The sequence below is a fragment of the Dendrobates tinctorius genome, unplaced genomic scaffold (assembly GCF_039654945.1).
Source record: "Dendrobates tinctorius isolate UK_male_01 unplaced genomic scaffold, ASM3965494v1 ptg000144l, whole genome shotgun sequence".
In the NCBI taxonomy this organism is placed as follows: Eukaryota; Metazoa; Chordata; class Amphibia; order Anura; family Dendrobatidae; genus Dendrobates; species Dendrobates tinctorius.
The window spans coordinates 10,863,872-11,008,050 of record NW_027361811.1 but is presented as its reverse complement, the minus strand read 5'-3'; the positions used below and the strand labels follow the sequence as shown (position 1 = coordinate 11,008,050).

Genomic DNA, 144,179 nt, shown 5'->3' with positions numbered 1-144,179 from the left:
ATATGTGGTCATAAACCACTGTTTCGGTGCATAGAAGGGAAGGAGCGCCATCTGACTTTTTGAATGGAAAATTAGCTCCAATCGTTATTGGACGCCATGTCACGTTTGGAGAGCCCCTGTGTGCCTAAACAGTGAAAACCCCCTACAAGTAACACCATTTTGGAAACTAGACCCCTTAAAGAACGTATCTAGATGTCTAGTGATCACTTTGAAACCCCAAGTGCTTTACAAAAGTTTATAACAGCAGTGAAAATAATCTTTTTTTCCTCAAAAATGATTTTTTAGCACGCTATTTTTTATTTTCCTAAGGGTAATAGGATAAATTAGCCCCCCAAAGTTGTTGTGCAATTTGTCGTGAGTACGCTGATACCCCATATGTTGGGGTAAACCACTGTTTGGACACACGTCGGGGCCTGGAAGGGGGTGAGCACCGTTTGACTTTTGGAACGCAAAATTGGCTGGAATCAATGGTGGCACCATGACGTGTTTGGAGACCCCTGTGATGTACCTAAACAGTGGAAACCCCGCAATTCTAACTCCAACCCTAATCCCAATACACCCCTAACCACAACCCTAACCCCAACACACCCCTAATCCCAACCCTAACCACAAGCCTAACCCCAAAACACCCCTAACCCTAATTCCAACCCTAATTCTAACACTAATTCCATCCGAAACTCTAGTTGCACCCTAACTCTAATTTCAACCCTAACCCTAGTGGAAAAATAAAAATATGTTCTTTATTTCATTATATGTGGCTACCTATGGGGGTGATAAAGGGGGGGTTTATTTACTTTTTATTTTACTTTGATCGCTGTTAAAGTTTATCACAGTGATCAAAATGAATGAATGAAATCTGCAGCCGCAGATTCTGGTCGGCGCACTGCGCATGCGCCTGCCATTTTCTAAGATGGCGGTGCCCATGATCCGGGACCGCGGGACACCGGGAGCAGCACTCGGAAAGGTACCAGGGGGTGGGAGGGGAGGTGATCGGAAGGCGGGGGGAGCAGATGATGACAGCGGCAGCCGATCGCCACTGTCATTCAGCGGCGGGGGGCAGATCAACCCCGTTAACCGTGTGGGGGGGTCAGATTGGTGTCTTCAGCCATGTTCGATGCTACTGCAGCATTGGCCATGGCTGGTTTGTAATATTGCATCAAATTTCATTGATGAAATATTACTATCGCTCTGATTGGCTGTTTCACTTTTAACAGCCAATCAGAGCGATCGTAGCCACGTGGGGGCGAAGCCACCCCCCCGCCCGGTGAAGTACAAAGCCCCCTGTATCTGCGGGTCGGGTGACCTTTCATTGACACCGGGCACCCGACCCGCAGGGGGGCTTTAAATCCATGACACAGCATATGCGTCATTGGTCGGATTGGCACCGACTTTCATGACGCATACGCTGCCACTGGTCGGGAAGGGGTTAAGTCATTACTTGTAGGTGGTCATTACTGTATATACAGGAGATCTTCATATAAAGATCTGTGTGGCCCGGTAGTGTACAGTGATGTGAAATACTTTTTGCCCACCCCTCCTGGTTTTTTACTCTCTTGCATGTTTGTCATACTTAAATGTTTCAGAGTAACAAACAAATTAAAATATTTGACAGATAGCACAAGTAAACACAAAATTCAATTTGTAAATGAAGGTCTTTATTATTTATTGGGAAGAAAATACAGGGCCCTGTGTGAAAGTTATTGCCCCCTACTTTTTTTTTTTTTTAACTGTGGTTTGTCACATCTTCGAAAAGCAAAGTTCAGTTTCCGTAGCCCTACCCAGGCCTGATTACTGCCACACCTATCCTCAATCAAAAAATCACTTAAATAGGACCTGCCTGACAAAGTGAAGTAGACAAAAAGATCCTCAAAAAGTAGACATCATGCTGCGATCCGAAGAAATGCATGAACAAATGAGATGGAAAGTAATTCAGATCTATCAGTCTGGAGAAGGTTATAAAGCCATTTCTAAAGCTTTGATATTCCAGCGAACCACCGTGAGACCAATTATCCACAAATGGAGAAAACATGGTACAGTGGTGAAACTTCCCAGGAGTGGTCTGGTCATTAAAGATAAAAAATACTGGGGGGATGAAAAGGTTATTGAAATTGGAATTTTTTAAAGTTTATTTTATATGAAAAAAATATTTTCTTCAACTGTACAATATAGGAACATAGAGATACATTGTACATAGCAATCCATCTCTGTACTTATATCCTCTGCTTCTGAACTCACAACCTGCAGTACAGCTCACTATTAACAAATGTTGCAATATTTTTTCAGTGTGGGCGGGAGATCACTTACAGAGCTGTTAGGCCTCTTTCACACTTCAGTTTTTTACAATCGGTCACAATCCGCCAGGTTTTGAAAAAAACAGATCCGCAATTTTCTTTTGAGGATCCGTTTTTTTCCCCATTGACTTCCATTATTGGCGGATTGTGACGGATTGGCGTCCGTTGCATCCGTTTTTTTGCGGATCCGCCAAAAGTTGCTGTCCATCACCATCCTCAAAGATTTCAAAACGGAGCTTGCAACGTTTTTTTTCTCTGGCGGATCCTCCAGACACTGATTTAACCCGAAATTCTTTCTGGGTGCCGGATCTCTCTCTCTCTATTTTAATGTTTTGAATAAAGTTTTTAGTTTATTTCTATTTTTTAATGGTGATGCAGAGTTTTTTTTCTCTCTTTATACTCCATTCCGATGTCATCACTGATACAATTGTGCTCAAAAGTTTACATACCGCCGTAGAACTTTTGCTTTCTTGGCCTTTTTTCAGAGAATATGAATGATAACATCAAAACTTTTTGGTGGTCAGAGTGGTCAGCTTTACCATCTGAGAAAATAAAGAACCTTATCCATAACTACCACAAACGACTTCAAGCAGTCAATTGATATTAGAGGGGGCTATACATGGTATTACAAAAAATGTGGTATGTAAACTATGATCAGGGTAATTTGGATGTTTTGGGTTGTCATACTTAAAAAAAGAGAAAACACAGTAGTATGACAATAAATGGCTTCACCCAAACACTAACCATGAGTGGAGAAAACATCAAGACTTTATCATTCATATTCTCTGAAAAAAGGCCAAGAAAGCAATAATTCTGCCAGGCTATGTAAACTTTTGAGCACAACTATACACCTGACAGGCCCATACATTCTGATATCATCACTAATATATACCTGACAGGAGCCCATACAGTCTATATCTACAATAATATATACCTGACAGGAGCCCGTACAGTTTATATCTACAATAATATATACCTGACAGGAGCCATACAGTCTATATCTACAATAATATATACCTGACAGGAGCCCGTACAGTCTGTATCTACAACAATATATACCTGACAGGAGCCCATACAGTCTATATCTACAATAATATATACCTGACAGGAGCCCGTACAGTCTGTATCTACAATAATATATACCTGACAGGAGCCCGTACAGTCTCTATCTACAATAATATATACCTGACAGGAGCCCGTACAGTCTGTATCTACAATAATATATACCTGACAGGAGCCCATACAGTCTATATCTACAATAATATATACCTGACAGGAGCCCATACAGTCTATATCTACAATAATATATACCTGACAGGAGCCCGTACAGTCTGTATCTACAATAATATATACCTGACAGGAGCCCGTACAGTCTGTATCTACAATAATATATACCTGACAGGAGCCCGTACAGTCTGTATCTACAATAATATATACCTGACAGGAGCCCATACAGTCTGTATCTACAATAATATATACCTGACAGGAGCCCATACAGTCTGTATCTACAATAATATATACCTGACAGGAGCCATACAGTCTGTATCTACAATAATATATACCTGACAGGAGCCCATACAGTCTGTATCTACAATAATATATACCTGACAGGATCCCATACAGTCTGTATCTACAATAATATATACCTGACAGGAGCCAGTACAGTCTGTATCTACAATAATATATACCTGACAGGAGCCCATACAGTCTGTATCTACAATAATATATACCTGACAGGAGGCCATACAGTCTATATCTACAACAATATATACCTGACAGGAGCCTATACAGTCTATATCTACAATAATATATACCTGACAGGAGCCTGTACAGTCTATATCTACAATAATATATACCTGACAGGAGCCTGTACAGTCTATATCTACAGTAGTGAGCCAGCTAGACTGTATGGGCTGCAGTTAGGACCTGGAAGGAGCCCATACATTCTAGCATCTTCAGTAGTGAGCCGGCTAGACTGTATGGGCTGCAGTTAGGACCTGGAAGGAGCCCATACAGTCTAGCATCTTCAGAAGTGAGCCGGCTAGACTGTATGGGCTGCAGTTAGGACCTGGAAGGAGCCTATATATTTGGCTGGCTTTAATAAATTTATACCTTGAAGGAGCACATACATTCTAGTGTCATGTATGGAATGCAGTCAGGGCCAGGCAGCAGCCCATAATGTCTGCTATCTTCAAGAAAATATACCTGGAAGGAGCCCATACAGTCTAGCATCTTCAGTAGTGAGCCGGCTAGACTGTATGGGCTGCAGTCAGGACCTGGAAGGAGCCCATACAGTCTAGCATCTTCAGTAGTGAGCCGGCTAGACTGTATGGGCTGCAGTCAGGCACCTGGAAGGAGCCCATACAGTCTAGCATCTTTCACCAGTGAGCCGGCTAGACTGTATGGGCTGCAGTCAGGACCTGGAAGGAGCCCATACAGTCTAGGCGCAACCGTCCCGCCAGAATGTGAGCACTGCGCGCGCCGGACTGAGGAGGCCCCGCCCCTTCCGGTGACGTCATGATTTCAACAAATCACTCCTCGGTAGAGCCTAAAGAATACAGGCTCCTTGCAGGTCCTGACTGCAGCCTATACAGTCTAGCTGGTTCACCACTGAAGACGCTGGAGAATACAGGCTCCTTGCAGGTATAAATTACTGCCTGTACAGAGAATACAGGCTCTTTGCAGGTATATATTTTTGGCTAATTCAGATTGTACAGGCACCTACCAGGACCTGACTGCAGCCTATACAGTATAGCTGCTTCACTAATGAAGATGATAGAGAATACAGGCTCCTTGCAGGTACAAATTTCTGCCAGTACAGAGAATACAGGCTCCTTGCAGGCCCTGACTGCAGCTTATACAGTCTAGCAGTTTCACCACTGAAGATGCTAGAGAATACAGGCTCCTTGCAGGTCCTGACTGCAGCCCATACAGTCTAGCAGATTCACCACTGAAGACGCTGGAGAATACAGGCTCCTTGCAGGTATAAATTACTGCCTGTACAGAGAATACAGGCTCTTTGCAGGTATATATTTTTGGCTAATTCAGATTGTACAGGCACCTACCAGGACCTGACTGCAGCCTATACAGTATAGCTGCTTCACTAATGAAGATGATAGAGAATACAGGCTCCTTGCAGGTACAAATTTCTGCCAGTACAGAGAATACAGGCTCCTTGCAGGTCCTGACTGCAGCTTATACAGTCTAGCAGTTTCACCACTGAAGATGCTAGAGAATACAGGCTCCTTGCAGGTCCTGACTGCAGCTTATACAGTCTAACTGGTTCACCACTGAAGACGCTAGAGAATACAGGCTCCTTGCAGGTATAAATTACTCACAGTACAGAAAATACAGGCTGCTTCCAGGTATAAATTACTGCCTGTACAGAGAATACAGGCTCCTTGCAGGTATAAATTACTGCCTGTACAGAGAATACAGGCTCTTTGCAGGTATATATTTTTGGCTAATTCAGATTGTACAGGCACCTACCAGGACCTGACTGCAGCCTATACAGTATAGCTGTTTCACTAATGAAGATGATAGAGAATACAGGCTCCTTGCAGGTACAAATTTCTGCCAGTACAGAGAATACAGGCTCCCTGCAGGCCCTGACTGCAGCTCTTACAGTCTAGCAGTTTCACTACTGAAGATGCTAGAGAATACAGGCTCCTTGCAGGTTTATATTATTGGCTAAGGCTAGTTTCACACTAGCGCTTTTGAGCGCAGCGACGGCCTGCGCACGGCCGCCGCTAAGCCCCGCCCCCTGCCGCGCCTCCGCCGGTAGCTCCGCCTACCGGCGCATGACGCTGCATGCGTCCTGCGTCCCTTATCTTTATCACTGGGGGCGCAGGCCGTGCGCAGTATGCGTTTGGCGGCGCATGCGCCTTTTTGACGGTGCGCTGGCGCAACCAAACTGCAGCAGGTTGCGTTTGGTGCATGCGCCGCCAAACGCATACTGCGCACGGCCTGCGCCCCCAGTGATAAAGATAGGGGACGCAGGACGCATGCAGCGTCATGCGCCGGTAGGCGGAGCTACCGGTGGAGGCGCGGCTTAGCGGCGACCGTGCGCAGGCCGTCGCTGCGCTCAAAAGCGCTAGTGTGAAACTAGCCTAATTCTGATTGTGCAGGCTCCTTCCAGGGCCTGACTGGAGCCCATACAGTCTAGCTGCTTCACTAATGAAGACGCTAGAGAGTACAGGCTTCTTCCAGGTATATATTAGTAAGGACATCACAATGTATGGGCTTCCAGGTCCTGACTGCATCCCATACAGTAGAGAATACAAGCTCCTTCCAGGTCCTGACTGCAGCCCATACAGTCTAGCTGCTTGACTAATGAAGACACTAGAGAGTACAGGCTACTTCCAGGTATATATTAGTGACTACATCTGAATGTATTGGCTCCTTCCAGGCAAGGGTGTAACAATAGGGCGCTCGTAGGGGTCATGATCAGCCTTAGAGGTACAGGGGCCTGGCTCCGCCGACCACTGAACCCAGCGTCTGCTTCTCTGTCACTGTGCGGCAGTCTGCCCTGGTCGTTCCTGGGATCACGGCCACCGGAGGACTGGCACTGTACATTTAATTGCAGCCAGGAAACTCTGTCATCACATGGTGCAGCACCTTGATGATCTCATCACACTGTTGACTCATCACAGTTAACATGCAACGACATGCGGTAATGGTAAGCGTGCGCTCCATGGACGAGCTAGAGAATCTATATCCTGCCATTTCCTGGTTGGGCGGTATGGTGCAGTATGTCTGTGTGGGGGCAGGTTATACAGGGGATGTGTGTCTGTGTGGGGGGTATACAGGGGGCAGTGTGTCTGTGTACAGGGAAGTTATATAGGGGGCAGTGTATCTGTGTGTAACCATTTCTAATGTACAGCACCATGGAATTAATGGTGCTTTATAAATAAATAATAATAATAATCTCCGTCGCTGGTCTCCGCCTCCTGGCCGCCGCAGAGATCGCTGATTGGCTGGCCGGCACCATACTGATGTGAACACATGCGGAGATTCTCCGCTGCGTTCACATCAGTATGGCAGCGTTTGCGTCTGCATGCCCTCTGCATGCAGACACAAACGCTATTGTGAAAGTAGCCTAAAGGGCATGTTACACGCTACGATATATCTAACGATATGTCGGTGGGGTCACGTCGTAAGTGACGCACATCCGGCATCGTTTGATACATCGTAGCATGTGACAGCTACGAGCGACTGTGAACGAGCAAAAATACTCACCTTATCGTTGCTCGTTGACACGTCGCTAATTTTTTATATAAAAAACAAAAACCCACGTCCTTCTGTGTGCCGATTGTTCATCGTTCCCAGGGCAGCACACATCGCTCATCTCCGCTACTATTGGCCGGCCGCTGTGTGACATCGCTGTGAGGTCCCTCCCCCTTCAGGAAGTGGATGTTCGCCGCCCACAGCGAGGTCGTTGGGAAGGTAAGTGTGACGGGTGTTTACAACTTTGTGCGACACGGGCAATAAATTGCCCATGCCGCACAAACGATGGGGGCGGGTGCGATTGCAAATGCGATTGCACGAGAAATTCATACGTGTAAAGCAGGCTTTAGTCCTACAAAGAATATGGCACCCCAAATTGAATATCTATGTGCGGCCCATATACCTTGCTAAGTTTCAGAGCCCTAGTTTAGGAGATGGAATTACAGGAGCAGGGTGGGTAGCAGAAGTATATTGGGAAAGTAACAGTATGGAACAGTTATTTGCGGAGAAATGAGGACACAGTAGTATAAAACCTGCAAGTGTAGTAAGGAAAAGAAGTGCTGTCAGCAAAAACAAAAGGCAGAAGTCAGGATTCATTTTATTCAGTGCAGCCGTCATCCTTCAAGTTTATTTTTGTGTTATTGAACTTCTGTGGAAAAGGCAATATAAATAATTTATATTAAACATACGAAATTTTGGTTTAAAAGTGTGGTTATTCCTCATTTTATATAAATAAAAAAAAAAAATTAATTTCAAATAAAATTTACACAATTAGGTTAAAGAGGACCTGTCACCTCCTGGTGCTTTGCAAACTGAAAGCACCCTTGAATGCACCTTGTCTGCTGCATTCAGGTAAGGGGTCCCCCATGTCTCTAGCCCCCCTGTATTCCGAGATATAGCCTTTAGAAAGTTTACAGATAGTGAGTCCGGAGGGCATTAGTGGTTATGAGTCCTCGTTGCTCATGGGGTTCTCCCTGCTTCTCTGTTCCTTCTCAGCGAGGACTTGTCAAGAGCAGGATCCGGCAGCTCACGTCACGGTCTTGCTGTGCGCCTGCGTGAGATCATACGCTTACACACTTGTTCCGGTTGAGGAGGGGGCACAGAGCAACAGGAAGCGGCACAGAGAAGTCGGAGGCGGGGAGAAGCCCCATGAGCTGCGAGGACTCCATAACCACTAATGCCCTCCGGACTCACTATCTGGAAACTTTCTAAAGTGTATTTCTCGTAGTACAGGGGGGCTAGAGACATGGGGGAGCTCTTTCCTGAATGCAGCAGACAAGCTGTATTCAGGGATGCTTTCAGTTTGCAAAGCACCAGGGGGGTGACAGCTCCTTTTTAATATACACATCCTATACCTAAACATTACCTTCATTGCCAAAATCTTTGTTTTTCTCAACAACATAATTTGAGGTTGTACACTCCTCGAATTCTTTAATCGCTTGCAGAGCATCCTGTAAGTAATCAAACGTTTGTAGCTGGGCGCTGTGTTCGGTTGACAATGCCTAAAAATTTTTTTTAGAAGAGGAATAAGTATTTTAGTTTCAATCTATAATAAAATACATTAAAATAAAACACATGCAAAGTATACCATATGCCTATATTTTATACAAAGTGTGAGGAAAAAAAATGAATAAGTGACACTATTTGCAGACTGTAAAATGCTTTTTTAAAGGGAACGTGTCAGGTCATGCTACCCCTCTAACAAATCACTATCTCAGCTAAAGGGGCCCTATAATGAGGGAGAAAAATAAGCTTAGAGTTACATGTAGTATCCAGTTGAAGACTGGATAGGCGGACTCCGGGCTCCATTCTCCCCTCCTTGCGCTGTCTCCACATGCCCCACTGGGCGTCAACATTCACCTTGGGCTGTGCCACGTCCTTTTTGAACTGCCCGCCTCTTCGGATCATGTGATAACCGGGCTGGACCGTCATGTCTGGTCCGGTGCATTGTGGGGCTGATCACGTGGTATGGGCCGGCTTCAATATGCGCACTGTGCATGCGCTGGAGCACAGCCTGTACCACGTGATCAGCTCCACAATGCACCAGACCGGACATGACAGTTCGGCCCGGTTATCACGTGATCCGAAGAGGCGGCCAGTTCAAAAAGGACGTGGCACAGCCAAAGGGGAATGACGACGCCCAGCGGGACATGTGGAGACAGCGCGAGGAGGGAACAATGGAGCCTGGAGCCCGCCTATTTAGTCTCCAACTGGATACTACACGTAACTATACAAGTTATTTTTCTCACTCATTATTGGGCTCCTTTAGGTCAGACAGGGATAGTTAGGGATTACATAGGAAGGTGCAGGGACAGGTAGTGATAGGATAGAGCGGTAGAGCGACCTGACAGGTTCCCTTTAACAAAACAAATATATTCAACTCCTCCCTAGTATCACCCACTCTATCCACACTTGTGCACCACCTACATCTCATCCATCATGTATCACCTACCCGTCCTCTCCACAGTTCTGCATCACCCTACATCTCATCTCATTACTTACATGTCCTTTCCACAGTTCTGCATCACCCTAAATCTCCTCCTTCTCTCTGTGTATCACCTAACTATCATCTCCACAGATCTGCACCAGCCTACATCTCATTTCTGTATATAACCTACCCGTACTCTACACAGTTCTGCACCGCCTTACATCTCCTTATCTCTGTCTATTACCTACCCATCCGCTCCACAGTTCTGCATCACTTTAAGGGTACTTTTCACATAGCGAGATCGCTGCTGAGTCACGTTTTTTGTGACGCAGCAGTGACCTCATTAGTGATCTCGCTGTGTGTGACACTGAGCAGCGTACTGGCCCCTGCTGTGAAATTGCTGATGGTTACATCCAGCTCTGGTTCATTTTTTGCTCATTGCTCTCCCACTGTGAAGCACACATCGCTGTGTTTGACAGCGAGAGAGCAACGATCTGAATGTGCAGGGAGCATGGAGCTGGCATATGGAAGCTGCGGACGATGGTAACCAAGGTACACATCGGGTAAATAAGCGAAGCGCTTTGCTTGGTAACCCGATGTGTACCCTGGCTATGAGTGCAGGGAGCCAGCGCTAAGCGTTGTGCGCTGGTAACTAGGGTAAATAGCGGGTAACCAATCAAAGCATTTTGCTTAGTTACCCGATATTTACCTTGGTTACCAAGCACAGCATCATTTCCAAGAGTGGATGCAGGCTGGTGGCTGGTCACTGGTGAGATCTGCCTGATTGACAGCTCACCAACGACCATGTAGCGACGCACCAGCGATCCTGACCAGGTCATATCGTGGTCGGAATCGCTGGTACGTCGTTTAGTGAGACAGTACCCTTACATCTCCTTCTAATCTCTATAGATAACCTACCCGTCATGTTAACAGATCTGCGCTGTGCTACATGTGAGTTATCACTTACCTGTCTTCGCAAAAGTTCTTCACCGCCCTACATTTCCTTCCCATCTCCATCACCGACACAGGTGTCTGTAGCTGTGCTAATTGTATGTCCTTCACTACTCAGTACACATTGACTGATTTACAGTACCCCAGCTTTCAGCATGCACTAAAGAGAGAATTGCTTTAGCGCTTTGTATAACCCCACCTTACTTATATCTTACGCTATTTTGCCCTAAAAATCTGCTCCCTTGTATCATGTTTACACCCTCCATGCAATTAATAGCACTTTATATATACATTTACAGATCTTAATTGTAGACTGGTTCATGCAGTGTTATGTGAATTCACTATGTATTCCATTGAGAACAGGAAAACACAATAGAAGCATTTGTAAACATTTAGACACTAGGATGGGGCATATTAGTGCACAATAAGTGGACATTACCCCCCCAAAGTGTCAGCAGACCACCCCCAAAACAGAGCATCACAACCACAGTTTTGACTTGACAACAACAATATTCCTATTATAAAACCTAGGTGCGTCTTATAGTATCATATATTCACACTTGAAGTTATAACTTTAAAATGTGTTGTTAGTGTTTATCCATAATTAGAAGACTGAGGATACTATACCATATCAGCGGATGGAACAGTGTAGTGGACATCTATAAATAGTGACTCAGATTTTGAATCTATTTGTGCCATTGTATTGTCTAGAAAAAAAAGTAATACAGCATTTTAGGAATTTGTATGATTACAGTACACACACATATATGTACACACACAGTGGGTGCCCAATGCTACAGCACTGGGAGGGCAGTGATGGGGACGCTGTGGCCGGCAGCCATTTGCTCCATGCACGTTCCTTGCGTGAGGTGTTATGTTATGCTTTTTCTCGTGTCCCCCGTGGCCTCTCTTGAGATGTCTTTGCCCCCTTCCTGTGTGCTGTTTCTTGCCGCTTCTGTGCTCTTCCCGTTATATGCTGCCTCCCTACCCTCCAGATAGTGACCGCATAAGTGTGCACGCACGAAAGCAATGTATACGCTGGAAAAATGACTAGCAAATGCACTCCTGTCAGCACATACAGTAGCCTTACTGACGTTGCTGCAGTCTTTGAACACTTGGGTATGCAAAGATGGCGGCACTCTAAGTGCGTTGGGTTTGTGCATGCACTTAGGAAGCGGTGGCGCCCTCCTGTGTTTTGCAGGATGCAACGGGCAGAACCCGACAGGCCCGGAGAAACAGAACCCATCCGATACGGTTTTCTGCTGGAATCATTAGTTCGCGCTCCTGCCGCTGTCCAAATGCTGAAATTTCAGCCGGCGGCTCTATCAGCTGCGCTGTCCAGGTGTTGAACAAGCGCGGCTTGACTTTCAAAGCCGCCGCTCGTTCAGCACCCAGGAACCGGCCCGATTTTTTGAAAGTTCCGGAGCGATGCGGTACCCATAGACTGCCCATGTTATTGGGTGCTGGATCGCACGAGATCCGGTTTTGATCAATTTTTGCCCGGGGCAAAAAAACCATATCCCCCAGATCCAGCCGGACACACAGCAAAACAGATAGCAAGTAGCTGCCATCCAGCCTCATAGGGATACAATAGGGGCCAAATCAGATTCAGGGCTGTCCGATTCACATCAGACAGCCCCGGATCCTAAAAACCGTGGTGTGAAGCCGGCCTTACATGCAGCCAATTGCATGCAGTAAACACAAAAACTGACACATCCCGGCAGCCTCCTTCCACTCCCCCCATCCATCCTCCTGGCAGCCAGCCTCCCATCATCATCATCCCAGCCTCCACTGTGCAGCCTCCCATCATCATCATCCCAGCCTCCACTGTGCAGCCTCCCATCATCATAGCCTCCACTGTGCAGCCTCCCATCATCATCCTCCGAGCCTCCACCGTGCAGCCTCCCATCATCATCCTCCGAGCCTCCACCGTGTAGCCTCCCATCATCATCATCCCAGCCTCCACCGTGTAGCCTCCCATCATCATCATCCCAGCCTCCACTGTGCAGCCTCCCATCATCATCCCAGCCCCAACTGTGCAGCCTCCCATCATCATCATAGCCTCCACTGTGCCGCCTCCCATGATCATCCCAGCCTCCACTGTGCAGCCTCCCATCATCATCCCAGCCTCCACTGTGCAGCCTCCAATCATCATCCCAGCCTCCACTATGCAGCCTCCCATCATCATCCCAGCCTCCACTGTGCAGCCTCCCATCATCATCCTCCGAGCCTCCACCGTGTAGCCTCCCATCATCATCCCAGCCTCCACTGTGCAGCCTCCCATCATCATCATCCCAGCCTCCACTGTGCAGCCTCCCATCATCATCATCCCAGCCTCCACTGTGCAGCCTCCCATCATCATCATCCCAGCCTCCACTGTGCAGCCTCCCATCATCATCATCCCAGCCTCCACTGTGCAGCCTCCCATCATCATCATCCCAGCCTCCACTGTGCAGCCTCCCATCATCATCCCAGCCTCCACTGTGCAGCCTCCCATCATCATCATAGCCTCCACTGTGCAGCCTCCCAAGATCATCCCAGCCTCCACTGTGCAGCCTCCCATCATCCTCCGAGCCTCCACCGTGCAGCCTCCCATCATCATCATCATCCCAGCCTCCCATCATCATCATCCCAGCCCCAACTGTGCAGCCTCCCATCATCATAGCCTCCACTGTGCAGCCTCCCATGATCATCCCAGCCTCCACTGTGCATCCTCCCATCATCATCCCAGCCTCCACTGTGCAGCCTCCCATCATCATCCCAGCCTCCACTGTGCAGCCTCCCATCATCTTCATCCCAGGCCCAACTGTGCAGCCTCCCATCATCTTCATCCCAGCCCCAACTGTGCAGCCTCCCATCATCATCATCGCCTCCACTGTGCAGCCTCCCATGATCATCCCAGCCTCCACTGTGCTGCCTCCCATCATCATCCTCCGAGCCTCCACCATGCAGCCTCCCATCATCATCCCAGCCTCCACCGTGCAGCCTCCCATCATCATCCTCCGAGCCTCCACCGTGTAGCCTCCCATCATCATCATCCCAGCCTCCACTGTGCAGCCTCCCATCATCATCCCAGCCTCCACTGTGCAGCCTCCCATCATCATCATCATCATAGCCTCCACTGTGCAGCCTCCCAAGATCATCCCAGCCTCCACTGTGCAGCCTCCCATCATCATCCTTCGAGCCTCCACCGTGCAGCCTCCCATCATCATCATCCCAGCCTCCACTGTGCAGCCTCCCATCATCATCCTCCGAGCCTCCACCGTGTAGCCTCCCATCATCATCTTCCCAGCCCCAACTGTGCAGCCTCCCATCATCATCATCCCAGCCCCAACTGTGCAGCCTCCCATCATCATCATCATAGCCTCCACTGTGCAGCCTCCCATCATCATCATCATAGCCTCCACTGTGCAGCCTCCCATGATCATCCCAGCCTCCACTGTGCAGCCTCCCATCATCATCCCAGCCTCCACTGTGCAGCCTCCCATCATCCCAGCCTCCACTGTGCAGCCTCCCATCATCATCACATCCCAGCCCAAACTGTGCAGCCTCCCATCATCATCATAGCCTCCACTGTGCAGCCTCCCATGATCATCCCAGCCTCCACTGTGCAGCCTCCCATGATCATCCCAGCCTCCACTGTGCAGCCTCCCATGATCATCCCAGCCTCCACTGTGCAGCCTCCCATCAAAATCATCCCAGCCTCCCATCAAAATCATCCCAGCCTCCACTGTGCAGCCTCCCATCATCATCATCCCAGCCTCCACTGTGCAGCCTCCCATCATCATCATCCGAGCCTCCACCGTGCAGCCTCCCATCATCATCATCCGAGCCTCCACCGTGCAGCCTCCAAAACCCTCTAGCGTGCAGCCTAACATCATCATGACACAACTGCATGCCTGCAGCCTACTAACGTGTCTCTGTATCTATGAGGCCTGGGTCTCCGGTGCCTAGATCACTGGTGCCTAGGGTCCATGGAGTGTGGGTCTCCGGTTCCTGGGGGTTTCCGGTGCCTGGGTTGAGTGTGGCTGCTTCCCTGGCGCGCTTCTGGCTGCTTCCCGGCACCTGGGTTGAGTGTGGCTACTTCCCTGGCGCGCTTCTGGCTGCTTACCAGTGGCTGGGTTAAGTGTGGCTGCTTCCCTGGCGCGCTTCTGGCTGCTTCCCGGCGCCTGGGTTGAGTGTGGCTGCTTCCCTGGCGCGCTTCTGGCTGCTTACCGGTGGCTGGGTTGAGTGTGGCTGCTTCCCTGGCGCGCTGAATAAAGGACACGCCCCTAAAGGACACGCCCCTAAAGGACACGCCCCTAACAGTAGATGAATACGCCCCGGAAGTGAAGTCATAACCTGCAAGCAGCCTGTATTCTCTAGCACAGTGGTCCCCAACCTTTTTTGCACCAGGGACCGGTTTCAAGCAAGACCATTCTTCCATGGCCCGGCAGGGCAGGGATGGAGGTGTGGCAGGGGCGGGGCTTTGGTCATAAGGGGGCGGGGCTATGGACACGGTTGTAGTGTAGCAGTGCATACTTATAATTAAATAACATTTATAATGTGACTCAACTCACCATAGGTTTTGAATGAGTGCTCCATCACCCCCTTCTCCCCATCATTGCCTTCTCCCCATCACTCCCCTCTCCCCATCATTGCCTTCACCCCATCACTCCCTTCTCCCCATCATTGCCTTCACCCCATCACTCCCTTCTCCCCATCATTGCCTTCACCCCATCACTGCCATCTCTCCATCATTGCCTTCACCCCATCATTCCCCTCTCCCCATCATTGCCTTCACCCCATCACTCCCTTCTCCCCATCATTGCCTTCACCCCATCACTCCCTTCTCCCCATCATTGCCTTCACCCCATCACTCCCTTCTCCCCATCACTCCCCTCTCCCCATCATTACCTTCACCCCATCACTCCCTTCTCCCCATCATTGCCTTCACCCCATCACTCCCTTCTCCCCATCATTGCCTTCACCCCATCACTCCCTTCTCCCCATCATTGCCTTCACCCCATCACTCCCTTCTCCCCATCACTCCCCTCTCCCCATCATTACCTTCACCCCATCACTCCCTTCTCCCCATCATTGCCTTCACCCCATCACTCCCTTCTCCCCATCATTGCCTTCACCCCATCACTCCCTTCTCCCCATCACTCCCCTCTCCCCATCATTACCTTCACCCCATCACTCCCTTCTCCCCATCATTGCCTTCACCCCATCACTCCCTTCTCCCCATCATTGCCTTCACCCCATCACTGCTGTCTCTCCATCACTTCCCTCATGGCCTTCTCCTCATGTCCCCATCTCCTCCAGGGCCAGGCTACACAAACACAGACCAACACACACACACACACATACATATTATACGTACACACACAGACACCACCTCTCTCCTCTCACCTGCCCGCCGCCCGTGCTTCCTCGCTCTGACACAGCAGCGGCGCGCTCCTCTCTGTGTCAGTCAGACAGGAAGCGCGGGCGGCGGGCAGGAAGCTGGACGGGTCCTTGCAGCTCCGCTCCTGCTAATCCCTCTTGCAGGCAGCGGAGCTGCTTGGATCGCTCCCTGCCGCCGCTACACACGCCGCCCCAGCCCCCGCTACGCCACTGACCGCCCCTGTCTCCCCTTGTGTCCGCGGACCGGCAAGGGCACTGCAGCGGCCCGGTGCTGGGCCGCGGACCGGCGGTTGGGGACCCCTGTTCTAGACTACACGATGCTTTAGAATCGGCCCACTGTGATATACAATGTCTGCAAAATATGTTTTCTGTTGGAATGTGCTAGAGATCCTCCATTCTATGACACTGTAAACTGTAGGTAGTAGGAATCCCTTCCCCCCCAAGTGTTATCAACCCTGCCACTCCCTCTGGAAGAGCAGGAATGTTAATTAGCAAGGGGGAAAAGATCCCTTTGTTCTCTGAAAGTGTGCTGGGATCAATATAGGAGATATTAAAAAGTAGCCTGGCTCGCAAACCATACATGACAGAGAAACAACGATCATATTTCTTTGATCAATCACTGCCCTCTTTCGGGGAATAAATGATTTAATATTTAGTTCTGTCTCCATGCTCTAAGAATCGAACTGTACGCCTTTGTTAGATAATCGCTACTAAATTGTCGGGTTGGCTTCGAACCCCTCCCTTGAGTCTATAACTTAAGCGGAGAAACCAGGAGCTGGTGGTAGCGCAGCGCGTTGTGTACGGTTATTGCGGCTTGCTGGCAGTCCAGAAGGGTCTTATATTGCTGAGTGAGGGGCTGCGGCCACAGCATTGATAATTCCCTGACTGCAGAAGCCTAATTGCTGGTTCACAACAAGCAGCCCGTCCGGCGACTAATTATCCTAGGTGCAGTTCCCTGACTGACCTGAGGGTAAGGGGGCACCGGAGAGCTGCGAGTTCCAAAGTGGAACTGAGAAAGTGGGATGTACATAACTCCCCGCAGTACTTAGAAGATTGATAGCAGTGGTGGGGCATCCAAAATACCCCCCTGCAGCAAATTGTAGAGCGAGATTAGCTTGCTGGATATTTTTGTCACATGGTGCCAGTGGTGGGATAACTAAGATAAGCCCCCACTGCACCTGTGATAGCCGTGTGCCGGCAATGTGTCACGTCCCTCCGTCCACTGATACACCCGTGTCAGTGGTGGGATTGTGACATAGTGGTGACACAGGGTTTGCTGTCCGTCGCCTTTTTGGTGGCAGCGGGACCCCCGTTAGTCTCCGTATTGGGCGAACAGCGGTGGGCTGTTCGTCACACCCACCATCTAGTCTACTATTTCATCACAAATAATATGTGTCACAGACTTCTGGGCCTTATGTTGATATCCCACAATGCACTGCGGTGCCATTGTGGGATAGCGACACAGGCAAATGACACCAACGCCACCACACTGGATAGCTCGCCGCTGAAGCAGCCTAAGTCTTAGGTATTCCAATATGGCGGGAAGAATTCAAATTCCCCACCCAGCCGTGTGCTGCTTCCTGGATTGATCGCCAGCGGCAACCAATCCGTGAAGCGTCGTGCGGCATTCAAACCACGCGCCAAGAGTGCTGATTGATCACCGTTGACCGCACCAACCATTCCGCGCTCTTGGCGCGTGGTTTGAAGGCACTCGGCTTTGGCGCATAAATTTAATTCGGTCTGGCACCGCCTCTCTGGTCGAGTGACGCCCGGTGCTCGACCAATCAGAGAAGCGGCGCCGGTCCAATTTAAATTCACACGCCAGAGGTGCGCGACACCACTCATTGGTTGAGCCGGCCAGCTGTTCAGCCAATGAGCGCCGCCGTATGGGATTTGAATCCTGTTCCGGCTGAGCCAATGAACGTCGCCGCGCACCATTGCCACCGAAATTTAAATCTGATCGGCTCTGCTCCTCTGATTGATTGGTTGAGCACTGGGCAGTGCTCGACCAATCAGAGAAGCGTAGCCGGCCATATTAATATTCACGTGCCAAAGCCGCACGCAATTTCTCTAATTGGTCACCACGGTTACTTTTTCAAATCAGTGAAAATGTGCGATTTGCCCACTTTGATGCCAGTTTTGATGCCCAGAACCCATTTGTGCCAGACTGGAGAGACATGGATTTCATGTGGGGCATCAGTAGGTATGTAAATTAGGTGTTAGATAAGTGGCACAAAGCCATTTAACCCCTTAAAAATAGCTGTTACTTATTCAAATCTGTGAAAATGGGTGATTTGACCACTTTGATGCCAGTTTTGATGCCCAGAACCCATCTGTGCCAGGCTGGATTGACATGGATTTCATGTGGGGCATCAGTAGGTATGTAAATTAGGTGTTAGATAAGTGGCACAAAGCCATTTAACCCCTTAAAAATAGCTGTTACTTATTCATATCTGTGAAAATGGGTGATTTGCCCACTTTGATGCCAGTTCTGATGCCCAGAACCCATTTGTGCCAGGCTGGAGTGACATGGATTTCATGTGGGGTGTGACGAACAGCCCACCACTGTTCGCCCAATACGGAGACTAACGGGGGTCCCGCTGCCACCAAAACGCGACGGACAGCGGACCCTGTGTCACAACTATGTCACAATCCCACCACTGACACGGGTGTATCAGCGGACGGAGGGACGTGACACACTGCCGGCACACGGCTATCACAGGTGCAGTGGGGGCTTATCTTAGTTATCCCACCACTGGCACCATGTGACAAAAATATCCAGCAAGCTAATCTTGCTCTACAATTTGCTGCAGGGGGGTATTTTGGATGCCCCACCGCTGCTATCAATCTTCTAAGTACTGCGGGGAGTTATGTACATCCCACTTTCTCAGTTCCACTTTGGAACTCGCAGCTCTCCGGCGCCCCCTTGCCCTCAGGTCAGTCAGGGAACTGCACCTAGGATAATTAGTCGCCGGACGGGCTGCTTGTTGTGAACCAGCAATTAGGCTTCTGCAGTCAGGGAATTATCAATGCTGTAGCCACAGCCTCTCACTCAGCAATATCAGACCCTTCTGGACTGCCAGCAAGCCGCAATAACCGTACACAATGCGCTGCGCTGCCACCAGCTCCTGGTTTCTCCGCTTAAGTTATAGACTCAAGGGAGGGGTTCGAAGCCAACCCGACAATTTAGTAGCGATTATCTAACAAAGGCGTATAGTTCGATTCTTAGAGCATGGAGACAGAACTAAATATTAACTCATTTATTCCCCGAAAGAGGGCAGTGATTATACAGATAAAAGTTGCTATAAAATTGAGACATTACATATGTACAGTTACAAATATAAAATAAAAGATGGATGAACATAGAAAGTAACACTCACGGTTGTTCATGACTCTTTAGGCAAAACCAAGTGGCTGAGTGGGGGGAAGGAGAAGGCGGAGCCACACGTCTCCACTCATCTGGGTTCTGCTCAGCACTGACTCTGCAGCTGCTCTGCGCTGGTTTTGCCAAGGGAATGCCTTATAGACTCTGCTATATGACATCACGGAGAGATGCATTCTGGGGTAGTCCCACCTCTCTCTTTCCAAGGTAGAAATCTTACCAAACTTTATAATCGTCATAACTTAGCGAGGGAAGCCCGCACAGACACATATATGGCATCATTGGTTGTAATTTGTCGAGTACAATCATTCAAGCCCAAATATGCAGTATTTCTGATACACCGTTTAGCAGGAACCCATATCTCAGGTTCTGATGATCCGAGAGTTTTGCAACAGGCACCACAGTGAAGCTGGGTCCACTCGGATCAAAGAAATATGATCGATGTTTCTCTGTCATGTATGGTTTGCGAGCCAGGCTTCTTTTTAATATCTCCTATATTGATCCCAGCACACTTTCAGAGAACAAAGGGATCTTTTCCCCCTAGCTAATTAACATTCCTGCTCTTCCAGAGGGAGTGGCAGGGTTGATAACACTTGGGGGGGGGGGAGGGATTCCTACTACCTACAGTTTACAGTGTCATAGAATGGAGGATCTCTAGCACATTCCAACAGAAAACATATTTTGCAGACATTGTATATCACATGGGGCATCAGTAGGTATGTAAATCAGGTGTTAGATCAGTGGCACAAAGCCATTTAACCCCTTAAAAATAGCTGTTACTTATTCAAATCTGTGAAAATGGGTGATTTGCCCACTTTGATGCCAGTTCTGATGCCCAGAACCCATTTGTGCCAGGCTGGAGTAACATGGATTTCTTGTGGGGCATCAGTAGGTATGTAAATCAGGTGTTAGATAAGTGGCACAAAGCCATTTAACCCCTTAAAAATAGCTGTTACTTATTCAAATCTGGGAAAATGGGTGATTTGACCACTTTGATGCCAGTTTTGATGGTGATAACCCATTTGTGCCAGGCTGGATTCACATGGATTTCATGTGGGGCATCAGTAGGTATGTAAATCAGGTGTTAGATGAGTGGCACAAAGCCATTTAACCCCTTAAAAATAGCTGTTACTTATTCAAATATGTGAAAAAGGGTGATTTGACCACTTTGATGCCAGTTCTGATGCCCAGAACCCATTTGTGCCAGGCTGGATTGACATGGATTTCATGTGGGGCATCAGTAGGTATGTAAATCAGGTGTTAGATGAGTGGCACAAAGCCATTTAACCCCTTAAAAATAGCTGTTACTTATTCAAATCTGTGAAAATGGGTGATTTGACCACTTTGATGCCAGTTCTGATGCCCAGAACCCATTTGTGCCAGGCTGGATTGACATGGATTTCATGTGGGGCATCAGTAGGTATGTAAATCAGGTGTCAGATCAGTGGCACAAAGCCATTTAACCCCTTCAATACCATACCTCAGTGCCCACTTTGATGCCCATTTTTGTGCCAGCCTTCTATTTTTTTTAATCTGTTTTTAAGTTTATTCACTAAAGGACACATGATTACATATTATTATATACTTAGAATGTTTTATTTTTATTGATAAACCTGAAAAAAACAGAAAATAAAAAATAGACGAATAAGAAACTGCCGAATAAGGAACCAACTTCAGCATCGTGCCCCAGTCATGGTGCCGGGCTCTCGGTGCACGGGTGCCTGGCTAGCAGTGCCCTTATTGTTTATTATAGGTCTGTGTTGGGCAGAGGACAGCGCCATGGAGGAAATCGTGACGGAGAAGCACGTGGAGGCCATTCACCACCTAGAAAGTACCAACCTGCTGATCTTCATCCTGCTGCTCACCCTCACCATCCGGCTGTTCAAACACCGCAGGTTTCGCTTCCTCCATGAGACTGGCTTGGCCATGATCTATGGTAGGTGCCAGCCCAGGTGGGGCGACGATGGAGGGTCAGTCACTGCCACCACTCCTGCCAGGCGTCATGCCCCTGCACTCACACCAGACAATGGAGGTGACGGGCAGTGACTGCACAGTGTAGACCCAGGGGCAAGTGCTGTGCATGGCCTGTGCTACAGGTATGTATAGTATGGGAGCAACACCGGGCCCTGGCCACATGTCCTCCTGTAATAATACACGCCGGCCACAGGTCCTCCTGTAATAATACACCCCGGTCACAGGTATCCTGTAATAACATACGCCGGCCACATGTCCTCCTGTAATAACACACGCCGGCCACAGGTCCTCCTGTAATAATACAAGCCGGTCACACGTCCTCCTGTAATAATACACGCCGGCCACAGGTCCTCCTGTAATAATACAAGCCGGCCACATGTCCTCCTGTAATAATACACGCCGGCCACAGGTCCTCCTGTAATAATACAAGCCGGTCACAGGTCCTCCTGTAATAATACACGCCGGCCACAGGTCCTCCTGTAATAATACAAGCCGGTCACAGGTCCTCCTGTAATAATACAAGCCGGTCACAGGTCCTCCTGTAATAATACACGCCGGCCACAGGTCCTCCTGTAATAATACACGCCGGCCACAGGTCCTCCTGTAATAATACAAGCCGGTCACAGGTCCTCCTGTAATAATACACGCCGGCCACAGGTCCTCCTGTAATAATACACGCCGGCCACAGGTCCTCCTGTAATAATACACGCCGGCCACAGGTCCTCCTGTAATAATACACGCCGGCCACAGGTCCTCCTGTAATAATACACGCCGGCCACAGGTCCTCCTGTAATAATACACGCCGGCCACAGGTCCTCCTGTAATAATACACGCCGGCCACAGGTCCTCCTGTAATAATACAAGCCGGTCACAGGTCCTCCTGTAATAATACACGCCGGCCACAGGTCCTCCTGTAATAATACACGTCGGCCACAGGTCCTCCTGTAATAATACACGCCGGCCACAGGTCCTCCTGTAATAATACACGCCGGCCACAGGTCCTCCTGTAATAATACACGCCGGCCACAGGTCCTCCTGTAATAATACACGCCGGCCACAGGTCCTCCTGTAATAATACAAGCCGGTCACAGGTCCTCCTGTAATAATACACGCCGGCCACAGGTCCTCCTGTAATAATACACGTCGGCCACAGGTCCTCCTGTAATAATACACGCCGGCCACAGGTCCTCCTGTAATAATACACGCCGGCCACAGGTCCTCCTGTAATAATACACCCCGGTCACAGGTATCCTGTAATAACATACGCCGGCCACATGTCCTCCTGTAATAACACACGCCGGCCACAGGTCCTCCTGTAATAATACAAGCCGGTCACACGTCCTCCTGTAATAATACACGCCGGCCACAGGTCCTCCTGTAATAATACAAGCCGGTCACAGGTCCTCCTGTAATAATACACGCCGGCCACAGGTCCTCCTGTAATAATACACGCCGGCCACAGGTCCTCCTGTAATAATACAAGCCGGTCACAGGTCCTCCTGTAATAATACACGCCGGCCACAGGTCCTCCTGTAATAATACACGCCGGCCACAGGTCCTCCTGTAATAATACACGCCGGCCACAGGTCCTCCTGTAATAATACACGCCGGCCACAGGTCCTCCTGTAATAATACACGCCGGCCACAGGTCCTCCTGTAATAATACAAGCCGGTCACAGGTCCTCCTGTAATAATACACGCCGGCCACAGGTCCTCCTGTAATAATACACGCCGGCCACAGGTCCTCCTGTAATAATACACGCCGGCCACAGGTCCTCCTGTAATAATACACGCCGGCCACAGGTCCTCCTGTAATAATACAAGCCGGTCACAGGTCCTCCTGTAATAATACACGCCGGCCACAGGTCCTCCTGTAATAATACACGTCGGCCACAGGTCCTCCTGTAATAATACACGCCGGCCACAGGTCCTCCTGTAATAATACACGCCGGCCACAGTTGTCGAATTGACACTCCAGGGAGATATAAGTTCATTTTCCTCCTGTAACCGCTGCTGGCTACACAAGCTTTCAACCCTATATCTACATGTAAGTAGTGTTTGTGGAGGTGATAAGTTTATTTAAAAGACAAAAAGATTGAAAGAGTTAAGAAGAGGAGCCATGGACGCCGCAGGTAGTAGAAGATCCGCAGGGTTCTGGTCTCTTCACTCTGTCTTGTCAAGCCTGCTGTATTCACTTTCACAGCCACATTATTCCTAAACATCTGAATTGAAAAATTATACAATTTACTCCAGGATCTTCTACATTTCTCACTGTTTTGTTTCTGCAGCCAATGCATCTCCGTGGTAACAGACCGCAAAGATATGTCTGCAGTGTCTTCCTGTATACTTCTACTTTCTTCCATTTGTCCCTCCTTTGGGCTAATTTAGTAAGCACGCCCAGAAGTAAACGATCGATAGATGGTAATATAGCTGCAGGATGAGACTGCACAGCTTTTATCTGTTACCATGGAGATCCATCATTTGCTTTGGAGCTGTGGACACAAAACGGTAAACCCTTATGTGCATTATTTTATACTAGCTGAAGAATCCCGGCGCTGCCCGGGCATAGTAACTAACTACGGTTAGTTATAACAAATTATAATGAATATCTCTCTCCTCTCTCTCTCCTCTCCTCTCTCTCTCTCTCTCTCCTCTCTCTCTCTCTCCTCTCTCTCTCTCTCCTCTCTCTCTCTCTCCTTCCCGACCAGCGTTTCCTTTAAATTTCCTCATTTTCAGGATCCGTCTGAAAACGGATCCTGTGCCATCCGTTCACATCAGTGAACAACGGATCCGCTTGTATGACTTTTTGGCGGATTGGAGCTGATGCAAAAAACTGAAGTGTGAAAGAGGCCTTAGAAGGTGGGTCTCATGGAGAGAACCCCTGTTTAAAGTTGAAATGCGCTATTAGGGCTTATAAACTAGGGTCGTCGGCATAAGCCAATGGCATTAAACTTGGCAAATCGTTTTATTTCTGCTACTCACTTTGTGCGAGTGGGCACCTGTTCTGTAAAACATGGCCGTGCCAAGTCCAGTAGGGCAGGAGCTGATTTTTGCAGAGGCTGTCTTCTCTCTACTTCTCGTCTGTGGTTGTCTTAATGGAACCATCCCAGTTAATCCTGGTAAACCCCACCCAAAGAAGTACCAGTTATTTTTTTCTATGTGTGATAATTTACTCAAAAGTATGTACCATCTCCCCCCATACACCAGTGTCCAGTGGCTGTGTTCTCTATACCGCTTTGTGCGATTCAGTGTATCAGGCTACTGGGCCTAAAAAACACCTTTGGTTCAGTGCACAGCATATTAAAGGAAATCTGTCTGCAGGTTTTTGCTACCTCATCTGACAGCAGCATGATGTAGAGGAAGAGACCCTGATTCCAGCATGGTATCACTTAGTTTACTGGGTGCAGCAGTTGTGACACAGTGAGAGCTTTTAGATGTAGAATGCAGCAAAGCTGAGAAAGCTAACCCCAGGAACACCAGGCTCTCTATGTACATTGTCTATTGTCAGTGAGCTGTTTATCACAGGAGGGGGCGGAGTCGGACTATTAAGCATGTGCCAGCTAGTCTAGACAATGATAATGTCCTGGTGATAAAATGTTCATTGTAAGTACACCACAGCACACAGCCTGATAAGTGACCCATTGTTGAAATCCGTGTTTTAGTCACTACCTCATGCTGTCCTGCTGACAGATTCACTTTAAGTGCTTTAAACATATTTGTGTCTTCAGAAGCTTCGTGCACATATTATAAGTGAAGCCTATGAGCGCGTTAGCAAAGCTGGCATCTGATCTATGTTGTCGGTCTTCTCTATCCCCTGGTGATCAGTTTTTTTCCCTCCATCTGTGCTGTTGTGGGTAAAATGTGGCAATACAAGTGCCAGGTGAGCCAGAGTGGCTTTCATTTTTGATACGTAAAGAGGGATTCCCCCCTAATAGAACATATGGGCGGGAATTATCATTACCCCCAATGTAAATACACAATTTATCCTGCCAAACCTGAGCTGCGTTTAGTCCTGTAGCCAAACTCATGGAAATCCCCTAAGTTTCATAATGAAAACAAAATTACTGTACCTCATCAGTGCGATGGCTCAGATTTGTGTTATGGAGACTTTCCAAACTCTCCCAAAGTTTGAAAACTTCTTTAACACATGTACTATTGTTCTTTGTGTTGTCGATAATACACTTAATTAAAGGGGTAAAGAGTTTGTTTCATAAAGCCAACTCCTGTCCACAGAGCTCAGATCTTCTCTCGGGAACACCCTCTATAAGGAAGGACATGCGTCTGACATTAGCGATTCTCATCTCCAGATTAACTCTGTATCTGCTGGTAAATAGCATTTCTGGTCTGGACATGACGCGTTCCCTTGACAAGGGCAGATGGGGAAAGGCTGCAGAATCAGCAGGTGCCATATTCCCAAGGAGCAGGAAGACTAGCCAAACTAATGCAGGCGAAGAGCACGTACCCGTGCTTCTTGGTCGCAATGTTCATTTTCCAAAATGGTCAAAGAGTGGGAAAATACTTGGAACCTGAGTTGCTTGTTCTTCTGTTGGCAAATTGCCAGAAATCTTGTGGACTTGTGCTTTGCAACAACAGCATTTAGCATCGGAATAGGGTGAACTTTGACAGTACGGCGCTTGTCATGGTCAAAGTGGCCAAGGAGAGAGCCCGCACCTTCCTGTACCAGGCCTGAGGTGTTTTCACGGCTCCTCTTCCATCCATTTGGCACCTATAAAGCTTCTCTTGGTACTTAGCACAATTATTCTTATTTTTACCTTCTGACACTGCAGCAATTTTGGAGCAGGGGCAGCATGCTGTATGGTGGGATTATCAGTGCAGCCGGCCATCAGCGGTACGAGGTGCGGCTTAGAATGAGCAGCGGACCCCCCGACTATAGTTTGTGTCTTGTGGGGGCCTCTATGCCATTCTCTTTTCTCGGGCCGCTCCCGGCACTAGCAGAGTTGCGGATTGCTGGCCTGTGCCGGCGTTCAGTCCTGTCGGCTATATTGGCTGACAACTGATCTCATTGTATTTTGTTAAGTGGTGGAACGCTGTTGTCTGAGTAGAAGTTGTTTTTCCACCTATCCCCTCTTCCGGCGTGGTCATATCTTTTCCAATTCTAACTTTTAAAGTAATTGTGAGTTTGCCTAGAGGTCATTCTCATGTGATTTCCCTAAGGAGCTCACTGTGATGTCTTATTTAGCATTGCCCGCCATGTTAGCAGTGGACAACCCGTCCCTATGTGCTAATTTTCAATCTCCTGTAGTTGGGGTCCCTCTGACATTTGTGCCCACAGCTGTTGATCACCACACACCAATACTGTGCAAGAAGTATAGTGTGAACAGTGGCTGTAAGCTCGCCACCGCACTTGGATTGCTAGCATGATCCACATCTGTGCACAGCAAGCTGTCAATCAAAGTGCCGGGCGTGCGCACAGTCTAGTGACCGGTGACTGCACTCGCTCGCCGCACCGACCCTATGCTCCTTGGGGGAATAAATTAATTTTCTCCCAGTTGCTGCACTTACAGTGATGCACCCATTCAGCGTTGTAACATTATTAACCTACAGATTAACCCTATATCTGCGCACTGATGGCTAGCTATGACAGCTAGGGGTCTGTTGAAGACCTCCATGATTATCATTATGCAGCTCCCTTAAAACCCATCCTGTGCCCAGGCTTCAAAGGAGTTTGTGATTTATATTATATGCAGCAATAGTATGCTATTGCTGTATATAGCACATGCGATCATACAATTGCAGGTTCAAGTCCCCAAAGGGGACTAATAAACACAGTGAAAAGTAAATAAAAAAAATGTGCAAAAATATATAAGTTCAAATCACCCCATTAAAAATAAAGATAGTTAAAAAAAAAGTGTGGTATCGCCGTGTTCAGAAAAGTCCCATATATTGAAATATAAAAATAATTACGGTAACCCGATTTGTAAACAGAAAAAAATTCAAAGCTCAAAAATTGTGTTTTTGGGTCACTGCAACAATACAAAAAATGCTGTAAGAAGCGATCAAAAAGTCATATCTATCCCAAAATTGTATTACTAAAAACGTCATTTCGGCCCGCAAAAAATAAGCCATAACACATCTCCATCGACTGAAAAATGAAAACGTTACTGGTCTCGGAAAATGGTGGCACAGGCATTTTTTTTATTTCTGATTTTTTTTTTCACCATAAAAGTACTGGACCTGTTTGGTATTGCTGTAATCGTACTGATGAGCAGAATCATACCGCGAGGTCAGTTTTATCACACAGTGTACGCCTTAAAAACAATTCCCTAAAAAGCAAAGTGATGTCAGGATTGTTTTTTTTTCCTTGTTGCAATTTCATCAAAATCAGAGTTTTTTCTGCTTTTCTATTACACTTTGTGGTAAAATGGACGGCGTTATTAGAAAAATACAACTTGTTGTGCAAAAAGCAAGCCGTCATATGTCTATAGGGACAGAAAAATTAAAAAGTTATGGCTCGGGGAAGAAGGGGAGGAAAGAATGTATGTGCAATTATTGAAATGGAGATGGGGGGGGGGGGCAAAAACCTAAAAATGTGACTGATGACAAAAGGGGTAATATGGGTCTGTCTGGATCTAGTTAATCCTTGTTTGTTCATGGAATTTTTTCTCTGTTTTCCAGGTCTGGTTGTCGGGGTGGTGTTGCGATACGGAGTGCACATTACGAGTGACGCCAACAACGTAACCATAAGCTGCGAGCAGACGACCCCGGCCACGCTGCTGGTGAAGGTCAGCGGCACCTTCTACGAGTACACCCTGAAAGGAGAAATCAGCTCCCAGGAGGTTAACAATCTGCAGGACAATGAAATGCTCCGGAAGGCGAGATCCCCACTAACAGCCGGAGTATTGGACAAATTCAATGTCAGAACCTAAATTGCAGATTTATCAGCCACGTGATTCAGGTCCTAGAGGAGGAGCTCGCTGTGCCTGCAGCCTGCTCACAGCACCCTCCTCCATGACGTAGCCTGCTCACTCCTAATATACATAGCTGCAGGCTGGAAACTTTTCTGTTGACTTATAATGGAGTCCGTGGGGGGTTCTGTAGTAGTTTCTGTCACTTTTAGGGCAGGAGCAGAACTGCCTGCAGCACTGATCCCTTGCATCGAGTGTCCCGAAGTATAACACAGTTGTAGCCACTGTATTTGTAATGTGATTGGCTAATAGACTGGATCCCCCATGTTGCCAGACTCCAATAAATAGCAAAGCCAGGTTTAAATAATCACTGTAGTTTCGAAAACTTTGCATCAAGAGTGAAACTTTGTGATATCAGAAAAAAATGCCTATTTCTCCACTCGTGAGCCACTTCTTCTCCTCCCTCCTGAATTTACCGTATATATTGAAAGACCGATTCAACTCACTGAGGGATCAGGTTACATGTTGCATATAGAAGACTCTTGGGATGAGGGAAGCAGCTGTATAGAGTGACGCACGCGTGCACACACAGTGATGCTTTCAAGTAAGGGTTTTAAAGGGAATCTGTCAAGGTTTTTGCTATGTAATCTGAGAGCAGCATGATGTACGGGCAGAGATCCTGATTCCAGTGATGTGTCACTTACTGGACTGCTTGATTCAGTTTCTATAATATCAGTGTTTTATCAGCAGGAGATTTTCACTAGTGGACTAGTTGTCTCATACAATGTAGGCCTCCTGCTCTATATAACCCTGCCCCATCACTGATTGACGGCTTTCTGCCTATGCACAGTGTACTCATACTCCGAAAGCTGCTAGTTAGTGGTGAGTGGTGGGTTTATACAGAGCTCAGCTTTCAGGGAACTGGGTCCTGTAATGGTCAGAAATATTGTCACTCCTTGTGTACACACAACTTATTCCGCGCTGTCACCTGAGATGACAGGTAAGCATTCTAGTAAAGCCCCAGCATTATCGAGAGGACGTCTCTACTATTCCCTTGTGGTCAGAGCTGCCCTCCCCAGCCCTCTTATTCAGCCTCACATTGGTTATAGGTGTCATTTAGTGACTGTGTGTAAGTCTTTATTATTAGTAATAAATGTAGTACAGACTGTATATAACTTTACTACTTCTGTTATTCTTGCAGGTTACATTTGACCCTGAAGTTTTCTTCAATATTCTTCTTCCTCCAATTATATTTTATGCAGGATACAGCTTAAAAAGAGTAAGTATGTAGCACCGCCGCCCAGCGAGGATGTCACTTCTGCACTCGGCTGCCGATGGCCACTTGTGGTGGATTCGCTATAAGTCGTGTTGATTGAAACGCTCGGTGCTCGACTCGAGTAGCGATCATAATGGAAGTGAATGGCAAATTCCATCATTTTTGTCTCTCTGATTTGAGCACCAACCGATACTCGGCAATGCTCGCCGCTTCATCCTGCACCCCAATGCTGAGCACACTCGCCCATTACTGGTTTTAAGGCAGTTTGCTTGTAAGACCCCTAATTCTCTAAGCACTTTGCACCTGGAGACCTTACATTTGGTGCATTTGCTTTTAAAAAGATCTTGGCATATTAGCCATATCCATAGGCTTCCTTACCTCTTTCCCTTCATAATATTATTGCTGGGACATGGCGGTCCCATCCTTTTCTCCAAAAACATGTTCTGATCTGAGTACATTTCATAGAGCTTTTCCAACATGGCAGAAAACCTTGGAATTTTCGGCACTGGTATTGGGGGAGCGCTCATTATCGGCCTTTTCCAGCCTCTTATTATTGCCCAATGCGGCAGGATATAGCCAATCCTGGCATAATTCAGTGACAATATCCCGACAAGCTGTAGTATTCTGGTGTATAGCGTCTCTTTTTCTGTCCTGAGGTATGAAGATAACTTCACTTCTCTCTTTTCTGTGTGCACCCATCCTCAGACCCCTGTATAGTGAGAGGTCCTCAGCAGCTATTGGGCAGCACAAAGCCTTTACAGTGACAGAATAGTACTTCTAGAATATGTAGGCAATTACTGTATATAGTAGGATCCAGCTACAGCAAGGTAGAAAGAAGCGCCACTCACCAGGGAAGATTCATGTCTTTATTCGATATCCAATATCATCATCACATGGAGCTATATATTCGGGGGAGGGGGAGTGCTGGGGCGGTGGACGATGGCCTGCCATTTTGCAGCAACTGCTGCTTCCACAAGTCCTTGACTATGGCGTCTGGCGCCATGTCTCAGTCTTAAAAAGACCGGACATGCGCGCCATTACCACAAGGAGCGGAGCAGAATAGAGTGGGGGCAGGATGGAGTGGGGCAGGAAGGAGCAGAGCAGGAAGGAGCGGAGCAGAATAGAGAGGGGCATATTGGAGTGGGGCAGGATGGAGTGGGGCAGGAAGGAGCAGAGCAGGAAGGAGCGGGGCAGAATAGAGAGGGGCATATTGGAGTGGGGCAGGATGGAGCAGAGCAGGATGGAGTGGGGCAGGATGGAGTGGGGCAGGAAGGAGCAGAGCAGGAAGGAGCGGGGCAGAATAGAGAGGGGCATATTGGAGTGGGGCAGGATGGAGTGGGGGCAGGATGGAGTGGGGCAGGATGGAGTGGGGCAGGATGGAGTGGGGCAGGAAGGAGCAGAGCAGGAAGGAGCGGAGCAGGAAGGAGCGGGGCAGACTAGAGAGGGGCAGGATGGAGTGGGGCAGGAAGGAGCAGAGCAGGAAGGAGTGGGGCAGAATAGAGAGGGGCATATTGGAGTGGGGCAGGAAGGAGCAGAGCAGGAAGGAGCGGGGCAGAATAGAGAGGGGCATATAGGAGTGGGGCAGGATGGAGTGGGGGTAGGATGGAGCAGAGCAGGATGGAGCAGAGCAGGAAGGAGCGGAGCAGGAAGGAGCGGGGCAGAATAGAGAGGGGCATATTGGAGCGGGGCAGGATGGCGCAGGGGCATTATGGAGTAGGGGCATGATGGAGTGGGGCAGAATGGAGTGGAGTGGAGCAGGCTCACCCCTCTGTTTTCACCCCTGGCCGGCTCCCGCCTCACCCCACTCTGTTCTCACCCGGTGCTTACCTTTAGTCATGGCGGCTGCTGAAGGCTCTGAGTAGCACTCAGTAGAGGGGACATGTAACAGGGCGGGCTGTGTTACTTATTCAAATCTGTAAAAATTTGCGATTTGCCCACTTTGATGCCAGTTCTGATGCCAAGAAACCATTTGTGCCAGGCTGGAGAGACATGGATTTCATGTGGGGCATCAGTAGGTATGTAAATCAGGTGTTACATCAGTGGCACAAAGCCATTTAACCCCTTCAAAATAGCTGTTACTTATTCAAATCTGTGAAAAAGGGTGATTTGCCCACTTTGATGCCAGTTCTGATGCCCAGAACCCATTTGTGCCAGGCTGGAGTGACATGGATTTCATGTGGGGCATCACTAGGTATGTAAATCAGGTGTTAGATGAGTGGCACAAAGCCATTTAACCCCTTAAAAATAGCTGTTACTTATTCAAATCTGTGAAAAAGGGTGATTTGCCCACTTTGATGCCAGTTCTGATGCCCAGAACCCATTTGTGCCAGGCTGGAGAGACATGGATTTCATGTGGGGCATCAGTAGGTATGTAAATCAGATGTTAGATCAGTGGCCCAAAGGCATTTAACCCCTTAAAAATAGCTGTTACTTATTCAAATCTGTGAAAATGGGTGATTTGCCCACTTTGATGCCAGTTCTGATGCCCAGAACCCATTTGTGCCAGGCTGGAGAGACATGCATTTCATGTGGGGTATCAGTAGGTATGTAAATCAGGTGTTAGATCAGTGGCACAAAGCCATTTAACCCCTTAAAAATAGCTGTTACTTATTCAAATCTGTGAAAAAGGGTGATTTGACCACTTTGATGCCAGTTGTGATGCCCAGAACCAATTTGTGCCACGCTGGATTGACATGGATTTCATGTGGGGCATCAGTAGGTATGTAAACCAGGTATTAGATCAGTGGCCCAAAGGCATTTAACCCCTTAAAAACAGCTGTTACTTATTCAAATCTGTGAAAATGTGCAATTTGTCTACTTTGATGCCAGTTCTGATGCCCAGAACCCATTTGGGCCAGGCTGGAGTGACATGGATTTCATGTGGGGCATCACTAGATATGTATATCAGGTGTTAGATCAGTGGCCCAAAGCCATATAACCCCTTAAATTTAGCTGTTACTTATTCACGTGTGAAAATTGCTTCTCTGCCCACTTTGATGCCAGTTCTGATGCCCAGAACCCATTTGTGCCACGCTGGAGAGACATGGATTTCATGTGGGGCATCAGTAGGTATGTAAATCAGGTGTTAGATCAGTAGCCCAAAGGCATTTAACCCCATAAAAACAGCTGTTACTTATTCACGTTTGAAAATTGCTTCTCTGCCTACTTTGATGCCCATAACCCATTTGTGCCAGGCTGGATTGACATGAACTTGATGTGTGGCATCGCAAGGTATGTAAATCAGGCGTCAGATCAGTGGCACAAAGCCATTTAACCCCTTCAATACCATACCTCAGTGCCCACTTTGATGCCCATTTTGTGCCAGCGTTCTATTTTTTTTATCTGTTTTTAAGTTTATTCACTAAACGACACATGATTGTATATTATTATGTACTTAGAATATTTTATTTTTATTGAAAAACCTGAAAAAAACAGAAAATAAAAAATAGACGAATAAGAAACCAACTTCAGCACCGTCTTAGCCAAAGACCCGTGACCCTCAGTCAGGTACAGCGCTCACTATAGGAGTTTTCCACTGAAAACAAATGTCTGTGGGGGCAGCAACCTGGCAAGATTAGCATGCCATTACTGCCCCCCAAGTCTCCCCACGGGACTGCACCCCTTGTCGCCAAGCTCATGTAATAGCATTACATACCCATGGAATTATAGTTTGCACTTTGACCTTCAAAGTTTTTTCCTTATTTTCCCTAGAGTGTTATAAATAAAACATGATATATATATATATATATATATATATATAATGTTTTTATTACATTTTTTGTTTTCTTTTATGTAACAATGTTATTACTCCAGACCGGCCCTATGCAAGCTGCAGCCTGCGGGCCACATCCGGCCAATCGGCAGAACGACACAGCCAGAGGGCTGGAAACAGCGGACCCCCATAGTATACAGCCATCTCCCTGCCTGGGGTCTCCATGTCAATGGTGCCTGCCTTGCTGGAGTGAATCCAGTGGTAGAAGAGGGAGTCGTCCGTTCTCTGTGCCACCCTGTGTGTCTAAGGCTACTTTCGCACATCAGGTTTTTTCCGACAGGCAGGATCCGGCTATTTTTAGAAAAACCGGATCCGGCGTAAATTGTGGAAAACTGATGAAACAGATCCGTTTTTATGCTGGATCCGTCTTGCCTCACTGGCATTGTTTATATCTGTTTCCTGGGGGCTGGCCAATTGGATCTGAGCATGCTCAGACTTAAAAAACTGGATCCGGTGGCCGGGTCCGTCTTTTTCTGGATCCGGCACATTCCAGGACCCATAGACTTCCATTGTAGCAAAAAGCCGGAAGCGCCGGATCCGGCGCTGTCCGGTTCTTCGCTGCAGACAAAAAAGTTACTAGAGATGTTTTTTCCAGACACCGGAATGAAACATTTAGCCGAATTTGGTGAAAACCGGAAGAAACGGAAGGCCATGCGGAACGGTCCGGCGCTAATACAATTCAATGAGAGAAAACCGGATCCGACGGCAGCTTTCACTGGATCTGTTTTTTTAACAAATAGCCGGATCCTGCCTGTCGGAAAAAAACCTGATGTGTAAAAGTAGCGTAAATCTCAGTACAGCAGGTTCCATGATGTCACTGGATTACACCTGAGCGGAGCCTCAATCCAGAGCACAAGGCGAAGCAGAGCATTGGGGGGACAGAGAGAGGTATTTATTGTGTCAGTCAGTACTTCTAGGGGGCTATAGGGGCATCATACAGCGTCGGAGGCTGCTGGGTCATAATTCTGTGTGTGAGGGCATCATACAGTGTGTGGAACTGTGGTGGCATCAGACTGTGTGGGGGGCTGTAGGGGTATCATACTATGTGTGGGTGTTTTGGGACCATCACATTGTGGAAAGGGCTATGGAGGCATCAAGCTGTGTGGGGATCTATGGTGACATTATATTATGGAGAGGCTAATGGGGAAATTATACTGTGTTCGGGTTGTGGGGGCATCATAGTGAGTGTGATGCCCCAATTCACTTGAATTGGGTAATGTCGAGCATGTCTAACCAGGATGTGGTGGTGTCTGTAAATTGTATACTTGTGGTCACGTGACTGACCGGTCTCGGCAGCAACATCGGAGAATCCTGATATCGTGTGGCGCATGTGTTGTAATGACTCAGAAGTCTGCAGTCACATAGATTAACTTCAGACTTTCACAACAAGACTTGACAACCCCATTTAAGGCTGAATAAAAGGAGTAGTAAATGTCTTTTCTAAACGTTATAAAGTTGGAAGGTTGTGGGGATATTATACTGCGTGTGCTGGCATCATACCGTGTGGGAGCTGTTGGCACATCATACAGTGTGGGGGCTGTGGAGCACTAGGGGAGCTGTGGGGTGCTAATACTGTGTGTGTGTGTGTGTGTGTGTGTGTGTGTGTGTGTGTAGCGTTGGGTGCTTATACTGTGTGTGGGGGCTATTAGGGCACTCATACTGAAATGGCCACAGCAGAACAAAGTGGTTCCACACCACCAGTATCCTGCCTCCGGAAGGATGGTGTCTCTGCCAGGTGAACGCTGCGGGGTCAAGGCAATTCTAAGGTCGGACAGCTGGGAGCCTCTGCTGGCTCCTCGCGGACTGTTGGAGGCTGGATGCATGCTCTCTCCTGCCGCCACCTTCACTCAATACGGCCCACGCCTTGGCAGCTATGCATACACGAGTGCTGCATCGTGGCCGGTTCATGAGTGCAAGATGGCACTGCACAGCATCTTCCAGATTTTTCTTCAGGTTCCCGCCGGTTACCGGGTGGGTCCGCCTCCAGCTGCCTCTTCCCTCCATCGCTGTTCAGTTGCAAGGGGCGAGGTCTCCTTCTCTTCATCCGCTCCCACCAGGGGCGGACCCGGCCATACTGTACATGCACATATATAAATTTGTTTTTCAATTAATGAATACTGCGGCCTCAGAATTATTCAACCCCTTCATCACACTTGTCTTTGGTACTTAGTAGATAGAGCACCTTTGGCTGCTATCCTGCTGCAAACACGATGCATACCCAGACACCAGCTTCTTTCAGTGATCCTGAGGAATTTTAGTCCATTATGGGCAATAGCAAATAGTTCACTAATATTCTTGTTTTTTGCGCTGCAAATGCCTAATTCAAACTTCACCAAATTGTAGACTCTTCCAGAACTTCTTCTGAAACCAAGCCTTGATTGACTGAGTTACATTTGGGATCACTGTCCTGTTAGAAGATTCAATAACATCCAAGCTTGCAGACAGAATTCATGATATCTTTTCCTGGCAATTCCCAGGTACTTGATTATATTCATTTTGGCCTCAACAAGTTGCCAATTTCCAGTGTGAAAGCAAAGACACTCCAAAGCATCACTGAACCACTGCCACACTGTCCAGTAGGCATTACCGAGCCACCGCCATTTTAGGGTGCACCAAGTCATCGTCATAATTCATTTTAGGCAGGTCACTCCTTTCAGCAGTCTCCATTATACCTCCCTACTGCTAATCCATAGGCCCTATAAGATGTAGCTGTAAACATCTACGGTTCATTTACATGTTTTTGTGTATATTGTTGTGGACTTCTATTGTATTTTTGGGTTAGAAGTTTCTGCATGGAAACCTTCAGTGATTAATATGCCATTTGCTGTTCATCCTAAAACCTCAGTGCCTTCTGCCACCAAACCTTAGTGTAGGTCTCTGCAGTTACTTTATGGGGTTTTGACCACCTCCCTTGCCAGCCTTCTGGTAGCAGTCAGTGATCACTTAAAGGGAACATGTCAGCAGTTTTGGCCGATATGAGATACAGCCACCACCTTTCAGGACTTATCTACAGCATTCTATAATGCTGTAGATAAGCCCCCGATCCGACCTGAAAAACAACTTTTATTATACTCACCTGCGGGGAGGGCCGGTCCGATGGGTGTTGCGGGTCCTGGTTCAGCGCCTCCCATCTTCATGCAATGCCACCCTCTTTGCTTGCTACACAGGCTCCCCGGCATCGCGCTCCTGCGCTGACGTACTTATCTACCCTGTTGAGGGCAGAGCAAATTCCTGCAGTGAACAGGGCCTTTCCCGAAGCCTGCACACTTGCAGTACTTTGCTCTGCCCTCAACAGGGCAGAGAAGTAGACCTGCGCAGAAGTGCGATGCCGGGGAGCCATGAAGCAAGCAGGAGGGTGGCATTGCAAGAAGATGGGAGGCTCGGACTCGCAACACCCATCGGACCGGACTCCATGCCAGGTGAGTATAATAAAACTTATTTTTCTTATCTTTCAGGTCGGATCGGAAGCAGATACACATCATTATAGAATGCTGTAGATAAGCCCTGAAAGGCAGTGGCCATATCTTAAATCGGCCAAAACCTGCTGACAGGTTCGCTTTAACATTTGGTGTTGTGCAGTGATAGGATGTAAATCTAATCATTGAGCAGAGGACCACAGCTCTATAGAAAAAATATTCCAATGGGATATTTATTCACACACGACATTAAAGTTATTCCTCATATCAAGATGGTGGTGAATATACAGTGTCCATTTTAGGACATGATCATATATCAAAGACAAACATCAGACATACTCTGTCTGATACTCCTGACTCTCATACATGACTTTGATATCTGATTCTGATACCAATAATAACAAAGAAAAAAATTAAGTTCCATTGCTGGGATTTGAACTCAAAGCTGTTTATAAGTTTGCACACTTTACCACTGTGCTATACTCTTAATTGAAGGATAACAGTCTTCTATTTGCTTATGTGACTTTCAATGTAAACATGTGGCTGAAACTCATTGCTGTGTGACAGGCTACTTTCACACATCCGGTGTCAGGGGTCCGGCGGAGTGCGGCAAAAAGCCGGACCGCCGGATCTGGCCTGCAGCGGTGACCCTGGATGTAGATGCGGCGCCTGATACGGCGTGGGCAACATTTAAAGGAGCCACTGCACCGGGGGACGAAAGAGCCCAGCCGCGGTGAGGAGCCGCTGCACTGGGGGACGAGAGAGCCCAGCCGCGGTGAGGAGCCGCTGCATCGGGGGACGAGAGAGCCCAGCCGCGGTGAGGAGCCGCTGCATCGGGGGACGAGAGAGCCCAGCCGCGGTGAGGAGAGACACGCACGCAGAGAAGAGAGATGCGCTTGCCGGGCACTTGTGGGGTTAAAACTCAGTGTCCGGGCATGCGCACTTTAAAAACCCGTTCCGTCGCTGCAAAAAAACGTTGCAAGGAACGCTTTTTAACAATATAAAATTGCACAGATGTCCCCTATTATAAAGCCTAGTAAAAAACGGGCTATTGTATTGCTGGAAAGAGATAAGGTATGACAGTTAAACCAAATCTAACCAGCTAAATCTGCCAATCCAATCATGTGGTCAGAAAAACCTGAATAATAGCAGTTAAAAACTGCACAATACTATTATAGCCCAAAAACCTCAAAAAACGGAAAAAAAAGGGAAATGGACATAAAGATGTATAAAAATTGATAATTCGTGCTACCATCTGATAACAATTTCACTCAGCCAATGTGAAGAGTGACCTGGCCCTATACAGAATGACTATCTGAACACCTACCTAGGTGCGGAGGTTGGCACCCTAAGAAATACGAGAATGGCGTCCCCGCTCGTGCGATGGCTATCCCTAATCTCCTATATCATCCTATAAGACGACAGATTAGAAACAGAGGGCCAGATGGCTTGTATCCATTTACTAAGAATATCTTCGTGAATGCAGTAAAGTAGATTTATACAATTATATATGCATGTGAGGAAAGGTAGAAAGTCCAGACAGTCTGAATAGATGCATAACACACTCAAAATAGAACCAGTTACATATAAATTTGTATCAAATTATGCACTTTCCCAAAACCATTGTTACGTATATGAAGTATACAGTGGGGAAAAAAAGTATTTAGTCAGTCAGCAATAGTGCAAGTTCCCCCACTTAAAAAGATGAGAGGCGTCTGTAATTTACATCATAGGTAGACCTCAACTATGGGAGACAAACTGAGAAAAAAAAATCCAGAAAATCACATTGTCTGTTTTTTTTTCATTTTATTTGCATATTATGGTGGAAAATAAGTATTTGGTCAGAAACAAGCAATCAAGATTTCTGGCTCTCACAGACCTGTAACTTCTTCTTTAAGAGTCTCCTCTTTCTTCCACTCATTACCTGTAGTAATGGCATCTGTTTAAACTTGTTATCAGTATAAAAAGACACCTGTGCACACCCTCAAACAGTCTTACTCCAAACTCCACTATGGTGAAGACCAAAGAGCTGTCAAAGGACACCAGAAACAAAATTGTAGCCCTGCACCAGGCTGGGAAGACTGAATCTGCAATAGCCAACCAGCTTGGAGTGAAGAAATCAACTGTGGGAGCAATAATTAGAAAATGGAAGACATACAAGACCACTGATAATCTCCCTCGATCTGGTGCTCCACGCAAAATCCCACCCCGTGGGGTCAGAATGATCACAAGAACGGTGAGCAAAATCCCAAAACCACGCGGGGGGACCTAGTGAATGAACTGCAGAGCTGGGACCAATGTAACAAGGCCTAGCATAAGTTACACACTACGCCACCATGGACTCAGATCCTGCAGTGCCAGACGTGTCCCACTGCTTAAGCCTGTACATGTCCGGGCCCGTCTGAAGTTTGCTAGAGAGCATTTGGATGATCCAGAGGAGTTTTGGGAGAATGTCCTATGGTCTGATGAAACCAAACTGGAACTGTTTGGTAGAAACACAACTTGTCGTGTTTGGAGGAAAAAGAATACTGAGTTGCATCCATCAAACACCATACCTACTGTAAAGCATGGTGGTGGAAACATCATGCTTTGGGGCTGTTTCTCTGCAAAGGGGCCAGGACGACTGATCCGGGTACATGAAAGAATGAATGGGGCCATGTATCGTGAGATTTTGAGTGCAAACCTCCTTCCATCAGCAAGGGCATTGAAGATGAAACGTGGCTGGGTCTTTCAACATGACAATGATCCAAAGCACACCGCCAGGGCAACGAAGGAGTGGCTTCGTAAGAAGCATTTCAAGGTCCTGGAGTGGCCTAGCCAGTCTCCAGATCTCAACCCTATAGAAAACCTTTGGAGGGAGTTGAAAGTCCGTGTTGCCAAGCGAAAAGCCAAAAACATCACTGCTCTAGAGGAGATCTGCATGGAGGAATGGGCCAACATACCAACAACAGTGTGTGGCAACCTTGTGAAGACTTACAGAAAACGTTTGACCTCTGTCATTGCCAACAAAGGATATATTACAAAGTATTAAGATGAAATTTTGTTTCTGACCAAATACTTATTTTCCACCATAATATGCAAATAAAATGAAAAAAACCAGACAATGTGATTTTCTGGATTTTTTTTTCTCAGTTTGTCTCCCATAGTTGAGGTCTACCTATGATGTAAATTACAGACGCCTCTCATCTTTTTAAGTGGTGGAACTTGCACTATTGCTGACTGACTAAATACTTTTTTTCCCCACTGTATATAAATTGTCCCTCTTATTTCTAATCTGTCGTCTTATAGGATAAGTGATTAGGGATAGCCATCGCACGAGCGGGGGCGCCATTCTCGTATTTCTTAGGGTGCCAACCTCCGCACCTAGGTAGGTGTTCAGATAGTCATTCTGTATAGGGCCAGGTCACTCTTTTCTTCACATTGGCTGAGTGAAATTGTTATCAGATGGTAGCACGTATTATCAATTTTTATACATCTTCTTTATGTCCATTTCCTTTTTTTTCCGTTTTTTGGGCTATAATAGTATTGTGCAGTTTTTAACTGCTATTATTCAGGTTTTTCTGACCACATGATTGGATTGGCAGATTTAGCTGGTTAGATTTGGTTTAACTGTCATACCCTATCTCTTTCCAGCAATACAATAGCCCGTTTTTTACTAGGCTTTATAATAGGGGACATCTGTGCAATTTTATATTGTTATTTTTGTACTTAATAAAAGTTATATTTTAAGGCTGGTTTCACATTAGCGCTTTTTAAGCGCACGCACGGCCGTGGGTAGCTCCGCCCCCGAGCCGGCTCTCTGCCCGGCGTGCCCGCCCCTTGCTTGTAGCGCCGCCTCCTAGCGCACAGCTGCGCCTGCGATAGGCGCACCCTATCTTTAGCATAGGGTGCGCAGATCGTGCGCTAGTTGCGCTTTGACCTGCGCTGCGCACTTTTGACGGTGCGCCGTGCGCGCCAAAATCCGAAGTTTGATTTTGGCGTGCACGGCGCACCGTCAAGTGCGCAGCGCAGGTCAAAGCGCAACTAGCGCACGGCCTGCGCACCCTATGCTAAAGATAGGGTGCGCCGATCGCAGGCGCCGCTGTGCGCTAGGAGGCGGCGCTACAAGCAAGGGGCGGGCACGCCGGCTCGGGGGCGGAGCTACCCCCGGCCGTGCGCTTAAAAAGCGCTAATGTGAAACCAGCCTTATAGGGTTTTTTTTCCAGTTAGTCGGCTATAGGTAACCCTTGTTCACATTATACTTGTAAGTTAAGGAATGTTTTTTGCAGACGCCGGACAGCGCATGTTTGCCGTATCCGGCAAAAAACGGTGGCGCCGCATGTCCATCCGGCACAATGCAGCGATCATTACATGCTGTGTGACAAAACCAGATCCAATTCCGGATCCGTTTTTCACACTTTTCGCCGCATCGTGCCGGGTTCAAAAAGACGGATGTGTGAAAGTAGCCTCAGATGAATGACTCTGATACCTGATACTTGGACTTCTCTCAAACATCAAAATGTTTTCCAGATACCCTCAATACAGTAGTTGAATGGTTCATCTCATAAGCGAAGGAAAAGGATCCTTTCACTGCCATTTGAGATAATGGCTGAGTGGTTAAAGGGAACCTCTCAGCAGGATTATGCCTAGCAACCTACACACAGTGCCAGGTCGGTGCTGTTATACTGAATAAAATGATACCTTGGTTGATGAAATCTGTCTTGTGGCCATTTCTTAATCTTTATTTTCAGTTTTGTGCTAATGACATGCTCGTGTCCTAAGGCGGGGTTCATGTATGTGGTGCTCTGATTAGCTATTCTCAATGCAGACTGCTGACAGGTCACTGATCTGCCCCCTAGTTTGCATAATGGATATCATCACATACTGAATTTAAAAAAATAAAAAAAACACTTCTTCAGACAGGTGCTGGCCGTGGCACCTGCACTGCAGCATAATCGCATGGTTATTGTGCACTCAATCCCCTTTGCAGTTACTTGAGAGGAAAAAAAAAAGTCATTTTGAAAATGGCGCCTGCATCGGTTTGTACAGAGATCCAATATCTGCTTTTGCGCAGGTGCCAGCGCCATCTTGCTGGAGAGGAAAAAAAAGTACTCCAAGATGGCAATGCCTGCACATGCGCAATAGCAGCTGTCGGCGATCCTTTTTCTTTGTTTACGAGATGATCCATTTAAGCACTTTATTGAGGGTATCTGAAATACCTTTGGATTTTGATGTTTGAGAAGTCAAGTATCAGTCATTCCACAGAGCAATGAGTTTCAGCCACGTTTACATTTAAAGGGAACCTGTCACCCCCCCCCAGGCGTTTGAACTCCAAGCTCTCTGTAAAGCCCCCGTTACACACTGCGATATCGCTAGCAATATCGCTGTAAAGTCACCGATTTTGTGACGTTGCAGCGATATCGCTGCATGTGATACTTACCTCCGACCGGCTCCCCCGCTGATTATCGCTGATCGCGCGAGAAGCTGCTGGACCATTTCTCGTCGTCAGCTTCCTGCTGTGACGACGAGCGACGCGTGGAGCCGGGCGGGAGGACGCAGGATCGCCACGTCTGACAGGTAAGTAGCGATCCCCGTCCCCAGCGATGTCGCTGGTGAGATCTGCCTGAGTGGCAGCTCACTAGCGACCACCCAGCGATTCTGACCGCGTCATATCGCTGGTCGGGATCGCTGGTGAGTCGCTAGGTGTAACGGTACCCTTAGTTTGCACACTTTACCACTGTGCTATGCTCTTATTTGAAGGATATCAGTCTTCTATTTGCTTTTGTGACTTTAAAGGGAACCTGTCACCCCCCCCCCAGGCGTTTTTACGTAAAAGAGCCACCTTGTGCAGCACTAATGCTGCATTCTGCCAAGGTGGCTTTTATTTAGCGTCCCTTCCACCACTGAAATAATTGTTTTTAAAATTGGTCAGACATACCTGATATTTGACAGGGGGGCAGGTCTTTCCCCCCTGGACACAAACGCCTCACATACGTCAGTCATGTCATGCTTTTAAATTTGGCGCCGCCTCCTCAGCAGCGTATTCTGACGTCACCACAGGTCTTGCTGCACCGATGCCCTGCTCAACTCCGCCCCTACAGGTCACATGGTGCTGACGTCATCACAGGTCCTACTGCACCACTGTTCTGCTGAGCTCCGCCCCTACTGGTCACATGGTGCTGATGTCATCACAGGTCCTGCTGCACCATTGCTCTGGTGAGCTCCGCCCCTACTGGTCACATGGTGCTGACATCACAGGTCCTGCTGCACCACTGAAATATTACAGCACAGGTGCGAGAAAAAGAAATGAACTATGAGGAGGCGGCGCCAAATTCAAAAGCTGGACATGACTGACGTATGTGAGGCATCTGTGTCCAGGGGGGAAAGACCTGCCCCCCCCTGTGAAATATCAGGTATGTCTGACCAATTTTAAAAACAATTATTTCAGTGGTGGAAGGGACGCTAAATAAAAGAGCCACCTTGACAGAATGCAGCATTAGTGCTGCACAAGGTGCCTCTTTTACGTAAAAACGCCTGGGGGGGGGGGGGGGGGGGTGACAGGTTCCCTTTAAAGTCACAAAAGCAAATAGAAGACTGATATCCTTCAAATAAGAGCATAGCACAGTGGTAAAGTGTGCAAACTTACAGTAAGCAAACTAACGATGAAAGACTGATACAGAGGGGAGAAGACCATGTAGTATGAACAACGATGACTAACACCACACCATAGTGTAGCCAGTGTTCCTTTGAATTATGCTTCTAACTGTATTTAACTAACTGTATTTATACACTAGAAGCATTCAATGTATTTCCTGCCTTTTTGCTTCCTTTGCGTTTATTCATGAAAAAGATTTAGACCAGTGTTTCTCAACACCAGAGTTCAAGGCCCCTCCAAGCGGATCATGATTGGAGGATATCCTTCAGAGATAATCTATGACCATTTCTGATGCCTTGCTAATAATTCCATCACCTTTGCAATGAGGAAATTCTGATCTGCTGTCTGAGGCCTTGAAGATTAAACTTGAGAAACACAGATCTAGACCAGTGTCTTGCCTAAGCCATATTTCTAAAATGTACTCAAACATCAGTCCGTAAACACCCAGTTTTTATATTTGATGTTTTAGCACAAGCTCAGCTGATGCAACTAAGAAAGCTTTTAGTAGAGTTGCATGTGGTGTGCTTGAGACATCACCTGATCTGTAAATGTGTACTCTTACAAGGGATTATATTCATGGGGGAAGGGGGTAGAAGAATTGAGACTGCTGATCATTGATTTATTTTTTTTATCCTGTGGATGGGTGATCGTTCTTGAGGGACCAAACAATATTTCTGAGAGCAATTCATATATTGCAATATGTTCCTAATGTTTACTAAGATTGTGGTTTGAATTAATAGGCAATATCTCAACAATGCAGTGCTACAGCAGTGAAATAAATGTTACACAAGGAAAACCAAAACATACAAGAGACTACTTTTTGTCCCCCAAAATATGCAAAGCCACTACACATTGTTTTGTCAAGACTAATTCCTGTGATACCGCAGTTATATTATTAACTGTATGGTAAAGCAAATGTAATACATCTTTTTTTGTAGGCTTTGGTCTTCTTTCCATCTGCATCCAAGCTATTTAGCAAAAGAGGTACTGTAACTGGGTTAATGGTTTTACATTCACTATACAGTTAAAACCCACAATTGTCAACTGTATCACCATTGGAAAGTTTTCACTTCTAGGGATCTACACATACCATTCTTGCCTTTACCGACAGTGTGCACATACCCTTAAACTCTGCATACTTGTGCTGCATCCAAAGTGATGCTTAATACTGAACATCAGGTTCAGCATAATGACATGTTAAACATTCTCCAATTCTTATTTAGTGCTTTAAATTTGACTTTGTTTTGTGCGACTGAAATCAGAGCCTATTCAGTTGTAACAGCCACACTTGGTAACAGTGCCAAAGTCATTCTTGTGAAGACAACACTGACCTAAACCATGATTGCTCCTATCAGGATTTTTGATAACTGTAAGCAGTTGGGAAGTAAAATGTGACTCAAGAATACAGGTGGTAAAAGTTTCAGTTTGCTTTACCACGATATACAATTTTTTTTTTTTAGCACAACAAAAAACTACTTGTCATTTCAAGAGTGTGAGGCTAGTTTCACACTAGCGTTTGGAGGCGCAGCAGACGCCGCGTCTCCTCCGGTCACAGCTCCACCTATGGGCGCATGACGCTGCATGCGACCTGCATAGCCTATCTTTAGCATTGGGTACGCAGGCATGCTTTTGCCGCCGCATGCGCCCTTTTGACTGCGCGCCGACCTGCGGTAAACTCATTGTGTTGCATGTTAGTGCGGCCAGCGCAAAGTCAAAAGGATGCATGCGCGGGCAAAAGCATACCTGCACATGGCCTGCATACCCAATGCTAAAGAAAAGGGTACACAGGTTGCATGCAGCCCATAGGTGGAGCTTACTGGAGGAGGCGTGGCAGGGGGCAGAGCTTCACGGCGAGCATCCGCTGCGCCTCCAAACGCTAGTGTGACATTAGCCTTAGGATGTTTATTTTATGTCCATCTGTTGGGAAAGAAATAGGAAGTCTCCATACACATTAGATCAGCCGATCACTCAAATTGGCAACTTGCACTGACATTAATGTGTATGGATGCCATTGTATTTAAAAATTAATCCTGCAAGTGTGCCTTTGATTGAAGATGTGCTGAAAACTTGCCAAAAATGCTTTAAAGAACAACTATTTCTTGCCTGGGATGGGGCAATTCACTTTGTGCAACAGTCCAGCAGCCAGGTAATCTGTGACCACAAACAGCAGTGTACAGCATTTCCAGCCCCTCTTTTGATTAGCCAGCCTTACAGCATCACCTTTGCAGTGTGACACGAGACGTTCATGCCAAGATGGCTAAACAAAAATAAGACCCGACGAGGTGGTACTCAGGACATGGTCACCAAGACCAGGTCTTGCCAATAACTTCACACCATTTCTACTTCTTACCCAATTATGCACAACATATTTAAAAGAAACTCAAGGTTAACTGGACTCTAGGTCTTTTTTCAACTTATGTAACCTGTCAACCAGTCCAATCTGCAGGCACAATGTTCTAGAGCAGCAGGTGCTGATACATATGGAATTTTAAGAGGAAACCATGTAATCTGGGTTTTAATCATTCAGCAGGCAGGCTGATTAGTGACCGACAGCTATTTTTGTATACATACGTCTACAAAGAAAGCAGTCAGTCACTGATCCGCTCAGTGGGTAGTCTGAAAATCCCCAAAAGAGCAAGTGTAAATGATTAAAATCTATGTTATATTATACAGAATGTTCTCACAGAACAAAGTCAATGTACTCAGCTCCCCCTGCTCTATAATACGGTGCTTGCAGATTGGACTTAATTTACTTAGTAACAGGTTCCCTTTAATAGAAAATTGTTAAATTTAGAATAAGGCTAGTAGGAGGGAGGAAGAATTCTGCAAATGACAGAATCTACTGTGATCAAACATCCAAAAATATGCAGGTAATGCCTTACAGTTTGATGCGTTATTTAGCCATTTGCTGAATCATTTTTCCAGTTGCCATGAAACATTGGCACAAATGCAAAATCTTTTATTTGCATACCAAATAAATGTGACGCTAGCAAGTGATGAAATAAGCACCCAGGTTTAACTTCTCCAAAGTAAAGCGTACATCTATAATTGGCTAGCATGACATCTCCAACTCTGACAGATTGCAAAAGACAATGGCCATTTCAAATATGTTTTGTTTAAATAAAAGTTACTACTCAATTGGCTACATCTAAAGAATGAAAAAAAAAATCCTTTAAACTTTAATTGATAAAAACTGAGCGCACAGCTGGTCATCTCAATACACAAACACAAGAGACTAACTTCAGTTACAACATACCAATGTAAAAGTGATAAAAACAGCAATGTGTACAATCGGCACATTGTTACAGTGAACACAATCCCCCAATTCTAAACAGACAATGCAGATAAAACAAAAACGGCCTTGAAATTAGGACAATTAGAATGTAAATGAATAAAATAAAATTGAAAAACCCAAAACGTATCAGTTTTTCAAATATTAACAATTATCCCAATAGGATTTGCACAGACATGCTTAAGAGGAGTTTTATTCTCCATGTAATAACTGAATTTGGAAAATAAAGGGGAAATAAAATATCTTAACAGAAAGCAGACATATTCATTCATCTTTACTAATTCCTGTACAACTCCCTTGGAAGTGGGGTATTCTTCGCTGTGTGCCGCTGGCTACTAAGAAATGCATCCGGCGATCCAGATCTTGGTTTGTAATCCAAAAGCAACGAAACAATGGGGGAAGAAAGCATTCCAGGTTTTGTTTTTTCATTGGAGCTGTCCTAAACAAAATATTTTGGAATCCACTTATGCCTGAAAAAGAAATTCATATTTTGTTCCTCATATATAAAACAGTAAAAACATAGCAGCTGGCTGAACCCAAGCAGGACATGAAAGAACTTAGACACAAACTCTACTGTGCAGTTACCAATAATCGGGCAAACTCTTCGAAGTGTAACATTATCACACTGCTGTTCTCATGCAGATTGCCAGAAAAACCATGTCAGATTAACCACTACTGCAAACTCTGGAGAATAAAGCATAAACTCCTAGTTCTGTAAACTAAACTAGCTGTCTTCTACTAATCCTTTAGTAATAGCTTGTATCATGCATACTGTCTAAAGCTGAAAGCTGTACCAGGGGCAGTGGCAAAAAAAGAGCTACTTGCACTTGAGAAACAAGCTGTTTTTTTTCAAATCCAAATGGGGAGATAAAATTGTAGGCATTTAGGATTGTAAACTATAGACGTAATAGTCGGGGAAATTGTTTGAGGCAAACGGAAAAAAAAACCCAAAAAAACAAAAAAAACTTTGCGTAAACCATAATAGATACTAAATATAAAAATGTACTACAAGATGGAGAAAAATGTTAATGAATACATAAAGTCTGCTTTATGACCAATTTTCCAATCAAATACTGACCGAAATACCCATTTAGATTTGAAAACATTTAATAAAAACACAACATGGAACGTCGTTTCCTTAAAAGTTATTTTTTTATTGCGATAATAGAAATAATTGTAAAACAAGATCAAGTGCAAAGAACTAAATTTTATCACTGCTCACTGTACACTTTCCTCTTCATCATTAATGTGGTCTGTTTGGGTCCTGGAAAAAAAAGAAACCAAAAATGGCATTTGTGCTTTATTCAACTTAAAAAAAAAACCCACTAAACTTTATTAAGATAAAAAAAATAAGTGGGGAAAGTCACAATCAAGGGAAATCAGTATAACATCTATAAATAGTGAAGTTATAACAAACCCCACAATAAAGTAATTTCCACTGCTCATGGTAGATAGTCGTAACCATTGCCCTTCCTTGACTAATATATATCTCTATCATGTACACCACCCAAAAGTTTTAACAATGAAAAGTGCTTTTAAAAAGTAAGCCACCACTCATTCTGCACCTGATCCCAAACTGCACTGCTATATAGCACATCTTTCATGGTAAGGTGCTAGATCAATAAATATCAACCACCAGTTATTTTCTACACCTTAAAATGTATTACACCTATGAAGCAGAGGAAGGTTTTTATTATTTTTTTTTTAATCAGAAGCGAAGATAAAGAAAAAAAAAAGATGCAGGATTCCTTCATTCTTCACTAGTCTTAGAAAAACTTGCCAGAATACTGCTTCACACTATAAAAAAAGAGAACCTTACATTAGAACCCTTGAGCATGTGCCTCTCAATGTTTAGAAGTCAAAACCCATAAGCATAATCTTCAGAATACTGCTTCACACTATAAAAAAAAGAAAATCTTGAGTTAGAACCTGTAAGCGCATAAACCTTACAGAAATAAAAGACGTTATCAACCCAAAAAAGAAAAAAGGCTAGCACACAAGTTAATAAAAGGCATGATTAATATGCAGGTTAGTGATAATTAGGAAGCAAATAACCCAAAACAAGCTACAGCATTAGGCAGATTAAAGTAAAAATTAAAAGTAGTGGTTAGTAAATAGAAAAGGTGTGAAACGCTGCATTATAGGATCCAATCAAAACGACTGTAACTTGTCCTGTAGAGGCATGGTCTGTGCCATATGGCAGACCGTGATTTGTTGTCAATGTTGTTATCTAAAAACAACAAAATCACTAGTCTTCCACACAGAACTAAACCAACATCCACTGATTTCTTCTAATATATCTACAGGTACATTAATACAAATGTTCTTTTTTTTTTACAAATCGTTTGCAGTCGTTTCACGACAGAGTTGAGCTGTTAATTTCGTGAAGCAGAATTAGTTTTAAAGCACCTCATTTTTTTTTAGTAATATATTATTAAGAAAAAGACAGAAAATAGCCAGAAAATCTGAAAAGGGAAAAAAGGAGTTATAGTAGTACACAGCTTACAGACAACTTTGTAAAAGTTTAGTCTTAGATCCATGCATGATAAAGTGCCAACTACTTGCCTGTTTTGAAGCAAATATTGTGCATTCTGTATCTGGTCTTGGGTGCCTATAATTGTGATGATTCGATCATCTGACCCTTCCAAAGGTTCATCAATTTTGATAGATGCACCCGATTCATGGCGAATTTGTTTGATCCTTTGACCCCCCTTTCCAATGATAGAACCTGCCAACTTAAAAAAAAAAATAAAAATGCAAAGATATGAATAATTAAGTACTTATAAAACAGATGTGACAAGCCTGGCAATATTATAAAGATTTGCAATTAAATAATGAATACTTACATCTTTTGGAATAGTGACTTGAGTAGTTATGACAGGACCCCCTATATCTCCATAAGAACTCCGACCTTGAAACAAAATACACAATTGTTAATGACAATACCCACAAACATACGAGCAATATAAAGGATTGTGCTTGTGGGGAGGATGGAAAAACAAAGACACTTACCATATCCAGAGCCACCCTGGGGGGGGAAGAAAAGAAACAGTCATTTACAAAATCAAACTAGGTGTAAATCTCTTAAACATGCCTGACTGATTACTGTCACGTAGTAGTACAATTAGAATTTTGTGTTTGTCCATGTGTAGCAAATAGAAAAATCTTACAAAAAAAAAAATCTTACTAAAAGATTGTATATATATATATATATATATATATATATATATATATATATATATATATATATATACACACACACACATATACATACACACACGGATTGATATATAGCTCTACAAAACCTACAAAGAAAATAAACGCAAGACGGTTAGATTGAACCCCCTACCACCAAAACTTGCAAAAATTAAGAGAAAATATACCAGACACCTACCATCCCATCATAATGGTCAGGTCTCCCTCGACGATCACTAGAATTAAAATCAAAAGTTCTAAGTATAAACAAAGCAGAAGTCAGTAGGCAGCCATGGAAATCACAATACAAAAACAGCAGTACAGAATCATTACCAACAATGTGAGATACTTACCCTCCTCTTGGTGGTGGGGGTGGTGGAAGTGGAAGATTGCGAGCTCTACTACCACCTCTACCTCCACGACCTGGAGGAGGTGGGAGAGGCCCCCTCCTTGGGCTCATATCATCATAATCTCTTCTTGACTGAGGCATTGGACGGCCACCCACTCCTGGAGGCATCCGATCAAAACCACCTCTAGCATGCATGGGGAAACCCATAGGACGCCCTCGTCTGTCATCAAACATCATTGTGAAGCCACCATAATCATACGTTTCATCATAGAAGTTGGGATCATAGGGTTGTGCTCTGCCTTTGATTGGAGACTGAAAAAGTATGATATTAGATTAAGAAGATAAAGACCAAAAAAAAAAAAAAAAAGACATCCCATAAACAAGTTATGCTTACCTCAGATATGAGGTCGAGGATGACTTTGATGCACTCAACCACTCTATCTGGTTTTCCTCCAATCAGCACAACACGATCTGTAGAATGGGGGCAACACTCCTGGAATAGCTTAATTGTGGTCTGTGTGTTCTGGAAAAGTAAAAATGGAGTCAGTTTAGGAAAGACAAAAATACACCTACACACAGCCACCACAAAAAGTTGCTATATACCTCTCTAAGTTCCTTGATCTTTGCACCTTTGACACCAATAATGCCTCCTGCCAGGGACTGGTGGATAAGGAGCCTCAACTCACAGTCAAAGTCACTTCCCTTATAGTGCTGGTACTGCAAAGTAAGGAACAACTTTACTAAAATTTCTACAATAAGTTATTAATAGAACTAAAAGGTCATACATACCTCTTCTAACGTAGGAATGATTTTCTTCAGGATTTCACCAATTGTTTCAATGTCTGCACTGATACTTAAAATACTGCATGACAGACACGACATAGGAAAAAAATAAAATGTTAGTAAATCTTTCACTTCTATAGTGAGATAAGGATGCTAAGATGTACATATAACTGCTATTTAAAGATTTACACATGCATATGTGCTTTTATTTCCTTTTTTAAAAATTTCCTTCAGTTGAATGTGACTGGGCAGTAAACGTTTAGATGCTGGTGAGGGAAAGGGATTCTGGAAGGATTTAGATAAAGCGGTCATAAAAGAGGCACAGAACTGGAAACAAGTGAACGATCACATTCCCCGTCACCACTAATTCAGGACACCCTCACTATCTGAATGAAACTGGCAAACTACAGGGAGAGTTGGAAAATGCAATTGGTGGATACTGATGAAACACCTTCAGAAACTGGAAATATCAATGAGCTTTGAAGAGAAAAAAATTAAAATGACAATAAGCAACAGAAACGTGAAGTGAAAGTGATTAAGAGTTAGCGCCTAATTAGGAAAGGAACAGTAGACAATGAAACAAGCAATGCTGCAGGAATCAGGCGGGCCACAGACAGAAAATCACTCAGAAAACAACTGTACAGTGTGGAAATATGCAACTCTTGAAGCGATGTTTGCTCTCTTGTATATGGAAATTAGTGGTTCCAAAGACTAACTTATGTAAAGAAGATCATTGAAAAAAGATGAAAGGAAATACAAAAAAAATAAAAATAATAATAATCAATGGGAAAACAAGACAGAAAATAACACTATGTAGGGGAAACTAATCATATTAAAAGGCAGGTTATAACACATTTCTCTTTCTAATCAGGCAGTGAGGCATAAACTGTTGGGACATACCGCTCGGGGCCACTGCTGTCTGGGACTGAAACACTGGCATTGTACTGCATTGGTCATTGGCGTTCGTGGATGTTGGCATTGGGCATGGGCATTCAATCGGAAGATGTCAGGAATAATGCACGTTGGGCAACGAGCACATTTTTGGGCATAGCCAACCAGGGTTTTCACATGGGCGTTCAGGGGTAGATGGGCCATCATGATGGGCAACGCAGGGATAAGACGATCCAGTACATGGGCAACGGAGATATGTGGCCAAAAAAAACAAGGAGAGGGAAAAGGGGGGGAAAAGTAATACATTTTAATTTAATACAAACTGGACTCAATTTTCAATTAAAGTAATGGTATTAAGGTATATCGAAATAACACTTAGGAAATTAACTTCTAAACGCTGACTGTAATTCTACGGTAATCTGACATTAAACAACGGTAGCAGGCTGGCTCGTGGGTATAGACACATTCCCTCATAATATGAAGGATCTGAGCAGACTGAAAACAGCTCTCGGATCAATGCAAAAAGGAACTAAGGGAAATATACAAGTGAAAGTACTCCACTTAAAAGTTTTACTTGGAAGGCAAATAGTGATAAGAAAAATAATTACAGATTGTATAAGGCACATGGTGCCAGGTCAGCTTGATGAAGGCACCAGCAGTAGTATGCAAGTGTCTAATCACGAGTCAACCCACTTAGGCATTGTACGAACCATTAAACGTTATGTGTTATTAATCTACAGAAATTTTCACATTAATACTAATCATAATGAAAACTACCCGTTCTATAGCTAAGTGTTCTAACTCTAATACCCCTTCACAAGCCTAAAATGGACTGCCTGGATGTTGTAGATACCCTAACATTATCCTTAATAAGCAGAAGCTGGATCGGGGATTCGCTTTAAAATACTCACGTCTGTCCGAAGAGCTTTTATATTTTTTCCTCCTTTTCCAATAACTGCACCAGCATTCTGAAGAGACAGAAAATACAAGACATTAGTGACTGTTATAAAAGTCAGCACCCAAGTCTTACAGCAGGATGTACATCTGCATAAGAAATCATCGTCCATCAGCTGGAAAGTAAACCTACTTTACTCTGGAGCAGAATACGCAATTCAACCATCATATCTGTGTTTCGGGATCTCTTGAAAGCCTGTTCTTCCTCCATGTCTTCTGCTGGACGTTTTCCTACATAAATGCAGTTTGATTAGAATCAGCAGGCAACTGACATCTTTATCTACCACATGTAGATAACATACAAAGATGGTAATAATCAAGCAGCTACTACTTCAAAAATGAAAAGGGGCAACACAGTGCAAGGAAGCCTCTCACCGTTGGTCTCTGTGTTAGTGAATTCAACCTCTTCCTGCTCTGTCTCCATCTTCATTCAATAGACTAATGAGGTGGTGGCAGCTATCTGTGTAGAGACAACAGTCAAAAGAGAAGATCATCATTGAGGTTCTGGTGACACACATACTGCTGCTGATCAAGGCGAGAAAAGCCAATGCAGGCCATGCAGGTCAGGTTATAAGACACGAATGGTAGGAGGAGGGACAAAGTGATGACTCCTCTCTAGCACACTGACCTATGAGAGCCTGCCTGAAGTAAACCAGTCATTTGCAAGTCTCACTGCTGCAGCCAATCACTGCCTCACACCAATAATCAGAAGGGCAGAGCGCAACTAAGATACAGTAGCATGGAACCTAGAAGAGCTGTTAACATGATGGAGACTCTAGAACTATTGTTAACATAGTGGTAAGCCTAGACAACGCTGCCTATATAACAGGAGCTGCAAACATGATGGAGACTCTAGAAGGCACCTATACAAGAGCTGCTAACAGTGGAGAACATGGAAGCCGCCTATACAACAAGATCAGCAAACATGGTCAGGACTCTTGAAGAACTAACATGACTGAGAACCTAGAAGAACTGTTAACACAGTTGTGAACCTGTAAGAATTTTCTTATAAAAAAATTTGATGACATGATCCAAAATTATGAAGATCAAGCGATTGTTTGCCCATACACCTTAGAAAACTATTCCTTTCAGCTCCCAAGGCTTGGTTCAGCCCAATCTGCATGTGTTCTCAATAGGGAAAGGGTTGCTACAAGACACCTTCCATCTCTGTTGGGAATCAGATAATGGCAGGGCATTGCATCCTTTTCAGAGCCATGGTGCAGAGTTCAAATCCCACCAATAATATTTGCATGTTCTCCCTGTGATTGCATGGGTTTCCTCCCACGTTGGGAATTTAGATTGTGAAGCCAGATGGGGCACTGATGATATGTATAAAGAACTTTAAAAATAATGCCAATATATAGTAAAATATACGTTAAAATCCATCCAATAGACCCCAACACTTCCCTGGGTGGGAGTACAGTCCGGACACTACCATATACATTAAATGGTCATTAACACGATCTGAGCAGCACTGTGGCTCAGTGGTTAGCACTAATGATGAGTGAATGTGCTTGGCTGTTCGAGACATGCAGCTAGTACTTGAACATAGTATTCGAGCACGCTGTAGACACTCAGTACCCGAGCATGCTCTGATAACACCTTATCTGAGCACATCACTAGTTAGCAAAGCAGCCTTGCAGAGCTGAATTCATATCACACCAAGGACAACATCAGGGAGAACATGCAGGTTTCCTCACACACACACTCCAAAGGCATACCGATAGGAATCTAGATTGTGATGCCCAATGGGAATAGTTCTGATGTCTGTAAAGAGCTGTGGAATTAATAGCGCTATGTAAAGCAGTAAAATAAACATCTATGGCCACTTTTAGCTTTTACACCTGGCGCATTTAGTATTCTCTGACCTGGGTGCGGATTGTGCTGCGGATTTGCAGGTAAAATGACCTGCGGTTTTCCCGTGTTTTGACACCTGTACAATGGAACGGGTGGTAAACCGCTGCGGAATTTGCACAAAGAATTGACATGCTGCGGATTTAAAACCGCAGAAAAATCAGCAGCATGTGCACTGCGGTTTTTAAACTCCATTATCACTGTACATTGCTTGCGGAACTGCAGCGGATCCGCAGAGGCAAATCCGCACCGTGTGCACATGCCCTAAGGACTGCATGTTAATGGATTCTTCACAAAATAGCAACTGCCTCAACACCAGGACCCCAAAAGTGGCTCTGGACCCTGGGAATTCAGTGCTGAACTCATGGACTTCTGGAAATACACAGGTACTGCACGGTATAATCTGTTTTCTCCAGCCAATCCCATAGAGAATGAACGGAGTCGAGGTTGGGAATGTGCAACATGGCTCTATATGTAGAGCACGCAAGGTGACAGCACATTGGCCTCCATCCAAGGGCCCGTGCAAGCGGAGCTCAGCACCTCTGGATGGCGCAGGTCCTATAACATCCCTGACGCCATAAGGCCTGAGCTCAGCCATCTGAGGTGGAATCAGGGCTTATGGACGATCAGTGCACTGCAGGAGAAAGGCGGCCTCCGAGGGGACGTAATGTACAACGCGTGGACGAGACCCACCGACACAAAGGCGAGGCTCCCACACGCGGGGACAAAGCACGCCACGCCGCTCCCGCCTTTGTCTTCAGGGCACCGGGAATAGCGGCCCCGCCCCTCGGCCGCGAGCTTCCGCCACCAGCCATTTTGTGAGGAGAGAAGACGGGTAGGCAGCATGGCGGCTGCGAGCCACACAAAGCCCGCCTAACACTTCCCCGGCCTAGTCCGACCCCGCCCGCACTGTGAACACAAGCCTGCCGCCGAGTATGAACCGGGGGGATGGGCTGCGTGCCCGGTAACGGAGGCACTGCAGGCCTGGAGCACAAAACGGAAAACGCCCCGCCACGAAGCCTGTGTATGTTATAACAAGCCCAGTCACGGCTCACTCCCCGCCGCCCTGCGTCACACTAGCACCCGCTCTCCCCGCTAGCAGAGTGACGCAGTCCCTAATAAACCTCTCCTCCGCCCTCACAGCGCCGTCCAGAGCAGCCATAGCGTCCACACTGCGCCAAGGCCGGGCCCGCTTTACCTCGCTCCTCCGCCGCTCCCGAGCTCCCTCCACTAGCGCGGCCGAAGCACAAGACGAAACCACACGGGGTGCAACCTACAGAACTGCTAAGTGTGAGGCTCCGCTCTCCGACTGCGATTGGACGCTCACTAAGCGGACAGACTGGATTGGCTGAGGAAGAAGCCAATCAATAGTAACCCCGCCTACCACTTCCAACAGGGCACTGTACGATACAAGCTTGGTTGGACGGAAAACCTGGCGCAAGACGAAGATAATGAAAGCGGCGCCTAGCAATGTGGCGCACGTACACCGCACACACCGGGGGGTGGGGGACTCCGGGACGGGGAGTGCTGGGGGACACCGCGGCCGGTAACGGGTGTCACACCGTGTAATGTACGTGCATAATAGCACTGCTTTCCATATGTTAGAAAGCGCAGTCCAACGAGCCGGTTGCCAAGACAATGGGTGGGGGAGGGGAGACATCTCGCGATATGACGCCGGGTCGTGCGCAGCCTGCGGCCCTGTGATGGTGTGCTCTGTGCTGGCGCCTCGTGGGAGCCGCGGGTGAGTGCTGTGCGCTGTATGAGGCGAGGTCGTCCTGTCACACACACGGCCGAGAACCGGGCCTCAGCCGCCAGTCTGGTCGGTGGCGCAGCGGAGTCCCTCATTACTGCACACAGGAGGGTGCCCGAGGCTTCAGCGCACTGAGCGGCAGCGAGGAGCCGCCATTTACTGTGAGCGCTCAGAGACGAGCAGCTCGCCTCACTGTAGGCCCACATGCACTGATACAGAACGTGGGGGGCAGCCTGTATCACTGAACAGTCAGCAGAATGAAGTATGCCGACCTCCCCCTATGTATCTCATTTATATAGCGCTAACATAGGCCGCAGCGCCATACAGACATCATCTCTGTCCACATTGTGGCTCACAATTTACATTGCCTATCAGTATGAACCCGGAGGAAACCCACACAAACACGAGTGGAACATAAAAACTTCCTGCAGATGTTGTCCTTGGTGGTGTTTGAAGCCAGGTCCTCAGCGCTGTAATGCTAACCACTGAGCCACCGTCCTGCGCACAGCCCCCTACTATATACAGTATGAGGCCCCTACAAAGCCTCTCTATACAGTATGTCTTCCCGTCACCGCCTATATACAGTATGATCCCCCACATCGCTCCCTAAATGCAGTATTAGCTCCCACATAGCCTCTATGTACAGTATTGGGCACCATACAGCCTCCTATATACACTGAGCCCCCACATAGCCCCCTTGTATACTGTATGAGCACCCACTTAACACCCTTGTTTTCAGTATGAGCCCCTACATATTTGGCCTATATACAGTATGAGCCCCTATATACAATATTTACTCCTATGTACAGTATGATCCCCCACATAGCCCCCTATAAACAGTATGAGACCCCTAAATTCAGTATGAGCTCCGACATAGCCCCTTCAAAGCAGTATGAGGTCCCACACAGCCTCCTATATACAATGAGCCCCCACATAGCCCCCTTGTATACTGTATGAGCACCCACTTAACACCCTTGTTTTCAGTATGAGCACTAGGGTGACCGGATCTCATATGGGGGGGAAAAAATGTCAGAATCTTGTTCGTCTGGACCCCACAAAACGATTCCCCTTTCCAGATATTGAGAGAGCCAAAATTTGAGCTCGATCAAACGACGTTAACCCGTGCCGCTCGTCGCTCAAAGTTTGAAAAAATCCAAATTGAGGTATTTTAAGATTTAGGTATTTTGCATAGTCTGTTAGACTATAAAGAATGTGACAACAACATTGCAGAAATAGCCCTGACCAAATTTTCGAACCATTTGTGGTATTTGAATGCAGAGTTGGTGGGATTATCGTTTTTTGATCCCACCATTACAGACAATGAAAAGTTGTTAATGGCTAATAAATTGCTCAGTAGCACAGATGAACCATCAGAGCACGCTAACCTACATGAGTTGATAATTTTACATAGTTATCTATTCTAGAGCTTTTGTTAAAGTAGTTTTTGAAACGTCAGAATATAATTCTCGGCATTTGCTTACAACTTCCAGGACATATTGCTTTTGTTCTTCATCTTTTGTCAGAAGGTCGTTAAAGTCGGTTACTTCCTACCTCTTTTAATTTTTCTTTTCTAACTTTTGGATTTACAACCCTAGCGTGCTCTGATGGTTCATCTGTGCTACTGAGCAATTTATTAGCCATTAACAACTTTTCATTGTCTGTAATGGTGGGATCAAAAAACGATAATCCCACCAACTCTGCATTCAAATACCAAAAATGGTTCGAAAATTTGGTCAGGGCTATTTCTGCAATGTTGTTGTCACATTCTTTATAGTCTAACAGACTATGCAAAATACCTAAATCTTAAAATACCTCAATTTGGATTTTTTCAAACTTTGAGCGACGAGCACGGGTTAACGTCGTTTGATCGAGCTCAAATTTTGGCTATCTCAATATCTGGAAAGGGGAATCGTTTTGTGGGGTCCAGAAGGACAAAATTCCGACATCGATTTTTTGCGGTCACCCTAATGAGCACCTACATATTTGGCCTATATACAGTATGAGCCCCTATATACAATATTTACTCCTATGTACAGTATGATCTCCCACATAGCCACCTATAAACAGTATGAGCTCCGACATAGCCCCCTCAAAGCAGAATGAGGTCCCACACAGCCTCCTATATACAATGAGTCCTCACATAGCCCCTTGTATACTGTCCCTCGCATTTATTTATTTTACTCATTTTATACAGCACCATTAATTCCATAGCGCTTTACAGACATTATCATCGCTGTCCCCGATGGGGCTCACAATCTAAATTCCCTATCAGTATTTTGGAGTGTGGGAGGAGCCCACGCAAACACGGGGAGAACATATAAACTCCAGATGTTGTCCTTGGGCTCACTGTATATAGGAGGCCAAGTATGTAGGGGGTCATACTGTATATAGAGGGCTATGTTGCTATCCACTGAGCCACCGTGCTGCCCCACATAACACCCTTGTATACAGTATGAGCCCCAACATAGCCCTCTATATACAATATGACCCCCTACATACGTGGCCTCCTATATACAGTGAACCCCTACATAGCCTTTCTATGTACAATATACTTCACATAGCCCTATATACAGTATGAGCCCCCTCACAGCCTCTATACCGTATGAGCCCCCTCACAGCCTCTCTATATACAGTATGAGCCCCCGCACAGCCTCTCTATATACAGTATGAGCCCCCGCACAGCCTCTCTATATACAGTATTAGCCACTACAGTCTATATACAATATGAGAACCCACCCAGCCTCTCTATATACAGTATGATCCCCCTCACAGCCTCTATACAGTATGAGCCCCCGCACAGCCTCTCTATATACAGTATGAGCCCCCGCACAGCCTCTATATACAGTATGAGCCACTACACAGTCTCTCTATATACAATATGAGAACCCACACAGCCTCTCTATATACAGTATGAGCCCCCTCACAGCCTCTATACAGTATGAGCCCCCGCACAGCCTCTATACACAGTATGAGCCCCCACACAGCCTCTCTATATGCAGTATGAGCCCCCACAGAGCCTCTATACAGTATGAGCCCCCGCACAGCCTCTCTATATACAGTATGACCCCCCGCACAGCCTCTATATACAGTATGAACCCCCTCACTGCCTCTATATACAGTTTGAGCCACTACACAGTCTCTATATACAATGAGAACCCACACAGCCTCTATATGCAGTATGAGCCCCCACAAAGCCTCTACATACAGTATGAGCCCCCACACAGCTTCTCTATATACAGTATGAGCCCTCACACAGCCTCTCTATATGCAGTATGAGCCCCCACACAGCCTCTCTATATACAGTATGAGCCCCCACACAGCCTCTATATACAGTATGAGCCCCCACACAGTCTCCCTATATATACTGCATGAGCCCCACACAGCCTCTCTATATACAGTATGAGCCCCCGCATAGCCTCTCTATATGCAGTATGAGCCCCCCACCCAGCCTCTATATACAGTATGAGTCCCCAAACAGCCTCTCTATATGCAGTATGAGCCCCCACAGAGCCTCTATACAGTATGAGCCCCCGCACAGCCTCTCTATATACAGTATGACCCCCCGCACAGCCTCTATATACAGTATGAACCCCCTCACTGCCTCTATATACAGTTTGAGCCACTACACAGTCTCTATATACAATGAGAACCCACACAGCCTCTCTATATGCAGTATGAGCCCCCACAAAGCCTCTACATACAGTATAAGTCCCCACACAGCCTCTATATACAGTATGAGCCCCCACACAGCTTCTCTATATACAGTATGAGCCCCCACACAGCCTCTATATGCAGTATGAGCCCTCACACAGCCTCTCTATATGCAGTATGAGCCCCCACACAGCCTCTCTATATACAGTATGAGCCCCCACACAGCCTCTATATACAGTATGAGCCCCCACACAGTCTCCCTATATATACTGCATGAGCCCCACACAGCCTCTCTATATACAGTATGAGCCCCCGCATAGCCTCTCTATATGCAGTATGAGCCCCCCACCCAGCCTCTATATACAGTATGAGTCCCCAAACAGCCTCTCTATATACAGTATGAGCTCCCACACAGCCTCTATATACAGTATGAGTCCCCACACAGCCTCTCTATATACAGTATGAGCCCCCACACAGCCTTTTTATATACAGTATGAACCGACTCACATAGCCTCCAATATACATTGAGCCCCCACATAGCTACCTATATACAGTATAAGCTCCCCACATAGCCTTCTATATACATGCAAACATCCCATACACATATGGGACTAACTGCACAGCTGATGTGATGAAGTGTCATCATCATGTTTGTCAGCTCAGTCACACACTTTGGTGGAAGAAGGAGCTGGTAGCCTTTCCTCCTCGATAGTCACTGCTATCTGAATCCTGAGGATGTGCAGTGCAGTGACAGCAGGTGATGGCATGGTGTTGCTCATGGGCTACTGTTTCGGCCCATCGTTCGGACTGCAGAGGGCCGGATGTGGCCTCTGATTGCAGTCTCTCGCTTGAAAACAAAAGGATTGGGATTTGAAATTTAAAGGGGTTGCTGTCAGGGCAAAATAAAACTTTACCAGGCGACAGGATATGTAAAAAATAATAAACTTGATCCTACGATGAATAGAAGCACTTCAACTTCTTATTAAATGGCAGTGCAGGGGTTAATCTGTGCTGCTGGGAGCTAGGCTCTCAGCTGAGCACTGCTAGCCACTCCTATCCCCTATATGATCTGGGTCCTGACTGACAAACTTCTTCAGAGCTAGTTTATGCTGCATGGCTGGGAGGATATTAGTTGTTTTATTTGGAGGAGGCGTTTGGTGGATTTATCTGTGACTTGCAATCCTTTTTCTTCTCCTACTTGGGTTTTACCCCATCCTCCACTCCCCGGTGCATACCTCTGTTATATGTGAGTATATTTGTATGTTTGTTATTTTCCGTATTCCCTGTTGTGTTATCTTGTTCGTCTGGTTGGTGTACTACGGTGCGCTGCTACTCCCCTCTTGCCTGGGTGGGGGAAGGGTACAGATGGAGGGCAAATTCAGATCAGGCAAGGTACATGGCCTGGCATCTTCACCTTGATAAGTAACACGGGGAACAGGGCGAGCTAGAGCGCCCCTATCATTACGGACTTGGAAGAACCCTCTGGTCTCTGGTCACCTGACAACAGGGTCCTGACAGCAGAAGTTTGTGTTTACAACTTTCTCCCAATTGTCACTAATCCATGAAAGATCATTCCATTAACCCCTTCATGACCGGAGTTATTTTTGGTGTTTGAGTTTTCGTTTTTTGCTACACTTCTTCCCAGAGCCATACATTTTTTTTATTTTTCCATCAATATGGCCATGTGGGGGCTTGTTTTTTGCGGGACTAGTCGTACATTTGAACGATACCATTGATTTTAACATATCGTGGAAAACGGGGAAATTTTTTTTAAAGGAACCGCTGCCCGGGAAAGAGAGAGAGAGACACAAAAACGGCGGATTTTGACTGATGGTCAAAAACGGAAGTGTGAAGCAGGCCTTACTAGGTTCACTAAATGTCTTCCAGATCAGTGGTCCCCAACCTTTTTTGCACCAGGGACCGGTTTCAAGCAAGACCATTCTTCCATGGCCCGGCAGGGCGGGGATGGAGGTGTGGCAGGGGCGGGGCTTTGGTTATAAGGGGGCGGGGCTATGGACGCGGTTGTAGTGTAGCAGTGCATACTTATAATTAAATAACATAATGTGACTCAACTCACCATAGGTTTTGAATGAGTGCTCCATCACTCCCATCCTTGCCTGCTCCATCACCCCATCCTTGCCTGCTCCATCACCCCATCACTCCCTTCTCCCCATCATTGCCATCTCTCCATCATTGCCTTCACCCCATCACTGCCGTCTCTCCATCATTGCCTTCACCCCATCACTCCCTTCTCCCCATCATTGCCTTCACCCCATCACTGACGTCTCTCCATCACTCCCATCAATGCTTTCTCTCCATCACCCCCATCATGGCCTTCTCCCATTACCCCCTCATGGCCTTCTCCCATCACCCCAGGCATCATGGCCTTCTCTCCCCATCACGGTCTTCTCCTCATGTCCCCATGTCCTCCAGGGCCAGGCTCCACCTACACAGACACACACACACACACACACACACACACACACACACACACACACACACACACACACACACAGACATACATACACACACCACCTCTCTCCTCTTACCTGTCCGCAGCATCGCCCGCGCTTCCTCGCTCTGACACAGCAGCGGCGCGCTCCTCTCTGTGTCAGTCAGAGACAGGAAGCGCGGGCGGCGGGCAGGAAGCTGGACGGGTCCTTGCAGCTCCGCTCCTGCTATTCCCTCTTGCAGGCAGCGGAGCTGCTTGGATCGCTCCCTGGCCGCCGCTACACATGAGGGCAGTTTAAGAATTGCTGCGCGCCGCCCCAGCCCCCGCTACGCCACTGGCTGCCCCTGGCTCCCCTTGTGTCCGCGGACCGGCAAGGGCACTGCAGCGGCCCGGTGCTGGGCCTCTGACCGGCGGTTGGGGACCCCTGTTCCAGATGGTGATGATATATTACAACTTGTTGGTTGTGGTTCGTCGACATTCCATCAGTTTGACCGAATTTGTCCATTTCATTCAATTAGACTGATGCATCAGATCAGAGGGCTGACTTGTATTATTGCTGCTTATACAAGTTAACTACCTGACCTAGGCTTATCACATTCTGTGTGCTGGTTTTATGTTCCCCTCACTTTCATTTTGCACTGCCTGCACTTTCACAGATGGTCTTTGACCTGTCATTTCCCTCACTGCTTCTTCACCTCACTTCATACTCCTTGACAGGTTATACACAAGCGGTGAAGGTGCAGGCAAAGTGAGAGAGAGGGAAGGCATAAAACCCAGGTTGTGATAAGCCTTGGTAATGGGGCTTGCTTGCATAAGCAGCTAGACAAAAACCATGCTGGTCTCTGATGTAGCGTCCTTGAAAGGGAGCTCTCGGCAACAGCAGCGCTGTAACTTGTGGTTACAGTAAGTAGTAGTTAGCTCACATGAAGTTACATAAAAGAATAGGCAGAGGGATATCAGCCTTATCTTTTTAGAGGGAATGTAGATTGAAATGCATTTTAAGTCCCTAGAGGTAGCCATTCAATTTTAGCTTATCTACTGTCTAAAACAGGTATGTAGGAAGAAGTAGGAGACTGAAACCTTTTTTTAATCGCGCCAAAATGTTCCCCTTGGCTCATCAGTATCTCTGGACATGTACTTGAGACACAGTTGCGATAACCCTGCGTGAGGTCAATAGCCAAGTGCCAGTTGCATGCTGCAGCTGTTGAGTTTTGCTGTTGCCCATAGCAGTTGCATTTTTATTACAGGATGGCTTTATCTATGACATGCAGAGGTAAAGTGCTCTTGGCATGGCTTATAAGTAGAAGGTTCAGGAGACAGCGAGCCATTGAGGAGGAACAGAGGACCTCCTCACTTCCAGAGTACCATAGTGTGTCCCAGAGGAGCCCAAAGTGTCACACTGCTACTCTATACCAGGACCTCAGACGGATTCCTAAAAAGTTCTCCCAGTTCTGTAGAATTTCAATCCAGACGTTTGACAAGCTTCTGGAGGAGTTGTGCTCTGGTCTGACCCAGCAGGATACCAGCACTTGGCAAAACATACAGCCTGAGGAACAGCTGTTGGTCACCCTGCAGTAACTACAGTTTATATTTTTTTTCTTTTAAAATTTTAGAGAAACTACTATATTTATTTTCTGCAATGCAGATTCCTGACAACGGGCAATTCTCTGGAGTCTCTTCATTTAGAATTTTTACTCTGCAAAATCACCATTGCAGAAGTCATTAGAGGAACATGCGACCTGATTTGGGAAAGACTGCAACCGACCGTAATTCCCACTACAGAGACCTGGCTGGACATTGCCTCCCAGTTCGAAGCAACCACACAATTTCCCAATTGCGTGGGCTCATTAGGTGGAAAGCACATTCAGGTCAGGGTGCAACCAAAAAAAGGGTCTAGACCGTACAACCTTAAGAAATATTTTTCAGTCCTGTTCCTGGAATTGGTCGACAGTTGATACTAGAGTTGAGCGAAACGGGTCGAAAAAATTCAAAAGTCGCCGACTTTTGGCAAAGTCGGGTTTCATGAAACGAAACCCGACCCTAGGATGAGGTCGGCCACGAGGTCGGCGACTTACGCGCCAAAGTCGCGTTTCAAAAGTTTGTTTTGCGCTCTTTTTCAGCCAATCAGGATCCACGGACACTGTGGGCAACGTGATGACATAGGCACGGGTCACCACCATCTTTCAGAAGGGCATGCAAGTGATTGGCTTGCTTTGGTGGGCGTCACAGGGGGTATAAAAGGGCGTGCACGCCGACCGCCATCTTACTTCTGCCGATCTTAGTATAGGGAGAGGTTGCTGCTGATTCTGTAGGGAGAGCGTTAGGCAGGGAAGAAGACAAAAAAACTGCTTCTGCTGCTAGCGATTTGGCCTGCACAACACACAAGTCACTGTGTGTGCAGTGCAAGGGGAGGCTATATTGTGGTGTATCAGTGGTGTTGGTTGTTGGGCTGCCTTTTAAGGCTTCCTGACACGCTGGCATTGCTGTTTACCCACTGCTCCGCAAACTGCTTTTTTAAAAGCAATCCAATCTCCCTTATCCTCTCGTCACTTTGGTCACAGGCAGCTGTGCCATCGAGCGTGTCACATAGCGCTCAGATATCAGTGGGCCGCACACAATCCACAAGTGTCCACTGTCCACAAGTGTACGCAGAGATTCAAAATCTCCATTATCCTCTCGTCACTTTGGTCACAGGCAGCTGTGCCATCGAGCGTGTCACATAGCGCTCAGATATCAGTGGGCCGCACACAATCCACAAGTGTCCAGTGTCCAAAAGTGTACGCAGAGATTCAAAATCTCCATTATCCTCTCGTCACTTTGGTCACAGGCAGCTGTCCCATCGAGCGTGTCACATAGCGCTCAGATATCAGTGGGCCGCACACAATCCACAAGTGTCCAGTGTCCAAAAGTGTACGCAGAGATTCAAAATCTCCATTATCCTCTCGTCACTTTGGTCACAGGCAGCTGTGCCATCGAGCGTGTCACATAGCGCTCAGATATCAGTGGGCCGCACACAATCCACAAGTGTCCAGTGTCCAAAAGTGTACGCAGAGATTCAAAATCTCCATTATCCTCTCGTCACTTTAGTCACAGGCAGCTGTGCCATCGAGCATGTCACATAGCGCTCAGATATCAGTGGGCCGCACACAATCCACAAGTGTCCAGTGTCCAAAAGTGTACGCAGAGATTCAAAATCTCCATTATCCTCTCGTCACTTTGGTCACAGGCAGCTGTGCCATCGAGCGTGTCACATAGCGCTCAGATATCAGTGGGCCGCACACAATCCACAAGTGTCCACTGTCCACAAGTGTACGCAGAGATTCAAAATCTCCATTATCCTCTCGTCACTTTGGTCACAGGCAGCTGTGCCATCGAGCGTGTCACATAGCGCTCAGATATCAGTGGGCCGCACACAATCCACAAGTGTCCAGTGTCCAAAAGTGTACGCAGAGATTCAAAATCTCCATTATCCTCTCGTCACTTTGGTCACAGGCAGCTGTGCCATCGAGCGTGTCACATAGCGCTCAGATATCAGTGGGCCGCACACAATCCACAAGTGTCCACTGTCCAAAAGTGTACGCAGAGATTCAAAATCTCCATTATCCTCTCGTCACTTTGGTCACAGGCAGCTGTGCCATCGAGCGTGTCACATAGCGCTCAGATATCAGTGGGCCGCACACAATCCACAAGTGTCCACTGTCCGCAAGTGTACGCAGAGATTCAAAATCTCCATTATCCTCTCGTCACTTTGGTCACAGGCAGCTGTGCCATCGAGCGTGTCACATAGCGCTCAGATATCAGTGGGCCGCACACAATCCACAAGTGTCCAGTGTCCAAAAGTGTACGCAGAGATTCAAAATCTCCATTATCCTCTCGTCACTTTGGTCACAGGCAGCTGTGCCATCGAGCGTGTCACATAGCGTTCAGATATCAGTGGGCCGCACACAATCCACAAGTGTCCACTGTCCACAAGTGTACGCAGAGATTCAAAATCTCCATTATCCTCTCGTCACTTTGGTCACAGGCAGCTGTGCCATCGAGCGTGTCACATAGCGCTCAGATATCAGTGGGCCGCACACAATCCACAAGTGTCCACTGTCCAAAAGTGTACGCAGAGATTCAAAATCTCCATTATCCTCTCGTCACTTTGGTCACAGGCAGCTGTGCCATCGAGCGTGTCACATAGCGCTCAGATATCAGTGTGCCGCACACAATCCACAAGTGTCCAGTGTCCAAAAGTGTACGCAGAGATTCAAAATCTCCATTATCCTCTCGTCACTTTGGTCACAGGCAGCTGTGCCATCGAGCGTGTCACATAGCGCTCAGATATCAGTGGGCCGCACACAATCCACAAGTGTCCACTGTCCACAAGTGTACGCAGAGATTCAAAATCTCCATTATCCTCTCGTCACTTTGGTCACAGGCAGCTGTGCCATCGAGCGTGTCACATAGCGCTCAGATATCAGTGGGCCGCACACAATCCACAAGTGTCCAGTGTCCAAAAGTGTACGCAGAGATTCAAAATCTCCATTATCCTCTCGTCACTTTGGTCACAGGCAGCTGTGCCATCGAGCGTGTCACATAGCGCTCAGATATCAGTGGGCCGCACACAATCCACAAGTGTCCAGTGTCCAAAAGTGTACGCAGAGATTCAAAATCTCCATTATCCTCTCGTCACTTTGGTCACAGGCAGCTGTGCCATCGAGCGTGTCACATAGCGCTCAGATATCAGTGGGCCGCACACAATCCACAAGTGTCCACTGTCCACAAGTGTACGCAGAGATTCAAAATCTCCATTATCCTCTCGTCACTTGGGTCACAGGCAGCTGTGCCATCGAGCGTGTCACATAGCGCTCAGATATCAGTGGGCCGCACACAATCCACAAGTGTCCACTGTCCACAAGTGTACGCAGAGATTCAAAATCTCCATTATCCTCTCGTCACTTTGGTCACAGGCAGCTGTGCCATCGAGCGTGTCACATAGCGCTCAGATATCAGTGGGCCGCACACAATCCACAAGTGTCCAGTGTCCAAAAGTGTACGCAGAGATTCAAAATCTCCATTATCCTCTCGTCACTTTGGTCACAGGCAGCTGTGCCATCGAGCGTGTCACATAGCGCTCAGATATCAGTGGGCCGCACACAATCCACAAGTGTCCACTGTCCACAAGTGTACGCAGAGATTCAAAATCTCCATTATCCTCTCGTCACTTTGGTCACAGGCAGCTGTGCCATCGAGCGTGTCACATAGCGCTCAGATATCAGTGGGCCGCACACAATCCACAAGTGTCCACTGTCCACAAGTGTGTGCAGAAATTCTAAAACTCCCCTGTCCTATAGACACCTTGTACCTTGTTTTACATTACTATATAGTTTGTTGGATTTTGTCTACATTTCTACCAAAAATGAGGAAGGCTGGTGGAAGAGGCCGTGGAATTGGGCGGGGGTTGGCAGCTGGTAATGATGGTGTTGGTGGTGGATCTGATGGTAGTGGCAAGAGCAAAATAGGACCGAATGCAGGAGGTGCTGACCCTCCGTCATCGTCTGGCTACATAAGGCCTCGAACGCTTAGTTTTCTAGGAGTTGGCAAACCGCTTTTAAAGGCAGAGCATCAGGAAAAAGTTTTGTCTTACATTGCTGACTCAGCCTCCAGCTCTATCGCCTCCTCTTCTTCAGTTGTAAAAAGTAAAAGCACTGAGTCGTCATTGGAGGCTCATGTTCATGAACCACACCTTTCCTTGTGTCCTTCACCCCAACCAAGATTGAAGGATGACGCAGGCCATACTACTGATTACTCCATGGAGCTGTTTTCACATACCATGCCTGGATTATCAAGTCAAATGGTGAATTACCCAGGCCAAGATGAATCTGACATGGAGTGCACTGATGCACAGCCGCTGATGGATGATTCTGCTGGTACATTCACTCAGAGCACTACATTGTCCTCGCAGTGTACAGAGCCAGATTCTGACCCTGATGAGACTCAGGTGCCCCTTCCCGCACACTATACCACCATACACGGTGACACAGAGAAAGGTGCACATGACATAGAAGAGGAGGTGATGGATGACCCAGTTGTTGACCCAGATTGGCATCCATTGGGGGAAGAGGGTGCTGCTTCCAATAGCTCAGATGAGGAGCATCCACAGCAGACATCGACATCGCAACAGCTGTTATCTGGCAGGCCCGGAGCACTCCAAAGACAGGTTCCAAACATCAAAAGAGTTGCTGGACAGCTTGTCCAGAGGGTCAAAAGATCACAGCGTGCTAGGCCGCAAAATGTCTGCCAAAGTAGGAAGAGTGCAGTGTGGCACTTTTTTGAACAAAATCCTCATGATCAGGCCAAGGTTATCTGTAAGAAGTGCGCAAAGACCTTTAGCCGAGGGAAAAATCTGAAAAATTTGAATACCAGTTGCATGCTTAGACATTTAACCAGCATGCACTTGCAAGCGTGGACACAACACCAAACCTCAAGTGCCACATGTGCAACTGATCACAACGAAGGTAGTCAGCAACGCTACATTGTTTCCCCCACTGTAAGCCCACCGGTTAGCACAGCAGCAAATGTTGAGGTGTCGTTGCAAGGCCACAGCAGTCAGGGAATCCCACTGTTATATCAACGAAAGACTGATTCTAGGCCATCAGAAAGAACACCAACTCCATCACCATCATCAACCCTCTCTGTCCGCCCTGTCCACCGCTACTTCCACCATATGCAGCTCTCAAGTCCAGCTCACCCTCCCAGACACTATGAGTAGGTCAAGAAAGTACTCAGTCTCTCATCCGCGTACACTGGGTTTGAACGCCCACATTGCCAAACTAATCTCGTTTGAGATGATGCCCTTTCGGTTGGTGGAAAGCACAGCTTTCCGCGAACTCATGGCCTATGCAGTACCACGCTATGACCTACCCAGTCGCCACTTCTTCTCTCGCAAAGCCATCCCAGCCCTCCACCATCATGTGAAAGACCGCATTGTCCATGCACTCAAGCAGTCAGTGAGCGGAAAGGTGCACCTCACAACTGATGCATGGTCCAGTCGGCATGGCCAGGGCCGTTACGTGTCCATCACTGCGCACTGGGTTAATGTGGTGGATGCAGGGTCCACAGGGGACAGCGGTGGTGGGACAGTGCTGCCTAGCCCACGGTATAGGAAACAGTTGGCTGTAGGCGTTCGACCCTCCTCCTCCTCCTCCAGAAGCGACAGCTCGTCCACAGAGCGCAGTCGTACGAGCACTCCATCTGCAGCTGCCACTGTTGCACACGATGTGTCCCCCTATCGAGCAGCTAGTGGAAAGCGTCAGCAGGCTGTGTTGCAGATGATGTGTTTGGGCGACAGACACACCGCCGAGGTGCTGGCCGAGTACTTGAAGCGACAAACTGAGTCATGGCTGGGCAGTGTACACTCCGTTCGTATGCAGAAGCTGCAGCGATTGCTCCACCTTCCCAACCACCGCCTCATTATCGACATTGCAACAAGGTGGAACTCCACCCTGCACATGGTGGAGCGGCTGTGCGAGCAGAGGCAGGCCATAATGCATTTGTGGGAGGATACACGGCCAGGCACTTTGAGAGCAGACATGGAGTTGACAGGCGTGCAGTGGTCGAAGCTGAAAGACCTTTGTAAAGTCCTTCAGTGTTTTGAGGAATGCACACGGCTGGTAAGCGCAGACGACGCCATCCTAAGCATGAGCATCCCACTTATGCGTCTGCTCATGCAAACTTTGATGCACCTTAAGGAGCAGGCGTCTGCAGCCAATGTTGATGAGGAGGAAGAGGAGGAGGGAATCCTTGATGACATTCAGCCATTGTCTGCTCAGGGACCTCTCCTGGACGAGGTGGAGGAAGAAGAGGAGGAGGAGGATGATGGGGATGATTACTTAGGGGAGGAGGATGCATCTCGTGGGGCAAGTGAAAATGTTGGCGTGGCAAGGTCTGGTACAGGGTTTGTGCGTGACTGGAGGGATGTGGATTTGCCAGAAAGTGCTCCTCCACCCAGCACTCGCAGTGCATCATTGACACCGGGAACATTGGCCCACATGTCAGATTATGCCTTGCGGATCCTAAAAAGGGACCCCCGCATTGCCAAAATGATGAACGATGACGACTACTGGTTGGCCAGCATCCTGGATCCACGCTATAAAGGCAAATTACAAAACATCATGCCACAGGAGAACCTTGACCTAATATTGGCTAATAAACAAGCAACTCTGGTAAATCGGTTGCTTGAGGCATTCCCAGCACACAGCAGCGGTGATGGTTCTCACACGAGCCGTACGGGCCGGGGGCAGCTTGGCAGAGGTGTTCGTGGTGCACACAGCAGAAGTGGCGTTGGAGACAGGGGTTTCATGACAATGTTGTAGACTGATTTTTCAAATACCGCTCACACAACTGGTAATACTGCATCGATGGAAAGTGACAGGAGACAGCAGTTGTCAACTATGGTTACAAACTACTTTTCCTCCCATATCGATGTTCTCCCACACAGGTCATTCCCCTTTGACTATTGGGCCGCTAAACTGGACACCTGGCCTGAATTGGCCCAATATGCCTTACAGGAGCTCGCTTGCCCAGCTGCAAGTGTGCTATCGGAAAGAGTCTTCAGTGCAGCTGGATCAATCCTGACAGAAAAAAGAACCCGTCTGTCAACCCAAAATGTGGATGATCTAACCTTCATTAAAATGAACCACGCATGGGTTTCCAAGGATTTTGTCCCACCTTCCCCTGATGACACATAGGGTGACAGAAAAATGGCTCGCTTTGGTCCACCTCTTCCTGGGACTTCACCTATTTCGCCTTTTGCATCAGTTGAATGTCCAACATCAACATATGCCACTTTCTAAAACTCCCTAACTGTGCTGCCTCCCCCCCATGGCCGGGGTCACCACCTAGCGCACGACACCGTGCGAGTGCCGTTGCCCTGGACAGGTGGGTAGGCCGACTCTTGGGCGCGGGCACTGGCACAGGGTCCCTCATAGTGCAATCAAGTGTCTCTGACGGCAGTGGTGCACACCCGCCGTCAGACATACCGCTGTACTATGAGGGGCCCAGTGCCAGTACCGACGCCCACGAGTGGGCCCCCCTTGCTTGGCCAGGGCCCCAGCATTTGCAATCTTTACCTCTCCCTTCTCCTCCGCTGTGTAATCTGGGCCGTCAAATCCATACTGTGCCTGACACCGTCTGAGCCTGCCTCCTGAGACATATATTTTGAATGTGTACGCTATCCATACATGTTATCCGGGGATACGGTACCCCTTCTAACCTTTGTGCAATGACGTGCAATCCATACTGGGCCTAACACCGTCTGAGCCTGCCTCATGCTGTATAGACATATATTTTGAATGTGTACGCTATCCATACATGTTATCCGGGGATACGGTACCCTTTCTAACCTTTGTGCAATCACGTGCAATCCATACTGGGCCTAACACTGTCTGAGCCTGCCTCATGCTGTATAGACATATATTTTGAATGTGTACGCTATCCATACATGTTATCCGGGGATACGGTACCCTTTCTAACCTTTGTGCAATGACGTGCAATCCATACTGGGCCTAACACCGTCTGAGCCTGCCTCATGCTGTATAGACATATATTTTGAATGTGTACGCTATCCATACATGTTATCCGGGGATACGGTACCCCTTCTAACCTTTGTGCAATGACGTGCAATCCATACTGGGCCTAACACCGTCTGAGCCTGCCTCATGCTGTATAGACATATATTTTGAATGTGTACGCTATCCATACATGTTATCCAGGGATACGGTACCCTTTCTAACCTTTGTGCAATGACGTGCAATCCATACTGGGCCTAACACCGTCTGAGCCTGCCTCATGCTGTATAGACATATATTTTGAATGTGTACGCTATCCATACATGTTATCCGGGGATACGGTACTCCTTCTAACCTTTGTGCAATGACGTGCAATCCATACTGGGCCTAACACCGTCTGAGCCTGCCTCATGCTGTATAGACATATTTTGAATGTGTACGCTATCCATACATGTTATCCGGGGATACGGTACCCCTTCTAACCTTTGTGCAATGACGTGCAATCCATACTGGGCCTAACACCGTCTGAGCCTGCCTCATGCTGTATAGACATATATTTTGAATGTGTACGCTATCCATACATGTTATCCAGGGATACGGTACCCTTTCTAACCTTTGTGCAATGACGTGCAATCCATACTGGGCCTAACACCGTCTGAGCCTGCCTCATGCTGTATAGACATATATTTTGAATGTGTACGCTATCCATACATGTTATCCGGGGATACGGTACCCCTTCTAACCTTTGTGCAATGACGTGCAATCCATACTGGGCCTAACACCGTCTGAGCCTGCCTCATGCTGTATAGACATATATTTTGAATGTGTACGCTATCCATACATGTTATCCGGGGATACGGCACCCCTTCTAACCTTTGTGCAATGACGTGCAATCCATACTGGGCCTAACACCGTCTGAGCCTGCCTCATGCTGTATAGACATATATTTTGAATGTGTACGCTATCCATACATGTTATCCGGGGATACGGTACCCTTTCTAACCTTTGTGCAATGACGTGCAATCCATACTGGGCCTAACACCGTCTGAGCCTGCCTCATGCTGTATAGACATATATTTTGAATGTGTACGCTATCCATGCATGTTATCCGGGGATACGGTACCCTTCTAACCTTTGTGCAATGACGTGCAATCCATACTGGGCCTAACACCGTCTGAGCCTGCCTCATGCTGTATAGACATATATTTTGAATGTGTACGCTATCCATACATGTTATCCGGGGATACGGTACCCCTTCTAACCTTTGTGCAATGACGTGCAATCCATACTGGGCCTAACACCGTCTGAGCCTGCCTCATGCTGTATAGACATATATTTTGAATGTGTACGCTATCCATACATGTTATCCAGGGATACGGTACCCTTTCTAACCTTTGTACAATGACGTGCAATCCATACTGGGCCTAACACCGTCTGAGCCTGCCTCATGCTGTATAGATATATATTTTGAATGTGTACACTATCTATACATGTTATCCGGGGATACGGTACCCCTTCTAACCTTTGTGCAATGACGTGCAATCCATACTGGGCCTAACACCGTCTGAGCCTGCCTCATGCTGTATAGACATATATTTTGAATGTGTACGCTATCCATACATGTTATCCGGGGATACGGTACCCCTTCTAACCTTTGTGCAATGACGTGCAATCCATACTGGGCCTAACACCGTCTGAGCCTGCCTCATGCTGTATAGACATATATTTTGAATGTGTACGCTATCCATACATGTTATCCGGGGATACGGTACCCCTTCTAACCTTTGTGCAATGACGTGCAATCCATACTGGGCCTAACACCGTCTGAGCCTGCCTCATGCTGTATAGACATATATTTTGAATGTGTACGCTATCCATACATGTTATCCAGGGATACGGTACCCTTTCTAACCTTTGTGCAATCACGTGCAATCAATACTGGGCGTGAGAACGGCTGGCGAGCTGTTAAGCAAGCTACAGCACCTGTCCAGACAAGTACAGGGATTCCCTAGCGAGGAGACTTATTTGATTGTTTTCTATGTTGGGACAGCAATTTTTGGGGAGCACTATACTCTGGAGAATGATAGATGGGGCCCACCATACACTGGAACATTCCAAAGGTGGACATCAGACACTGGAGCAGCATTTACAGGGCCCATTATACACTAGAGCAGTAGAAATGGGGCCCATTATGTTTGGAGCATTATTTGGGCCCATAAGACATTGGAGCTTCATCCATGGGGACCAACATATACTGTAGCATTATGTGGAGCTCATCATATACTGTTTCAAACATTATATGGGACCAATGATTTTGTATGGAGAAATAGATGGGCCTCGTCATGAGATGTAAAAAGTGAGGTATTTTTCATTGTACTATACCGCTATTTCTCTGCCGTATCGGAGCATGATGAGTTGTGGTATGTGTTAAAGGGGCGCTCTTTCGCCCAGGGCACATGAAAACCTGCAGCCAGCCCTCCCCCCCCACAAATTTAGCCAAATAACCCCCATTTTTCAGTGCGTAACTTGTATTATGAAGTTAATTAAGGTTGACAAGCTTAAGTAAGAAGAATTGATGCTTTTGGCATTCAAATGGGCACTGTAGGTGTGTTTCCTGTCCTCCTCTCACTGCCGACTTTTATTCCCCATTGACTTACATTGGGTTTCGTGTTTCGGGACGACCCCGACTTTTCCCTATAATCGGACGATCTTGCTCGACCCGACTTTTGGAAAAGTCGGGTTTCACGAAACGAAACGCGACCCTAAAAAAGCAAAAGTCGCTCAACTCTAGTTGCTGCTGATTCTGTAGGGAGAGCGTTAGGCAGGGAAGAAGACAAAAAAACTGCTTCTGCTGCTAGCGATTTGGCCTGCACAACACACAAGTCACTGTGTGTGCAGTGCAAGGGGAGGCTATATTGTGGTGTATCAGTGGTGTTGGTTGTTGGGCTGCCTTTTAAGGCTTCCTGACACGCTGGCATTGCTGTTTACCCACTGCTCCGCAAACTGCTTTTTTAAAAGCAATCCAATCTCCCTTATCCTCTCGTCACTTTGGTCACAGGCAGCTGTGCCATCGAGCGTGTCACATAGCGCTCAGATATCAGTGGGCCGCACACAATCCACAAGTGTCCACTGTCCACAAGTGTACGCAGAGATTCAAAATCTCCATTATCCTCTCGTCACTTTGGTCACAGGCAGCTGTGCCATCGAGCGTGTCACATAGCGCTCAGATATCAGTGGGCCGCACACAATCCACAAGTGTCCAGTGTCCAAAAGTGTACGCAGAGATTCAAAATCTCCATTATCCTCTCGTCACTTTGGTCACAGGCAGCTGTGCCATCGAGCGTGTCACATAGCGCTCAGATATCAGTGGGCCGCACACAATCCACAAGTGTCCAGTGTCCAAAAGTGTACGCAGAGATTCAAAATCTCCATTATCCTCTCGTCACTTTGGTCACAGGCAGCTGTGCCATCGAGCGTGTCACATAGCGCTCAGATATCAGTGGGCCGCACACAATCCACAAGTGTCCAGTGTCCAAAAGTGTACGCAGAGATTCAAAATCTCCATTATCCTCTCGTCACTTTGGTCACAGGCAGCTGTGCCATCGAGCGTGTCACATAGCGCTCAGATATCAGTGGGCCGCACACAATCCACAAGTGTCCAGTGTCCAAAAGTGTACGCAGAGATTCAAAATCTCCATTATCCTCTCGTCACTTTGGTCACAGGCAGCTGTGCCATCGAGCGTGTCACATAGCGCTCAGATATCAGTGGGCCGCACACAATCCACAAGTGTCCAGTGTCCAAAAGTGTACGCAGAGATTCAAAATCTCCATTATCCTCTCGTCACTTTGGTCACAGGCAGCTGTGCCATCGAGCGTGTCACATAGCGCTCAGATATCAGTGGGCCGCACACAATCCACAAGTGTCCAGTGTCCAAAAGTGTACGCAGAGATTCAAAATCTCCATTATCCTCTCGTCACTTTGGTCACAGGCAGCTGTGCCATCGAGCGTGTCACATAGCGCTCAGATATCAGTGGGCCGCACACAATCCACAAGTGTCCACTGTCCACAAGTGTACGCAGAGATTCAAAATCTCCCTTATCCTCTCGTCACTTTGGTCACAGGCAGCTGTGCCATCGAGCGTGTCACATAGCGCTCAGATATCAGTGGGCCGCATACAATCCACAAGTGTCCACTGTCCACAAGTGTACGCAGAGATTCAAAATCTCCATTATCCTCTCGTCACTTTGGTCACAGGCAGCTGTGCCATCGAGCGTGTCACATAGCGCTCAGATATCAGTGGGCCGCACACAATCCACAAGTGTCCACTGTCCACAAGTGTACGCAGAGATTCAAAATCTCCATTATCCTCTCGTCACTTTGGTCACAGGCAGCTGTGCCATCGAGCGTGTCACATAGCGCTCAGATATCAGTGGGCCGCACACAATCCACAAGTGTCCACTGTCCACAAGTGTGTGCAGAAATTCTAAAACTCCCCTGTCCTATAGACACCTTGTACCTTGTTTTACATTACTATATAGTTTGTTGGATTTTGTCTACATTTCTACCAAAAATGAGGAAGGCTGGTGGAAGAGGCCGTGGAATTGGGCGGGGGTTGGCAACTGGTAATGATGGTGTTGGTGGTGGATCTGATGGTAGTGGCAAGAGCAAAATAGGACCGAATGCAGGAGGTGCTGACCCTGCGTCATCGTCTGGCTACATAAGGCCTTGAACGCTTAGTTTTCTAGGAGTTGGCAAACCGCTTTTAAAGGCAGAGCATCAGGAAAAAGTTTTGTCTTACATTGCTGACTCAGCCTCCAGCTCTATCGCCTCCTCTTCTTCAGTTGTAAAAAGTAAAAGCACTGAGTCGTCATTGGAGGCTCATGTTCATGAACCACACCTTTCCTTGTGTCCTTCACCCCAACCAAGATTGAAGGATGACGCAGGCCATACTACTGATTACTCCATGGAGCTGTTTTCACATACCATGCCTGGATTATCAAGTCAAATGGTGAATTACCCAGGCCAAGATGAATCTGACATGGAGTGCACTGATGCACAGCTGCTTATGGATGATTCTGCTGGTACATTCACTCAGAGCACTACATTGTCCTCGCAGTGTACAGAGCCAGATTCTGACCCTGATGAGACTCAGGTGCCCCTTCCCGCACACTATACCACCATACACGGTGACACAGAGAAAGGTGCACATGACATAGAAGAGGAGGTGATGGATGACCCAGTTGTTGACCCAGATTGGCATCCATTGGGGGAAGAGGGTGCTGCTTCCAATAGCTCAGATGAGGAGCATCCACAGCAGACATCGACATCGCAACAGCTGTTATCTGGCAGGCCCGGAGCACTCCAAAGACAGGTTCCAAACATCAAAAGAGTTGCTGGACAGCTTGTCCAGAGGGTCAAAAGATCACAGCGTGCTAGGCCGCAAAATGTCTGCCAAAGTAGGAAGAGTGCAGTGTGGCACTTTTTTGAACAAAATCCTCATGATCAGGCCAAGGTTATCTGTAAGAAGTGCGCAAAGACCTTTAGCCGAGGGAAAAATCTGAAAAATTTGAATACCAGTTGCATGCTTAGACATTTAACCAGCATGCACTTGCAAGCGTGGACACAACACCAAACCTCAAGTGCCACATGTGCAACTGATCACAACGAAGGTAGTCAGCAACGCTACATTGTTTCCCCCACTGTAAGCCCACCGGTTAGCACAGCAGCAAATGTTGAGGTGTCGTTGCAAGGCCACAGCAGTCAGGGAATCCCACTGTTATATCAATGAAAGACTGATTCTAGGCCATCAGAAAGAACACCAACTCCATCACCATCATCAACCCTCTCTCAGTCCGCCCTGTCCACCGCTACTTCCACCATATGCAGCTCTCAAGTCCAGCTCACCCTCCCAGACACTATGAGTAGGTCAAGAAAGTACTCAGTCTCTCATCCGCGTACACTGGGTTTGAACGCCCACATTGCCAAACTAATCTCGTTTGAGATGATGCCCTTTCGGTTGGTGGAAAGCACAGCTTTCCGCGAACTCATGGCCTATGCAGTACCACGCTATGACCTACCCAGTCGCCACTTCTCTCGCAAAGCCATCCCAGCCCTCCACCATCATGTGAAAGACCGCATTGTCCATGCACTCAAGCAGTCAGTGAGCGGAAAGGTGCACCTCACAACTGATGCATGGTCCAGTCGGCATGGCCAGGGCCGTTACGTGTCCATCACTGCGCACTGGGTTAATGTGGTGGATGCAGGGTCCACAGGGGACAGCGGTGGTGGGACAGTGCTGCCTAGCCCACGGTATAGGAAACAGTTGGCTGTAGGCGTTCGACCCTCCTCCTCCTCCTCCTCCAGAAGCGACAGCTCGTCCACAGAGCGCAGTCGTACGAGCACTCCATCTGCAGCTGCCACTGTTGCACACGATGTGTCCCCCTATCGAGCAGCTAGTGGAAAGCGTCAGCAGGCTGTGTTGCAGATGATGTGTTTGGGCGACAGACACACCGCCGAGGTGCTGGCCGAGTACTTGAAGCGACAAACTGAGTCATGGCTGGGCAGTGTACATCTTGAGGCAGGCAAGGTAGTTAGTGATAACGGCCGTAATTTTGTGGCAGCCATAGCCCTTTCAAAACTCAGCCACATACCTTGCTTGGCTCACACCTTGAACCTGGTGGTGCAGTGCTTCCTCAAAAATTATCCGGTGTTAACAGCCCTGCTCCAGAAGGTGCGAAGACTGTGCGCGCACATCCGCCGGTCGCCTGTACACTCCGTTCGTATGCAGAAGCTGCAGCGATTGCTCCACCTTCCCAACCACCGCCTCATTATCGACATTGCAACAAGGTGTAACTCCACCCTGCACATGGTGGAGCGGCTGTGCGAGCAGAGGCAGGCCATAATGCATTTGTGGGAGGATACACGGCCAGGCACTTTGAGAGCAGACATGGAGTTGACAGGCGTGCAGTGGTCGAAGCTGAAAGACCTTTGTAAAGTCCTTCAGTGTTTTGAGGAATGCACACGGCTGGTAAGCGCAGACGACGCCATCCTAAGCATGAGCATCCCACTTATGCGTCTGCTCATGCAAACTTTGACGCACCTTAAGGAGCAGGCGTCTGCAGCCAATGTTGATGAGGAGGAAGAGGAGGAGGGAATCCTTGATGACATTCAGCCATTGTCTGCTCAGGGACCTCTCCTGGACGAGGTGGAGGAGGAGGAGGAGGAGGATGATTACTTAGGGGAGGAGGATGCATCTCGTGGGGCAAGTGAAAATGTTGGCGTGGCAAGGTCTGGTACAGGGTTTGTGCGTGACTGGAGGGATGTGGATTTGCCAGAAAGTGCTCCTCCACCCAGCACTCGCAGTGTATCATTGACACCCGGAACATTGGCCCACATGTCAGATTATGCCTTGCGGATCCTAAAAAGGGACCCCCGCATTGCCAAAATGATGAACGATGACGACTACTGGTTGGCCAGCATCCTGGATCCACGCTATAAAGGCAAATTACAAAACATCATGCCACAGGAGAACCTTGACCTAATATTGGCTAATAAACAAGCAACTCTGGTAAATCGGTTGCTTGAGGCATTCCCAGCACACAGCAGCGGTGATGGTTCTCACACGAGCCGTACGGGCCGGGGGCAGCTTGGCAGAGGTGTTCGTGGTGCACACAGCAGAAGTGGCGTTGGAGACAGGGGTTTCATGACAATGTTGTGGACTGATTTTTCAAATACCGCTCACACAACTGGTAATACTGCATCGATGGAAAGTGACAGGAGACAGCAGTTGTCAACTATGGTTACAAACTACTTTTCCTCCCATATCGATGTTCTCCCACACAGGTCATTCCCCTTTGACTATTGGGCCGCTAAACTGGACACCTGGCCTGAATTGGCCCAATATGCCTTACAGGAGCTCGCTTGCCCAGCTGCAAGTGTGCTATCGGAAAGAGTCTTCAGTGCAGCTGGATCAATCCTGACAGAAAAAAGGACCCGTCTGTCAACCCAAAATGTGGATGATCTAACCTTCATTAAAATGAACCACGCATGGGTTTCCAAGGATTTTGTCCCACCTTCCCCTGATGACACATAGGGTGACAGAAAAATGGCTCGCTTTGGTCCACCTCTTCCTGGTACTTCACCTATTTCGCCTTTTGCATCAGTTGAATGTCCAACATCAACATATGCCACTTTCTAAAATTCCCTATCTGTGCTGCCTCCCCCCCCATGGCCGGGGTCACCGCCTAGCGCACGACACCGTGCGAGTGCCGTTGCCCTGGACAGGTGGGTAGGCCGACTCTTGGGCGCGGGCACTGGCACAGGGTCCCTCATAGTGCAATCAAGTGTCTCTGACGGCGGTGGTGCACACCCGCCGTCAGACACACCGCTGTACTATGAGGGGCCCAGTGCCAGTACCGACGCCCACGAGTGGGCCCCCCTTGCTTGGCCAGGGCCCCAGCATTTGCAATCTTTACCTCTCCCTGCTCCTCCGCTGTGTAATCTGGGCCATCAAATCCATACTGTGCCTGACACCGTCTGAGCCTGCCTCCTGAGACATATATTTTGAATGTGTACGCTATCCATACATGTTATCCGGGGATACGGTACCCTTTCTAACCTTTGTGCAATGACGTGCAATCCATACTGGGCCTAACACCGTCTGAGCCTGCCTCATGCTGTATAGACATATATTTTGAATGTGTACGCTATCCATACATGTTATCCGGGGATACGGTACCCCTTCTAACCTTTGTGCAATGACGTGCAATCCATACTGGGCCTAACACCGTCTGAGCCTGCCTCATGCTGTATAGACATATTTTGAATGTGTACGCTATCCATACATGTTATCCGGGGATACGGTACCCCTTCTAACCTTTGTGCAATGACGTGCAATCCATACTGGGCCTAACACCGTCTGAGCCTGCCTCATGCTGTATAGACATATATTTTGAATGTGTACGCTATCCATACATGTTATCCGGGGATACGGTACCCTTTCTAACCTTTGTGCAATGACGTGCAATCCATACTGGGCCTAACACCGTCTGAGCCTGCCTCATGCTGTATAGACATATATTTTGAATGTGTACGCTATCCATACATGTTATCCGGGGATACGGTACCCCTTCTAACCTTTGTGCAATGACGTGTAATCCATACTGGGCCTAACACCGTCTGAGCCTGCCTCATGCTGTATAGACATATATTTTGAATGTGTACGCTATCCATACATGTTATCCGGGGATACGGTACCCCTTCTAACCTTTGTGCAATGACGTGCAATCCATACTGGGCCTAACACCGTCTGAGCCTGCCTCATGCTGTATAGACATATATTTTGAATGTGTACGCTATCCATACATGTTATCCAGGGATACGGTACCCTTTCTAACCTTTGTGCAATGACGTGCAATCCATACTGGGCCTAACACCGTCTGAGCCTGCCTCATGCTGTATAGACATATATTTTGAATGTGTACGCTATCCATACATGTTATCCAGGGATACGGTACCCTTTCTATCCTTTGTGCAATGACGTGCAATCCATACTGGGCCTAACACCGTCTGAGCCTGCCTCATGCTGTATAGACATATATTTTGAATGTGTACACTATCCATACATGTTATCCGGGGATACGGTACCCCTTCTAACCTTTGTGCAATGACGTGCAATCCATACTGGGCCTAACACCGTCTGAGCCTGCCTCATGCTGTATAGACATATATTTTGAATGTGTACGCTATCCATACATGTTATCCGGGGATACGGTACCCCTTCTAACCTTTGTGCAATCACGTGCAATCCATACTGGGCGTGAGAACGGCTGGCGAGCTGTTAAGCAAGCTACAGCACCTGTCCAGACAAGTACAGGGATTCCCTAGCGAGGAGACTTATTTGATTGTTTTCTATGTTGGGACAGCAATTTTTGGGGAGCACTATACTCTGGAGAATGATAGATGGGGCCCACCATACACTGGAACATTCCAAAGGTGGACATCAGACACTGGAGCAGCATTTACAGGGCCCATTATACACTAGAGCAGTAGAAATGGGGCCCATTATGTTTGGAGCATTATTTGGGCCCATAAGACAGTGGAGCTTCATCCATGGGGACCAACATATACTGTAGCATTATGTGGAGCTCATCATATACTGTTTCAAACATATGGTACCAATGATTTTGTATGGAGAAATAGATGGGCCTCGTCATGAGATGTAAAAAGTGAGGTATTTTTCATTGTACTATACCGCTATTTCTCTGCCGTATCGGAGCATGATGAGTTGTGGTATGTGTTAAAGGGGCGCTCTTTCGCCCAGGGCACATGAAAACCTGCAGCCAGCCCTCCCCCCCCACAAATTTAGCCAAATAACCCCCATTTTTCAGTGCGTAACTTGTATTATGAAGTTAATTAAGGTTGACAAGCTTAAGTAAGAAGAATTGATGCTTTTGGCATTCAAATGGGCACTGTAGGTGTGTTTCCTGTCCTCCTCTCACTGCCGACTTTTATTCCCCATTGACTTACATTGGGTTTCGTGTTTCGGGACGACCCCGACTTTTCCCTATAATCGGACGATCTTGCTCGACCCGACTTTTGGAAAAGTCGGGTTTCACGAAACGAAACGCGACCCTAAAAAAGCAAAAGTCGCTCAACTCTAGTTGATACCATTTTTTAGCTGTTCATACAATGGCTGATGTGAGCCCAACAGATGCTAGAATGTTAAGTGCAACTAGGAATGGGCAGCAGTTTCTGACGGCTCACTTGTCCCTACCCAACCCCAGACCTCTACCTGGATCTATGGGATCGCCAGTGCCCTTTGTTATTGTGGCAGATGAGGCCTTTGCAGTGACCAACAACGTGCTTAGGCCCTTCCCTAAGCGAGGACTTGATACTAGGAGACATATCTACAATAATAGCCTCTCCCGGGCACGCCACCATGTTAACTGTACATTTGGCATTCTGAGCAGTAAATGGAGGGTGTTCCTGACAGCGCTACAGGTGAATGTTGATGTGGTAGAAGCCATCATAAAGGCCGGCTGTATTCTACATAATTATCTACTTCTCCATGAGGCTGTGAATGTTAAGGAGAACATGCCATCCATGGAAAGAGTCACAGAAAGAGTTAATGAAATGCCTGATATGTCTTCACTCCAGGTCAGAGACATGTTTGCAGATTACTTCATGTCACCTGAGGGTGCAGTTCCCTGGCAAATTTAGGCTGTGTGCACACGATGCAGATTTGCAGCGGATCCACAGCGGATTTTACCGCGCAGAAACGTTGCATATCCGCATTGTGATGTACAGTAGCTTTAAAATCAATGAAAAAAAAACCCGCTGCGCAGACGCTGCAGATTTTTCCGCGGTACAAATTCCGCAGCATGTTGCTTCTTTTGTGCGGTTTTCCACCTCCCCTGTCACCAAATCCGCAGGGGGAAAACCGCAGTGGAAAACCGCACAAAAACCGCAAGAAAACCGCATTAAAAATGGAAGAAATCCGCAGGAAAAACGCAGGTCATTTGACCTGCGGATTTCTTCCATTCTGTGCGGAAAAATCCGCAGGGCCAAAAAGTACGTCTGCACTCAGCCTCAAAGGGAATCTGTCACCCCATTTTTGACCTATAAGATGCAACCACCGCCATCAGGGCTTATCTACAGCATTCTGTAATGCTGTAGATAAGCCCCTGATGTAACTTGAAAGATAAGAAAAACAAGTTAGATTATACTCACCCGGGGATTCGGTCCGGTCCGATGAGTGTCGTGGTCCGGTCCGGCGCCTCCCATCTTCTAGAGATGACATCCTCCTTACTTCTGCCGTGGCTCCTGCGCAGGCGTACTTTCTCTGCCCTGTTGCAGTGCGCAGGCGCCGGACTTCTCTGACATTTCCCAGCGCCTGCTCACTGCAGTACTTTACTCTGCCCTCAATAGGGCAGAGAAAGTAAACCTGCGCAGAAGCCGCAGCAGAAGTAAGAAGGAGAACGTCATCACTAGAAGATGGGAGGCGCTGGAAGGCGACACCCACCGCATCCCGACCACGCCCCCGGTGTGTTTTTCTCATCTTTCAGTTTACATTGGGGGCTTATCTACAGCATTATAGCATGCTGTAGATAAGCCCCTGATGGCGATGGCCGCAGCTTATAGCCTGAAAATGGGGTGACAGATTCCCTTTAATCTGTATCCGATACATATAACCAAAGTTGTGTGTATCCTTTAATGAGTTTTTTTTTTAAACTCGTTTTCTTGCTCAATAAAGTTCAGCTACTGTATATATTATGCTTATGAATTCTTCAGTTTTTGTCTGTGTATATATTTTATACAGTGGGTGAAATAAGTATTGAACGCGTCACCAATTTTCAAAGTGAATATATTTCTAAAAGTGCTATTGACATGAAATTCTCACCAGATGTCTGTAAGGCTACTTTCACACTTGCGTTTTTTTGCGCTGCGCACCGTGCGCAGTGCAAACGCACCTAAAAAAACGCATCATGCATTTGTGTGTGTTTTTTGCGGGTTTAGGCGCTTTTTTTTAAAAAAAACTCATGCTTTTTTTGGCTGATGTGCGCATTACTATGCGCACGTCAGCGCACCCATAGACTATAATGGGTGTTTGGGTGAAAAAAAAACGCATTGCGTGCGCATGCTTTTTTTGGGACAGTTCGGACGCACAAAAAATGCAACAAGATGCATTTTGTGCGCCCGAGCGCACACTACAAAAAAACGAATGTGCATACAAACGCGTACAAACGCATGTGTATGCGCACCCATGTAAAAGATAGGGGAAAAAACGCATGCGTTTTTTTGCGCAAAAAACAGCGCAAAAAAACGCAAGTGTGAAACCAGCCTAACAACTCATCCAATCCATACAGTCAAAAAAATCAAACCACTGATTTCCATAAATTATGTGTAATAATAAAAAATAACAGGGAAAAAGTATTGCTCACATGAAGAAAGATGTGCAAAAAGCCATGGAAAGTCACAAGACCAGCTGAAATCTATCAGTAATTAGAAAGCAATCCTGCCACTTAGTGAAAATATCAGCTGGTTCAACTGATGACCTATAAAAAGGTGTCTCATTACCAAGGTGCCACACAAGAAACTGCTCATGATGGGTAAAAACAGTGAGCTGTCTCAAAACCTTCTCAACCTTATCGTTGCAAAACATACTGAGGGCATTTCTTAAAGTAGTATTTCTACACTACTGAAGGCTCCAGCGAGCATTGTTGGGACCATAATCCGGAAGTGGAAAGAACATCATAAATCCGGCCTCAATCAGGTGCGTCCTGCAAGATTGCAGATAGAGGAATGAAAATAATTATCAGACGAGTTGTCCAAGAGCCAATGACCACCTGTAGAGAGCTACATAAAGACTGGAAATCAGCAGGCACAATTTTTTCAAACAAAACTATAAGTAATTCACTTAACCTGAATGGCCTGTATGCATGCTCACCCCAGAAGACTTCATTGCTGAACAAAAAGCTTGTTCAAGCACGTTTAACGTTTGCTCAAGAACAACTAGACAAGCCTGTGAAATACTGGGATAATATAGTCTGGTCTGATGAGACAAAAATTGAATTTTTTGGATACCATAATATACACAGTGTTTGGAGCCCAAAAGGCACTGCATATCACACCAAAAACACCATTCCAGTAGTGAAGTTTGGAAGTGGGAACATCCTGGCGTGGGGCTGTTTTTCAGCAAACCGCACTGGCAAACTTAATATCATTGAAGGAAGGATGAATGGATGAATATACCAAGACATTCTTGATAAAAAAAAAAATCTGCCGTCTATGAGGATGATGAAGATGAAACAAAGGTGGACGTTTCAGCAAAGACAATGATTCGAAACACACAGCCAAGGAAACTCAATTGATTCCAGAGAAAGAAAGAAAATAAAGCTGCTAGAATGTCCAAGCCAATCACCTGACCTGAATCCAATAGAACATTTATGGAACGACCTAAAGCTCAGAGTTTATAGGAGCCCACAGAACCTTCAGGATTTGAAAAGTGTTTGTGTGGAACAATGGGCCAAAATCATACCTGAGCAATGCATGCGACTAGTTTTTCCAAACAGGAGGTGTCTTGAAGTTGTCATCACCAACAAAGGCTTTTGTTTAAAGTATTAAATTTCAGTAAGGATGCTTCCACATTGCTTTCAGGCACCCGTTCGGTGGCCTCGTCTGGGGCATCTGTCCGAATCCCCAACAAAACTGGATTCGCACATATGCGTCGATGGGGCCATAGACTATAATGGTGTAGGCTGAGCGAACAAGTGCTTTGCCGTTCATTATCGGGTGTATATGCCTTCTCGGGGCCGGCACAGACATGGTCTGCTACGCTGGAGTGGGCATACACGCTCGAAAATGATTCACAGCAGAGCTCACATTCGGGGGGTTCGGACGTAAGGCTTATTTCACCTGCTGTATATGACCCTAACTTATTTTGCTCTCGCTCAGTCAAGCAAAAGGCAAATTACAGGGATTAATTTTAAGGCTATGTGCACACGTTTCGGAATTGCCGCGGGAATTCCGGAATTCCATTCTGCGGGAAATATGCGAGAAAACAGCATTTTAATTCCCGCCTATTTCCCCATGGAAAAACTAGTGATTTGCAAGCGTAATTAGCTTGCAGAATGCTAGCGTTTTCCAAGCGATCTGTAGCATCGCTTGGAAAACTGATTGACAGGTTGGTCACACTCATCAAACATAGTGTGACCAACTTTTTACTATTGAGGCTGCCTATGCAGCATCAGTAGTAAAAAAGATCTAATGTTAAAAATAATAAAAAAAACAAAAAATCGGGTTATATTCACCTTCCGACGTCCCGCGCAGCGTTCCCGATCATCGCGATGCTCCCAGCAGGTCCCGTTCCCAGTGATGCATTGCGCCAATGACCTTTGATGACGTCATGGTCTCGCGAGACCGCAACGTCATCAAAGGTCATTGGCGCAATGCATCACTGGGAACGGGACCTGCCGGGAGCATCGCTGAGGCCTGCTGACACTGCGTGGGACGCCGGAAGGTGAGAATATGACAATTTTTTTATTTTAATTTTTTTTTTTACAGGGATATGGTACCCAGAGCCTGGAGGAGAATCTCCTCTTCCCCAGACCGTGGGTACCATCCGCAAATGTTCTGCTTACTTTTCACATGGTGGGCACAGCCACATGCGGAAAGTAAGCAGAACAATGCATTCCTATGTGTGCGGATTTTCCTGCGATTCCGCACAAAGAATGAGCATGTTGCGTATTTTTCCGCGGTGCAATTCCGCCGCGGAAAAATCCGCAGCATTAGCACAGCATGTGCGGAATGCCATAGGATTGCATGGGATGCTTCTTTTTGCGTTGAGCTTGAAAGCGCTTCTCCGATGCTGCAGAGGCACCGTTTTGGGTGCATTTTTGCTTTTCCATACCACCGACCTGAACTGTCAGCAACAGGAAAGCGGGAGGCAGAGGAGCGGTGTGCTGCTGAACTCCCATAAGGCGTCCCATTTAAACACCAGTATAAGGCTAGGTTCACATTGCGTAACTGCATTACCGCTACTCCATAATGCGATCTCGTTAGCGCAGCCTCTCCATCTGCTCTAGCAGTGATGGACCCCCAAACGCTGCAGACCGCGTCCGAGGGTCCGTCACAGACTGACGGCACATCGCTAGCGCATGTCGATTATAACGTGTTAGCGATGTGCTCGTTAATGGCAGCTTATGGCAGCGTTAACGGATGCGTTACATCGCGTTATGCCGCGGTGTAACGCAATCCATTAAATGGACTGCCTAGACGCAATGTGAACCCACCCGAAGGCTTCATGTATTTGAATAGGGCTTGTTTCATAAAAACTTTCAGCTAGTATTTTGGCATAAAAGCGCTTTGAAAAGTCACCAAATTTTGGCACAACTCGAGTTTTGCAAGACATTTTGCAACATTTGTCATTCATGTCATTTTTTTTCCCAGCTCCGACAAAGTGGGCAGAGTCGGGATGGGAGTGCGGCGAATGCTGCTTGTCAGATTCATTCATTCCAACAGGGACTGGAGTAGGACTTGTGGAGAGGTGCACACAAAGGTGATCACCACTTGCCCAACTCTCCTGATTCACTAAGTAGTATATGCGACTCCATGGATCGGGAGCGTCCCCTCATCAAGACTGACATAGGCAACAGTTTTGGTGAATCAGGCCCACAGTGTCCATAGCATGCCCCTTTATGGAGGTTGATGGGAGGGCACTCCTCGACACATGCTAGACTAATAAGGTCTACCATATGGCAACACACAGTGCTAAAGTGTGTTTTGCGTATACCCCTACGGGCTCTGTGGGAGCCTGCTCCAATATCTCAAAAGGGTTGTCTGGCAAAAATGTATTTATTTTTTTTTACAAAAGATTCATGTTTAAAAAAAAAAAAAAAATGAAATAAGCCATACTTCAATGCCTGGGTAACAAGAAAATATTTTCTATATTTCTAGTGATCAAATAGTGCCCCATAATGTTACAACCATAATCATCGCACCACCTAGCAGCTCCGAGTGAGGAAAGGCTGCCCTCCTCCCTCTGCCAGGCAGTTTGCCTTGGTTGCCATTGCAACAAGGATGCAGAACATTAATTGGTGGAGTAAAGTACTGCCACAGTAGTCCTGGATCTAGAAATGTGAAGAAACACCCTCATCTTGAGTCACAGAACAGTGAATCTTAGCAAATGTCACGCAAAAGGGTTTACAATGCGATAGAAAAATCATTCAGACATGGCTGGCGCGTCTGACATTTCATCATTTAGTCATTTAGAATAAATTGTTGCCTGAAACATTCTCTCTTTATTGTGCCTCCCACACAAAGGTATTGTATAATCACCGATTCATAAAAGCCGTAGACGGGCACAATAGACCTATTTGCATATTTACAAAATGCCTCCGACAACAGATGTTACAAAAGCAATGCCTGTGTACGCAAAAGATGCTCCTGTTTATTTAAAAAGCACGGAAAATGTATATTTGTATAATTGAGGTAAACTATCTAGACCATATTCCTTTTCAGTCTTTATAGGGTATGTTCAAAGAGGACCTGTGGGCTCTACTGCCTTGTTGCTTTTAGTGACTTTGTATTTTCTAAGTAATCAATAATTATTTTTACACTTTTGCATTTTGGTCTTCCTCTGCTAGGCAATGTTCACATAGTGATATAGCATATGTTCTTTGTCCCTGTCGGGTCTTGGGTCCAAATCCACTCATAATGGGATTCGGGTGTCCGGTAGCCGACGGGGCTATTGACAGTAATGCTGCAAACTGAGTCACAGTGTGCTTTGTGTCGTGCGTCTGGGTTCGAACCCTTGAGCCTGTGCTTTGTGGTTGGCTTCTCTGTCTGCCGAGCCATAGCAGATATACTTTTTCTCCAGGTGTTTAGCTTCTGTTATACATGTTTTGTCTTTTTAAGGTAACAGGTGTTTTCATTTACTCATTTGTCTGCCCTATCACCTTTTGGGTGTGGCTTTATATACAAATAAAGATATAAAGCCAGCTCACCAACTCAATAGGAGCGCAGAACACCATCCTGCAGTGGTCGATTTCCATGAAGAGAAAGAGAAAAAAATCCAGCTCCAAGCGAAATTCAAGTTTCCAAAATTTATTCCAACATGGACAATATACAGATCAGCTCCAGGACTGCATCAGCTCACACAGGAGCGATAAAGCGACGCGTTTCGATCGCCGCTACATGCGATCTTTATCAAAGCTGGCATGTCAAGATCACACAAGTATAAAAAGAGACAGGAACCAATCATCTAACTAATACATGTCACATGATCAGAAGGTCCTGTTCTAAAAAATGCAATTCACCAAATAACGAGATCATAAGAATTACATCAAATTTATATAGAAAAAACATTTAAGATGTATCCACATAAATGTAAAAAAAAATTGTTGATGTAAAATGTCACAATTTTATCAAAAATTCATGTGATTTCGTTGAATACTAAAAAGTCATGCGACCAAAAGGTTCTCTTACTGATGATGGTTCCTGTCTCTTTTTATACTTGTGTGTGATCTTGACATGCCAGCTTTGATAAAGATCGCATGTAGCGATCGAAACGCGTCGCTTTATCGCTCCTGTGTGAGCTAATGCAGTCCTGGAGCTGATCTGTCTATTGTCCATGTTGGAATACATTTTGAAAACTTGAATTTCGCTTGGGAGCTGGATTTTTTTCTCTTTCTCTTTGTGGCTTTATATACTTTTCCCTTGCTGGTATTTCCTGCTGGTGATAGTCTAATTTGGATGTCCAGCTATATTGTGTAGTTTGTCAGTCAGTGAAAGACCAGCTGGGGTTTATCTCGCTGCTGTGTATGTTCTTTACCCTGCACCCATGTTTGTTTTTAGGAAGTAGGCGGCATATTCTCTAGCAGTACACTCTTAATCCTTTATTTTGTATTTCGTCTTTTATTTTATTCGCTCTGGGATCTCTTTCAATTTCAGCACCTTTTCCCTTCTGTAGGTAATTTGCACTGTGCTCTGCCCTCTGGTTTCTTTAGGAGGAATGTTAAGCGCTCGACGGCCTTTCAGGCAGCATAGGGCCCGAGTTGCAATCATCTAGTCTGTGGTTAGGGCTATCTCAGCTCATGCAGGAACCATTCGGGACTGTGAGGTCAGGATCTCTAGTCTGTACAGGAACCGGCAGGGTCAGTTGCAGTTTTTAGTGTTACCTTTTTTTGCCACAAAAGTTGCTACACTATCATAACAAATACTTTCTTGGACATCATTTTTCAACTGTATACTCCCATTTCAGGCAGTGAACAAGACCATAATACCAGAAAAACGGAGTACAAAACCCAATATAAAGTCAAATAAAGGTACATTGTTGGTTCAAGTAGACAATTTAAACTTATACATACAAAACTACTTGAGCACTAAAATAGATTGAAAACCATGATACAAAAATCAAATTCATTAATTGCAAAACTTTATTAAGCACACCATAGACAAATATGCAAGACTAGACATGATAAAAATATTTAAAAAACAAGGGGAGCAGGGCATCACACACAATATAAACATGATCTTTGACATTAGACATTGACATTAGAGACCTGACCTAAAAGTGTGCGTCCTCTATTCTGTTCTGATCCAATGGGCAGTTTATGCCGAATTTGACTGCTTGATCAGACATGGAGGATTTGTTTTGGATTTCTATGTAAATTTCATGCTGAAAATAAACATCCGATTGCCATACGATGCTTCTGAATTAGGTTCTCAGACCCCTGTTCACATATAGCAGCTAAATTTGCACTGCAGAGGGACAAATGTGCTCCATCTGGATTGGCCCTTATAGTGACAATCAGATGTTAATGTGAGTGATAAGTGTTATTTTAGCACGGATGAAATTTGGTTATTGTTACAAAATCACTGTTGATTGACAGGCTGGATGGGCATTAGAGGTGAACAAAAATAGTCATAGGACCATGTCGCTACTCTGTGGCTGCTGGACCAGAGTCCTGCAATCCTCCTGTCCGCATCCTCTTCTGGTTATTAGGCCCAGTGCGATCATCAATCATCAGCCGTGTTCTATACAACGGGTTCCTATAGAACAAATTTCAGTTGGAAATGTTCTCAAACATGATAGCGGTTGTACTTTGATCTTTTCATGCCCTGATGAAGTGAACTGGGACTGGCTCAGGAAAGGCGTTGGCAATAAAGATACCTTGAATTCTACCACAGCAGCGCAGTCTCTTATTGCACTACCAGCCTTCTCTTTGTATCAGCAGGAGATTATAACTAGAGGCTAGTAAACCTGCTGCCAGGTAGTCAAGCATATTCATGGGTTCTGTATAACCGCGCCACCAAATGTCAGCTTTCTGGCTATGCACAGCGTACACAGAAAGCTGCCAGTCAGTGGTGCTCAACATTCAGAGAGTTGATGTATCTGAAGTAGAGAAAACTGCTTTTTATCAAAATGACAGCAAGCAGCCCAGTAAGTGATATATCCCTGGAATCAGGGTCTTTGCCCCTACATCATTCTACTCTTTGATGGGGTAGCAAAATCCTGCTGACAGATTCCACGATTTTAATAATAGCTTCTGTTTTTATGTGAACAAGCATGCTAAACTTAGATGAAGAGTTTTTGGGGGTTTTTTTGCAGCCGGTACCTTAATAACAAATTCCTTACAGTGTTGGTCTTAAAGTTTAGGAAAGTTGTTGCCACTGGCTGGCCTTGGACCTTATATAATTAATTAAGGGATTTGCAAATTAAAAATTGTTGAACAGATTTTAGTTCATGTCATTCTCCCTGTATTTTGCTCTTTAACGGTGTTGTAGTTTAGTAGAAGAGCTTTTTTTTCTCACACTTTTTTTTTTTTACTATTGAGTATTTCAGTTTACTAAATGCTATTTAACACCTTGCACAGCTTGTTTTGTTTGCCCTTTTATTTTGCTTTTCTGTCTAAGGCCGGTTTCACATTAGCGCTTTTTCAGCGCACGCACGGCCAGGGGTAGCTCCGCCCCCGAGCCGGCTCTCTGCCCGGCGTGCCCGCCCCTTGCTTGTAGCGCCGCCTACTAGCGGACAGCGGCGCCTGCGATCGGCGCACCCTATCTTTAGCATAGGGTGCGCAGATCGTGCGCAGGCCGTGCGCTAGTTGCGCTTTGACCTGCGCTGCGCACTTTTGACGGTGCGCCGTGCGCGCCAAAATCAAACTTCGGATGCTAAAGATAGGGTGCGCCGATCGCAGGCGCCGCTACAAGCAAGGGGCGGGCACGCCGGGCAGAGAGCCGGCTTGGGGGCGGAGCTACCCCCGGCCGTGCGTGCGCTGAAAAAGCGCTAATGTGAAACCGGCCTAAGATTTGTGTCTTCGTAGTAAAGGCAGTTAGCAACAATGGTGTGTGGAAGTGAAATGCTTTTGTAGAGTCAAATGCATGCAAGTATATCCTGTTGGGGTGCAGACGTATAAATCGGATCGAGAGCACGGACTGGACGGCTGCATAGAAATACATGAAGCTGCTGGCCAGTCCATATGTTACTTTACGATCTCCATCCGATATATACAGCCGTCTGACTGCGCCGTTATAGTATTGCAACCGCTGCAGATTGAGGTCAATTATTTCAGTAGTGCATACTGTTAAATGTTTCCAGATGCAACTTCAAGCACGCTCCATGCTGCAGCTTACTGAAACTGCAAAGTGCAATAATCCCAATAAATGGGTGTGACACATCGGCCTACATGTAGGTGTATTAAAAACAAGGAGCTGTCTTGCACCACGTGTCCATACTAGAAAGCGCCTGTCTTATTCCTGCTCATTTAGACACTGTTCATATGTTCAGGTTTTAAATACATTAGACAGGGACTGCTTCAATACGGGTTACCTTGACGAGGTGGAGCTGCTTGGCATACATTGTTTTGCAAAAAAAGTATTGACTAAATACCCTGTATTTGTTATTACCTTTTATCAGCACTTGCTGACTACTGTCATATGTCTTACTGCAAGGTATTTTTGCACATTTGTCATTCTGTGCTCTTTGTTTGTGTTAGATGTAGGTGCATTGCAGCTCCACAACATAAAATTCTTCTTTTGTTTAGAGGAGCATTAATACTGGGGCTAAATGGGGATGTAATGTAGATTTAGGTAGTGCTTCTAACTGATTTTAATTCAATTTTATCCGTTAGACTGTGTGCACACATTGCGTTTTTTCAGTGCAAATTTATCAAAAAACCTGAAGGGTTTCCTGTGCCAGCAAAGTGAATGAGATTCCTGAAGTCTCCTGAACACGTTGCTTATTTGTGACTTGCAGGTTTGGTGCAGATATAAATCTACAGCATGTCAGCATACTAAAGAGTAGGGGAAAATCTGCAGCAAAAACCCGTGTTTTTTCTGCTGCGTTTTTCTTGCCAAGTTATGCAGAATACCTAACTTGCAGTGGCGTACTTGCACACAATATCCTTATTCCGACAGTAGAGCTGCCGAGGTTTACCTAGAGTCTAGAGTCCTAGACCAAGCCGCATTAGGAAAAAGTTGGTGGTCTTTTTCCTAAAACTGCTCCGCTGGAGGCGCTGTTTTTGAAAAGTCTCCATATACATTAAAGTTGGCGGAACCCTCTTGATTTTGGTGGGAATGGATGACTAAGGTGTATGGAAGCCTTCCTACTCTCCCTCCAATCCATTAGAATGACTAATTTTGAAATCTTGTTCTTCAGATAAAAGGGCTCATAATATTTTATTTTTCTCCTAGGTTTCAAAATGAGTGCCTGTGCGAATAGAGTGAAGACATGGCTGTCATCAACCTGGCACATTAAAGTTCCAGATCCATGGTTAGAAGCTTGCATTAGCTGGATTCAGGAAGAAAATGGAGGTTCATCTCTGTCTCAGGCTGTAATCAATAAACAAGTTTTTGAACAATGGCTACTTACTGATCTAAGAGACTTGGAACAGCAAGTTCTACCTGCAGGCGTCTTGGATTCCCTAAAATCTGAACTAAATGGGTTTTATGCCATACAGATAGATTCCTTGGTTGATGTTAGCCAGCCTGCATACTCTCAACTGCAGAAAAAGAGAGGAAGGGAAAATGCAAATGACCAGGTTACAGCTACAACACAAGCGACTCAACATTCCTGGGAGTCAAAACCATCCCGAATGCTCATGCTACAGTTAACGGATGGCATTCAGAATGTTCAGGGAATGGAGTACCAAACTGTACAAGTGCTTCATGCTGGACTTCCACCAGGAACAAAAATCCTGTTACAGGGTACTATATCTTGCCGTCTAGGTGTACTTCTCCTTAAATCCGAAAATGTGAAAGTTATTGGAGGAGAAGTGGAAGCTCTGATGGCAGAATATGCACAAGATAAAGTTCTTTCGAGACTGATTGGTATGGAAGAAGATGCTTTATCCCAACGAACACCAGTGCAAAATCAAGTTACTTCAAGGCCACAAGAGGCAATTGTGGAAGCATTAGACTTATCAGATGAAGATCTTCTAGCAGGTCTTGGTGAGAGCGAGGAGTTGTCAATCAATAATAATACAGTTCCTGACAGTGGCTATTACAGTAGATGTGAAAATTCAAGTCACAGTTCAAGGGTCTCCTATGTGGATCGCCAACGGACACAAGTATCCGATATTAGTCTCGCACGTGTCACAGCTTCCAATGAAACCATTCAAGCTTCAAGTACCATGGATGAGGCTTATGATTTAGATGATGATTTATTTTTAGAGGAAGAAATTCAAAGGGAATTAGAAGAGATGACAGTGGGGCAGGATGAGATCATGAGCCGTTCATCTCCAGAAATAGTTGCTTCTACAGCAATCACTTCCAGTACTCCATCGACTAATCAAACCTCAATACCTGAAGTAGTCCCTAGTCAATTAGATCTTCCCCCATTTACCTACTTGTCAGCTGTATTGTCTTACCCAAGTGCATCTGTCAAATGTGTAAAGTTAAAGGCCTTTATTGTGACTTTAAATGGAAATCTTACCAGCACTAGTGGCATTTGGAGTATAAAAGCCAAGATATCTGATGGCACTGGATACCTAGATGTTGAGTTTGGCGATGAAGTCCTCACAAAACTTATAGGGTTTTCAGTGCCTGAAATGAAACGGCTTAAACGGGATTCTAGCCAGCAGCATAAACTGTTAGATGGCCTTCAGAAGTGTCAGACGATCCTGACTGATTTCTGTGGGATAATGACCATCTCCTACAACCCTACAACATCTGAAGCACATGTGCTCGCTCTACAGGACGTCAGTGAAGAAATGAGTGTAAGTTTGAGGAGAAGGTTAAATCCATAAGAACAGGAACACGTTGAGAGGACTGCTATTTCCCCTTGTAAAGTGTATTAACTGACTGTAATAAGACACACAAGAATGTGCTCATATTGTTAAAAAAATAACTATTGCAAGATGTTGGAAATTACCATATTGGGTCATTTTCATTTAGGTTTGATGCTATCTGGCCATTAATGCGTACCTGGATATCTTCCATGTTTCCTTTTACACTAAAATAGCCCGCGTTATGCAAAGACTTGAAAAATCAATTGGAAGATGGCCACTTGGGGTGAGGCTGAAGAGGCTAAATGGTTTTATATTTCGATTTCTCAACCGTGTAATATACAAACTATTAGATTTAGTATTTTACAGTTGGGTATTTTAATAAGTGTATAGTTTTTCTATATGTTTGAGTGGATTTACCCTGAAGATTATCATAAATGTGCGTTCTTTCACTCTCGTTTCACGACAATCTTTCTGATCGGCAGCTTGTTTATACGGGAAGGTTTTGTAGCGATCTTTTGTGCAGCGCAAAAGATCATTGTTCTCGGCAGCGCATCATCCTGTGTAAAAAGGACTCGCACTGCTGAGAACAATGGCGGCCTATGTGCATTGAGCGATCTGTGGCAGATCACTCAGTGTGTGCCATTTACTTTGGGCTGCCTGTGTAAACAGGTTGTTAAACGACTGTCGATCCCTAAAAGTTCACCGATCAGCAGTTGCTTATTAAATGAACCTGTATATTTAAATCCCTATGTGAATAGTACACAGTGATCTTGCCACTTAAATGCAAGAAGCCAAATGGGTTTGGCAAGATCAGTGTTCTCAATTATTTTTAAAAGTTCAATGGGCATAAAAGAAAAATGCAATAAGTTAATTGGAAATGTCAACAGTTTAAGTTTTTTTACTGCACCGACCAAATGTAATTTTTGACTGATTAAAGTATTTTATAGCTTTTCAAGTTTTTCTTTTAGACTCTTCTAAACTTGAAATCCATTCTTTACTCATCTAACCATAGCACCCATACACAACCTACCTGGTTATCATATACAGCAGATTCTTCTCACAAAATTACATAGTACTCTCTACCCATAACCTTTGCCCCTATTTCACATTGCAATGATTGCATAGTAAGGTGGTGCTAGCACAGAAATAACTGCACAAATTTACAAATACCTGTCCTCCTGCAATTCATATAATTGTGCGTGCCAATAGTATCGACCATAAAAAAAATCACATGGTAGAGTTGATAGTGGAGTTAAAAGGGGTATTTCCATCTCCAAGAAACTATACTACATTTCTAATTGGCGGTATTTGCTATTCTTATTATTACTACACCTAAGGCTACATATTGGGATAGGATCATGGAGATGGGCATATTCCTTTTAATGTTGCAACTGTGCCCATTTAAATGTTCGATGCCACTCAGTCAAATGTACTAAACTCCAACTTGACCAAAGAGGATTCTGTTGGGGTAAAGTGATCAATGATTGTGACAAGTATGCAACATTGCTAAAAGTGGCAGAAAATCAGTCTTCTCTCAATGGATCCTATATACTTATAAGGCTGGGTAGTCGGAAACTGCTAAAAGGACACTAGTGATCTGTATACATTCTTCAACATTGAAATTGTAACACCAAGAATGAAAAATTGTGCAAGTATGAATATCACAGGAGCGAAAGAAATGTTAAAGGTATGTAAATGATTTCTGAAACTTAACATGGACAAAACAGAATTCATATTCTTTCCCCCATCTCACGTGACCCCCCCCCAACGAACCTATCCATTACAGTAAATGACTGCCCACTCTCCCCAGTCCCACAAGCTCGCTGCCTCAGGGTAATCCTTGACACTGATCTCTCCTTCAAACCACATATCCAAGCCTTTTCCACTTCCTGCCGACTTCAACTCAAAAATATTTCACGAATCCGTTCATTCCTCAACCAAAAATCTGCAAAAACCGTAGTCCATGCCCTCATCATCTCTCACCTTGACTACTGCAACCTCCTGCTCTGTGGCCTCCCCTCGAACACTCGCACCCATCCAATCTATTCTAAACTCTGCTGCCCGACTAATCCACCTATCCCCCTGCTATTCCCCAGCTTCTCCCCTCTGTCAATCCCTTCACTGGCTCCCCATTGCCCAGAGACTCCAGTACAAAACCCTAACCATGACATACAAAGCCATCCACAGCCTGTCTCCTCCATACATCTGTGACCTCGTCTCCCGGTACTTTCCTGCACGCAACCTCCGATCCTCACAAGATCTCCTTCTCTACTCCCCTCTTATCTCCTCTTCCCACAATCGCATACAAGATTTCTCTCGTGCATCACCCCTACTCTGGAACTCTCTACCACAACATATCAGACTCTCACCTACCATCGAAACCTTCACAAAGAACCTGAAGACCCACCTCTTCTGACAAGCCTATAACTTGCAGTAACCACCGATCGACCAAACCGATGCATGACCAGCTCTACCCTCGCCTACTGTATTCTCACCCATCCCTTGTAGATTGTGAGCCTTCGCGGGCAGGGTCCTCTCTCCTCCTGTACCAGTTATGACTTGTATTGTTTAACATTATTGTACTTGTTTTTATTATGTATACCCCTCCTCACATGTAAAGCGCCATGGAATAAATGGCGCTATAACAATAAATAATAAAATGGTGACAAAATGAAAGCACCATTTAAAAAAACCTCTTGGTTTATTCAGTATCAAGTATTAATGCCATGCCCAGAGATATACGCAGTTACACATCTTGGCTGATTTAAAGAGGTAATTAATGGTTCTTCTGCCACAATGAATGCACTTGGGCACACAAATCATCAAGATCCGCTGCTGGCAGCTTCCGTTCCAGGTGCCGACCGATGACATACGAGATGTGCCCAATGGGAGACAAGTCTGACATCAGTTAAAACGAGCATATTGGTTGAAATGTATCTTGTTTGGGTAGCTGTATTTAGTGTAGAAAATCTATTGGAAGGGTCTATTTACAAGAGAAGACGTAGCTTAGTAAACGCCTTCTGATCTGACCTGTTTTCTGATCAGTGGTTGTTTTTAGCTTATTTATGGCCAATCTTATTTAAGATGCTCACTGAACAATCTGTAATAGATAGTCAAGTGTGTACAGGCTGTCCTTTTTTCTCGGCAGCACAAGTCCTGTTTACATAAGACAATGATGTGTTGTTTGTGCAGCATCCTGTTCACACTGCAAGGTTACTTGGAACGCTATTTCACTATAATCTTGCATTGTAGATGGACCTTCAATTTATACCAAAAGGAATGACTTCAGAGAATTATATAGTTCCAGCTATCACTAAGCAACATCTTTAGGTGGCCTATTATTTGAAAAGTCCAGGGTTGTCATCTATAAATACACTATTTTTCTATGATCTAAGCATACCCTTTGTCTGTAGACTATTCATATTGGTAATATTTGTAATTGATTTATTTTCAAGAATCTATAACAAATAATCGGCAACGCTTCAGGTTTGAAGACAAAGCTGTTAATAAAGTTGAGAATACAATTATGGCTGGTTGGCGCATTTTGTTATAAGGTTGCAGAGTAATTACTCAGCAGGTCCTCAGTTGCTGCTAATGTAGAAGTGACAGAACATAATATGGCTAAATTACCGCAACACAGCTGGCGATAATATTGGGTAAAGTCAGGAATATTCTAATACATGGTTTACAAATCATCAGGGAAGCTGATAAGTGAAGATCTGGTTTAGCGCTACTGTCTGAATATATGGAATAGCGGATTGCTCCAGATAGGTGTGGCAATACAGCATGGCAGCTAAGGGTATATATCGTGAGCATAGGGTGGCATGAAGCCTGTCGTTATCTTCCTGCTGTTGGACAGCAGGGGGCATATGAACTTCCCTCTATAGCTATGATTATTAGATTGCTCCTCTTGTAAAGGAGCTCAAACATTATAAATGCTCTTCTATTTTTCCACCTTACGAAATACACTACAAACTATTCTAATATCATGGGAAGATATGAGTGGATCCCATGCGGTTGCACGGAGCATGTGTATAAATTAGCTCTTCAGAAGCCTCTCACCTATCCAACCACTGTGCTGACAAGGGGCAAGAACCCCAAAAACGACTGTCTAAAGATGGGTGTCTTTTTTCCTTTTGGAAGAGACTTTGATTTGGCTAATTTCTTTAGTCATGGGACTGAGCATGCGAGCTGTTTGACACAGGATGCCGCTCCTCTTGCCTAGCGCTCTGATGATGTCCTGTGCGTGGGTCACGTGTGATGTTTGGCATAGCATGCTTGTTCTGCCTTCCACATATGACGCTTATGTGGATTCCAGCATATCGCTTAACCTTTCATCCACTCCCAGAAACAAGACTGTATGGGTGCTTAAGTCTATATTTATTGGGATGATATGGACAACAGTGGGAGATGATAAAAGATGGTATAGTAGAACACAGCAGCAGATGAGATCAGGGGTTGTACAGAGTTTTAGATGATATCAGAGATTGTTGAACAAAATGTGGATGATTCAGGTAAAATCTATAAGAAACAGATAAAGCAGCATGTCAGTACTGGTAGACAATATACAATTCATCAGTACTGGCAGGTAATCACAGCAAGACAAGGTACTATCACAACAGTAGCAATGATACAGGATGCTGTTATATCAGTAGCATGCTTTATATAGAAGCTGAGCAATATAACATACACAGCAATAAAAGTGAAAGATGTCTCTAACAACTAATGGCCGCCAGCTTTACACTCACTGAACGGAGGATCATAACTATCATGCAGTGTACTAGCATTACAGGAGCTGAACATGCATTGCAAACATCATGAGGAATTCATTATGGCCAGCTAACAGAGATGCATAACATATACTCATAAATGCATTAAACCTTACCGGAATCCGCTTGTTATAAGCAATGGTCTTGCAGAGAGCTGAGCTGAGCACATGTGAGATACTCAGAAAACAGGCAGGAATGGTTACATGTTGTTGACCAGGGCAGGAAGAAGGGGCGGTTCTGAACAGTTAACCATTTGGGAGAACAAAAGATTCCAAACTCATGAATAAAAAGAGAAGGGCAACTTATGACACTTACTGGCAATAGCTGGAACAGCACTTAAAAATATCTTGCTGCACAGAATGGGCAGAACAATGCTTCTGTTTTCTGCTCTGGTGCTGAGGTTGTATGGTGAGCGCTAAGGAGACTCAACAACTTTGCTGCCTGATTGTGTCCCGTGGCGTTAGCTGATGCAGAGAAGAACTCTGTGGAGGTGTGTATATATGTGTATGTGTAACTTGTTCCTGCTGAAGAAAAGCATCCCCACAGCATGATGCTGCCACCACCATGTTTGATGATGGGTATGGTGTTTTCAGGGTGATGTGCTGTTAGTTTTCCAGTACACAGTGTTTTTGGCGAACTCAGTCGAGGGGTTCAAGAGAGGCCTGGATGTCTTCCTGGAGAGTAAAAATATAGTATCTTAGAGTTATTAGGTTCTTTAGAAGGACGTATATCTGGGGATTTATTCTGATGGAATATAGGCTAAACTGGATGGACAAATGTCTTTTTTCAGCCTTGCTAGCTATGTATTTAGCCAAAAATGTTCTACTTTGCTTTCATCTGAGCAGAGTACTTTCAAATAACTGTGCTCCCTAAATGGCATGTCTAAAGACATACCCCAAAACACTTGCAGCAATCATTGCAGCGAAAGGTGATCGTACAAACTATTGACTCTGGGGGATGAATACAAATTCACCTCTCAATTTTCAGATGTATATTTTTTAAAAATGTAGAAAACCATGTTTCATTTCCTTTGCCGTTCACCAATGACATTGATGTTGGCGTAACGGGAAAAAGTACCCGTGGTATGAACACTTTTTCAAGGCACCATAAGGACCTCCTCTCTCTACAGCCTGGAAGGATGAGCAGTGATTGCTGTTGTCATAGACAGTAGCCTATCACACTGCTCATCGTCAGGGGCCCATCGGCAATCATTGGTGACTGACCAATCAGCCTCCAATACAAACCATGATGACATTTGCAGACATTTTAGAGTTTTATGTTCCACATTTTAAACTTGTGTGTAATTCTAAGTTTAATGATCACCTCAGTGTGATTCATCAATCTTTAGAGAGAAATAAATCTCTCTGGGTACCGCAAGAGGATTTAGTGGGTCTAGAGCAGCGGTGTAGAACCTAGGGTACGTTTGCCAGAGGGTGCACACACAGCCCTCCCTGTCGGCACACGCGCCATCGCCGTTCCGTCGCATCAGTGGACCAGGAGGGTGAGGAGCCAGGTGACGCCAGCCCCTAATTCAGCTGGATCTGCATCCTCAGACACACATCCAGCTGAAGTGTATTGCAGCGCATGAACTTGCTGGCAGGGCTGTGGAGTCGGTAAGCCAAACCTGCGACTCCGACTCCTCAGTTTCCCTTACACCGACTCCGACTCCCACATATATTGCTTATATTTAAGTGAAAAATTTATTGTAGTACAATGTGAACATCAAAGATTTAATCATTTTTATGATAAAATAATCAAAATATTTAGATAGAACATAATATATATTTATTGGAATACAACTATGTAAGTGGCAAGAAACAGTTTTCAACAAAAACATACTAAATAACATTTGTGCAGTCTATGAATTTGTTCTATGAACTAGAATTGCCTCCATCAGATCCTCCTTCATAGATGACCTCAAATCTGACCTAATAATTTTAAGGCTAGTGAACAACCTCTCTACACTAACTTGGGTTGGAGGCAAAGCCGTAACCACATGGGCAACATCTCTAACAATTTCCGGGTATAAAGGAATTGCCTCATGCACAGTCAGTTTTGATGAACGGTTGCATTTTTCTATTTCTTTGAGAGCAAGTGAAACATTTTGCTGAAATATGGTCAATCTGCTTGCTATAGGAGACAGAGTGAAATCTTTTTCCATGAGGCAACACTTTGCCTGCTCCATGTCATCCAAATACTTGTCAAAGTCAAACTCCTCATCTGATGAGGATGAAGATATGGCAGCAGTAGCACTGTCAGGACCCAAGTCCTCTTGCGCCTGGCAGTCCTCCTGTAGGCCACTCATCCTAACTGCTACCTCAGTCAGAGCTTCTTTTCCTTTAGTAAGCTGTTGATCATCAAGCAGTATACGATGACTTGGGTCCACAAACAGCTGCCAGAAAAATTTTATTTTCCAATAGCTGTGTCGCCGTTTCATTGAAGCAGACATGCCATCTGCGATTAAACCTTCTCATTGGGACAGGCAAAATAGCAAGTTCTTCCACTCCCTTATGAAAATGCCAGGAGTTAAATCCTCAGCTTGTAATTTTTTAGTCAGTAAATGGGCGATTAAGCAATTCCTTCAATTCAGCCACCTGTGTCCATTGACCTTCATTTAGGGTTACCTGAGGGTTCGCCATATCTATAAGAAACGGTTTTAGTTCAAGCAATCGCTCAATCATTAAATAAGTGCTGCCCCACTGAGTGGCTTGATCGAAATTGCCCCTTTCCCAGCACATCTCTTCAAGATGGAATCAATTTTAGGGGTTCTGGCAGCAATAGCCAATTTCCTCACTTTTCCAATCAGATTTCCAGCATGTCCCTCTTGCAGACTATCTCTTATTGCCAGTTGCAGCGTGTGCACAACACAGCGCATGTGATGAATAGGAAAGTGTTCTGAAGCACCTTCAACAAGATCATCTATTTCTACAGTATAATTTTGCTGTTCTTCTGTTGTAATATCTGTTTGTTCCTCAGTTACATGAATAGCACTGTGGCCTTCCATCTCAAACATACTGAATCCTAAATTTTCTTCTAGCTGATGTTCATTACTCTCATTCATCAGTTTAATTGTATTTATCATGTTTGCCACACTGTCCGTTACAATAGCAAGAACCTGTTCTTTTTTGAGTTCGTAATCTTGCAGAACTTTTTCCACTAAGGCCTGGAGAAACTGGCTGCTGCGATGAGCTTTAGTATCTTTTACTGCCAGTGTCTTGGTAACAATTTCTTTGTTGTCAAAAACATATCGAGCATTGATGGCAAAATAGTTCACTCTGTGACGTGTGCAGGCATCCATTTTAAGAAACATGAAGCGTCTTTTAAGAGTCTTTTTAAGATCTTCCTTTTACAGAGAGCACATAATAATCCACTACAATATTAGCATTAGTTACTTTCCTGTGACAGAGATGAGCAGTAGTATTTTCACTTTTTCACTTTCTCCAGCTCGGGGCCCAGGAATCGGATCCTGTGCAGGGCAGGCACCCCTCCCCCTCCTCTCTCTGGTGAAGACTGCAGAAGAGAGGACAGTGGAGGGGAGATTGCCCCCTGCAGTCTGGAGCCAGTGCAGAACAGGAGCACTGCAGCATACAAGTGAGTTTTGATAGGTGCGTGCCCCTGCTTCTAGGGGGTTCAGCTGCCCCCCCTGCCCCTCGCTGGCTATGGCCATGATTCACACACCGTGTTTTTGCAGATCCGTTTTTTGCAGTAAAATGCAGTGACTCTGGGCATCCCGGCAAAGTCAATGGGTCTCAAGATATGACATTCAGACACATCGTTTTGTGAGGATCCGTTTTTGGGCTCAAAAATCGATCCTCACAAAGAATGAGCATGTCAGTTTGTGTGGCGTTTTTCTAATCTGCTTTTTCTATTGAAAACATTATCTATGGGCTCAAAAACCTTTCAGGTGATGCGGTTTTTTAAAAAGCTGATCTGCTTTTGCAGCTGAAAAATGTTTCCTCAAAAAATGCAGCAAAAACGCTGTGTGTGTGAATGTAGCCTTAGATCAGGAATAGAACGGCCATTTATAGGACATTTCATAACTTTCCCAAATTCCTATGAAAAAATATTCAGCACATTCTGCATTGAACTACTGTACCCAATTTTTTATATATTGTCGGAGTCAGTCCACTTTATACCAACTCCGACTCCACCAAAATGAGCACCGACTCTGACTCCACAGCCCTGCTTGCTGGGGCCGTGCACCACAATACACGCTGCTGGCAAATTAGAGGCCAGAAGCTGACTTCGGCGTACACGCGACTGGGCGTATGGTAGTGACGTCATGAGCCCCCTGTGGCTTAGACGATAAAATCAGTTGAAGGCTTCAAAAGTAGCAATGTTTATTGTTTTTTCTTCTTCTTTCTATGCATTGAACAGCGGCATGGGCAGGATGGGAGACATATACAAGGATTAGGGTGCATATGCAATAATGGGGGATATGTACCAGGATGGGGGTGCATATACCAAGATTAGGACGCATATACAATGATGAGGGATATATACCAGTATTAGGGCCCATATACAATGATGGGGTGACAAATACAAGGATGAGGGCGCATATATAATGATGGGGGCATATACCAGGAGGAGAAGCATATACCAGAATGAAGTGCATGTACCAGGATGACGGCCAGAAACAAGGATGGAAGAGCATATGCAAGGATGGGAGAGCATATACTAGGATGGGGCATCATCTACAAGGATGGGGGAGCACATACTAGGATGGGGAGCATATACACTACTCAAAAAAATAAACGGAACACTTAAACAACAGAATATAACTACATAGGAAGCAACACTGATTGACTATCAATTTCACATGTTGTTGTGCAAATGTAATAGACAACAGATGGAAATTATTGGCAATTATCAAGACACTCAATAAAGGAGTGGTTCTGCAGGTGGGGACCACAGACCACATCTCAGTACTAATACTTTCAGGCTGATGTTTTGGTCACTTTTGAATGTTGGTTGTGCTTTCACAGTCGTGGTAGCATGAGACAAACTCTACAACCCACACAAGTGGCTCAGGTACAATCCAGGATGGCACATCAATGCGAGCTGTGGCAAGAAGGTTTGCTGTGTCTGTCAGCGTAGTGTCCAGAGTCTGGAGGTGCTACCAGGAGACAGGTCAGTATATCAGGAGACTTGGAGGGGGCTGTAGGAGGCAACAACCCAGCAGCAGAACCGCTTCCTCCACTTCCTCTACCGCTACTGCAAAATGACCTCCAGCAGGCCACAAATGTGGATATGTCTGCACAAATGGTTAGAAACTGACTCCATGAGGATGGTCTGAGTGTCCGATGTCCACAGATGGGGGTTGTGCTCACAGCCCAACACCGTGCAGGACGCTTGGCATTTGCCAAAGAAAACAAGGATTAGCAATTTCGCCACTGGCACCCTGTGCTCTTCACAGGTGAAAGCAGGTTCATACTGAGCACATGTGACAGACGTGACAGGGTCTGGAGACGCCATGGAGAGCGATCTGCCTGCAACATCCTTTAGCATGACCGTTTTGGCAGTGGGTCAGTAATGGTGTGGGGTGGCATTTCTTTGGAGGGCCGCATGGCCCTCCATGTGCTGGCCAGAGGTAGCCTGACTGCCATTAGGTACCGAGATGAGATCCTCAGACCCCTTGTGAGACCATATGCTGGTGCGGTTGGCCCTGGGTTCCTCCTCATCAGGACAATGCCAGACCTCATGTGGCTGGAGTGTGTCAGCAGTTCCTGCAAGATGAAGGTATTGAAACTATGGACTGGCCCACCCGTTCCCCAGACCTAAATTCGATTGAGCACATCTGGGACATCATGTCTTGCTCCATCCACCAATGTCACGTTGCACTACAGACTGTTCAGGAATTGGCAGATGCTTTAGTCCAGGTCTGGGAGGAGATCCCTCAGGAGACCATCCGCCTCCTCATCAGGAGCATGCCCAGGCATTGTAGGGAGGTCATACAGGCACGTGGAGGCCACACACAATACTGAGCATCATTTTGACTTGTTTTAAGGACATTATATTCCAGATGGGGTCCACACACTCTCAACAGTCCATTTAATTTTGTGTGGGACTCCAAATTCAGGCCTCCATTGGTTAATAAAATTGATTTCCATTGATGATTTTTGTTTGATTTTGTTGTCAGCACATTCAACTTTGTACAGAACAAAGTATTCAATGTTAATATTTCATTCATTCAGATCATTGAGATCTAGGATGCGTTATTTGAGTGTTCCCTTTATTTCTTTGAGCAGTGTATATGAATTGGGGGAACATATACAAGGACGGGGAGCATATACATGGATGAGGGTCATATACATAGATTGTGAGAGTATATACTATACTAGGATGGTGGCATATACATGGATGGGGCCATATGCATGGATGAGAGGCTTATAGATGGATTGGCAGAGCATATATCAAGATGGGGGGAGAATATATGAGGATGGGGGAGGGGAGAGCATATGAGCATATATCAGGATGAGGGAGCATATACCAGGATGTGAAGTGCATATACCAGGATAGGAAGCATATTCCTTTATATCTGCAGTCAGGTACTCCTGCTCCTGTCTGTGGTTGCTCTCTGCTGTCCCCGCCTGCACTCTGTTGCCCCTGCATGCACTCTGAATAAGTTGTTTTTTCTAAACTAAAACCTCAGTATTCAGGTTAAATTGCCGTGTTGGCACTTTTCGATAAGTAAATGGGTTTTGGTTTGCAGTTTAGGCACTTTCTCAAAGGTTTCACAATCACTGGTCTAAAGGCTCCTCATATACAGGAAAACTGAAGGAAACATTGGGCATGTTGGCAAATAATGCCACAGAGACTACTGGAATCCCCTGAGTTCTATAGGGAGAACAGGGTTGGGAGATAGGGGAACAGCTGGTATCGGTATTTAATAAACTAGAGGAGGGTTATTTTCCTCCATCCAAAGGCCAATATCATGTTGATTTTGAAACAAGGAACAAACCCTATGTTCAGACTAATAACCATCCCGACATTGTATAGAGAATAGTCTGCAGTAAAACATCTGTATACAGTGCTTTGAAAAGGTATTCATACCCCATGAACTTACATGTTACACCCAGCAACTTAATTGGTATTTTATTGGGATTTTACATGATATACCAACACTAAGTAGCAAGTATTTGTGAAGTGTAAGGTAAATGATAAATGGTTTTCTAAATATTTTAAAAATATAAATCTGAAAATTGTGATGTGCATTTGTATTTAGCCTCCCTGAGACAACAATTTGTTGGACCACATTTTTCTGCAATTACTGCTGCAGGTCTTTTAGGCTATGTGCACACGTAGATTTTGGTCCTGCGGATTTTTCCGCACGGATTTAGAAAAATCCGCAGGTAAATTCTCAGGTCAAAAGACCTGCGGTTTACCTGCGGATTTGCCCTGCGGTTTCACACCTCTACAATGGAGAAGGTGTGAAACCGCAGCGGAATCCGCACAAAGAATTGACATGCTGCGGATTTGAACCCGCAGCAAATCCAAGCGGAAAAATCTGCAGCATGTGCACAGCGTTTTCCAGTTTACCATTGAAAACAATGGTACTGTACAACGCACCTAAATCTGCTGTGGACCCGCAAAGCCTGAAACACTGCAGATCCGCAGCAGAATCCGCACCGTGTGCACATAGCCTTAGGGTATACATTCAGCTTTGCACATCTAGAGGCTGAATCTTTTGCCCATTCTTCTTTGTGCTCTAGGTCTGTGACATTGGATGGAGACATCTGTTATCAGCATTTTTCTAGTCTTGCCACAGATTCTCAAAAGGATTGTTAGGTCTGGACTGTGACTGAATCATTGACACACATGAATATGCTTTGATCTAGATCATACATTGTTGCTCTGGCAGTATGTTTTGGGTTGTTGTCTTGCTGGAAGGTGAACCTACACTACGGTCTCAAGTCTTTTGCAGCCTGTAACAGGTTTTCCTCCAGAATTGCCCTGTATTTAGCGCCATCTATTTTTCCATCAACTGACCAGCGTCCCTGTCCCTGCTGAAAAAAAGCATCCAAACAAGGAAGTCTAGCCAGGGCATCTGTGTTACCGTGCAGCTTCCCAGGCCTGTGTTCCACATGAAAGTTGTATTCCTCTAGCCCTAGAAACTAATCACCCGGGCATTCTTCCTCATCCATTCCCTCATCTACTGTATCTCCGGGGCGCATGATCTGACACTAACCTGAACTTCCTGCCTAACAGGTAGTACCACAGGGTGTCAATTGCCCATTTGATGGTCGAGCATTCTTTTTCTGCAATGGCATAGTTTTTCTCACGGGAGAAGAGTTTCCTACTTAAATATAGGGCTGAATGTTCCTCCCCATTTACTTCCTGGGACAACACAGCTCCCAACCCGACCTCTGATACATCCTTCTGGACCACAAATTCCTTACTAAAGTCAGGTGCAATCAAGACTGTCTGCTTACATAGGGCAAGCTTCAACTCTTGGAATACCAGCTCTGCTTTAGGAGACCATTTGGCAATCAATGTCTTCATACCCTTAAGAAGGTCTGTTTGGGCACAGCTATCGTGGCGAAATTCAGGATAAACCGCCGATGATATCTCACCATTCCCAGAAATGTCCAAACCTGTTTCTTGGAGACCAGTTACAGCCAATTTTGTATTGCCTCCACCTTATTCACTTGTTTCTTTATTTTGCCTTTCCAGATTATATTGCCCAAGTATTTTGCCTCATTTTTCCCCATAGTACACTTCTTTGGATTTATGGTAAACCCCTCCTTCCTCAATGCATCCAGCACGGCCTGGACCTTCTGCAGATGACTTCCCCAATCTGATCTGAGTATCACAATATCATAAAGGTAAGCTGCAGCCCAAATGGCATTCTGGTATACTGGAATCAACTGTCAGGTATAGAAAAGGCCATCTTCTCCTTGGCACTTTGAGAGGGAAGGATTTGCCACTATTCTTTTGTTAGGTCCAGGGTGGTGATGTATCTTGCTGACACTAGCCTCACTATGAGTTTATTTACGGGGGGCATCAGATAGGCGCCAAATGAAACACCTCATTTAGTTTCTTGAAGTCATTAAAGAAACGCTAATCTTCATCAGCCTTCAGCACAAGGACAATTGGGCTGGACCAGCCGATCTTTGACTCCTTGACACCCAGGTTCAACATTCTCTTCACCTCCTTCTAAATCACTTTGTGGTGGGCTTCAGGGATTCTATATGGCTTTTGGTTTACCCACACATGTGGTTCCACTAGGATTTCATGTTCAACGTACTGGTACTGCGTACGTACTGGTGACTCTGAAAACAAGTCCTGGTTCCGCTGAAGCAGTTTTTGGCACTGTTATTTCGGGATGGCGACAGTGTCTCTGCCACTGTGACATCTTCGCCCTTGGCCTCATGATTGCCGCCAGGCACATAGCTTCTACTGGTTCCCTGCATTGCTATGGTTTAAACAGGTTGATGTGGTTCACTTGGTTGGCACAGCTTTCTTCTCCATGGCTGGTGGAACTTCTAGTTGACATCACTCAGCTTTTCAATCACTTCGTATAGCCCTGTCACTTGGCCAGAAATTTGCTTTAAACCAGGCGGATCAACACCAACGCCAACAGATGATGTCGTCTTAGATGACCGATTGTAGACCCTTGCCTGGGCCTCTTGTGCTTGAAGGATCATGATCAGCATCTGGGCCACATAGGGGCCTGTGGTATTTCCCTAATAGAGAACAGCAGGTACAGGAGTCGGCAAGCCCACTCTCTGCCACCCTTTTCCACAATTTTCTTAAGCATTTACTTCAATGTCTTATTGAAACTTTCCACCAGGCCATCCGTCTGCTGATGGTACACCGACATAATGAGTTGTATAATCTGAAGAGTCTTACATAATTCTATCATTACCTTGGATATAAGTGAGGTTCCTTAGTCTGTCAGGACGGTCCATGACCATCATGAAATATAGGTGCCCTCTGGTGGACCTAACTAGGAGTCCGACAAGGTCCATGGCAATCCGGTCAAATAGAGCCTATATAATGGGTAATGTCACTAGGGGACTGTGGAAGTGGGAGACGGGAGCAGTTAGCTGACAGGTAGGACAGGACCGTCAATAATTAAATGGACTATGTCACCGGGAATAATACTGCTAACCTGCAGATATGGGGTTAATCTGCAGGTTAACAGCGTCATAATGCTGTCTGGCACCTATATGTAGCCAAATGCAAGGGGAGAAAATTATTGTTATTCTCCCCGCCAGCATTCAGTATTCAGTCATAGGGACATGGGTGGCACTGGTTCAGTCATGCGCTGAGTATACAGAGCGGATGATGTAACTGTGCTCCTGGGCCTGACTGACAGCCGGCCACAATGTGGAACCTAAGTCAGTCAGGGTCGGGGACGCAGTTACGGCGGCCACTCTGTATGCTCAGAGCGGTCACTGAACCGGTTCTGCCCCACCCCTATGACTGAATACCGAATGCTGGCGGGAGAATAAAGATAATTTTCTCCTCCCTGCATTCAGCTACGTGCAGGCGCCTGACAGCATCATAATGCTGTTAACCTGCAGATTAACCCCAACAGTGTTGGGGCTCACCAGTTAGATAGGGGGCCAACACCTCTACTCACTGCTCTAGTGGCCGCTTCTCCCATTCTGCTACCTTTTCAAACACATTAAAAAATGCCTCAACATAATCACCTTTTGCATGGCTTGTCATACGCCAATGAGGCCTCACCTGGACTTGGGAGAGGGGCTGTTTCTCTGCTTCACACTTCCCCCAGCAGGAGTTGCATCTGCCGTTGCTGCTGTTGGATCTGCTGCGTCAGGAGTTTAGTTGTCTCCTGCTGGTTTTGCTGGAGCTGCTACTGGTGCTGATACTAGAGCTGCTGCTGGCTTTGGACCAGGTGCTTGTTCAGCTCCTCCATTTTGTGTGACCGCTGTTCCATCCCTTCACCCAGGACAAGCATTTTGTCCACAGCCATCACATTTTCTTTCTGGGGATTTTGCCCACATTCTCCACCAAGTGTGGTAGATCGGCTCACTTGGCTGCACATAGAGGGAGACACAGTAACACTGCCTCTTTAAATCTTCCACTGGTTTATTCAAGGTACTACATAAACCAGAGCAGCGTTAGAAAAACAAACACTGTCCTTCTGGCATAATGGGAAAACAAAAACCTAATGTATGGCATAATCTGTGTTGCTGCAGAGATCCGCCTGCTCAGAAACAAACAACAAAAGTCCAGCTTTCCTTATCATGAAAAACACAGCTCTGGTGCTTACACCCCCAGGCACACCCTACCCTGAATAAATCAAAAGGCTGTGTATTTATCCTCTGGAATGCACCCACTCCACAGCTGTTTAATCAACCTACCCCTAAACATGGCCCCTCTCAGCACTTATTGCTCTGGAGCGTTTTTCCTAGGTTTATATTACTGAAGCCAACAACCACAGTGATACATATCTCCCCTCCAGTACTTTGCCAGTGACTTTGTCAAAATGTTTTTAAAATATGTAGGAAACCATGTATTATTTCCTTTGCACTTCACAAATACTTGTTACTTTGTGTTTGCATGTCAAATAAAATCCTAATAAAATATATATAGGTTTGTGGGTGTAACGTGGAAAAATGTGGAAAAGTTCACGGGGATGAATACATTTTCAAGGCACTGTAGTGCTTGGACTAGGAGCCATCCCAACCTTGTGCAGGGATGATAGTCTGCAATTAAACACATCTGTAAAGTATGGAGGATAATGGCATAAACTTCTAGTATGCTAGAACTATAGCTGTCACCCTTTACAGGCATGAAATGCAGGACCAGTAATAACATTACAAAAATCATCACAAAGGGTGACAAGAAAGAGTTTATTAGAGGGGTGAGGACTTATTAACTTTCACTGAACTCAGAGGAGATGCCGGCAGTACCTGTGTGCATGAACAGAGGGAGCCTGCCAGCCATACTGGTAGTCCTGACTACTGCCTAATCGATTAATGAACATAATTACTAATATTCTACATAAGGATCAGACAGGATTTATGCCTAAAAAGTCCACTCGACTAATCATTAGGAGATTGTTTACCAGTCTTCAGTTCTCATCCCAGTCTGGTTAAAGAGGCAGCTATCATTAGACATCTACAAGGTCTTTGATAGTGTTGAATGGGAAACTATATACTGGGTTTCGGAGAAGATGGGCTTTGGGCCCAAATTTAGAAAATAGATTAGGATGATTTATGCCACTCTATGAGCAAAAATTCAACTAAAATAATGTTCTTCAGGATTTTTTTCTTCAGATTCAAAGGGCGATCAGACAGGACTGCCCGTGTTCTGTACTCTCATATTGCAGAGAGAACCTTGGCTCATGCTATTTGTTCTGATAATCAGATTGTACTGTAGCTATTAAAGATGCTGACAAATAGGAGATTAACCTATAAGCACATGATAGCCTACTTTTTCTAGATAATTTTATATTATTATTGATAATATCAGACTGAGGTGCCTAGGGCCCACAGGTAGCATTGATTGTAGTGGCCCACAGTAAAGCCACATGCAAGTAACCTTTTAAGCATTATCTACATTAGAGTGTCGACTGTAAAATACAGATGGTTTTACACATATACTGCACTTTGTTCACACCATAATTGTGATGTACCATTAAATGGTAACTGTGCTTTCAAGTAACTATTCAGAACAAGGTGACCTGTGTGTGTAGATGAGGAACCACACCCTTTTTGGCCATTATGCGACTTATTTTCTGCATTCTCACCAATTGTCCCCTCTGCATGAGTGGCGCCTCTGAGGGTTCAGTCACCACAGAGGTACTGCACCTCATCCAGAGGTGTAGTATCCCACTACCCAAGTAAGGTGGAGGCACCTGACCGCACTCTTACACCTGCATCCAACACTCACTTATAGCAGCAGGGCACCCTGGATGGACCGTAAGGGAGGATGGTCTCATCCCTGGTGAATAGGAAAGGGTGTTGGGAGGTGGGTGGAGCTTAAGGGTTCAGAGTGGGAGAACTGAAAGGAAGTCAGGATCAGTTCTCCCCTAGGGGGGAGAAGTGGAAAGACATAGACAGAGCAGCTTCTAGTTGGGAGGAGCTGCTGGACGGAGGAGATATTAAAGGAAGCTCCCTGTACAGGGAAAGGATCCCAGAGGCACAGGCAGAGCATAGGCCACCCGTGGGGCTTGTTCCACGATGACGGCTGTCAGGTGGAGGGATCAGGTTGCAGAAGGGTCTCAGCCCCTAGCCTAGTAGAGAGGACAACAGGACTCAGCTAGCAAGCCGACAGCGATGGCAACTTTTGGGGTCACAGCCACTAACCACAGTTATCTATGCCGGAAAAGCAGCCATAAGGGAGCAAGGAAACGAACTGTGCATGTTATCCGATAAGGTCAGCGGCTGCTGGCCTGGGACACTGACTGTGAGGTGCTGTGTAGGAAGAGGCGAGAAAGCAATACAGTGAGATGGCCAGGAAAGGCATATACTGAAGGGAGTTCTGGAAAAGTTTTCCATTTGCCTGGGAGTTGACTGAGTCCCTCACCTGAAGGACACGGCACCAAGCGGGCATCTGTACTGCAGACAGAACTGTGAGTAAAGCTTTGGAACTGCACCCAGTTGTGTCCTCTGAATTCTTTCTTCAACACTCACTCAGCACTGCTACATCTATTAACATCAAATATAGCATCTTTAATAATAACTACTGCCCTGGGACAACAGCTCTGCCTGTGGAGAGCTATTCCAACTCTGCTGCATCACACAATCAGTCCCAGAGGATCTGCACTGCAGCACTGGTTACTTCTGATCAGAAACCACAGGTGGCGTCACAACCACTTTATTATAAACTCTTTATTTTCCCCCTGTAAATATCCCCTTTTATTGGATGCCCAGGGCCACAGACCGGGTCACTGCCACTGTGACACTGCCCCTTTAACCCCTTTACCCCAAGGGTGGTTTGCACGTTAATGACCAGGCCAATTTTTACAATTCTGACCACTGTCCCTTTATGATGTAATAACTCTTCCATGGATCCTGGTAATTCTGACAATGTTTTCTCATGACATATTGTACTTCATATTAGTGGTAAAATTTCATTCATATAACTTGCGTTTATTTGTGAAAAAAACGGAAATTTGGCGAAAATTTTGAAAATGTCGCAATTTTCCAACTTTGAATTTTTATGTCCTTAAATGACAGAGATATGGCACACAAAAAGCTCAATAAGTAACATTTCTTACATGTTTACTTTACATCACCACAATTTTGGAACCAAAATTTTCTTTTAGGAGGTTATAAGGGTTAAAAGTTGACCAGCGATTTCTCATTTGTATACCATTTTATTTTTAGGGACCACATCACATTTGAAGTCACTTTGAGGGGTCTATGTGATAGAAAATCAGCAAACAGAAAGAAACAGCAAAACAGCACTAAAGCAAAGTCTACTCACTGTTGGAGATATGGATGTCTGAAATCCGGGCATCTGGGTGACATTCAAAATGGTAAATCCGGTGGTTGCATAACACCACATGTAATATAAAGCCAAAAAATGAAGAAAAATGCAGCACTCGTGGAATCCGTTAAAAAACCATAGTCCTTTATTGAATTAGTTGGACAAGGACCTGTTGAAGCGTGTGTAACACGAAACAGCTGTAGTCTTTTTCCCTGCATGTTGCTCACGTACCTAGCCCTCATGCTGACCTTGTCCAACTAATTCAATAAAGGACTATGGTTTTTTAACAGATTTCACGAGTGCTGCATTTTTCTTCATTTTTTGGCTTTATATGATAGAAAATACCCAAAAGTGACACCATTCTAAAAACTGCACCCTTCAAGGTGCTCAAAACCACATTCAAGACGTTTATTAATCCTTCAGGTGCTTCACAGGAATTTTTTGAATATTTAAAAAAAATGAACATTTACCTTTTTTTCACAAAAAAATTAATTCAGGTCCAATTTTTTTTATTTTACCAAGGGTAACAGGAGAAATTGGACTGCAAACGTTATTGTGCAATTTGTCCTGAGTACGCTGATACCTGATATGTGGGGGGGGGGACCACTGTTTCGGCGCATGGCAGAGCTCGGAAGGGAACGAGCGCCGTTTGACTTTTTCAATGTAAAATTGGCTGGAATTGAGATCGGGCGCCATGTCACGTTTGGAGAGCCCTTGATGTGCCTAAACAGTGGAAACCCCCCACAAGTGACCCCATTTTGGAAACTAGACCCCCCAAAAGGAACTTATGTAGATGTGTAGTGAGCACTTTGAACCCCCAAGGGCTTCACAGAAGTTTATAACGTAAAGCCGTACAATTAAAAAATCATATTTTTTCCAAAAAAATGATATTTTCATCTCCAATTTTTATTTTCCCAAAGGTAACAGGACCCCAAATATTATTGTGCAATTTGTCCTGAGTATGCTGATACTCCATATGTGGGGGTAAACCACTATTTGGGCGCATGGCAGAGCTTGGAAAGGAAGCAGCGCCACTTGACTTTTTTGGCTGGAATTGAGATCGGACGGCATGTTGCATTTGTAGAGCCCCTGATGTGCCTAAACAGTGGAAACCCCTCACAAATGACACCATTTTGGAAACTAGACCCCCCAAGGAACGTATCTAGATGTGTGGTGAGAACTTTGAACCCTCATGGGCTTCACATAAGTTTATAACGTATAGCCGTACAATTGAAAAAATCATATTTTAAAAAAAAAATGATCTTTTCACCCCTAATTTTTATTTTCCCAAGGGAAACAGGACCCCAAAAGTTATTGTGCAATTTGTCCTGAGTACGCTGATACCCCATATGTGGGGGTAAACCACTGTTTGGGCGCATGGCAGTGCCATTTGACTTTTTGGCTGGAATTGAGATCTAACGCCATGTTACATTTGGAGAGCCCCTGATGTGCCTAAACAGTGGAAACCTCCCACAGGTGACCCCATTTTGGAAACTAGACCGCCCAAGGAACTTTTCTAGATGTGTGGTGAGCACTTTGAACCCCCAAGTGCTTCACATAAGTTTATAACACCCAGGCATGAAAATAAAAAGTTGTTGTACAATTTGTCCTGAGTACGCTGATACCCCATATGTGGGAGAAAACTACTGTATGGGCACATGTCAGGGCTCGGAAGGGAAGTAGTGACGTTTTGGAATGCAGACTTTGATGGAATGGTCTGTGGGTGTCAGGTCGCATTTGGATAATCCCTGATGTGCCTAAACTATGGAAACCCCCCACAAGTGACCCCATTTTGGAAACTAGACCCCCCCAAAGGAACTTATCTAGGCTTTCTCGGCACCTGCTCTCTGCAGGCACTGAGGAAGCCGCCACCCTGCAGGCCTCCCTGCAGGCCTCCGAAGGCCCCCGTGGCCATTTTTGATCCGGGGGGCCTGCAGGGTTGGAGGCTCTTGGAACAGCGTGACCACATCGCGCTGTTCCGAGGGTCCAGGGAAGCACACAGGGAACCCCCCTCCCTGCGCGATTCTTCCCTAATCCCCCAGTACACTGCGATCATGTTTGATCGCAGTGTGCCAGGGGTTAATGTTCCGGGGCGGTCCGTGATAATTAGCTGACACCCGGTCGCGATCAGCGGCGCTCCCCCCAGGGGTGCCGCTGATCACTATGACGTATTATCCCGTCCTTGGGGATTAAGTCCCAGGTCACATGGACGGGATAGTACGTCCGATGGCAGAAAGGGGTTAAGAAGCGGCCCGATACTGAGTATTCCCCACTGCCCTGGCGGGCGCTCCAACTTGGCATCACAAACAGGCTATCGAAGCCCAGTTTCACCAGGTCCTGTGTGCCAGAGACTGTACTGAATTGAAAGATTGCTTAACAGAATGTGCAAAGGAGTAAACTTATTGGACTGTGATTTGGACTGTAAAAATGGCTGCCATGGCGGTTCCACGAGGTGTGCAGTGAGGAGTACCATCGTGGGCTGTACCCAAGAAAGAGCGCAAAACACCATGAACCTCCCCTGTCTATGCTTCTATGCCACAGCATCATGGCCGACACCCAGAGGGGTCCACATCCTAGCCTGGTATGGTGGCAAAGGAAAGAGGCATCGCCCCCGGGGCGTGAAGAAAGGCCCCGTGGCGGGAAACAGCGGAAGAGAAGACAGAAGACTAGGAGGCCATCATGGAGAATGGAGGGAGGCCTGTGGGGCGCGGGAAGGAGATAGAGAGTTCACCCAGCCCTGCGGATCAAGGCTTCAGCCCCTCACCAGACACCAATCTGGCCCGCCTGGAACAGGAGATAGAAGAGCTGGCCCCGTGTCTGCGCCAGAGACAGGCTCTTCTCGCCAGGAAGAAGCAGGCTGCACTGGAGGAAACTGCCAGGTCACAGGTACCAACAGCACTGGTACCACCAGCATCGGTACCAACATCACCGGTACCCACCACGACAGTTCACACACTACTGGTACCCACCGCAACGGGATCTGCAGGAGATGACAGCAGCACCTGAGGATCAGGTACGGGCACCGCCCCTGGGACATGGGATGCCCTGCTAGGCCCCATAGGATCACTGCCGACTTCCAAATCTGGCCAGGTGGTCATGAACGTAGCTTGGGATTGACAAATGGAGCCCAGGGGAGGGATCCTAGAACCCGTTGTTAGAACAGCCTCTCCCCGAAGTGCACCGCAGGTCGGAGGTCCTCATCTGGGAGAAGGGGACAGACCTGATGGAATACCCCATAACACGGGAGGAATCCTGCCGCCAGCAGGTCTTGATGCTGGAGCAGGAGGAGAGAGAGCGACAGGCCCAGCAGATGGCCCTGTTGGAGCGGGACATGCACACCAAAACCCTGGTCCGCGTGAAGAGAATGGGAAGCGGGAACCCGATGGGTTTAGGCACGGATCTGAGTTTCGACCTGGGTAGGAGATGTGGCTTCATCCGAGATTCCCAAAAGGCACCCGATCTGTTTGTGAACAGACGGGATGTGGAAGCCCACCTTATCATGGGACATCCAGAATGTGACCTCTTCCTGGGGGAACATGTCTCATTCACTCGCCACTACAGGGAGAGAGGCTGATACACCTTACATGTATGCCGGATCCCCGTGGAGCTGATAGCTCCAAGAGAGAACCAGGGGGCAGCAGTGGCTGTTGTACCACCGTCAACCACAGCAGCACTGTCAGCAACAACTGCTCCACCAGCAGCAGTGATCCCATCTGTAGTCACACCGTCAGCAGCAACCCAGGCTGCAATTGTACCATCATCAGCAGGTCTTCAGGCTGCAGATCACTCAGAAGTCCAACCGGCAGTGTCTATGCAGGCTGCAATCATCCTAGCAACCACCCAGGCTGCAGTAACAGCAGCAGCTCCAGAGGAGGCCATACCATCTGAGGTCCCACAAGCAGCATCCACCCAGGCTGCTACTACAACCCCAGTGTCACCAGTAGTGACCACTACCACAAGTCTTATCTTTGCAGAAAGCGGCAGACAGCAAGTTTTGCCCTAGAAGCAAAATAAAACGAGTGCTTCCACTTCTTCAGGAGGCTGCACCATTCAGCCCCAGTAAAGTGCATAGTAACTGACTCCAGCAAGTTTGTAAATAGATAACCCTAGGAGGGTTTCTGCAAGTTTTACCTAATTATGTTTTTATATGAGTAAGGCAAAGGACTGAGAGATCATGGATACTGAATGATCCAGAGACTTTATTGTAAATAGTTTAGCACCTCTTAAAGGGAATCTCTCACCGGAAGTTGGTGGCCTATGTAAATGGCCTGTGTCCGGTCCGATGGGTGGTGTTTCTTTTTTTCTCCACCCCTTCCGTGGTCCCCGTCCGCGATCTTTTACAGAATTCTAGTAGTTCTACTCCATAGTTCGCGTGTGTGCAAAGCAATCTTGCTTCGCGCGTGCGCAGTATGCTTTGCCCAACTGCGGGAAAAGCCGAAAATCATTACTGCGCATGCACCGTACACTATGTCCCGGAACACAGCGAAATAGTTCCGGGACATAGTGTACTGGCGCATGAGCAGTAATGATTTTCGGCTTTGCCCGCAGTTGGGCAAAGCATACTGCGTGTGCGTGAGCAAGATTGCTTTGCGCATGTGCAAACTATGGAGTAGAACTACTAGAATTCCGGAAAAGATTGCAGACGGGGGCCACGGATGGGGTGGAAAAAAAAAAGAAGAAACACCGCCCATCGGATTGGACACAGGCCATTTACATAGGCCGCCAACTTCCAGTGACAGATTGCCTTTAAGGTGCTTCTTCTTGGTTTTATAAGAAACCTAACAAAAATTCACCTTTTTAAATAATAATCACAGAACAAAAACCCGTTAGGTGTGGCCGAATTGGTGGTCCAAGGGGGAGACCAGCTATGTCTTGCAGCCCACGCAAGAACAACGTTGGAAGTTTGGAGTGAGTCCTCCACATTCCACTAAGGACACAAGAAGATACCCCGGCTGGGAGAGTATCAAAGAGACTACCTCGACTAATCTTGATTGTATTCAATAAAAAGTGTAGCTATACTTGCACTAACATATTGCACTTAAAGTATAGACGGTTTTGTAATAAAAAGTATATATTAGTATTTGATAACAGTAATATTGCACAGTATTATAGTGAAAGATTTTTATAGGAAATAAAAGAAAAATTAACGGTGTTTTGATATTTGTACAGATGTATAGCATGAAGAAGTATAAAATATTGTAAGTTAAAGTAACAGGTATGACTTAATTTGTGATAGTGATAATATAATAGTATTGTGAAGCACATTTTTGTAGAAAATATTGTGGAAGTAACCAAAACTTAGTAGGAAGCCAGAATTAGTGTTATGATTGTTGCAAGGACAGTGTGTCCAGATCTGGTGGCGAACTACTCAGTTGCTACCAGGAGCTCTTGAATAATGACAGTATGTGATAGTGTTAAATAGTATTTAGGATATAGGATAGTATTAGCATAATATAGAAAATGTAAGGTATTTTATAGGAAAATTATTGGTAATGCTAGTATGTAATGTTAAAGGAGACAGTGCTTCTCATCAGGAGATGTTTTATTTATTGTTAACTGCTGGCAGTATTGTTAAACTCTTTGTATGCTCCAGTAACATCATGTTTTTCTAGCTTTTTTTCAGCCTGCGGACATGCTGTGTTTAATGGGGGGGTGTTATGATTGAGTCACCGTAGGAGGCAGACACAAAAATAGAAGCTACGTCCAGAAAACCAGAGAAGTTGACAACTATCAGATTGCAGACCCCTGAACCTATCAACACAACTAGCAGCAGCCGTGGGGGGTTCCTACGGTGCCCTAGACCCCTCGATCACAGCCGGAGAGCTAAATAGCCTAAAGACAGAAAAGGAAATCTAAACTGCCCCAGAGCAGACCCCAAAGTAAAGGACATCCCCCAACATATAATGACGGTGAAGCAAGATGAAAAAACACTCACACAGATAGAAAGATAGGCTGAGCAAACGATGGGGCCCAAGTTAACTAAACAGAACAGGAAAGGAAGGTTGCTGTCTGCAATCTGCCAAAACCCTATCAAAAACATAAGCCAACAAGCTGATATGGAAAAAGACCCTGAAGCAGCTAGGCTTCAAAAACTAAATCAGCACTCAGGTATTTTCAGAAAACAGAGCTAAAGGAATTCAGCTCACCCCAGCAGGGAATGACAGAAATCCAGAAAAAACAAAGCAAAACAAAGTCAAAGCACAAATGCAAAAAGCCGAGCAGAAAACTTAGCTTTAGAAGAGCAGGAATTCAGACTGGTCTCCAAGGATCCCACAGAGAAATCACCCGCAGGGCAGAAGGGCGTCGGCGGCCTTATATCCAGTCAGTAACTCCACTCAGCCAGTCATCATCATTAGGCTCAGGTGTTTGATAATCAGGCTCACTACCTTTCTTTACCAGAAGAGGGAGTTCATCGGGCCTCAGTAGTGAAGGGGAAAATGAACTCACAACAGTACATCTCCCTTGAGGAGGGGTCACCGAACCCTCATCCATGCCACCAGGGCGATCCGGGTGAGCCCGATGAAAGGCACGCACCAATCTTTTGGCATGAATATCAGAGGCAGAGACCCAGGAATTATCCTCCTGACCATAACCCTTCCACTTAACCAAATACTGGAGTCTCCGTCTAGCCAGATGGGAATCCAGTACTTTCTCTACCACGTATTCCATGTTACCTTCAACCAATACAGGGTCTGGAGGTGCCACCCCCGGAACAACAGGTTCAACAAACCTCTTCAACAAAGATTTATGGAACACATTATGGATTTTAAATGTGACAGGAAGAGCCAAACAAAAAGAGACCGGATTAATAATCTCCAAAATCTTGTAAGGTCCAATATATCTAGGCTTAAACTTAGGAGAAGCCACCTTCATAGCAATATTTTTTGATGATAACTACACCATATCACCAACCTTAAACTGGGGACCAATGGTCCTATGTCGGTTGGAAAACCGCTGGGCCTTTTCCTGGGAGAGAGATAACTTATCCACCACTTGGTCCCAGATCTGGTGCATTCTCTCCACCACAGTGTCAACACCTGGGCAGGCAGAGGGCTCCACCTGCCCTGAAGAAAATCGAGGATGAAACCCAAAGTTACAAAAAAAAGGTGACATCAAAGTGGCAGAACTAGCTCTATTATTTAAAGCAAATTCGGCCAAGGGCAAAAATGAAACCCAATCATCCTGATCAGCAGAAATAAAACATCTCAAATATGACTCCAAGGTCTGGTTTGTTCTCTCTGTCTGCCCATTGGTCTGAGGGTGAAAAGCAGAGGAGAAGGACAACTGAATTCCCAACTTGGAACAGAAAGTTCTCCAAAATCTAGACACAAACTGGACTCCTCTGTCAGATACAATGTTCTCAGGAATCCCGTGCAAGCGAACCACCTGTTGTAAAAACAGGGGCACCAACTCAGAGGAAGACGGCAACTTAGGGAATGGTACAAGATGAACCATCTTAGAGAACCTATCACAAATCACCCAAATAACAGTCATCCTTTGAGAGACAGGCATATCAGAGATGAAATCCATTGAAATATGGGTCCATGGCCTCTTGGGGACAGGCAAAGGCATCAACAACCCACTAGAGCGAGAACACGATTTAGACCGGGAGCACGTCCCACAGGACTGCACAAAATTCCTGACATCACGAGACAAGGAGGGCCACCAAAAAGACCGACTCACCAGATCTCTAGTACCAAAAATACCTGGATGACCAGCAAAAGCAGAGCAATGAACTTCAGACATCACTCTCTTCTTCCACTGGTCAGGAACATACAACTTTCCACTGGGACAACGCTCAGGTTTGTCCTCCTGGAACTCTTCCAGAGCACGTCTCATATCGGGCGAGATGGCAGAAAGAACTACCCCTTTGCCTAAGATGGTAGCAGGCTTGGTCACCACAGGATAATCAGCAAAGAAGCTCCTAGAGAGGGCGTCTGCCTTGACATTCTTAGTTCCAGGAAGAAAAGAAACCACAAAATCAAAACGTGTAAAAAACAAGGCCCACCTAGCCTGTCTAGGGTTCAAGCGCTTAGCCGACTCTAGGTAAATCAAATTCTTGTGGTCAGTGAGGACCATGACTTGATGCTTAGCTCCCTCCAACCAATGTCTCCACTCCTCAAATGCCCATTTCATGGCCAACAGTTCCCGATTCCCCACTTCATAGTTACGTTCAGATGGAGAGAACTTTCGGGAAAAGAAAGCACAGGGATTCATTTTAGATGTTACAGGATCCTTTTGGGACAAAACAGCTCCTGCACCAATCTCAGAAGCATCCACCTCTACCTGGAACGGAAGTGAGACATCAGGTTGCCGCAAAACGGGGGCGGAGGTGAATCTTCGCTTCAGCTCCTGAAAGGAAGAAACAGCCTCCGGAGACCAATTTAATACATCAGCACCCTTCTTAGTCAAATCAGTCAATGGCTTGGCAATACTAGAAAATTTTGCTATAAATTTCCGATAAAAATTAGCAAAACCCAAAAACTTCTGGAGGGCCATCAAAGAAGTGGGCTGAACCCAATCGTAAATGGCCTGTACCATGGCCGGGTCCATTTCAATAGTTGACGGGGACAAAATAAATCCCAAAAAAGAAATCCTCTGTACTCCAAAAAGGCATTTAGATCCTTTGACATACAGGGAATTCTCCCTCAAGATCCGGAACACAGTCCGAATATGTTCCACATGAGAATCCCAATCCTTGGAGAAGATCAAAATATCATCCAGATAGATAATCAAAAATTTATCGACAAAATCTCGGAAAATATCGTTCATGAAGCACTGGAAGACAGAAGGGGCATTAGTGAGCCCAAAAGGCATCACCAGGTACTCAAAATGTCCCTCCGGAGTATTAAACGCCGTCTTCCATTCATCCCCATGCTTAATGCGAATAAGATTATACGCTCCCCTGAGGTCAAGCTTGGTAAACCAGCAAGCACCTTTAACTCTGGAGAACAGATCAGAAATCAGGGGTAACAGATACTGATATTTAACAGAAATTTTGTTGAGGGCACGATAATCAATACAAGGTCTTAATGATCCATCCTTTTTGGCTACAAAAAAAAAAGGCACCTAAGGGTGACGAGGATGGTCTAATATGACCCTTCTCCAATGCCTCCTTAATATAGGATCGCATAGCCTCGTGCTCGGGTACAGATAAATTGAAGAGCCGACCCTTGGGAAATTTACACCCCGGACTCAGTTGAATTGCACAGTCATAACTCCTATGAGGAGGCAGAGACGCAGACTCATTCTCACTAAATACATCATAAAAGTCCGCCAAATAATCAGGAACATCATGCGACTGAGGAGAGGTGGAAAACACCGGAGCCTCACTAAAGGCACACCGACAACCCCAACTCACCACAGAACACAGATTTCCAATCCAAAACTGGATTATGAATTTGTAACCAGGGAAACCCCAGAACAATAGTATCATGCAGATTATGCAACACCAAAAATCTGCAATTTTCTTGATGGTCTGGGGCGACCCGCATTACCACCTGGGTCCAAAACTGAGGTTTATTTTTAGCCAAAGGAGTAGCATCAATCCCCCTCAAAGGGATAGGCGTCTGCAGAGGTGTCATCGGAAATCCACAACGTTTAGCAAAATCCAAGTCCATTAGGTTTAGGGCTGCTCCCGAATCCACAAAAGCCTTGGCGGAAAATGTGGACAGGGAGCAGATCAGAGTAATAGCCAGAAGAAACTTAGGTTGAACACCACCAACAGAAAACGTGTGTGCAAAGCGTTTCTCTCGTTTAGGACAGACAGAAATAATATGCGAGGCATCTCCACAGAAAAAAACACAACTTATTACGCCTTCTGAACTCCTGACGCTGCTCTCTGGATAAAACTCTATCACATTGCATAGGTTCAGACATTTGTTCAACAGGTGGCAACACCTCTCGTGCAGTTTTGCGTTCACGCAAACGCCGATCAACCTGATTAGCTAATGACATAGAATCGTCAAGACCAGAGGGAACAGGAAATCCCACGATAGTATCTTTTATGGCTTCTGACAACCCCTTCCGAAAGAGAGCAGCCAAGGCATTATCATTCCAGGTAGTAAGTACTGCCCATTTTCGGAATTTTTGACAGTACAATTCTGCAGAATCTCGACCCTGGTTCAATGCCAGCAGGGTCTTTCCAGCCTGATCAATGGCATTAGGTTCGTCATACAACAACCCCAAGGCTTGAAAAAATGCGTTCACATTAGTCAGAATAGGATCATCTGGTTTCAAAGAAAACGCCCAATCCTGGGGATCGCCACGCAGCAAAGAGATGACAATTTTAACCTGCTGCGCGGAGCTCCCTGACGAGTTAGGCTTCATGGCAAAAAATAATTTACAATTTTATAATTTCCCCGCACTTCCGCAGCGAGCTGCTCCACACGATCAGACAATTGCTTTATCTCCATTGAGAGAAAAAAAAATTCCCCCTACGGCCTCAGAGATATAGAGGAAAAAATATACACACATTTTTTTTTTTTTTACAATTCTTTCCTGCTATTGAGTACCCTAGGATCTGCGGTCTGGCGGGTGATTCTGTTATGATTGAGTCACCGTAGGAGGCAGACACAAAAATAGAAGCTACGTCCAGAAAACCAGAGAAGTTGGCGACTATCAGATTGCAGACCCCTGAACCTATCAACACAACTAGCAGTAGCCGTGGGGGGTTCCTACGGTGCCCTAGACCCCTCGCTCACAGCCGGAGAGATAAATAGCCTAAAGACAGAAAAGGAAATTTAAACTGCCCCAGAGCAGACCCCAAAGTAAAAGACAGCCCCCAACATATAATGATGGTGAAGCAAGATGAAAAAACACTCACACAGATAGAAAGATAGGCTGAGCAAACGATGGGGCCCAAGCTAACTAAACAGAACAGGAAAGGAAGGTTGCTGTCTGCAATCTGCCAAAACCCTATCAAAAACATAAGCCAACAAGCTGATATGGAAAAAGACCCTAAAGCAGCTAGGCTTCAAAAACTAAATCAGCACTCAGGTATTTTCAGAAGACAGAGCTAAAGGAATTCAGCTCACCCCAGCAGGGAATGGCAGAAATCCAGAAAAAACAAAGCAAAACAAAGTCAAAGCACAAATGCAAAAAGCCGAGCAGAAAACTTAGCTTTAGAAGAGCAGGAATTCAGACTGGTCTCCAAGGATCCCACAGAGAAATCACCCGCTGAGCAGAAGGGCGTCGGCGGCCTTATATCCAGTCAGTAACTCCACTCATTCAGTCATCATCATTAGGCTCAGGTGTTTGATAATCAGGCTCACTACCTTTCTTTACCAGAAGAGGGAGTTCATCGGGCCTCAGTAGTGAAGGGGAAAATGAACTCACAACAGGGGGGTATGTGGCGCCCCTCAGGGTTCAGTCGCCACAGAGGTACTTCACCTCATCCAGAGATGTAGTATCCCACTACCCAGGTAAGGTGGAGGCTCCAGAGGTGTAGTATCCCACTACCCAGGTAAGGTGGAGGCACCTGACCGCACTCTTACACCTGCATCCAACACTCATTTATAGGAAAAACACAAAAAAGGTCCTCCAATGCAAATAAAGATTTTTTAATTTTATTTAGACATATACCAAAAAATAAGAAATAAAATGGAGGCGGCAAACCGTACTGGAAAAAATAGCAACAAAACACAACCCCTGGGTGAGACGCATTTGGAGCAAGTAATTACATGTATCACATCCAGAACACATGAGACTAATATATGTACATGAATGTACTAACAATAAAAGATTTTAATACATTTCACTTGCATGAAAAAATTGTTTAACATTGCTGGTTTTTCACATTTAATTATTTTCCAAATGGGAAATAATCCACCAAAAAAATCTAAACAATTATAAAAAAATTTATAAGGAAAATATAAATGTGAAAAAAATACATCACGTGCACATGAAAGTTCTAAACATCATACATTTCTGACATCTATCCATACTCCACAGGGAAAATATCCCATAGTATAATAAAATAAATAATAATGCATAGGGAGAGGGTCAAATGTGAAAAAAACGTGAAAAGAACGCCTCATGGTTCCATAAGTAGAGTGCTAATAAAAGTTGTTACCAAAGCAGAACACCCAGGGTCCCCCTGACGCGTGTTTCGATGCAAATATCTTCCTCTGAGGTCACAAACACTTTATTATAAACTCTTTATTTTTCCCCTGTAAATATCCCCTTTTATTGGATGCCACGGACCGGGTCACCGCTGCTGTGACACTACCCCTTTAAGAAGCAGCTTGGTACTGAGTTTTCCCCACTGCCCTGGTGGGAGCTCCACATGCTCTATTTGTAACTTACAATCCACTGTTTGCTGGGGAAGAGAGGAGACGAGCTGCAGTGATTTCTTCTATAGACAGCACAGGGAGAGGGGAAAGCCAGCTCTTCATTTGCTTTTTAGTCAACAGAGACAAGCTGCAGCAACATGGATGACGTTTTTGTAATGCTCGCGCCCAGACTGGATGGCGCGAGCGAGGATTGTGGCCCCACTGTGCCACAAATCGGCAGCTACCTTTGTGTTCACTGGAGCCTCTGATGGTGAGGTCAGGCTTGTACGGCAAGTAGCTGCCAGGTATCACTCCAGGGCTGTGTCTGGCAGTAGCAACTGATCCCACTGGGGAACTAAACACTAGTGACAGGTGTGGGCAAGTACAGTTGGGCAAGACTGGCATGGCTGGCACTCTGGCAGGCGGGCATGGCTGGCACTCTGGCAGGCAGTTGGGCACAGCTGGCACTGTGGCAGGCAGTCGGGCATGGCTGGCACTCTGCCAGCAGGTGGGCACGACTGGCACCCTGGCAGGCAGGGGGGCGCAGCTGGAACCTTGGCAGGCAGGCAGGCCCGGCTGGCACCCTGGCAGGCACGGATCAGATTGAAGGAACCATTACGGGTAGGGCAGGAACACAGGCAGGTATGAGTAGGATAAGTGAGCAGGTAGGAACCAGTTCAGACTGGAAGGACGAAGAACCGCAGGGCTCAGGACTGGAGCAGAGCAGAAGCACAAGGTGCGGAACGGGAGCAGAGAAGAACCGCAAGGTGCAGAACGGTAGTAGAGCAGAACAGCAAGGTGCGGAAGGAGAGCAGAACAGGACCGCAGGGTGCGGTGCAGAGAGCACAGCAAAGCCTTAGGGCGCGGAGCGGAGAGCAGAGCAGAGCCGCATTGTGCGGAGCGGAGAGCAGAGCCGCAGGGTGCGGAGCAGAGAGCAGAACAGAGCCGCAGGGTGCGGAGCGGAGAGGAGAGCCGCAGGGTGCGGAGCGGAGAGCAGAACAGAGACGCAGGGTGCGGAGAGCAGAGCAGAGCCGCAGAGTGCGGAGCGGAGAGCAGAGCCGCAAGGCATGGAGTGGAGAGCAGAGCCACAGAGCACAGAGCAGAGCCACAGAGCATGGAGAGCAGAGCAGAAGGAGTAGACACAAGGCTACACACAGCTGAGAAGGGAAGGAAACAGGCAAGGCTACAAACAGGTACAAGAAACAAACTTAGTACAGACAAGGACGGACACGGGAACAGGTACAGGACGAGGGATTCCGCCCTGGGTATGCAGCCCCCAGGAAGGCAGAAACAAGAAACTAAGAGCACAGAAATGGGCATAGGTATGCAGCCCTCAGGACAGGATCTGGCAACTCAGTAGTAAAGTACAGCATGATAGAATTTGTTGCTCAGGCATCTCCCTATGGACAGAGATGCCTTAGGCATCTCCCTATGGACGGAGATGCCTTAAGTACCCGATACCTCTTGGCAATAGGCCAGGGACAAATTAGGAGTGTGTATACTGTCTCTACAAGACTCAGGAAGTGCTGACGCTGCCGTCCTAAGCATACAGCCAGGAAATATGCAGCAAGCAAGGACATGAGGTTCACAGCATGGAGCAGGCCGAGGACAGAACTCACAGCATGGCCCAGAGTGGTGTGAAAGATGGGAGATGGGAAGCCATGCAGTGATGCCGGCAGGGATGTTACAATTTTACACCAGAGCTGAGCTGTGTTGAACTGAATCAAACTCTGACACCATGTTTCTCTGTCGGTTCCCTTCCCTGCTCCTCACTCCTACTACCCCCCTCTCCTAGACAATAATGGGCTGTGTCACATGACACCTGCTGTCCATCTCCTATCAGCATGAATGACTTAAGGAACTTTTTCACAGTGAATCGTGAGTTCAGAAGGCAGGGGGAGAGGAAGAAGTGTCTGATAAGTGGGGACGGAAGCTGATCTCTGATACAAACTTTGTTATATTCGCCTGTACTATTGATCTATGCAAAGTTTGTTGAAAGTACAGATCCATTTTAAGTTGGATTGAATCAGAGGGGTTCTCTGATAAAACATGTTATCCCCTAACTTCAGGATAGGTGATAACATGTTAATCGGTGGGGGTCCGACTGCTGGGACCTGTGTCTATCCTTGACCGGACACTTTTATTATACCTACCAATTTTTCCAGAACCAAAAGAGGGCTAAACTATGTAGCACGCTTAGTGCACTGCAGCAATTTTTGACTACACCCATTTACCATTTCTTTGTATTCTGTTAGGAGAAGATGTCATAGGGGTCATGGTAGCATCGAGGGACAGTCAACATATCGCATGGGTAGGCAAGGCATAAACCCAAATCCGGGACTGTCCCTCCATAACCGGGAAAGGTGAAACCTAAGGGTTTATTTTTTTGTTAATTCATACATAGATGTAGTAGCCATAACTTTATCATTTTGCCAAACTTCATTCTGAGGTTTTAATATTTTCTTGTGTCTGTAAGGCCTTGTTCACATGTTACTAATACAGTGCTTTTTTCTGCACATTTTCTGCAGGTACTCGCATCATACTACAGAGTAACTATCTTTTTTGGTTGTTGCATTTTTGCAGCATTTTTTATGCGTTTTTGATGTAGATCTGAAGCAGCGTTTTATAACTTTTTCATAGTGCAGAAGATCTTTGATTCTGCAAAGTTTCAGTACTATAAAAATGCAGTAATAACACTGCTTCAAATCTGCACCAAAAGCGCATCAAATAAAGGGGAAAAAGCTTAGAAAAGTAGCAAAAATCAGAGATTGTTATTGAGTAGAGTAATGCGGACACCTGCAGAAAATGTGCAGATAAAAAGCAGCAGTAAAAACATAACATTTACACTAACTGTGAACACGGCCTCAATGTTACATTTTTATTACATTTTTTAAATGTTTTTAACGGCAAAAAACCCACGCCATGTTTGTACACGATTTACTGATCACTGTAACTAATCTCGTCACTGTATTGTAACAATTGTAAGGATACCAAATATGTGCTGATTTGTAATATCTATTTTTTGTACCCCATTCTGGCCACCATTTAGTATTAACATTCCCCATTCTAGCTCCCATATAGTAATAGCTTTCCTCATTCTAGCCCCATATAGTAACAGTGTCCCCCATTCTGGCTCCCATATAGTAATAATATCCCCCATTGTGGTCCCCATATATGAATAACGTTCTCCATTATAGCTCGCTACAGTATTAATGTTCCTCATTGTGGTCCACTTTTATTAATTATGTTCCCCATTGTGGTCCCTTCACAGTAATAATGTTTCCCATTCTGGCCCTGATACATATAATAATCTTCCTCTTTGTGGCCCCAATATATTAATAAAGTTCCCTATTCTGGCCCTTGTATGGTAATAATGTCCCCCATTCAGGCCTCTATATCGTTGGTGGAGTAATGTCTCCCTTGTGCAGGTGGCACGATGCAATGATGTCAGGACACAGGCATCACCTGCTACTGTACAGCTAGTGGCTCCACAATACTTTTCAACTGTATCTGTGTCTGACACCAGCGGGTGCCCTCTGCATTGGTTCCCGTCGTACGCTCATAAACCACACAAGTTACGCCAAGTTACGCCCGAGTCGGACCTTTAGGGGGAGTAATAGAACTCTTTTGTGAAGTTGATTATCAGAAATATTCAACTAGGAGGAATCTGTTTTACTCACACTAGATTGTGACCCAGTTAAAGGGCAAAAGCCACTCGTAACCCACCCATGTCAAGGGTCCTCATTGTCTTGCGAGTCCCTCAACAGCAATTCTCCAAAAAGTCCTTGTGGGGTTCACTTATACAGTGCTGGGCAGCCCTCCTTATCTAATATTATGAGCGTCATTAATAGGCTGTAAGCCAGACACTGTGTATCACACGTACCTGTGTGACTGGCGTCCTATACAAGTCTCATCTGTGTGGATTTATAATCCTAGGCATCCACCCCCACCATGGATGGTAAGCGTGCAAGTGCTTGTTTCATCAGTAATTTGCACCTGTGTTGCCTCTGCCTTTAACATGGGGGGGCCTGTGTCATCCTGCAGAGCATTTCATATTGTGTATTGGTGTTAGTAATTTTGGCTGCCTTTTTTCCGTGATGTTTTTTGAATTTATATGTCCTTTTCTGTGAATGCTTAGAATTCCCTTTAGGATTAGAGTTGAAAAACATCGCCTTAGGACGCGGGAACAGCAAGAACTTTCACCAGAGATTTAGCATTAGTGCAGGCTAGCAAAGCAATTAAGGAATAGTAACCAGAATTAAAGAATGGTTTATTCCCTACATGATAAATCAGACTAAAAGTTCCCCTATAGTAAAACGGTTGGGAATCAATTTTACAATAAGGTTATGCAATGTTATCATATACTTGTGCATTAATTCCTCATGACTTCCAAATCCCTGCTTGCAGTCATTGAAATTTATTCTCCGAGGATGAAAACCTTTCAAGGAAATACGATGTTAACCATGGTTTTCTACACTAAGAATTCGTGCAAAGGGTACGGGAAGATTATTATCTTTTCTGTAGGTAAAAATAATAGTATATAATTCTTTTACAATAGATACATATTTCCTATAGCCAGAATACCTCGTTAACATTAATAACAGCTAATTAAAAAAAAAAAAAAAATTAATGGAAAGGGCTGTGGATTAATTTAACTCTTAGCTCGGAGTTATTAAATGAGACTTAGATAAATAAAATTACAGCCATCACAATCAACTCTAATATCTGTTATGTAAGAAAAAATAGTAAAATATTGCATATGACATGCAGACTAATTATTCTAAAAGCATTCATTAATTGGATAAGAACTCTTCAGCTATAATACCATGTCATTAATTCGGTCAGAGTTCGCAAGATGAGCACAGTATATAGGAGTTGCTTAAAAAAAAAAAAAGCATCTCCGCCTCATTGGTTAATTCCAGAAAACCATTTAGAAGTGCTTGGAACTGAAAGGGATAGTAAATAAATTTTTTAGACTAAAAGCTGAAGTGGATTGATTAGGAACAATTTTGTTCTGTTTTATACAATAAAGGGAGATGAACTATACCGTGCGCTGAGCCAATTTGCAGAGCAACCTCTTCTCGCTAATTGCTGCTAGACAAATGTAGGCGCACACTCCTAGGTAAGTAGAGAAATCCATTTACCAAACCCTGACATTTAAGCAGAGAACACAAAAGGTGGATTTTTTCCCATTACCCTTCGTATTAGCCCTTCCACATTCCACCTGTGACTCTAGTTTTACGAGGACAGTGCTTTTCTATGCAATTCAAGATTCGCTAGAAAATTGTTAAGATTGCAGAACATTAGGAAAATGTAATTAGCGACATAACCAAACCTATTCATTCCTGATGATGTTTTAAATTCAAAATTTACTTATCAAATGTTTCTATGAACTTGAAAGGAATTGAAACTAATTGCAGCATTGCGAAAGTCATATTAAATTTAGTACACAATTCTGGTCAATGTTCCCGTAAGCCGTCCCTTTTGCACTATTGACCCAGTGCATACGAATGGGATGTTTCCGTACAACATTCAAGTCAATATTCCAGGAAGATGTAACAATTGCGCTAATGACCCACAAAGCTTGCGAATGGGATAATTATATTAACTTTGCATATATCTCACAGTTCATGCACACCATATAACAGTACTTAAAGTGTGTGTAGCTTTGTTGTACCTCTAACATCATGGAGACATTCATCCATTCTTTTCTCTTGGATTCCATATGAAAAAAATGTGCTCCAGATGCCATATAGAGAAGAGCCATGTGTTGCCATATGCAGTCCATGTGCCTCCATACATACCAAGGTTACTATAGCTACTGTTTCCAGTGCACAGCGCATGCAAGGATTGACAAGTCTGTAGTCACTTTAGGCCAAACAGCCCCTTTAATAAGCCACATGCCTGTCTGGACACTAGAGAGTAGTTTCTTTAGACAGGAAAACCCCATTAATATTCTACAAATAAGTGTTGTCAACTCCATTAGAAATTGCCTCTGATGTTACTCTATACAGGATAGTAACCAAATAATTTCTCCTTATACCCGTTACATATATCTCACAGGAGTATTTGGGTAATAGTGGAAAGTAGGCATGGGGTAGGTAATACAAAGGAAACCTGAAAAGAATTGCTCTATTAATAATTTCCACATATATTTGTGTGTCACCATTTTTGAAGTTCTATCCTGCTAGATTCAGGCGGATGTTTTTCACGGTCTATGTAAGGACCACAGTGCAAAACTGCCAGTTTCCACACCCTAATGTACAACCTCATAGGTATATATAAATTGGTAAGTTCAAGTGAGGATAAAACACCGCTGTGGTCTGTCATATTCGTACCATAGATAAACAGAGTATGACTTGAATGACATGCATGATGTAAAGACATGTTCACACTGGCCATAGAAACAAACAAAACCAAAGAAAAGACGTGTGCATATACCCTAATGAAAATAAATAAGTAAAAAAGCAAGTGCATTAAATAATTAACATAGGGTACTTAGTAAACACTGTTTTGATCAAAAAAGTATAAAGTTGTCCCACCACGACAAGGTGTACCCATTTGGGACAGTAACTACACTCTCTAATGTTAAAACCTACCTAGTGTAAATAGTAGCATAAAAAAAGAGTTTACTAAGCACCCTATGTTAATTATTCAATGCACTTGCTTTTTTACTTATTTAATTTATTTTCATTAGGGTTATGCACACATTGTCTTTTCTTTGGTTTTGTTTGTTCACATACATACCATGAAATATTACTGAGCTCAACGGCTGTGCTGAAGTAGACAGCACAAGCTGCAGAGCTCAGTGATTGGCTACAGCAGTGATGAGCTGTTGATGTGATGTCACTTCTGCAGCCAAAACACCGAAACCGGAGTAGCTATGGGAATCGAGCGCTAGATCGGGGAGTGTAAGTACCTACTCTTTTTGTTATTTTGTTGCTTTTCAGTGTTTGAAGTCTACTTTCCTGAAATGGGAAAACCCCTTTATCTCTTCATTTTTTGTGTTAAAAGAGCTGTTGTTGTTTTTTTTAAACCTTTCACCATGTGGGTTAATTAAAATGATAATGTTATAGTTTGGATCATTACGGATACATTTTATTTTACACATTTTCTCTATTTTATTACTTTTGAGGTTTTGTTATTTTGTATGATGATATGTAATTTTCAAGGTCACCATTTTGGCGTAAATAAATAACTGATTCACTTTTATTAACTTTTACTGGGTAGAAATGGTGTACAACAATAACAAATTATATTGTGGTACCAAGTTAGCCAGAAAAATCGATGTGAATACTTTTATGCCCAATGATGACAAAAGTATTCCCGGAGTGATACCTTCATTGGCTAACCAGAAAATAATGTATATTTGCAAGGTTTCAGAGCACAGATGCTGAAGAAGGAGCCTCTGTGCTCTGAAAGCTTGCTAACATATATTATTTTTTGGTTAGCCAATAAATATATCACTTTGAGAATACTTTTGTCATCATTGGGCATAAAAGTATTCACATGGGTAGAAATGGGAAAGGAAAACCAATCAATTCAGCAACTTATTTACTAATGTTTTAAATTTTGCGCTGCTTGCTAAGAAGCAATATATGTTGTTATCTCCTAATTCTGCAGGTCACTACAAATTTGATGATACCAAATGTTTTTTTTTTTATGTTTTACTATTTTTTAGCAATTTTTTTAATTTTTTTAAATCATTATTTTTTGTGTCTCTTCACCATATTACAAGATCTATAATTTTTTTATTTTTCTGTCAACAGAACTATATGCAGGCTTATTTTTTGTAGGGTTAGTTGTAGTTTTTATAGTCACCAGCTTGAGTTACATATCACTTTTTAATCATTTTTTTTATTTTGCTTGAGTTGTGTGAGTCAAAATGAATAAAACAGTTCTGATATTATTTTTTATAGCATTTACTGTGTGGGATAAGAAATATAATGGTTTTATATTTTGTGTAGAAACAGACACCATGATAGCAATATTAGAGATTTTTTTCCCCATAATAAGCCACTTTTTATTGCTAAAATTGAGATTCTTATGGTTTTTACTTGCATTTTTAAACATTTTCTTAAATAACAATATTCATTATCATTAGTCCTTCAAAGGTACTTGGCCATAGAATCCATTGCGCTGCGGTGTATAATACATCTTCCTCTTAGCTTTTTACTGAATGATACTTTATACAGTTATGTGAAAAAGTGTTTGCTCCCTCTCTGAGTTCCTCTTTTGCATATTTGTCGCACTTAAATGTTTCAGATCATCAAACAAATTTAAATATTAGACAAAGATAACACAGGTAAATACAAAATGCAGTTCTAAAATGAAAGTCCTCATTATTAAGGGAAAAAGAAATCCAAACCTAAAGTGCCCTGTGTGAAAAAGTGATTGCCCCCTCCCTTAAAACATAAATAAACAGAATCTTATCACATTTTTGGGAAACTACCATAAGTTCAATTTCCCTAGCCATTTGCAGGCCTGATTACTGTCACATCTGTTCTTAGTCAAGAAATCACTTAAATAGGACCTGCCTGACAATGTGAAGAAGACCAAAAGATCCTCAAAAGCTAGACATCATGCCGCAATACTAATAAATTCTGGAACAAGTGAGGAACAAAGTAATTGAGATCTGTCAGCCTAGGAGTCGGCGAAAACTCCTCAAAAGCTTTGTTAAAGACTAGTGTTAAGCGATACCATCCGATATCGTGAAATATCGGATCGGATTGGATCGGACCAATACCCAAAAAGTATCGGATATCGCCGATTCCGATACCGGAAACCAATGCAAGTCAATGGGGACAGAAATATCGGAATTAAAAAAACCCTTTCTTTCCTTGTAGGTTAATTCTACATGAAGAAAAACAACTAATAATAATGTAGAATGTATTGGTGGAGGTGGAGGAGACATTAAAGGCATAGAGGTTTAGCCCAATCAAATGGAATAGCAGGAATAATTTTTTTTTTTAAAGACGTTCGGAGTTACAAAGATATTGACTATGTTAACCTTTTTTATATTTTGTCAGATATGTATGTTTCACTACTTCCATGCTCTTCACCTTCTTTTTTACTTCTCCCACACTTTCTCATTCATGATCCTCAGCAGCAGCAGCAGCATCTTTTTCATCAAATTCTTCATCACCTTATTCATCATCTTCTTCTTCACCTTCTTCCTATTATTCTTTTTTTTTTACATTCTTCATATTCTTATTCAACTATTATTCTTCTTCATATTCTACTTCTTCATCTTCTTCCTATTCTTCTTCATCATCATATTCTTATTTGTAACAGTCATTCCGGTAGTTGTTATCTATAAAAGTTTGAAGATTACACCTTCCGTTCTGCCTGTCACAAAAGATTTACAACAGGATTTGTCCGCGTTCAGTTTGGCCTGCAGCAGCAGGCATTTTCCAGGGGCACCATGAGGAGGAACGGACTCACCCCCATACACTGCTTAGTCTTCTTCTGCTTATAATTTAGATAATATCTTTTGCTCTGATTTTTAATCTTCTGCTTAATGTTCTTCTGCTTTTTGTTCTTCTGCTTCTTGGTCTTCTGCTTCTTGGTCTTCTGTCTCTTGTTGCTCCAAGTGATAACCAAAAACCATTTCCAAAAGCTTGAACTTGGAAATGTAGCAGAAGGTACAAGAAGGCTGAGGAACTGCCGAGAACCAGCTGACGGTACTGGAACCCGGATGGGTAGCAGAAGGAACAAGAGCCAATGGCACTACCGAGGACCAGCTGATGGTGCTGGAACCCGGAGGGGCAGCAGAAGTACAAGAGCCAATGGCACTACCGAGGACCAGCTGACGGTGCTGGAACCTGGTTACTAAGCAGGAGGTACCTGTGCTAGAAAGCACTACTAATGACCAGCAGACGTTGCTGGAACTCGGATACTGAGAAGGAGGCACCTAAGCCAAAGGCACTGCAGAGAACCAGCTGACGGTGCTGGAACCCGGATGGGTAGCAGAAGCTGCAAGAGCCAATGGAACTAGCGAGGACCAGCTGACGGTGCTGGAACCCGGAGGGGCAGCAGAAGGAACAAGAGCCAATGGCACTACCGAGGACCAGCTGACGGTGCTGGAACCCGGTTACTAAGCAGGAGGTACCTGTGCTAGAAAGCACTACCAAGGACCAGAAGATGTTGCTGGAACTCGGATACCGAGAAGGAGGCACCTAAGCCAAAGGCACTGCCGAGAATCAGCTGACGGTGCTGGAACCCGGATGGGTAGCAGAAGCTGCAAGAGCCAATGGAACTAGCGAGGACCAGCTGACGGTGCTGGAACCCGGAGGGGCAGCAGAAGGAACAAGAGCCAATGGCACTACCGAGGACCAGCTGACGGTGCTGGAACCCAGTTACTAAGCAGGAGGTACCTGTGCTAGAAAGCACTACCAAGGACCAGCAGACGTTGCTGGAACGCGGATACTGAGAAGGAGGCACCTAAGCCAAAGGCACTGCCGAGAACCAGCTGACGGTGCTGGAACCCGGATGGGTAGCAGAAGCTGCAAGAGCCAATGGAACTAGCGAGGACCAGCTGACGGTGCTGGAACCCGGAGGGGCAGCAGAAGGAACAAGAGCCAATGGCACTACCGAGGACCAGCTGACGGTGCTGGAACCCGGTTACTAAGCAGGAGGTACCTGTGCTAGAAAGCACTACCAAGGACCAGCAGACGTTGCTGGAACGCGGATACTGAGAAGGAGGCACCTAAGCCAAAGGCACTGCCGAGAACCAGCTGACGGTGCTGGAACCCGGATGGGTGGCAGAAGCTGCAAGAGCCAATGGAACTAGCGAGGACCAGCGGACGGTGCTGGAACCCGGAGGGGCAGCAAAAGGAACAAGAACCATTGGCACTACCGAGGACCAGCTGATGGTGCTGGAACCCGGTTACTAAGCAGGAGGTACCTGTGCTAGAAAGCACTACCAAGGACCAGCAGACGTTGCTGGAACGCGGATACCGAGAAGGAGGCACCTCAGCCAAAGGCACTGCCAAGAACCAGCTGACGGTGCTGGAACCCGGATGGGTAGCAGAAGGTACCCATGAAAAACAAAGTTGCAAGGCCGCGAGCCGGCCGCAGTTACTGGAACTCACAGTCCTACAGGGGGTGCTTGTCCTATTGGAACTACGGAACCAGCCTTTGTTGCCAGATCCCGCAGCCCACATAGGAAGCCCATAAACTGCAGGCACCATAGACTCGGCTAACCCGACCGCAACACGACAGGACAACGTATTGGTGGCAAAGTGACATTGACACTACCCGGAAACAGCAGGCGTGCTGGAACCAGGCTGGGCAGGAGGGAGTACCTGTGCCAAAGACAATGCCAGGAAACAGCTGGCGGTGCTGTGACCCAGGTTAAATACTACAAACAGAGTGGAGACAGAGGCCTAATTGGAGCAAGTTTAAAATCTGTAGTTGTGTGAGTGTGGACAGAGCAGGAGAACTTGCTGGACACACAGCTGGGGATCAGATGACATTTCTGAACCCCAATAACACTGGAGCATATGTTGACTGTGCAGACGGCACTAATGAGCAGCAACTGGCGATGTTGGAGCCCAGGGTCAATCAGGGTGTAGGCTGAGGCCTAATTTCATCAAGTTTAATATCTGTTGAAGACTACTACTGATTTTAAACGTGCTCCAATTAGGCCTCTGGCTCCACTCTGTCTCTAGTATTTACCCTGGCCTCCAGGGTAGTGGGAATGTGGACAGAGCAGGAGACATTGCCGGACACACATCAGGGGATCAGCTGACGTTACTGAACCCCAGTAACACAGGAACAAGTGTTGATTGTGCAGACGGCACTTCTGAGCAGCAACTGGCGGTGTTGGAGGCCAGGGTATATACTAGAGACAGAGTGGAGCCATACGCCTAATTGGAGCAAGTTTGAAATCAGTAGTAGTGTGAATGTGGAGGCAGCAGTAGACATTGCCGGACACACAGCAGGGGAGCAGCTGGCGTTACTGAACCCCACTAACACAGGAGCTAGTGTTTTTCTCTGTGCAGACGGCACTTCTGAGCAGCAACTGGCAGAGTTGGAGCCCAGGTTCAATCAGGGTTTAGGCTGAGGCCTACTTGAAGCAAGTGTAAAATCTGATGTAGTTTGAATGTGGAGGGAGCAGGAGATATTGCCGGACACACAGCAGAGGAGCAGCTGGCGTTACTGAACCCCACTAACACAGGAAGCTAGTGTTTTCTCTGTGCAGACAGCACTTCTGAGCAGCAACTGGCGATGTTGGAGCCCAAGGTCAATCAGGGTTTAAGCTGAGGCCAACTTGGAGCAAGTGTAAAATCTGATGTAGTTTGAATGTGGAGGGAGCAGGAGATATTGCCGGACACACAGCAGGGGAGCAGCTGGCGTTACTGAACCCCACTAACACAGGAGCTAGTGTTTTTCTCAGTGCAGATGGCACTTCTGAGCAACAACTGGCTGTGTCGGAGCCCAGGGATTACAGTTAAGGTGGTAGAAACATGAACACAACAGGAGACCTGGATACTGTTGCCAACCAATTATTTATTCTGGAAGAGGACTGGCAAATTCTGGCGAGATCCAGGCCTTGTTCATTTTCGGAAAAGTAAGCCAGTCAAAGTTATCGGAGGATAGTCGCGTGCGACGGTCTGTTAGTACACCACCTGCGGCACTAAAGACGCGTTCCGATAATACACTAGCAGCAGGGCAAGCTAGCACCTCCAATGCATACTGGCTAAGCTCTGGCCATGTATCCAGCTTAGAGACCCAAAACTTTAAGGGGGAAGAGCCGTCTGGGAGTACACTGACAGGGCAAGACATGTAGTCTGTCACCATCTGATGGAAACGTTGCCTCCTGCTGACTGGAGCCGTCTGTGATGGTGTAGACATTTGTGGTGGGCACACAAAACTTTGCCACATTTGGGCCATACTGGTCTTGCCTTGTGCTGAGGCGCTGCCTCTGCTCCCTCTTTGTGCAGAGCTTCCTCCACTGCCTTGACGCACAGAGCTGCTTTGTAAAGCATTAGCAGCACTGCTCTCGGGTGGAATGGAGAACATGATGGAATGCACCAGTGTGTCTTGGTACTCCCGCATTTTACGCTCCCGGTTCAACGGTGTTATGAGGCTTTGTAAGTTGTCCCGGTAGGGAGGATCTAGGAGGGTGTACACCCAATAATCAGCCGTGTTGAGAATGTGGACGATGCGGCGTTCGTTTCTCAGGCACTGCAGCATGAAATCAACCATGTGCTGCAGACTCCCAACTGCCCAAGAAACGCTGTTCCCTGCTTGAGGCGTCATCTCTGCCTGCTCTGCATCACCCCACCCTTGCTGTACATACTGACTACTAGAGCATTGTGTACCTCCCTCCTCTGGAGAGATGTCTTCCTCCTCCATTTACTCCTCCTCATCCTCCTCACAAAGTATCCCCTGCCTAGGCCTTTGTGAGGAACCACGTTGCGCAGACTGTCCAGAAGCAGATGGCATTTGTGACTCCTCATCCTCCACCTCTTCCAAAACCTCCTCCCTTAGTGCTTGCAGTGTTTTTTGAAGCTACAGATAAGGGGGACAGTCATGCTGACTAGTGCATCATCTGCACTCGCCATCCGCGTGGAATCATCGAAGGCACGCAAAACGTGGCAGATGTCCTTCATAGAGGCCCACTCAGTGGTGCTAAAGTGTGACCGGTGCACAGTGCGACTTGTTTGCGCCTGATGCAGCTGGTACTCCATTACTGCTGCCTGCTCACAGAATCGCTCCAACATACAGTGGGGCAAAAAAGTATTTAGTCAGTCAGCAATAGTGCAAGTTCCACCACTTAAAAAGATGAGAGGCGTCTGTAATTTACATCATAGGTAGACCTCAACTATGGGAGACAAACTGAGAAAAAAAAATCCAGAAAATCACATTGTCTGTTTTTTTTCATTTTATTTGCACATTATGGTGGAAAATAAGTATTTGGTCAGAAACAAGCAATCAAGATTTCTGGCTCTCACAGACCTGTAACTTCTTCTTTAAGAGTCTCCTCTTTCCTCCACTCATTACCTGTAGTAATGGCACCTGTTTAAACTTGTTATCAGTATAAAAAGACACCTGTGCGCACCCTCAAACAGTCTGACTCCAAACTCCACTATGGTGAAGACCAAAGAGCTGTCAAAGGACACCAGAAACAAAATTGTAGCCCTGCACCAGGCTGGGAAGACTGAATCTGCAATAGCCAACTAGCTTGGAGTGAAGAAATCAACTGTGGGAGCAATAATTAGAAAATGGAAGACATACAAGACCACTGATAATCTCCCTCGATCTGGTGCTCCACGCAAAATCCCACCCCGTGGGGTCAGAATGATCACAAGAACGGTGAGCAAAAATCCCAGAACCACTCGGGGGGACCTAGTGAATGAACTGCAGAGAGCTGGGACCAATGTAACAAGGCCTACCATAAGTAACACACTACGCCACCATGGACTCAGATCCTGCAGTGCCAGACGTGTCCCACTGCTTAAGCCTGTACATGTCCGGGCCCGTCTGAAGTTTGCTAGAGAGCATTTGGATGATCCAGAGGAGTTTTGGGAGAATGTCCTATGGTCTGATGAAACCAAACTGGAACTGTTTGGTAGAAACACAACTTGTCGTGTTTGGAGGAAAAAGAATACTGAGTTGCATCCATCAAACACCATACCTACTGTAAAGCATGGTGGTGGAAACATCATGCTTTGGGGCTGTTTCTCTGCAAAGGGGCCAGGACGACTGATCCGGGTACATGAAAGAATGAATGGGGCCATGTATCGTGAGATTTTGAGTGAAAACCTCCTTCCATCAGCAAGGGCATTGAAGATGAAACGTGGCTGGGTCTTTCAACATGACAATGATCCAAAGCACACCGCCAGGGCAACGAAGGAGTGGCTTCGTAAGAAGCATTTCAAGGTCCTGGAGTGGCCTAGCCAGTCTCCAGATCTCAACCCTATAGAAAACCTTTGGAGGGAGTTGAAAGTCCGTGTTGCCAAGCGAAAAGCCAAAAACATCACTGCTCTAGAGGAGATCTGCATGGAGGAATGGGCCAACATACCAACAACAGTGTGTGGCAACCTTGTGAAGACTTACAGAAAACGTTTGACCTCTGTCATTGCCAACAAAGGATATATCACAAAGTATTGAGATGAAATTTTGTTTCTGACCAAATACTTATTTTCCACCATAATATGCAAATAAAATGAAAAAAAACCAGACAATGTGATTTTCTGGATTTTTTTTTCTCAGTTTGTCTCCCATAGTTGAGGTCTACCTATGATGTAAATTACAGACGCCTCTCTTCTTTTTAAGTGGTGGAACTTGCACTATTGCTGACTGACTAAATACTTTTTTGCCCCACTGTATGTAACGTAGAATTCCACCTGGTGGGTAGGTCATATATGATGCGATGTTCCGAAGGCGGAATCGGCGCTGCAGAGCTGCAATGCGAGATCTTGCCATGCTGGAACGCCGCAAGTGAGCGCACTCTATGCGGACCTTGTGCAGCAGTGCATCAAGATCCGGATAGTCCCTCAGAAAGCTCTGCACGACCAATTTGAGCACATGTGCCAGACATGGGATGTGAGTGCGGTTGCCTAGGTCCAGAGCTGCCACCAGATTTCGGCCATTGTCACACACTACCAGTCCTGGCTAGAGATTCGCTGGCACAAACCATACGTCGCTCTCCTGCTTGATGGCATTCCAGAGCTCCTGCGCTGTGTGGTTTCGATTCCCCAAAGAAATTAATTTCAGTACGGCCTGTTGATGTTTGGCCACGGCTGTGCTCCTATCAGTCGTAACAGGCTCCGGCAGCGCTGATTCTGAGGAACTGGAGTATGAGGAGGAGTCAATGTGTACAGACTATTTTTGCAATCCTTGCAGTTGGCAGAACACGTACAGCGCCACTCTCAAGATCTGTACCCGGCTCCACAACATTGACCCAATGGGCAGTGAGGGAAAGGTATCATCCCTATCCATGGTTACTGGTCCACGCATCGGTGGTCAGGTGGACCTTGCTACTGACGGCGTTTAGTAGCGCATGTTTAATTTTTCCCTCCACATGCTTTTGCAGGGCAGGGACGGCTTGCCTGCTGAAATAAAAGTGGCTGGGCATGGTGTATCATGGGTCTGCCAATGCCATTAAGTTACAGAAGGTGTCAGTATCCACCAGCCTGAATGAGAGCATTTCAAGGGCCAGTATTTTTGCAATGCCAGCATTCAGAGCCTGTGCTCTGGGATGGTTTGCCGAGTATGGCCTCCTTTTCTCCCATGGCTGTGCTACCGATGGCTGTAGAGTGGCCTGGGAGTGTGAGGATGACAGGGAACTTGGTGCTGTGGGTGGAATATCACTGGGTCTCTGGACAACAGTGCCAGAGGTTCTTCCATGGTGATCCTGTGAGGAAGCCGAACCAGCTGTGTGTGAGCTGGAGGAAGAGGCTACAACACGAGCTGAAGAGGTGGTAGGTGGTGCTGTAGGTTGGCCTACGTCTTCAGTGTGTCTTTGTAACTCCACCACGTGCTTGGTCCGCATGTTTCCACATATTTGGGGTATTCAGGTTGCTGACACTTTTCCCTCTTTTTACTTTCTGATTACACAGCTTGCATTTGACAAAGCAAATGTCATCTGCAACTGTGTCAAAAAAGGACCACGCACTGCAAGTCCTGGGAGCGCCTGTTTTGGGTTTTGGAAGAGGAATGCT

General features: G+C 45.8%; 3 protein-coding genes across 8 annotated transcripts; 2 read left to right on the top strand and 1 right to left on the bottom strand.

Moving 5' to 3' along the window:
• Positions 1-46,753: 46,753 nt before the first annotated feature.
• On the bottom strand, positions 46,754-56,276 carry HNRNPK (heterogeneous nuclear ribonucleoprotein K). Of its 6 annotated transcripts, none has more exons than XM_073546018.1 (15): positions 56,121-56,276; positions 53,444-53,528; positions 53,202-53,299; positions 53,026-53,082; positions 52,124-52,167; positions 51,230-51,302; positions 51,044-51,157; positions 50,835-50,963; positions 50,445-50,752; positions 50,291-50,348; positions 49,909-49,924; positions 49,743-49,807; positions 49,462-49,631; positions 48,716-48,794; positions 46,754-47,366 (listed from the first exon to the last, which is right to left on the bottom strand). In XM_073546018.1, exons 2-14 carry the CDS (start codon positions 53,496-53,498, stop codon positions 48,755-48,757), a joined length of 1,227 nt encoding a protein of 408 aa, XP_073402119.1. In that variant the 5' UTR covers positions 53,499-53,528; positions 56,121-56,276; the 3' UTR covers positions 46,754-47,366; positions 48,716-48,754. The 6 variants fall into 6 exon arrangements, with proteins under 6 accessions (XP_073402119.1, XP_073402123.1, XP_073402122.1 ...); XM_073546022.1 differs by having other exon boundaries at positions 50,291-50,327; XM_073546021.1 differs by having other exon boundaries at positions 51,044-51,151.
• A 268-nt stretch (positions 56,277-56,544) lies between these two features.
• Positions 56,545-97,011, top strand: RMI1 (RecQ mediated genome instability 1). The gene is made up of 2 exons (XM_073546017.1): positions 56,545-56,663; positions 94,522-97,011. The coding sequence occupies exon 2, from the start codon at positions 94,530-94,532 to the stop codon at positions 96,072-96,074; it is 1,545 nt and encodes a 514-aa protein (XP_073402118.1). The 5' UTR covers positions 56,545-56,663; positions 94,522-94,529; the 3' UTR covers positions 96,075-97,011.
• Positions 63,134-83,550, top strand: LOC141049470 (uncharacterized). The gene is made up of 3 exons (XM_073545943.1): positions 63,134-64,349; positions 64,421-64,725; positions 83,000-83,550. Exons 1-3 carry the CDS (start codon positions 64,024-64,026, stop codon positions 83,548-83,550), a joined length of 1,182 nt encoding a protein of 393 aa, XP_073402044.1. The 5' UTR covers positions 63,134-64,023.
• Positions 97,012-144,179: the final 47,168 nt, after the last annotated feature.

What these genes read in the sequence shown, in the direction of transcription:
- HNRNPK (XM_073546018.1), bottom strand. Translation starts at nt 53,498, where the DNA reads ATGAAGATGGAGACAGAGCAGGAAGAGGTTGAATTCACTAACACAGAG. An exon ending in CACTAACACAGAGACCAACG is followed by an intron (nt 53,300 to 53,443) that starts GTGAGAGGCTTC and finishes GCATTTATGTAG; the next exon opens with GAAAACGTCCAGCAGAAGAC. An exon ending in AAGTCACTATTCCAAAAGAT is followed by an intron (nt 49,632 to 49,742) that starts GTAAGTATTCAT and finishes TTTTTTTTTAAG; the next exon opens with TTGGCAGGTTCTATCATTGG.
- LOC141049470 (XM_073545943.1), top strand. Translation starts at nt 64,024, where the DNA reads ATGGCTTTATCTATGACATGCAGAGGTAAAGTGCTCTTGGCATGGCTT. An exon ending in CAGCTGTTGGTCACCCTGCA is followed by an intron (nt 64,350 to 64,420) that starts GTAACTACAGTT and finishes TCTGCAATGCAG; the next exon opens with ATTCCTGACAACGGGCAATT. An exon ending in GTTCCTGGAATTGGTCGACA is followed by an intron (nt 64,726 to 82,999) that starts GTTGATACTAGA and finishes CTAGTTGATACC; the next exon opens with ATTTTTTAGCTGTTCATACA.
- RMI1 (XM_073546017.1), top strand. Translation starts at nt 94,530, where the DNA reads ATGAGTGCCTGTGCGAATAGAGTGAAGACATGGCTGTCATCAACCTGG.